At 36.7% G+C, this 114707-nt stretch overlaps 6 protein-coding genes and 1 pseudogene across 7 annotated transcripts; 1 reads left to right on the top strand and 6 right to left on the bottom strand.

The window, feature by feature from the left end:
* Positions 1-4991: 4991 nt before the first annotated feature.
* On the bottom strand, positions 4992-5912 carry LOC308503400 (olfactory receptor 52E8-like; annotated as a pseudogene). The gene has a single exon. The product of its transcript is annotated as an olfactory receptor 52E8-like (transcript).
* Positions 5913-21342: 15430 nt separating this feature from the next.
* Positions 21343-22320, top strand: LOC308503401 (olfactory receptor 52E8; the record flags this gene model as incomplete). Its single annotated transcript, XM_081062703.1, has 1 exon — positions 21343-22320. The coding sequence occupies one exon, from the start codon at positions 21343-21345 to the stop codon at positions 22318-22320; it is 978 nt and encodes a 325-aa protein (XP_080918829.1).
* A 23104-nt stretch (positions 22321-45424) lies between these two features.
* On the bottom strand, positions 45425-46363 carry LOC308503841 (olfactory receptor 52E4-like; the record flags this gene model as incomplete). Its single annotated transcript, XM_081063511.1, has 1 exon — positions 45425-46363. One exon carries the CDS (start codon positions 46361-46363, stop codon positions 45425-45427), a length of 939 nt encoding a protein of 312 aa, XP_080919637.1.
* Positions 46364-51599: 5236 nt separating this feature from the next.
* On the bottom strand, positions 51600-52565 carry LOC308503797 (olfactory receptor 52N2; the record flags this gene model as incomplete). Its single annotated transcript, XM_081063460.1, has 1 exon — positions 51600-52565. One exon carries the CDS (start codon positions 52563-52565, stop codon positions 51600-51602), a length of 966 nt encoding a protein of 321 aa, XP_080919586.1.
* Positions 52566-63200: 10635 nt separating this feature from the next.
* Positions 63201-87821, bottom strand: LOC308503402 (uncharacterized protein; the record flags this gene model as incomplete). The annotated part of the gene is given in 3 exon segments (XM_081062704.1): positions 63201-63820; positions 63823-64176; positions 86861-87821. Coding segments are annotated over 3 exon segments (1935 nt in total).
* A 7009-nt stretch (positions 87822-94830) lies between these two features.
* On the bottom strand, positions 94831-95844 carry LOC308503788 (olfactory receptor 52D1-like; the record flags this gene model as incomplete). The annotated part of the gene is made up of 1 exon (XM_081063451.1): positions 94831-95844. One exon carries the CDS (start codon positions 95842-95844, stop codon positions 94831-94833), a length of 1014 nt encoding a protein of 337 aa, XP_080919577.1.
* A 17655-nt stretch (positions 95845-113499) lies between these two features.
* LOC308503836 (olfactory receptor 52H1-like) lies at positions 113500-114441 on the bottom strand (the record flags this gene model as incomplete). Its single annotated transcript, XM_081063500.1, has 1 exon — positions 113500-114441. The coding sequence occupies one exon, from the start codon at positions 114439-114441 to the stop codon at positions 113500-113502; it is 942 nt and encodes a 313-aa protein (XP_080919626.1).
* Positions 114442-114707: the final 266 nt, after the last annotated feature.

Consider the following 114707-nt stretch of genomic DNA (forward strand, 5'->3'; position numbering starts at 1 on the left):
AAAGTTAAGAACAATCTTTTTTTTTTTTCAGGGAGGTTTGATTTATTTTATGATAAATGAGCATAAAGTATAAAAAGTTAGTTTCTCTTCTTGATTATAATATTCTCTACAAAAGTTGATATATCTGGCTATACATTTTTATATTAATGTTTTTGAATTTCAATGTTAGTTAAAGCTTTAGAAAGTTCAGTGTTTTCCTCTTTTATATTATAAAACATATAAAAGAATATTCTGCGCATATTAGTTTTTTACTTCATCCCACTTTGGGCCTTAGAAATTATGTGAGAATACCTAGGGATTCATACATAGAACATGGATAGCAATTACATGATTATTCCATTCCTTTAAAAAAACATTTCATCCTCAAGGTAAACATACTAGATTTGATTTCAAACTGTATTTGTCCACAGGATTTTTAAAAATCAGTGTTATTATGGATAACTCTTGGGCATCTAAAAGGATAAAAAGAAATTCAAATCTCTTCTAAAGAAATTTTGAGAACAAAAAGAGAGGCAGTATCTAATATCACAGATCTAATCCTGACAAATTAGTATAGAATAGTAATTGAAAGGAGAATATATAAAAATGCTGGCCTTCAAGGCTTTGTTCAGAATTTTCCTCCAGCTCTTCATTTATGTGAGCTATTGTGCTGGTATTTCCACTATGCCTCTCCAGGACCACTCCACACTGTGTTCTAGAGGACTCACAGACATGTGCTGCGTGGAAGTCACCCTTGCCCTTCGGCACTGTGTGGGTTCAGAAAATGGGAAGTACTGGTGTCAGCAGGAGGGTAAGAGGAGAGTAAAGTCAGAATGTTTATTCTAGTTTCCACCTGCTTTCTCCTTGCAGGTGAACTGTAAGTCACCATGGGCTGGGTGAGCCTCTCAAAATAAATCCTAACTCCTGAATGTAGGTATCTTCACATTGCCCTCTGAGTCTGTAGATTCCAGGAACCCCTTCTCTTCAGGCCAAGGAATTGTAAACATCCGTCACGTTTACTATTCCTATTAGTAGGGATAGTCTCTGGTTACTTCATCATGGTATATATCTTCCCCATTGTATCAATTTTTACCTTCCCAAATCAAGTCTGACTCTATCTAATCTTTTCTTAAAATCCCTTCCTATGACCTCCATTTCTCCATTGTATACTACAGGCTGTATGATACAGTACAAACATCATTGTTGTCAAAGACTTTCAGTTAATACTAAATCAACCTTTTACATTTTAATTCTACTTCATCACTCTTCAAAACATTACACTGTCTTTGGTCATCAAATGTTCTCCTTATGTAATAAATACTGCTCATTTAAACGTTCCTTCGACTCTCCCTCAATTACCATGTCCTCCATGATGGTCTTCTGTATTAACCATCTAGATAAGATATCTATATCTCCATATCAGTGTGCTCTGCTATTATAACATGCACATTTTCCCCTTTGATTTAGTTTCCCATTTTTCGCAATTTCTTATTGTTGTAGAATACACATAACATACAATTTACTATCTGAACCATTTTTCAGTGTACAGTTCAGTAGCATTAAGTACATTCATGTTGTTGAACAACCATAACACCATCGATCTCCAGAACATTTTTATTTTGCAAAAACTGAAATTGTTCACCCATTAAACTCCCCATGACCCCTGTTTCTCATCCCCTGGCAGCTACCATTCTACTTTATATATATATTTGTATATCCCTTTCCCTTCCCCATGCTGTAGCTTCTGGTAACCACTGCTCTAGTCTTTGTTTTTAGGAGTTTGGCTTTTTTTTTTTTTTTTAAGATTCCACATAAAACTGAGATCATGCAATATATTTTTTAATTAAAAAATTACAGTTGACATATTAGTTTCAGATGTGCAGTATAGTGGTTGGACATTTTTATCACTTGTAAAGTGATCCCCTGATAAGTGTAGTACCCACCTGGCACCATACATACTGATTATAATGTTATTGGCATTATTCCTTATGCTGTAATTTATATCCTCATGACTGTTTTGTAACTGCCAATTTGTACTTTATAACCCCTTCACCTTTTTCACCCAGCCACCCCCTACCCCTCCCATCTGGCAACCATCAATTTATTCTCTGTGTGAGGTCATGAAATATTCGTCTTTATGTGACTGGCTTATTTCACTTAGCATGATGTCCTCAGGTTTATTCATGTTGTCGCAATGGCAGAATTTCCTTCTTTTTAAATGTTGAATAATATTCCATTACATATATAGACCACCTTTCCTTTATCTCTGTTGAAATTTCCAGTTCAGTTATTATATTTTTAAGCTCCAGTATTTCTGTTTGGTTCATTTTTATAATAACTATTCCTTTGTTAGACTTCTCATTTTAGTCATGTAGTTTTCCTGATTGTATTTAGTTGTCTGTTTTCTCTTATAGTGCATTGAGCTTTTTAAAGATGATTATTTTGAATTCTTTGTCAAACAGTTAGTTCATGGGTCACCATTTGTTGAGGATCAGTTATTGGAACTTTATTAGTTATCTTTGTTGGTTTCATGTTTGTCTGATTCTTTGTGATCCATGTAGCTTTGAGTTGCTATGAGGTGAGATAATTAAATTTGTAAACTTATCCTAGAAAAAGTGCTACATCCCTCATTGCTGAATATCACTATGGTCATCCCCTTGGGAATCCATGTACTAATGCTAGAGCCTAGTCCACCCTTCAAAGCAAATTTGGAACTCTTTCTCTGGAATGGTTTTCAGAGATGTCATCGTATCACCCTTGAAGTCCTGAATGTCATTAAAATGCCTTCCTTTGAGTATTTCCTATATCTTCGGGTAAAGAAAGAAGTCATTGGGGGCCAGATCAGCTGAGTAGGGAGGGTGTTCCAATACAGTTATTTGTTTACTGGTTAAAAACTTCCTCACAGACAGTGCTGTGGGAGCTGGTGTGTTGTGACGGCGATTCACCATGAATTGTTGCCAAGAGCCATGAATTGTTGGCGAAAAATTCAGGTCATCTAATTTTTTCACGCAGCCCTTTCAGACCTTCCAAATAGTAAACTTGGTTAACTGTTTGTCTAGTTGGTACAAATTCATAATGAATAATCCCTCTAATATTAAAGAAGGTTAGCAAAATCGTCGCAACAAGTTCGTGAATTTAGTTGTCAGAACTTGTATGTGCATTTGAATGAACAGACACCTCTTCCAATTTTTTGAGTGGTTTGGCAGATAAAATCCTTCCCTTGAGGGGTCCCTGGACTGGTGGAACTACCTCTAAGATCATGGTTGAGTATAGCTGGAACTAAATCTTATGGCTATCACTGGATTCCTGAATGTGCTCCCATTGGGTCACTGGGCTGGTCTCTAGTTGGGCAGAACTGCCTCTGCTCTGTTGTACAGTGGGACTGGAATTGGGTCATGGGACTGCTTTAGGGATCGTAGTCAGGTGTGACATTGGTGTGCCTGTTATAGGGGGCACAGACGGCACTGCACCTCCTGGGTCCCTTGGCAGAAGCAATTAGTGGCAGGACCACATACAGGTGGGATTAGAGTTGAGTTCACAGGGGACGGCGATGCTTCCAGTGTGCAGGCAGGACCGCAGTCAGCAGGCCTGCATTGGTGTGTAGGCTTGCCTTCTCAAAGAAGCCCTCGGCTCTACTTGGATTTTACAGCATCCTACCTGGATCCCAAAGCTCCCACAAAAGCATTTTTGTCCATTGATGGCTGACAAATATTTGTTTCTGTGTGTGTGGGGGGACATGGGATGGAGAAACAATAAGCACTAACATGTTCACAAGTTTTATAATCATCAATTTGATTTCACATATAATTTTCATTTGCTTCACAAGCAGTTTTAAACTTTAAGAAGAAAGGGCCATCACAGATGACATAGTATTAAATTTACCAGTTCAAGAATGAAAGTGTGTGATATCAGGATTAGGCTTATAAAGAACTTCATAGAATCAGAAACCTAGATCATAGAAAGGAAAAAAAATATCAAAAAAGAAAAAAAAACTAGTCTAATTCCCATATTCTGCTTATTTTTAGGAAGCACTTTATTATTTATAGAAACTTTTTGCATTTCACTTAATTCTTGTTATTGGCCATGTGATCTCTAGTTAAACATCCCTATGAAAGAAATCTTGTTACTACCTAAAAGAGAACTAGATACACTTTTAACAGTGAATTAAAGTTCTTGAAATTTACTCTGATATAGCTTATTTTATGCCAGGGGTCAATAGAGAATATAATTGCAAGTACACATTCAGACACACACAAACACACATGCCTCCAAACAGTTATAGTCAATATTATATACATATGTATATATAACCTATATACATATATATATATACATGTTTATCCATACATAGATGAGTATATGCATATACCGGGGGTGCCAAAAAATGTATACAAGTGGACATTTTGGTCAACGTTGCTCAAGCAGTAGTTTGCCGTAATCAGGTCGCTGGACGTTGACGGTAACCACTTTGAGCACATCTTGTAATTGCAAAAGTCAAAAGTGATTTGTAGTCATCTTTTGTTATCTGTATATGTTGAGTATTACAATTTTAATAGCTTTTTGCTTTCTTAAAATGTGCATACATTTTTTGGTACCCTCTGTATATATGTATATACAAAGATATACATATATATGCCTCCAACAGTTACAATCAATATTATATACTGGGGGGTACCAAAAAATGTATACACATGACTTGTTCATCTTTTGTTATCAGTATATATTGAGTATTACAATTTTAATACAGTTTTTTCCTTTCTTAAAATGTGTATACATTTTTTGGCTCTCTCTCTCTCTCTCTCTCTCTCTGTATGTATATATATATGTAGGTATATATGTATATGTATATATATGTAAATATATACATACATATGTATATACATATATGTACATATAAATATTCACAATTAATTTTGGTGAAAGAAATTCCTTTATTAATTTTATCACAAATCTCAGCCTTCTCAGATTATATCTTCATAACTGGAATGCATTACCTCTCATTCAATCTTTTTTTAACAAAATGACTCTACCCGCTCCTGGATCTGCTTGGTCCTGATCCGATAAATGACTGGGTTGAGGGCAGGGAGGATGTTTAAGTAGAGATTAGCTACAAGGATATGAATATACTGGGGGATGCCATGACCAAAGCAATGAGTGAGGAAGGAGAAAAGAGCTGGGCCAAAGAAGGCTAAAATGACACAGATATGGGAGCTACAGGTATTTAGGGCCTTCAAGCGGGCATCTTGCGAAGGGAGGTGGAAGACAGTACATAAGATCCTAGCATAGGAGAAAATGATAAGAAGCACATCCAGAAACAAAACAGAAATATTCCCAAGACCATAGTAGACATTGGCGCTGATGCTGGCACAAGCTAGTCGTGCCACTCCCATGTGCTCACAGTAGGTATGAGGGATGACTCTATGTCCACAATAAGGTAGCCTCAGGAGGAGAAAAACTATAGGAACAATCATACATAAGCTTCTTAGAACTACTATCACAGCAATGACCAGTGACTCTGTTGGTGAAAATCATGCCATATCTGAGGGGGTTACAAATAGCCACATAGCGATCAAAGCCCATGATAAGAGTACAATGCTCTCCATAACTATAAAAAAGGTGGGTAAAAGAGACTTGAGCAACGCAGCACCCAAAGCACAGCTCCTGAAGGCTGAACCAGAAGATACCCAGCATTTTGGGGATGGTAGCAGTAGAGAGACTCAGGTCAGTCACTGACAGCATGGGAAATAGAATATGGACAGGTGAAGGCTATGGTCAGTCCAGATAATACACAGAATGATGACATTTCCAACAAGAGCAATGAGATACACTACACAGAAGGGAAAGCCAAGCCAGATTTGTGCAACTTCCAGCCCTGGAATCCCTAGCAACAGGAATGAAGAAGAGCGAGACTCGGTGACATTGGGAGAAGACATTCTTATGCAGGCTAATAGTGGCCTGGTTTTTAAAAGTTGTTGCTGGTTCCCATTGGAGAATTCATACACCATTAACTAGGATCTATAAAAATTAAAAATAAAACTGTCCCCAAACAAAGGGTTGATATTAAGAATGAGATTCTCTAAAGACCTTTAGTTCTTTTCCTCTTTTCAGCTCTCCATAAATAATCTCAGTATCATTCTTTACCTGTACAATAGAAACTAACACTATGTCTCAATATTATGGGCTCCAAGTGAATACATTAACTTTCTATTCCTCAAGAAATAAATGCTATTAGGAGATAATAAAATTGATAGTAATAATAACCACCACAATAATGATAGCTATCATTAATTGGGTAACTACTATTTTTCGGACATTATTCTTATCATTATTTGTACATATTATCTCATTTAGTTCTCTCCACAATTCTATGTGACATTAGACTTTGTGACACTGATCTGGACCAGTCTTTGCAAACTTGTTAGTGGAAGTAGTGAACGGAGGGAGAAAGAAAAATAAAGGATGGGGAAGAATAAAAGGACCTAGAACAGCCAAAACTACCTAGAAGCCAAGAGCAAAGGCCAAGACCTCAATTTGGGCAGTGCCAAGTTCTTTACTACATATTTACTCATTTAGTTCCAAAGATATTTTTCACTCTTGCAGTAGCTATGGTTTTCACCTCATGCCTCATCTTGGGCCATGGTATCAATCATAAATTCAGGTGTCCCAGTAATCAATTTTGAATTCAGATTAATCCCTCTGAAGTATGAAGCATGGATAGAGACCAACAGCTGATCACCATATTCTTTCTTTCTATCTATCTATCTATCTATCTATCTATCTATCTATCTATCTATCTATCTATCTATCTATCTATCTATCTATCTACCTACCTATCTACCTATCTATCTATCTCTATCATCTATCTATCTATCTATCTATCTATCTATCTATCTATCTATCTATCTATCTATCTATATAACAGTGTATATGTGCAGTCAGTCTAAGTATAAGGGAATTCAAGCTCATTATCCTATCCTATTTGCCAACTATGGCTCTTTTTTTGTGTGTCTCACTATCAAGCAGTATGTGTAGGAAAAAGAATTAATAATAAAATATACAGTATTTTATATTACTTGCCTTGTGGCTTGGAATGGAGTCCTGATTCTGTTCTTACTGGCCCTATGACTGTACATCATATTTTGTGTTTCAGTTTTATCTAGAAATAAGCATAGTACAGTCTACCTTGTGTTGTTATTGGGTGGGATAAATGAGGCTATATATGTGAAATATTGTAGATGCCCAGTAGATACTTTCTTTCCAACTTCTTCCCATCATTGTCCTCCTGCTACCTCCCCCCAGTCGACTGATCTGTGCCATTTTATTTCCTATCCCAATACTCTAGGTCTTAACTCAATTTCTGTGAATCCAAATTCTAATCTTAAGTGCACAGTGTGCAGACTCACTGATCACAAGTACTTACCTTGTGTTCAGCCTTAGGGTGTTCTGTAGCAACCATGAATTCAGTTATTGAAATTTTACACACACACACACACACACACACACACACACACACACACACACACACACATATGGTTTAGAACAGAGCCTCAATATACCCTGAGAAGTGTTAACGAAATATCTTTGTGTGTATGTGGTTGGGGAGAATTTGAAATGAAGTCTCCAGGTGCCAGAGAGTCTAAGGCATTGAAATTAAATGAATAGAAATTCCCTTTGGTCATCCCACCAGAACAGCCGTAGGGAAATCTCAATGAACCTTGCTGCCTGCTACTTGGTCAATTTTCAGTTATTCTTATTTCACATAATATTATGACAGGTCACATTTTGTCTTTTTCTCTCCTTCCTTATCTTTCTCTTTGAATTGTTTGGACTAATTATTTGGGCACTGTTGGGCATTTATATAACCAGCAACTTATTCCTATTGTGGTAAGATATACATGATCGTAAAATTTACCATTTTAACTATTTTTTTATACAGGAGAAAATCAAAATTTTAATACATGCACATGGGTAATTCACATAGCATGATAATTCCAAAGACATTGAGACAACAGAAAGTTTAAAATTCAGTACATTCGCAATATTGTTCAACTATCATCAGTATCTAGTTCCATCTTTATCACTCCAAAAGGCAACCCTGTACCCATTAAGCAATCACTCCTCATTCTTCCCTACCTCCAGCCCCTGGGAACCACTAATCTGATTTTTGCTTCTATGCATTTTTTATATAAATTTATTCTAGATATATCATATAATTAGAATCATATGTATGTGTCCTTTTGTACCGAGCTTCTTTCACTTAGAATAATGTTTTTAAGTTGTATCCTTATTGTAGTACATATAAGTACTTCTTTTCATGGCTAAACAATATTGTATTGTATAGATATACCATTTTTGTTTATATGCAGTTGGTGGATACTTGGGTTATTTCTACACTTTGGCTATTGTCAATCGTTCTGCTGTGAACCTTATACAAGATTTGTTTGAACACTTGTTTCTAATTCTTTTAGGTATATACACCAAGATGTGGAATTTTGGGGGTCATATGATAATTCTACACTTAACTTTTTGAGGAAGTTTTTCACAGTGGCTGCATCAATTTACATTTCCACCACCAATATATGAGGAGTCCCATTTCTCCACATCCTCTCTAATACTTGTTATTTTCCATTGTTGTCAATTGGAGCCTACTGGGTGCCAAGTGGTATCTAACTAACTTTTTGATTTACATTTCCCTAATAACTAACAATGTTAAGCATTATTTTTCATGGACACCTTCACCTTCTGTACATCTTTTTAAATTAAATGCATTGAAATGACATTAGTTACATAAGTTGCAAGTGTACAAGATTATGATACATCATCTATATATTGCACTGTGTGTTCATCACTCAAAGTTTTTTCTCCTCCTTTACCCTTTTCAACCTCTCCCCAGCCTCCTTCCTTTTCAGAAACCATCATACTGCTATTTGTCAGTGAGTTTGTTTGTTTGGCTCATTCACTGTTGCTTTCTGTTTTATATCCCACAAAGGAGTGAAATCATATGATTCTTCTCCTTTGTACATCTTTTAAATAATGTCTATTCAAGTTCTTTGCCCATTTTTTGGTTGAGTTACTTGTCTATACATTGTTGAGTTGTAAGTTTTCTTTATCTATTCTGGAAACTAGACCTTTATCAGATGTATGATTTTCAAATTATCTTCCATTCTATGTCTTAACATTCTCTTGATAGTGTCATTTGATTCACAAAAGTTTTTAATTCTGACGAAGTTCAATTTATGTGTTTTACTTTTATTGCTTTGCTTTTATTGACAAATTTAAGAAATCATTGCCAAATTTGAGGTCATGAAGATTGTTGAAAGTAAACTGACATCTTAAGATACTTAACCATAGAGCTGGGAGGACTATGGGTGGAGCTGGGCCCCTTGTTAACTCTCTAGTCTTGACTTCCTGTTGAACTCTATGGTAACCTCCGGGGAGAAGGGATGGAAATAAAAGGGGAAGCCATATTGTATAGGCTCATTTTTGGCCATGGAGGACTGCCCTCCGGGTGTGAGCATGTTTGTACTCCTTGGTGGTTCTGTTTCTTTTTCTTTTCCAGAATAAACCATTTTCTTTTGGTGGATTATCTGGAGAATTGTTTGGCCAGACAACAAGATTTACCCTTATATTTTATTCTAAGAGTTTTATTTTTTTGGTTACTGTATTTAGGTATTTGATACATTTTGAGTTTTTTTTTGTATATGGTCTGAGTTAAGGATCCAACTTTATTTTTTTTATGTGGAAATCCAGTTGTCCCAGTGTTGTGCAGGGTGTCATGTGGGGCCTCTGGTCCTGCTCCCCACATAATGCAGAACATGGCTAGGCCAAAAAAAAAAAACACCCACAGAGCCATAGATAGGAGAGTCATACCACCATGTTCTCTCTGGCAGCCGGGGGAGGTACACACAGTAGTAGTCACATGATCCGTAGTCCGCCATTCACTTCTCTGCCTGCCAATCCACCAATCAATGAAGCCCTGCAGTTACATCACTAGCCAATTGGCTAACCAGTTACAGCTGATGGCCAACCAATCACAGTTGATGGTCATTCACTAACTGAGCCAGCACCTCCCCACGTGAGGCTGAGAGCCTGGAAACTGCTCTCTGAGACTTCGTCCCCACACCCAGTACCATTTTGAGGATGCTATTCTTTCATGGCACCCTTGTCAAAAATCAATTGACTATAACCATATGTGATTATTTCTCAACTCACAATCTTATTTAACTCATCTGTATGTCTATTTTTATGCCACCACACTTTTTTGAATACTGTATCTTTGTAATACATTTTGAAATAAGGAAGTTCTAGTCCTCCAACTTTGTTTTCCATTTTCAAGATTGTTTTGCTAATCCAGGACCCTTGTTATTTCATATGAATTTTAGCATCAGCTTTCACTTTTCTATATAAAAGGACATTGGGATTTTGATAAAGATTGCATTGAGTGTATAGATCACTAGAGAGAATTGCTATCTTAACTGCATTAAGTCTTCAATTCATGAATACAGAATGACTTTCCATTTTTTAAGCTTTTAAAATTTTCCTTCAGCAGGGTTTTGCAGCCTGTAGTATACACATCTTGCACTTACTTGGTTAAATCTATTCCTAAATATTTTATTATTTTTGATGCTATTGTAAATGAGATTGTTTTCTCAATTTCCTTTTCAGATTTATTGTTGTTGAGAAATACAACTGATTTTTGTATTTTGATCTTGTATTGTGTAACTTTGCTGAATTTATTAGCTCTAATAGATTTTTTGTGGATTCTTTACAATTTTCTCTATATAAGATTGTGTCATCTACAAATAGAAATAACATGTCTTCCTTTCTGATTTGAATGACTTTTTCTTGCCTGATTGCTCTGGCTAAAACTTCCAATACAATGTTAAATAGCAGTGGTGAAAGCAGACATCCTTGTCTTTTCAGTGATCTTAGGGAGAAAATTTTCAGACATTAACCATTGGGTATGATATGAATTGGATTTTTCCCCCATAAATGCCCTTATCATGTTGAGGAAAAGAATATAGTTTTCTTATACTCCAAGTTTGTTGAGTGTTTTTATCATGAAAGGGTGCTAAATTTTGTCAAATGTTCTTTTTGTATCAATTGAAAGGATCACATTTTTTTCCCTTCATTTTATTAATGTATAATGCATTGGTTGATTCTCTTATATTTAATCAAGCTTGCATTCCTGGGACTAATCACACTTGGTCATGGTGTATAATTCTTTTTAATATGCTGTTTCTTTACTAGTATTTTGCATTTCTTTGCATTTTCTTTACTAGTATTTTGTTGAGAATTTTAAATCTATATTCATAGGGATATTTATCTGTAGTTTTCTTATTAAAAATATGTACAGTCTGCAACATAACAAAACCCCACTCTGTGTGTGTGTGTGTGTGTGTGTGTGAGAGAGAGAGAGAGAGAGAGAGAGAGAGAGAGAGAGAGAGAGAGAGAGAAATGACTTCTTGAGTTCACCAGATGAGCCACATTCTATATTTTAATATTATTTCCTCAAGGTGAGACAGAAGTGGCAGATTAGGGATTTATCAGGTCTTTACTGTATGGTCAATTCATTTTCCAATTTTTTCTTTTAAGTTGTTTGGCCAGTCTCTCTTTTTTTTTTTTAATTAATTTTATTGGGGTGACAATTGTTAGTAAATTTACACAGATTTCAGGTGTACAATTCTGTATTACATCGTCTATAAATCCCATTGTGTGTTCACCACCCAGAGTCAGTTCTCCTTCCATCACCATATATTTGATCCCCTTTACCCTCATCACCCACCCCCCACCCCCTTACCCTCTGGTAACCACTAAATTATTGTCTGTGTCTATGAGTTTTTGTTTCTCATTTGTTTGTCTTGTTCTTTTTGGTTTATATACCACATATCAGTGAAATCATAGGGTTCTCTGCTTTTTCTGTCTGACTTATTTCACTTAGCATTATTCTCTCGAGATCCATCCATGTTGTCACAAATGTTCTTATATCATCTTTCCTTAACGCCGAATAGTATTCCATTGTGTATATGTACCACAACTTCTTTATCCATTCATCTATCGAAGGACATTTTGGTTGTTTCCATGTCTTGGCCACCGTAAACAAAGCTGCAATGAACATTGGCGTACACGTGTCTCTATAGAGAAATGCTTTTATATTTTTGGGGTAGATACCCAGGAGAGCGATTGCTGGGTCATATGGTAATTCTATTCGTAAATTTTTGAGGAACCTCCACACTGCCTTCCATAGCGGCTGCACCAGTCTGCATTCCCACCAACAGTGTATGAGAGTTCCTTTTTCTCCACAGCCTCTCCAACACTTGTTACTATTTGTTTTGTTGATGAAAGCCATTCTGACTGGGGTGAGGTGATATCTCATTGTGGTTTTCATTTGCATTTCTCTGATGATTAGCGATGTTGAGCATTTTTTCATATGTCTATTTGTTTGGCCAGTCTCTTGTTAGCTCCAACTGTTGTTCCTGTTTCAGGAAGATGCAGTGTTAAATAATTTCTATTGATTGTTTTGACTAATAGCCCAGGGAAAAAGCTGTTCACAGTGAATGAGTTTTGAGTCCGGTCAAATAAAGATGTATCCTGTGAGAGAGAACTTCCTGGGAGCTTCCGGATAGGTTCAAATAATGATAGTTCTCTGGGAAGGTGTCTTTTTTTATTATTAGTTTCAGGTGTACAAAACAGCATAATAGTTAGACATGTACACCCCTCACAAAGTGATAACCCCTTCTCCCAAACTACTAACCCCCTGACTTCTTATATACTTATTATAATACCATTGACTATCTTCCTTATGCTATACGCCACCTCCTGTGACTATATATATATATATGTATGTATAAGTATATATATATGTATATATATACTATATACTATATATATACACATATATATACTATAAATATATATATGTATATATATACACATATCTATATATACTTATAGTTGACATACAATATTATTCTACTTCAGCTTCAGTTGTACAGCGCATTGGTCATGCATCTACACAGTCTATGAAGTGATCCCCTTGATAAGTCCCATCTGGCACCCTACATAATCTTTACAATTGTGTAAGGTGCCAGATGGGAATGTGTCTTTAAAATACTATTAGTCCTTATCCCTGGGGAAGTGGGGTTGTAAGAAAAATATAAATACCTTCTATTCAGCATAACAAATGGTGTGTCTCAAGAAGATGCCAAGGAAGTTTCTTAGAGATTTAGAGACCAAGGTAAGTCGTATAATGGTTAAGTTGTGAAAAATAGCAAAAGGGATGGAGAAAGTGCTTATACCAAGATAGTATGGAGAGATGCAGGAAAAGTGAAAGTAAGGAAAACAAGATGGAGAGAGAATGTATGCTCATACTCATAACCTCCTGAAGCTACACTTTTACTTATATGTAATTATACCTATGACCATGCAAAACTCACATGCAAAACTAAACGGTGAAAGCTGATGTGGAAGGAGATGCACCAATGTATCCTGTATCAATTTAGCTATTGCGTCTCACCTGTATTACAGGTGCACTAATGTGAATAACAAGAGGGCAAGTAGTAACTTTCTCGATTTTCTAGAACTGTGTCAGGTATAGTAAAGGTGATCGATAAATGTTTTTGATTTAATACATTCATGAACAATTGACTGATGAAGTATGGCCCTGAGGGGTAGATTTTTGTAAAAATAAGACCTAGGGCTAGGGTGATGAAGCATCTGAGAAAGGTATGGCAGGATGGCCAGGAGACTGCAAGATTAAGCAAGGATGAGAAAGAAAGTAAATATTACAGCTTCTCCTTTATGTTCATCAGTTCCAGGAAATGAGAATGTGGGTATTTGGTGCATGTGGAGGTTGGTGGAATAGGGTCAAGTAAGAAGATGCCACATTGAGGAAATGACTGCTGGGTAGCTGGATATAATCCCATATAGCACTTAAGAGTTAGGAGGTCAAATGAGAGGCTGGGATACAGTCTTATGTCTGAATGCAGCAGAGATTGAAAGATATGTAAATATGTGTTGAAGTAATAGGTCAGTGTATATTATAGAATGATTAGTGATTGGTTGCTTTGATAAGTATTTACAGACTAGAAATGATATTCTCTCAGAGAGGAAGAAAGCACCAGTTTCAAGCCCTCCTAGAAAATCAATACAAATAAATAGCATAAGTTAATTTTCTTGGGATGTAACCATATATATGCTAAATTTTTGTTAAATTCATTGGGGTGACATTTGTTAGTAAAATTATATAGGTTTCAAATGTACAATTCTATAATATATCATCTATATATTGCATTGTGTGTTCACCACCCTGAGTCAGTCTCCTTCCAACACCATATATTAGACCCCCTTTTCCATCTTCTACCATCTCTATCCCCCCTTCCCCTCTGGTAATCACCAAACTGTGGCTGTGTCTATGAGTTTTTGTTTGTTTGTTTGTTGCTTTCAGTTGTGTATCCCACATATGAGTAATCATATGGTTCTCAACTTTTTCTGTCTGACTTATTTTGCTTAGCATGATAATCTCAAGATTTTATTTTATAAGTTTCTGCTGTATGGAGCTCCAACAGTGACAGAGACACCAGACAATTAAGAGTTTGGCTATCAATCTACTGAATTTGTGGATAAGTTCATTGAGAGGACGACAGATTTCTTTTTAATATGCCAACTGGTCACTGTGGTTTAATTTTCACTTTGTCATTGCTCTTTACTCCATCTAGAATAAAATTTATTTACTTTTTTTGGCTGAAGAATTATTCTATGAGTCTTAGCATAAGGCTAACCTCTTCCATGGAATTTTTCTTGACTCACCTCTGTATCTACAATATTCTGTGCACACTTCTTAACATAGCACTTGCAAAACAATTTTTAAATTTCATCTTGGGAATTTTATCTCCCTTACTACTCAATGGTTGTTCTGACGAGTTTCATTCAAAATTGTATTCATATTGCCAAATCAATGCTGGTACATAGAGGAATCACATCTCCATTTACCTTGTATGAGATTCTCCACTAATGAAAAACAGAAAACTATCTGTGATAGTTTCACATTACAAAATTGAGAACTTAAGCTGTCTCCTACTCAACCTAGCAGTCCAAGTTTATACACACACTCTCTCACACACACAGGCATATACATCACACATACACACCGCACACACACATGTGGTCTGACAATTAGGTTCACAAACTCATCCTAGAAAAAGTGCTACCTACCTCATTGCTGAATATCACTATAGTCACCTTCAAAGTACTCCCCTTGGGAAGCTATGCACCGATGCCAGCACCTAGTCCACCCTTCAGAAATTTTGGAACTCTTTTTCTGGAATGGCCATCAGAGCTGACGTCGTATTACCCTTGATGTCCTAAATGTCATCAAAATGTCTTCCTTTCAATATTTCTTTTATCTTTGGGTTAAGAAAGAAGTCATTGGGGGCCAGATTAGGTGAGTAGGGAGGATGTTCCAATACAGTTATTTATTTATTGGCGAAAAACTCCCTTACAGACAGTGCCTTGTGAGCTGCTGCATTGTCGTGACGCAAGAGCCATGAATTGTTGGCGAAAAGTTCAGGTCATCTAACTTTTTCATACAGCCTTTTCAGCACTTTCAAATAGTAAACTTAGTTAACTGTTTGTCCAGTTGGTACAAATTCATAATGAATAATCCCTCTATCAAAAAATCAAAAAAGGTTAGCAATATCATTGCAACAAGTTCGTAAACTTATTTGTCAGACCTCGTGTGTGTGTGTGTGTGTGTGTGTGTGTGTGTGTGTGTGTGTGTGTATTTCCTGAGAGAATTTCCCAAGTTACAAAATTATCTTTTCTTTTTGCTACTCTTCATAGGTTTTAAATGGGCACAATAAGCAAGGCATTTGCCTTGACATGGGTTTCAATTATGATGTACTTACCTTCATATGCATTTATCTCAGATGGATACCTCTCATCTCTGACTTTCTCCAACATCCATGCATTCTTAAATTTGAATCTAAGCTTTCTGCACAATTTCAGACATCACATTCAATCACTGACACATTTTCTGTATGACTAATTTTTCCCAAATAAATTGTACAGTAGTGAACTTCTCTTTTGTTTGCTTCAAAATTGTAATTTACTATAAATAAGTTCAGAATACTCACATAATCTAAATGAGTGCTGTAATACAAATTCACTTGATAATTCCCCTTTCAGTGTTACTCTAAGGCATCCATAAAGATATGAGAGCTAGGATAGAATCTTGGTAGGAATTAAATTTTAAGATATTTTAAATGCTTCTTCTCTCTTCCCATGGATACAAGGCAGAGATATATTTGAAAGTTGCCGAGCCCAGAATATTAATCTCTCCTCCCCCAGATGACTATACCTGGACAGATTCTTTACACAATGTGTTTACTTATGCACTCTCCAAACGATAGGCTTTTGTACATTAAAATAATCTCTCAGTTCATGTTTCATCATAACTGCAAAATACTCTTTGCCAAGTATCTCTTTCTGTCATTATCCATTTACTAAATGTGATGAGTAATTTTTTTCAGAAACAAATTATGACATGAACTAAGTTGTTTATTTTCTAAAATACGACATTGAAGTTGCTTACTGTCCTGTCTCTTCTTAATCAATTCATCTATTTGCAAACTTTAAAATTAAGAACTTTTATGTGACAGAATTTTTTTAATGCATATGGGTAAGCAAAGATAAAGTGTTTCTAAGAACCAGGCCATCTGGTATTTACAGACACACACAAAAAATTCATAAATATACAACACGGACACGCACATACACATGCACAGATGCACTCAGGAATATGCACTCCACATTTTGGGATTCTCTAGATTCCTTAATAGAGAAATAGTTCAGATTACAAACACGAAAGAAATCTTTTTATGCATTACGCAAAATATGTGGAACACTCAGATACACAGATTGGAATTTATTTTTTCCATTTGTTTCTGGCTACACTTCAGAGTCTGAATTTCCCTTATGCAGAGGATACTCTTCTGCCTTCTCTTCTTTTTAAAACAGATTTTTATTAATCTGTTTATTTAAAACAGATTTTTTTAAAAACAGATTTTTATTAAAATTAACATACATTATATCAGTTTCAGGTGTACACAATAGTAGTTCAATATTTATATACCTAAAGAAGTAATCATCATAACTGCAGGAACCCTCTGACACCATACTATATTATCACAATATTATTGACTCTATTCCCCTATTCCTCTATTATTGACTCTATACTGTAAATAATGCAGTACATTACATCCCCAGGACTTATTTGTTTTATACCTGGAAATTTGAACCTCTTATTTCCCTTCAACTTCCCTCCTTTATAATTTTTCAATTATAGTTAATATTTAATGTTATTTTATGTCAATTTCAGGTGTACAGCACAGTGGTTAGAAATTTGTATAATTTAAGAAGTGATGCCCCTGACTAGTCTAGTACTCACCTGGCACTATATATACCTATTACCTTATCATTGACTATATTCCCTGTGTTTTACTTTACATACCCACGACTATTTTGTAACTACCAATTTGTACTACTTAATTCCTTTACCTTTTTTTGCCCTATCCTCCAACCTCTCTCCCATCAATCACCCAGATAAATCAAGTACCCATCTGAAACCATACATAGTTATTACAATATTATTGATTATTTTCCTTATGCTATACACTACATCCTCAGCAATACTTTGTAAAAACCAATTTGTACTACTTAATCCCTTCCTGTTTTTCATTGACTCCCAACCCCTTCCCATCTGGCAACCATCAAAATTTTCTATCTATGAGTGTGTTTCTGTTTTGTTTGTTTGTTTACTTTGTTCTTTAGATTCCACATGTAAGTGAAATCACATTGCATCTGTCTTTCTCTGTCTGACATATCCACTCAGCACAATACCCTCCAGGTCCATTCATGCTGCTGCAGATGGCAAGAACCTATTCCCTTCCATGGCCAAGGAATATTCCATTATATATTATATATATATTATATATATATATATATATATATATATATATATATATATATATATATATATATATATATATATACCACCTCCTCTTTATCCTTTCATCCATCAATGGACACCCAGGGTTCTTCTACAATAGCCTTGGCCATTGTAAATAACGCTGCAATGAACATATGGATGAACATGTAACCTCGAAGTAGCATTTTGAGTTTCTTCAGATAAATACCCAGAAGAGGGATTACTGGGTCTTCCTTTGTCTCTTGTTATAGCCTTTGTTTTAAAGTCTATTTTGTCTGGTACAAGTATTGCTATCACAGCATTTTTTTTTTCCATTTTCATGAAATAATTTTTTCCATATTTTTACTGTCTGTGTGTGTCATTCAATCTGAAGTGAGTCTTTTGTAGGCAGCCTATGTAAGTTTTTTGTTTTCTTATCCATTTGGCCACCCTATGTTTTTGATTGGAGCATTTTACATTTAAAGTAATATTGTTGACAAATATGTAGTTATTGACATTTCGTTATTCATATTTTTTATCTTTTTGTCTTAAAGGAGTCCCTCTAACATTCCTTGTAATACTGATTTTGTGGTGATGAACTCCTTCAGCTTTTTTTTTTTTTTTTTTTTAATCTAAGAAGTTCTTTATCTGTCCGTTGATTCTAAATGATAGCCTTGCTGGGTAGAGTAGTCTTGGTTGTAGATCCTTTCTTTTCATCACTTTGAATATTTCCTGCCAATCCTTTCTCGCCTGCAAAGTTTTTGTTGAGAAATCAACTGACAATCCTATGGGAGCTATCTTATAAGTTACTAGTTGCCTTTCTCTTGCTGCTTTTAGGATTTTCTCTTTGTCTTTAACCTTTGCCATTTTAAATGTGTTTTGGTGTGGGCTTGTTTGGGTTCATCTTGTTTGGGACTCTGCACTTCCTGGGCTTGGATGTCTATTTCTTTCAACAGGTTAGGGAAGTTTTCTGTCACTAGTTCTTCAAATAGTTTCTCAATTCCTTGTTTTCTCTCTTCTCCTTCTGGTACCTTTATGATACGAATGTTGTTATACTTGATGTTGTCCGAGAGGTCTCTTAAACAATCCTCGTTTGTAAAATTCTTCTTTCATTTTGCTGTTTTGATTGAGTATTTTCTGCTATCTTTTCTTCCAAATTGTTGATTTGATCCTCTGTTTCATCTAATCTACTATTGATTCTCTTTAATGTATTCTTCATTTCAGTTATTGCATTCTTCATTTCTGACTAGTCTTGTTAAATTTTCTATCTCCTTTTTTATGTTTCCTATTTCTTTGTTGAAGCTCTCCCTTCAATCAGTTCATGAGCAGCTCTATAATCAGTGTTTTGAACTCTGCATCTGGTAAGTTGCTTGTCTCCATTTTGTTTAGTTCTTTTTCTGGAGCTTTGTTCTTTTCTTTTATTTGGGATATGTTTCTTTGTCTCCTTATTTTGGCTGCCTCCCTGTGTTTGTTTCTATGTATTAGGTCGATCTGCTACTTCTCCTACTCTTGCCAGGTGAACTTATGTAGTAGGTGCCCTGTGGAACCCAGTGGCACAGTCTCTTTGGTCATCTGTACTTGGTGCTCCAGGAGTGTCCTCTGTGTGTGTTGTGTGCCCCCTCTTGTTATATTTGAAACTTTGTTGTCATTGGCACATCAGTAGGTGGGATTGACCCTCAGGCTGACTGGCTGTGGGGTTCGGCCATGTCTATGGTTTATGGCTGCTGTGCAGTGGGCTTACCACTTGAAGCAGGATTTATCCCAGCAGGCTCTGGTGCGTGTTGAGACTGCCTTTTGGGTGTGCCACTTGTGGGGCTAATTGAGTGTTGCTGTGCTGTGGTCTGAAGCCAACCTCCAACTATGTTGGTTTTGGGGCCTCTTGGGGGGGATCTTGTGCAGGCCCAGGTCAGCCATAACTGGGCGGGGAGTACCTGGTAGGTGCTATAAAGCAATCCACAGTTGGTTGCTGCATGTGCTAGACCTGGCGGCATGTAGGAGAGTCCATGCTGTGAACTGAGAATAGCTACTACCAATACTGGATTTGGGGTCGTTTTGAAAAAAATCAGGACGCTCTGATGCCTTCTGCCAACTGTTGGCTCCTGTAAGGTTTGGTCACTGATAAAGCCTCCTGCAGTGTGGAGTTGGTGTGGCAAGGTCTCAGTGAATCACCAGGGTAGAGTGAACAGAGCTTGCCAGGCCAATTCAGATTCAGACTTAGCCATGGGTGTGTGTGTGGGGGGATGGGCTCAACACAGGAAAGATGGCACCTGCCTGCAAGCCACATGGGAGAAGGACCCCACACAGGGAAAATGGTGACTATCTTCTAGCCCTTGCCCCAAAGCAACACACCTCAGTCTGCCCTCTGTATGTTCCTGATGTTCCCCAAGTCACTGTCCCTCTACTGGAGCACAGGATGAGTGCCTGTGAGTGAATCTGTGTAGGATGTTTAAGAAAAACTTTGGGTTTCCCACATTCTTTTGTCCCACCCAGACTGTTGAATCCCTACTGTTTTTCACAGCCAGATGTTATGGGGGCTCCTCTTCCTGGTACCAGTACTGCAGGCTGGAGAGTGTGATATGGGGCTTTGTTCCCTTGCTTCTCCGTGGGGAACCTCTGTGGCTGAGATTTCCCTCCCAATTTTCGTCTGCCACATGGAGGTTTGGGCTGACTTGTTTCATATCTCCACCCATCCTACCAGTCTCAACGTGGCTTCTTCTTTATATCCTTAGCTATAAAACTTCTGTTCAGCTAGACTTCTGTTCAGATAGTTCTCCATGTTGATTTTTTTCTATAATTTAGCTGTGATTTTGATGTGTTCATGGAATTAGGCAAGCACAAAATTTATCTAATCTACTATCTTGGACCTGTCCCTGCCTTGTCTTCTTTGTATCAGTCTTTTCATTAGGATAAATGACAGCAGGGTAAGGCTGGTTTTATTCCTGGTGTCATATGACACTCAGGAGAGGCTAGAAGAACAGGAGTATATCTAATGTCTTTTCCTTTTTTTTTTTTTAAGAATTGAGATGTATTTGATATTATAATTGAGATATAATATAACATTGTGTAAGTTCAAGATGTACATGTTGATTTGATACATTTATATATTTTAATATGATTACCACCATAACTTTAGGTATCATTCCTATCACATCACATAATTACCATTTCTTTTTGGAGATAAGAATATGCAAGATTTAGTCTCATAGAAATTTTGAAGGATATAACAGTATTTAATGAAAATCATTATTTAATCTCCCCTCTGAATACAGCCAAAGTACAATTAAAATGTTCTCTTGTGTTTCTTCAGAAATCAGGATTAAGCGATAAGAAGAACAAGAATCACTAAGAGAAGTCAACTTTGTCTCTGATATGCGGAACAGCTAATTGTGGCAGAAATAATGTCTATGTCTAATGACACCCAGTTCCGTCCTTCTTCATTCCTTTTGCTGGGCATCCCAGGGCTAGAAGGTGTGCATGTCTCAATTGGATTCCCCTTTTTCTTTCTGTATCTTGTTGCACTCTTGGGGAATGCTACTGTGATGTTTGTGATCCAGACTGAGCACAGTCTCCATGAGCCCATGTACTACTTCTTGGCCATCTTGGATTCTATTGACCTGGGCTTGTCCACAGCCACCATCCCCAAAATGCTGGGCATCTTCTGGTTTAGCCTCAGGGACATATCTTTTGAATGCTGCCTTTCCCAAATGTTCTTCATCCACTTTTTCACTGCTATGGAGAGCATTGTGTTGGTGGCCATGGCCTTTGACCGCTACGTTGCCATTTGTAAACCCCTTCGGTACACGATGATCCTCACCAGCAAAATCATCGGCATTATTGCAGGCATTGCTATTCTGCGGAGCCTGTATATGGTGGTCCCGCTGGTGTTTCTTCTCCTGAGGCTTCCCTTCTGTGGGCATCATATCATCCCTCACACCTACTGTGAACACATGGGCATTGCCCGTCTAGCCTGTGCCAGCATCAAAGTGAATATTATGTTTGGTCTTGGCAACATTTCTCTCTTATTGTTGGATGTGCTCCTTATTATTGTCTCCTATGTCAGGATCCTCTATGCAGTCTTTCTCCTGCCTTCCTGGGAGGCTCGACTCAAAGCCCTCAATACATGTGGCTCCCACATTGGTGTTATCTTAGCCTTTTTCATACCTGCCTTTTTCTCTTTCTTGACACACCGCTTTGGCCACAATATTCCCCAATATGTTCACATTTTCTTAGCCAACTTGTATGTGGTTGTTCCACCAGCCCTCAATCCTGTAATCTATGGGGTCAGGACAAAACAGATTAGGGAGCGAGTTTTGAGGGTTTTCCTCAGGACAGATAGAGAGCTAACCAGTCAGAGATCATGGAAGATTAAAAATTAGAGTTGTCTTAAATCTAATGCAGTAGAAAGGAGAGAGACAAAGGGGAATATTGAGACCAATAACATTAATTATCCTTCAGTTTCACACTTTATATTTAAAGTTAATAATATGTACATTAATTATGATATGGGATAGGGATAATTTAATATCCCCATGCAAAAAGATGAATTTAGACACTTCCTTTACTCTATAGGGAAAATTGATCAGAGACCTAAAGACAAGAGTCAAAAGTATATTAAAAAATTAATTGTAGGGATGGATAGGTGGCTCAGTTGGTTAGAGCACAAGCTCTGGACAACGGGGCTACCGGTTCGATTCCCACATGGGCCAGCGAGCAGCACCCTCTGTAACTAGAATGAAGTCAATGAGCTGCCACTCAGCTCCCGGGTGGCTGGATGGCTCAGTTGGTTGGAGAGCGTCCTTTCAAACACAAGGTTGCTGACTCCCACAAGGGATGGTGGGCTTCACCCCCTGCAACTAACAATGGTAACTGGACCTGGAGCTGAGCTGCGCCCTCCACAACTAAGATAGAAAGGACAACAACTTGACTTGGAAAAGTCCTGGAAGTACACACTGCTCAATATAGTTCTGTTCCCCTTCCCCAATAAAATCTTTAAAAAAAAAAATTTGCTTGGCACACTTAAGCTACACATTAATGGTGTTTACTGATATTTCCAGTTTTCTTTTTCTTCCAGGAACATGAGAGGATTATATGTGTCAAACCTCTTGCAGTTAGACTTGGCCATGGGACTTGCTATGACAAATAAAATATTTGTTAAAGTAACCTGACTGGTATCAATTCTGAGAGGAAACATTTAAGAGTGATTATTTGCTTCTCTATTTTCTTCCCTCCTGCTTTTCTTTACCCTGAAGAGTTTTGTTAAGATGCCATGTCATAAAATCTGGTGCCTTCATAAGAATAAATCACTGAGTGACTATGATAGATGTTCTCCCCCACCCCCAAACCTGTATTAGTTATGTAGTATAAACAAGAATTAAACCTTTGATATTTTAATACACTAAAATTTGGGAGGGAGAGTGTTACCTAAGCACAATCTAGACTACCTGGAATGATATCACACTCATCGACAGGAAACTGTCCAAATATATATATGTAGATATATTTAGCCAAGATTAGTCACGTTTTTCCTGAAGAACAAACTTTGAATACTTACATTGCCAGAAAATAAGACATGTTTTAAAGCTACAGCAAAGACCTATAACAAAGCTATAGTAGTTGGGAAAATGTGGTTTTTGGTGCAAATATAGAAAAAAAAGCAGTCCAATGAAATTGAATAGTAAAGTCCAGAAAGACTCACAGATATATGTTTACTTAAATTATGACGGAGATCACATTGCAACGCAGTGACAAAGATGATATTCCATAAAAGATGCTTGATTAATTGGGGAGCCATATGACGTAATGAATCTTGATATTTATCTCACATCATACAGAAAATCCTTCCCAAATAAATTTTAAATATAAAGTTGAACAGAAAAACAATAAAACTTCTGGGGGAAAAGAGAGACTATCTTCATAACCTTTTAGTGAGGAAAGATTCTAAAATAAGAGACAAGTACATATACATGCTAACAATATTTGAAACATATTTATTAGTCAGTATATAATAAAGTTAAAAACACGTTTTATCAAATATACCATTAACAGAGAGAATAGGCAAACCAAATGACTTGTATTATAGAATATAGAGAGGACTCCTATAAATTGATTAGAAAAAGGAACATGATCACATAGAAAAATTAATGAAGGACTTGTGTGGCTATTTTACAAAGGAGGATATCCAAATTTCTAATGAACGTGAAAAGATGTTCTACTTAGTCTAAGGGCAACACATTTAAAATCAATTAGCACTCGTACTATATACTGGCCAGAGTGGATAAAACAAAAAAATGTTAAGTAGTAGCAAACATTTGGAGCAACTAGAATCCTCATACATTACTAGTGAGAAGATAAATTGGTAAAATAATTTTAGAAAACTATTTGGCAATATCTCAGAAAACTAATCATATGCATATCCTATGACTCCCAAATTCCGCTCGTAGGAAATTACACAACAAAAGCCTTGCACAAATTCTCCTGAAGATATGTACATCAATGATTACAGAAGCACTTTGTAACAATCAATAACTGATACAGCTCAAATGTACATTAATAGAATTTGTAAAGGAAGTGTGATGTATTTAAACAAATACTATGCAGCAGCGAGAATGAACAAATGATAAGTATAAACAACAAATGAACCAGATAGAAAAAAGCTACACACACACACACACACACACACACACACACACACACTATGACAATTAAGTTCGCAAACTTGTTGCAATGATGTTGCTACCGTTTTTGATATCAGAGGGATTATTCTTTATGAATTTGTACCAACTGGACAAAAAGTTTACTTTCTGGAAGTGCTGAAAAAGCTGCGTGAAAAAGTTAGATGACCTCAAATTTTCGCCAACAATTCATGGCTCTTGCATCACGACAATGCACCAGCTCACACGGCACTGTCTGTGAGGGAGTTTTTGGCCAGACACAAATAACTGTATTGAAATACCCTCCCTACTCACCTGATCTAGCCCCCAATTACTTCTTTCTTTACTCAGAGATAAAGGAAATATTGAAAGAAAGACATTTTAATGGCATTCAGGACATCAACGGCAATGCGATGAGAGCTCTGATGACCATTCCAGAAAAGGAGCTCCATAATTGCTTTGAAAGGTGGACTAGGCACTGGTGTCAGTGCATAGCTTCCCAAGGGGAGTGCTTCGAAGGTAATCATAGTGATATTCAGCAATGAGGTATGTAACACTTTTCTAGGATGAGTTCGCCAATTTAATTGACCTCAAGTGTGTGTGTGTGTGTGTGTGTGTGTGTGTGTGTGTGTGTGTGTCTTCAAAACAGGAGTGATAACAGAAGAGCTGAATTGTCAAATCAGATTCACATAAACCAATACCAAAGATTTATTTTTACCAGGATATCTAGTTATTAGTATATTTATCGGAGGAATTAGCTAGAGTCATTTTTTCCTGGGCCACCCAGGCAAAAGAGAAAACATGGTTTCAGGTTTGCTGTTAATTCTTTGCTTCCTTGTAGGCAAACAGTCTACAGTGTTAGAAGTCAGGATTGTGGTTATTTTTTTGTGAGTAGTAGCAACTGGGAGCTGATATGAGGTGTCTTCTGAATTATTAGTAATATCTGTTTCATGATCTGTTTAATGTTAGCGACTTGTCAAAATTTATTAACCCTAAACTTAGTGTTTTATGCATTTTATGCAATTTAGAAGTCTATTATACTTTAATATAAAGTATACTAAGATACTTTATATAAGTAAAGTCAAGAAACAGTTAACATAAATTTTAAATGTATCAGCTAAAAGCACGTTTTTAGATGACCACATAAAAGAAACTCTTTGTGACCCTTTGGTTAATTACTATACTTAAAAGAAAAAAAAAAGATAAGTTGGACTTCATTAAGAATCAAAGATTTCTGTTCTTCAAAAGACATATTTAAGAAAAAGAAAAATCAGAATGAGAGAAAACTTTTGCAAAATATATATGTGATGACAGACTTGTACACAAAAAGATAAGGAATTCTCAAAACTCAAATAAAAAAAACACACAACAACTCAAGTTTTTTTTTTTTTTTTTTTTTAATTAATTTTATTGGGGTGACAATTGTTAGTAAATTTACATAGATTTCAGGTGTACAATTCTGTATTACATCGTCTATAAATCCCATTGTGTGTTCACCACCCAGAGTCAGTTCTCCTTCCATCACCATATATTTGATCCCCTTTACCCTCATCACCCACCCCCCACCCCCTTACCCTCTGGTAACCACTAAATTATTGTCTGTGTCTATGAGTTTTTGTTTCTCATTTGTTTGTCTTGTTCTTTTTGGTTTATATACCACATATCAGTGAAATCATAGGGTTCTCTGCTTTTTCTGTCTGACTTGTTTCACTTAGCATTATTCTCTCGAGATCCATCCATGTTGTCACAAATGTTCCTATATCATCTTTCCTTAACGCCGAATAGTATTCCATTGTGTATATGTACCACAACTTCTTTATCCATTCATCTATCGAAGGACATTTTGGTTGTTTCCATGTCTTGGCCACCGTAAACAAAGCTGCAATGAACATTGGCGTACACGTGTCTCTATAGAGAAATGCTTTTATATTTTTGGGGTAGATACCCAGGAGAGCGATTGCTGGGTCATATGGTAATTCTATTCGTAATTTCTTGAGGAATCTCCACACTGCCTTCCATAGTGGCTGCACCAGTCTGCATTCCCACCAACAGTGTATGAGAGTTCCTTTTTCTCCACAGCCTCTCCAACACTTGTTACTATTTGTTTTGTTGATGAAAGCCATTCTGACTGGGGTGAGGTGATATCTCATTGTGGTTTTCATTTGCATTTCTCTGATGATTAGCGATGTTGAGCATTTTTTCATATGTCTATTTGCCATTTGTATATCCTCTTTGGAGAAATGTCTCTTCAGGTCCACTGTCCATTTTTCAATTGGGTTGTTTGTTTTTTTGTTGTTGAGTTTCATGAGTTCCTTGTATATTTTGGATATTAGCCCCTTATCAGAGGAACTGTTTGCGAAAATCTTCTCCCATTCAGTTGGTTGCCTCATTATTTTGTCAATAGTTTCTTTTGCTGTGCAGAAGCTTTTCAGTTTCATATAATCCCATTTGTTTATTTTAGTTTTTACTTCCATTGCCTTTGGAGTCAAATTCATAAAATGCTCTTTGAACCCAAGGTCCATAAGTTTAGTACCTATGTTTTCTTCAATGCAGTTTATTGTGTCAGGTCTTATGCTTAAGTCTTTGATCCATTTTGAATTAATTTTGGTACATGGTGACAGATAGCAGTCCAGTTTCATTCTTTTGCACGTAGCTATCCAATTCTGCCAGCACCATTTATTGAAGAGGCTGTCTTTCCTCCATTGTATGTTTTTAGCTTCTTTGTCAAAAATTATCTGTCCATATTTATGTGGTTTTATTTCTGGGTTCTCAATTCTATTCCATTGGTCTGTGTGTCTGTTTTTCCGCCAATACCAAGCTGTTTTGATTATTGTAGCCCTGTAGTACAAGGAAAAATCAGGGAGTGTGATACCTCCAGTATTGTTCTTTTTTTTTAATATTGCTTTGGCTATTCGGGGTCTTTTGTGGTTCCAAACAAATCTGATGATTTTTTGTTCTATTTCTTTAAAAAATGCCATTGGGATTTTAATGGGGATTGCATTAAATCTGTATGTGGCTTTGGGTAATATGGCCATTTTAACTATGTTGATTCTTCCAATCCATGAGCACGGAATGTCTTTCCATTTCTTTGTGTCTTCTTCAATTTCTTTCAGAAATGTCTTATAGTTTTCAGCATATAAATCCTTCACATCCTTGGTTAAGTTTATTCCTAGGTATTTTATTCTTTTTGCTGCAATTGCAAAAGGAATTGTTTTTTCTATCTCTTTTTCTGAGATTTCATTGTTGGTATATAGGAAAGCAATGGACTTTTGTACGTTGATTTTGTAGCCAGCAACTTTACTATATTCATTGATTGTTTCTAATAGCTTTTTGGTGGAGTCTTTAGGGTTTTCTATGTATAGCATCATGTCATCTGCAAAGAGTGACAATTTAACTTCTTCATTCCCAATTTGGATGCCTTTTATTTCTTTCTCTTGCCTGATAGCTCTGGCGAGGACTTCCAACACTATGTTGAAAAGCAGAGGTGATAGGGGACAACCTTGTCGTGTTCCTGAACGTAGAGCAAAGGGCTTCAGCTTTTCACCATTAATTATGAGGTTAGCTGAGGGCTTGTCATATATGGCCTTTATTATGTTGAGGTATTTTCCTTCTATACCAATTTTAGTAAGTGTTTTAATCATAAATGGATGTTGTATCTTATCAAATGCTTTTTCTGCATCAATTGATAGAATCATATGATTTTTGTCCTTTATTTTGTTTATGTGATGTATCACATTGATGGATTTGCGAATGTTGAACCATCCTTGTGCCCCGGGGATGAACCCCACTTGGTCGTGATGAATAATCTTTTTAATGCATTGTTGTATTCGATTTGCTAGAATTTTGTTTAGGATTTTAGCATCTGTATTCATCAGAGATATAGGTCTGTAGTTTTCTTTTTTTGTGTTGTCCTTACCAGGTTTTGGTATCAGGGTAATGTTGGCCTCATAAAATGAGTTAGGGAGTACTGACTCTTCTTCAATTTTTTGGAAGAGTTTGAGCAGGATTGGTATTAGATCCTCTTTGAAGGTTTGGTAGAATTCACTGGTGAAGCCATCTGGTCCAGGACTTTTGATTTTGGGAAGGTTTTTGATGACTGATTCAATTTCCTTACTGGTGATCGGCCTGTTAAGATTTTCCAGTTCTTCATGATTCAGCCTTGGAAGGCTATATGTTTCTAAGAACTTGTCCATTTCTTCTAAGTTATTAAATTTGGTGGCATATAGTCCTTCATAGTATTCTTGGATAATCCTTTGTATTTCTGTGGTGTCCGTGATAACTTCACCTTTTTCATTTCTGATTTTGTTAATTAGTGTCTTCTCTCTTTTTATCTTAGTGAGTCTAGCCAAGGGTTTGTCGATTTTGTTAATCTTTTCAAAGAACCAGCTTTTTGTCACATTAATTTTTTCTATTGTCTTTTTGTTCTCTATTTCATTTAGTTCTGCTCTGATTTTTGTTATTTCCTTTCTTCTGCTGACCTTGGGTTTTGCTTGTTCTTCTTTTTCTAGTTTTTTAAGGTGTAACATGAGGTTATTTATTTGGGATTTTTCTTGTTTCTTGAGATAGGCCTGTAATGATATAAATTTCCCTCTTAAAACTGCTTTCGCGGCATCCCAAAAATTTTGGTAGGATGTATTTTCATTGTCATTTGTTTCTATGTATCTTTTGAGCTCTCCTCTAATTTCTTCTTTGACCCAGTCGTTCTTTAAAAGTATGTTGTTTAATCTCCATGTATTTGTGTTTTTTCCTGCTTTCTTTTTGCAGTTGATATCCAATTTCAAAGCTTTGTGATCAGAGAATATGCTTGGTATGATTTCAATCTTCTTAAATTTGCTGAGGCTGATTTTGTGTCCCAATATATGATCTATCCTTGAGAATGTTCCATGTACACTAGAAAAGAATGTATAGTCTGATGTTTTAGGATGAAGTGCTCTATATATGTCAATTATGTCCAATTCATCTAATGTGTCATTTAGGGCTGCGATTTCGTTATTTATCTTCTGTTTGGATGATCTATCCATAGCTGTCAATGATGTATTTAAGTCCCCTAGTATAATTGTGTTTTGGTCAATTTCTCCCTTTAGTTCTGTTAGTAGTTGCTTGGTATATTTCGGTGCTCCCTGATTGGGGGCATAAATATTGATGACTGTTATGTCTTCTTGTTGTATAGTCCCCTTTACCATTATGAAATGTCCATCTTTGTCTCTTGTTATCTTTTTCACCCTGAAGTCTGTTTCATCGGAAATCATTATGGCTACACCTGATTTTTTCTGGGTACCATTTGCTTGAAGTGTCAATTTCCACCCTTTCACTTTGAGTCTATGCTTGTCCTTGTAGCTGAGATGTGTCTCTTGTAGGCAGCATATGGTTGGGTTTAGTTTTTTGATCCAATCTGCTACTCTGTGTCTCTTTATTGGTGAGTTCAGTCCATTTACATTTAGGGTGATTATTGATATGTGAGGATTTCCTGTCATTCTGTCTTTAGTTTTCTGGTAAGGCTGTGTCTCCATTGTTTCTTTGTCTTTTTGTTGTCTGTTATTTCTGTGTGGTAGTATTCTATGATGTTTCCCTCTGTTTCTTCTTTTATTACAGTATATATTTCAGATTTGGATGTTTTTTGAGTGGTTACCCTTGAGTTTATGTAAAAGAAAGTTTGATATTTAGAGTATTCCAGTTTCTTCAGTACGCTTACTTTCTCTATTCCCATATTCCAGTTCAGGCCTTTACGCTCCCCCTTTTTATGTTTCGGTTGCCACAAGTTGTCCCTGTTGATGGTGGTCTAATAGCCTCCTTTAGTATTTCTTGTAGTGCAGGTCGTGTATTAGAAAATTCCCTCAGCTTCTGGATGTCTGGAAAGGTCTTTATTCCTCCTTCATATCTAAAGGAGATCTTTGCTGGATATATTATTCTTGGCTCATGATTTCTCTCTTTCAATAGTTTGAATATTTGGTTCCATTCCCTCCTAGCTTGTAGAGTTTCTGCTGAAAAATCTGATGATAATCTAATGGGCTTTCCTTTGTAAGTTACCGTCTTCTTTTCCCTGGCTGCCTTGAGGATTCTTTCTTTATCATTGATTTTAGACAGCTTCAATACAATGTGCCTTGGTGAAGGCCTGTTGGGATTGAGGTAATTAGGTGTTCTATTTGCTTCTTGGATTCGAGGATCCAGTTCTGTCCACAAGTTTGGGAAGTTCTCATCGACGATTTGTTTGAATATATTCTCTGTTCCCTTCCCTCTTTCTTCTCCTTCTGGTATGCCCATTATTCTTATATTGCTCTTTCTGATGGAGTCAGAAAGTTCTTGTAGAGTTCTTTCATTTCTTTTAAGTCTCAAGTCTCTTTCTTCTTCCCTCTGTGTAAATTCCAGGTTCCTATCTTCGATGTCACTGATTCTTTCCTCCATCTGGTCAACTCTACTACCTAAGCTGGATATTTTATTGTTAATTTCTTCTATTGAGTTCTTAATCTCCAGAAATTCTATTTGGTTCTTTTTCAAGATTTCAATCTCTTTTGTAAAATGCTCATGGTGTTCTTTGATTGTGTTTCTGAGTTCATTAAACTGCCTTTCTGTGTTTTCTTGCATCTCGTTCAGTTTTTTCAGAATTGCGATCTTGAATTCTCTGTCATTTAAATCACAAAGGTCCATATCTCTAAGTTCCTTTTCTGGAGAGTTTTCACTTTCTTTCTGAGCTGTCTTGTTGCCTTGGTTATTCATGGCAATCACTGATTTACTATTTCTCTTCCTAGACATCTACAGGAGTGTCTTCTGCAACAGGTTGATAGGTATGCGAAGAGCTTTTGGAGTTCCAAAGCTCTTTCTGCACCAGATTCAGAGCCCGTTTGTTTCAGCAGTTCTGTTTACTCCTGCAGGGATCCGCCCAGATAGGTGGGGCCAGGGGCGGGGTGAGTTGTGAGAGGTGGCCCAGAGCAATGGCGGCGACCACCACCACAGCCAGTCCTGCTTCCACAGCTCCCTCCCCTTTGCCGGAACTAGTTGAGCTGCGAATCTGTGTCTGCGGTCCACAGTTCTCAGAGCAGCAAATATTCTGTCCTTTGATCCGACACTGCTAATTTATGGCTTCTAGCACCGGGCAGGTGGGGGCGGGGCGAGCTCTGGGAGGGTAGGGAGGGGGCGGCTAGTCTCCGTGCCTAAGGCTTCCGCTCTCCGCTCGGCAGTGAGGGCTCAAACCACCGATCTTAGCCCTCTTCCCTCAGTCTTTGCTCTGAGGTCTGCCGTGAGCGAGCGTTGGGTTCAGCGGTTTTGTATGCTGCCCCCTCAGCCCTGTGGGCCGTAAGCGGAGCCCTAGCAGTCCGAGTCCTTCCCTCTCCCGCAGTTGCAGAAGATCCGGGCGCAGCGGGCTCCGAGCACTGAGCTAGGTCTGTGTCCTGCGCCCGCGCGGCTCCGTCTCCGCACTTCTCCTCTCCCTCCTCCCCCGCTCGCGCGATTCACCCACCTGGAGGTGAATTCAGTAGTCGGCCTCTTCGTCTTGCCTGTCTGCTGTGCAAGGAGTCCTTTGTGGAGTTATTGTTGTCCGATTCGTTGTAAATTCCAGGGGAGCGTTACAGAGGCTCACCTCACGCCGCCATTTTTCTCTCCGAATTCAACAACTCAAGTTTTAAAATAGGCAAACAATTTGAACAAGCATTTAACCAAAGATAATTATATGGATGGCAAATAAGCACATAAGAAATTGCTCAGCTTCATTTGACTTTAGGGAAATGCAAACTAAAACCACAATGAAGAAGAATTACAACCTATTAGAATAGTTTATAAAACCCAAGTCAGCAGAAGGAAGGAAATAATAAAAATTAGAACAGAATTAAATGAAATAAAAAACAAAAAGACAATAGAAAAAACTAATGTAACAAAAAAGCAGGTTCTTTGAAAAGACTAATAAAATTGACAAATCCCTGGCTAGACTCACTAAGGAAAAAAGAGAAAAGATGCAAATAAACAAAATCAGAAATGAAAGTGGAGAGGTTACAATGGATACCACAGAAATACAAAGACTCATACAAGAATTTTATGGAGGGCTATACGAGTTCTGGCAATTACGTTTGCGAACTCATCCTAGGAAAAGTGCTACATACCTCATTGCTGAATATCACTACAGTCCCCCTTCTTACTCCATATACAAGAATAAACTCAAAATAGATTAAACTGAAGTTTAAGTCCTAACTGTAAAAATTGTAGAAGAAAATATAGGAAGTAAACTCTCAGATATTATCCTTAGTAATATTTTTCTAAAATGTCTCCTTGGGCAAGGGAAACAAAAGAAAAAATAAACAAACTGGATTACACCAAACTAAAAAGTTTTTGCATAGCAAAGGAAATCATCACCAAAATGAAGACATCCTATTAAATGGGAGAAGGTATTTGCCCATGATACATCTGACAAGGGGTTAATATTCAAAATTTATTTTAAAAAAATAAAAATAAAAGAAACAACCTCATACAACTCAACACCAAAAAAATAAACAATCCAATTAAAAAATTGGCAGAGAGGACCCGAATAGATATTTCTCCAAAGAGGGCATACATATGACCAATGGACATATGAAAAGATGCTCAGTGTCACTAATCATCAGAGAAATGTAAATAAAAACCACAATGAGATATCACCTCACACCAGTTAGAATGGCTATCATCAATAAATCAACAAACAACACATGTTGGTGAGAATGTGGAGAAAAGGGAAACTTTGTGTACTGTTGATGGGATTGCAAATTGGTTTAGCCACTACAGAGGTTCCTCAAAAAAATTTAAAAAATGCCTTATGATCCAGCAATTCCACTCCTGGGTATTTATCCAAGTAAATCCAAAACACAAATTCGAAAAGATATGTGCACTCCTGTGTTTACTGCAGCACTATTTATAATAGCCAAGTTTTGGAAACAACAGAAATGCCCATCAATAGATGATTGGATAAAGAAATAGTGATACATATATATAATGGATATATATCCCATATAAATTTATTGGGATGACAATGGTCAACAAAACTACATAGGTTTCCAGCATACAATTCTATAATATATCATCTATATATTGCATTGTGTGTTTTTAAAATCATTTATTACGAGTCAGAAAAGAAGCCAAAACAAAACATTAATAGATACCACTTTGGATGAGTGTATATATGCTGGAAAATAGCAGAAGTTATTACAAATATTCGATTATTTAATTTCCATATTATCCCTATCAGGTAAGTTTTATCATTTTTCTTTATTTTATAAAAGATAAATTGAATACCATAGAAATTAGTTAATTTGATAAGGGCCACTAAGTGAGATCATATGGTATTTGTCTTTCTCTGTCTGACTTATTTCACTTAGCATAATACCTTCCAGGTCCATCCATGTTGTTGCAAGTGAAAAGTGACATATAGAGAACTTGTAGATGAGTTACCCATGATTTGTGACATTAAAAAATGAGACAGTGCCTGCTTCCTAGTTTAGGAAAACCCCAACACGACAGGGAGGAACCGCCATGGAAAGAGTCAAGGCCTTGGGATCAGAGATAGAAGAGTCCTCAAAGGCATTGTGCTCAGATTCATTCTGTAATCCTACAACCCAGTAGCCATTTTCATGTTTGTATCTAAAGTAAAAAGATAGATATATACATTGTTGGGTAAAACAAGCCCAGGTCTCGTTTTTTCTATTGAAGAAAACTTTTTTATTGTATACCCCTAGGATCCAAGCAATCTTCCCAGACAGATCTACTTCCTATCAATATTTCTCCGAGGATGTCCCAAGACATGAAGAACAAAAATATTACATGAATGAATATCACCAGACATAAAAGGGTGCACAACTATCACTTGCCTCTGATCTTCAGAATCCACAATATTCAATATAGCATTGACTGGATTCAGTATAATGTCCACTGCAGGAGAAATTACAGTCAGGTGAATTATACAAGGCCAGCTTGTCCTGTGACATTGGAAGGAGGAATATTGGGAATTGATGGGGAGGAGCTTGCATTAGTGGATCAGAGATGAGTAGAACACTTAAGAACTGTTGTATGTATGCATGTTTGGGAGGGACACATGAAACTAAGATCTTTGGACTTACTGGTAACTACACTTCTGAAAAGGGATCAGAACATGGTGATCTGAAGACCCTGTAACTTCTTACCCCAGGACTTCTGTCAGCTCTGACAAAAATCACTTTCTTTTCAAGAAATAGGATAATTTGAGTAAAGAATCCGTCTTCAAAATGTTTCTATCCAATTATAAAATAAATATTACATTATTGTAAAAACAACTTTTTTCTCATCATCTTCTATAATTATAATAGCCTCTTTATTGCAATTCAACATGCTAGATAAAAAAATTGTGTTCATTTTCTATTGCCGAGTAACAAACTACCACAAATTTATAGGTGGGTTTAAATTTTAGGCTTAAAAAACACCAATTTATTATATCACAATTTCTGTGGATCAAAAGTCTGGGCACAGCTTAGCTGGAGTCTGTCCTTTAGGGCCTCACTGGGCTGTACTCGAGGTGACAGCTGGGATACAAGCGAGAGTTGGGAAGGCACTGGGTCCATGCTAACGTAGGTTGTTGGCAGAACTCAGTTCCTTGCCTTTGTAGGGCTGAGACCGTCAGCTTCTGAAGTTCCTTGCTACTAGGGCATTTCCATAGGAAGCCCACAATGTGTCTGTTAGTTCTTCAAGTCCAGCAGAAGAAAGAGAACTAGTGTAGGAAGACAATCTTAGATAATGTAACAGAACCACAGTAGTGACATCCCATCACCTTTGCCACATTCCAGTGGTTACAAAGAATTCAGAAATTCTGCCCACAAAGACATGGACACCGGAATATGGGGATCACTGGGGTCTGTTCACCTCGGAGGGGTTCAGAGAAAGTTAAGAAAGCTGTTCCCTAGCCACTGCTTAGGGCCCTCTGCCAACGGGAATGACCAGTGGGCTTTTGTGAGCTGAGTGACCCTACTCAGTCTTTGGCCCTGATAAACACCCTGCAATGCACCCAGTTGCTCAAACTTCAGATGAAGGGGATAAAAAGAGAGCAGAGTCCTGTGGGATCTATTCGCCCAGCAGCTCTAAAGAGATGTTAGAGTCTTAATGTGATGTCCTCTGGAGGTAATAAATGTAGGTAATCTTGCTCAGTTAGTGAGAGCAGCACAGTGTGAACGCCTTACTGCAAACCCCTCCTGCAGAGGGGTTTGCTGCCTGACAGTGGCTGCTACCATGGTAACAGAACAGGAGCAGCAGCAGGAGCAGCATAGCCTCACCCTTCCGGGCACTGCCAGGACAGCCTGGGGGAAGCCTGGGCTCAGCTCATGCTGGCCTGCCCTGCACTGCCCCGCAGGCTCTTTGGTCTCTCCCTCTGTCCCAGAAAACTGTGTCCAAATCCTGAGGGGCTGTTCCCCCTGCCTGTCCCTATGGGCCCAGGGCTGGATGGCAGGGCCCTGCTGCTGTTGCCCAGACATCTCAGCTTTGAGAAACTAACAAGACTAGGAGTTAAGTGGATGTGCCTCTGTCTCTAGGAGGGACCAGAAGCTCTTAGCCGAGGTTAGAGTTCAGTAGCGAGATTAAAGAAAATTGTATTTCTTGGGCATTTTAGGTATCTGTGCACAGGTGACCATGACCTCCCCAGCCTGCACCCCCACCCTCAATCCCTGGCATTGAGATAAGGGGAAAACAGATAATAAACGCTCTCTGATTTGGCTTCTGCAGTCACCACCACTGTTAAAGAAAGAACTATTCAGGACACTTGTTAAATACATAAGGTCAGGAAGACCTTATTCCAGGTGGGCTATTACAAGGGGAGTTCATAATAGAGGAAGGAGATTAGGCTGAACTCTGAATATAATAAAGTAAATTGGAGATTTGTAGCCAAGGAACAAGGTCAGAGGTTAGTGAATGGAAAATCACTAAGAGGTAAGATAATTCTCTGCTAAACTGACCTAACAGAATTTTTGCTGAAGGCAGGCCTGGGTGATAAGATGTCAGACTGCGGGTGGGTAATTTTCACTAAACTGAGTCAACAAGATTTTGGCTAAAACTGGACAATGCAGAGATGAACACCAGAAGCCTAAATGTCATGGCCCAGTGAGAAGAAAGCTCAGAGAAGACTGACTAGAGTTTGGTCAAGGAGAGAATATTTGTCACCACCCAGGCCCTTTCCCAAGCCTGGCCATGGGTGGGTGTCTTTGTGACCTTACAAAGCTCTATTGTGATGGCCCCCACTGCTGAATATATTACTGGTAAGGATAAATCGTCCATGTAGCTTTTGTAGTCTTCGCCCTCTTGCCACAATGGGAACTGCTGCCAACAGAGACATAGTCATGGGCCATGTGGATCCCTGGGCTATATCTACGGGTCTGGCTATTTGATTGGGCCTCTGGAAAACCTGGGACTGGCATCTGAAACAAACCCCTGTGGAGAGGGCCCATTGGGATAAAAGTCAGTTCTGCCTTGTTTCCCCTGTAGATGCTCACCAGAGAGGCCCCTGTGCAGGGCCAAGGACATATAGTCAGTGAGCAGACCATCTTATCAACTGAACATAAAGACTAAAGTGTCTTCTGCCCCAGGGCAAACAGATGTGAGACCAGTCGGCTCCTGAATTCATGACAGGATGGCCCTTGAACATCTGGACACTATCTTAGATTAGGCCTACACACAGGGACTGCCGCTACGGTAAGAAGATGCTGAAATGGCATGAAAAGGCTGTCCCACCTGTCATTTTCTGACCATTGCTAAAATCACTGCCCAGGGGCAGATTCCCCAAGCCAAAGGGCGGGAATGTTCCTACCTCCCATGGAGCCTCTTGTCCCATCAGAACATTTCACTGTATCCTGACTGCAGGTGACACTTTGCATTTGGCCTAGCCATACTGTGCATCCCACATATGCAAGCCACATTATTCAGGCCCTACAATGTTACATCTTTCTTGTTCAGGTATCCTGAGCATATTGCTTTGGATAACGGCCCTGGATTTGCAGCCCAAGCTACACACCAGTGGGCCCAATCAGGGGACATATGAATGACCCACATGCTTCAAATCACACGCAAACCGCAGGGGGAAGTGAGCATTTTAATGGACAATTAAAGGACAGGATTATGCAGCTGATGGGAGAGGACAAGGCAAGCTCAGCCTGGACTACATGTCTCAGGTGAGCAACCTGGGCTCTCAAGGCAGCAATTCCCCAAAAGGACACTTGTCATTGGCTCCCAGGTGTGATCAGGCTTTCTGCCTCCTTACTTCAATTTTATACCCTTCTTTTACAATTCAGACATCTTGGTCTTTGTGGGGGAACTTACAAGGGCTTTCTATCCCTTTCAACCCCTTTCTAAAGTTTCAAATAGGTAAGAAATCAGAGTGCTTATTAAACAGTAGGGATGGGAGATTCATTTTTGTGCTAACCAACGCTTAAACATGATATGTTTTTATGATTAAGTTGTCTAAGAGTGTCTTTCTGTGAAAATTCGTTTGTCCGTCTTGCATTCATATGATCTGGACTAAAATTTCTGGATGAGAATAAAGGATTAAACATGTAAAATTTATTATTACATGGGGCATATTGATAACAACAACAGAAAAGAAAGCTAACACCATGGTATCTGGGGAGGATCAGGGTGGGGAAATATTCATGATCTCTCCGGTCTTTCAGAACTGCCCCTGAAAGCTTCCCCTCCTGAATTAACTCCCCGTGCTGCCTTTCCAAGCTGCTGTGAGCTCTTGGATTCAGTCTGACTTCTGAGTCCACAATCTCACAGTTCTGACTGTGAGACGAAAGGGGAGGAATTGACTCCTGCACTTTCCTCACCAACACAAATGTTGTCCACATTCCGCAGGCTGATACACTGATATCACAGACAAACAAAATGGAAACTGACCTTTGTGGCAGTTCTGAAACTGCCACAAGGACTAAAATGAATCATTTGGTCTGATCTGGAAACCCTGGGGTGGGGGCTCCACATGGAGGCCACATTGGGAACTCTGTTAACCTGGTGTCTGATTGGCATATGTCTTGCTTGGGATGCCTTCACATTGTACACTGTGTTTCTGGGGGACCAGGTGTACCCCGGAATTTTACTCCTTGTATGCATACCCTGACTATAATGGCATTGCCTCAGCTGCCCAGAAGGCTCCAGGTCATCATCAGCTGTGATATGGTCAGAGCTGTGGTGTGCCTGAGTTAAGGCATTGGACCAGATGAAAAGGATTCGTATTGAAACTTACGGAGAAAGCTTCCTGACTCGCTAAAGTAGACCCTCATGGCTATGGCACATGTTTTTCTGACTTGGTAACTGTTGAGATTCATGGTTACAGTCACTCCTTCAGACAGGTCGCATCTTGGAGTAATCTTCATCATGGCCTTAGTCCACCATTGCCTCAGACTAATTACCCAATTCTTGACATAATTCATTACAATCTCACCCATTCGGGTTTATTAGGGTGTAGCCAATATTTGTAGCTGAGGATCTTGAAAAATTAAGGGATTGATGTCGAGGAGTCCAGCTCCATGCTGAAATCCTATGTGTAATTTTTTACGCCCAACTGTTGGCAATTACAAAGGCTTTGCCACACAGGGCAGGCCTCACAGGGAAAATCTGCCCTCCCACACCAGACTTAGAGCACAGCCAGTGCATTGCTGTCTCTGAAGAGAGTTGCAGTCAAGGACTCAGGTCCACCTAGCAGGCCACGCTCTTACGCATAGTAACGTTCCTAGCCCAGGTGCCTCCATTTGGAGTCTCCTTATTGGAAAACCTTGAAGACACTTTTCTCCACTCTGACTCACTTCTCAGTATTTTCCCACTCCTAGCCCTTTCCCTTTGGGCTCTCTGGCCCCTGTGTTCATAAAACTTCAGGAACCTTTTGTCTAGGGCTCCCTTGACAGTGAGACATGTCTGTGCTGATCCATCTGACCCTCAACTTGTGCACTGTTCCGTGTGGCGGAAGGGAGTAGGGTAGTTGGTCCTTCCTCCCATTTAGTCTCTTCCTTATACTATTGCAATAAGTAATTAAAGTTTTCACTGCTACTTTCATTTTGGCTTATTGTTTTTAATTAGCTAGCCTGACAATTGATTGGGAGAGTCCCATATGACCCAGCAATCTCAGTTCTGGATTCATATCCAAAGAAAATACAGTCTGTATCTTGAGGACATCGCTGCACTCCCATGTTCATCTCAGCATTATTCACAATAGCCGAGACACAGAAACCACCTACATGTCCATTGACAGATGAATGGATAAAGAAATGTGGGAGATTATACACGTATATGGATTTTTATTTAGCCTTGCAAAGGAGAAATTCTGCCATTTGTGACAACACAAAAAAACATAGAGGGAATTATACTAAGTGGAAAAAAATCACAGAAGACAAATACCGCATGATCTCACTTATATGTGGAAGTTAAAAAAGTCAAACTCATAAAAGCAGAGAGTAGAATTGTAGTTGCCAGGCGCTGGGGACTGAAAGAAATGGGGAGATGTTGGTCAAAAGATATAGTTTCAGTTACGCAGTATAAACAAGTTCTGGAGATTTAATGTACAGCATGGTGAAAAGACGGAAAAACAGGAAACTAACACCATGTTTCCTTTTTACTAAGAGGAAAAGAAAATTCCCGTTTAGTTTCTGTTTTTTATTATCTTACAGCACCCTCAGATACTTATTGCCTTCAGACACACACACAGACACACACATGATTTTAAGTTATATATGGGAGGGTTATTTTGATAGAATGAAATCTTCCACTGAAGCTGAACCTAATTATTGCCTGTTTTGATCTTCTTATGAATGAAATTATACAGTATAAATTCCATCATGTAAGACTTCCTACACCTAACTTAACATTTTTGTTCTTTATTCATATTGGTATATATATAGCAGTAAAAGAGAACAGATGACTGATATATATGTATATATATCAGTCATCTGTTCTCTTTTACTGCTGATTACCATCCAATTCAAATAAGCAAATAAGCAAAGTATTTATCCATTCTCCTGTTGAGAAATATTTGAGGTGTCTTCAATTTTTGGATATTATGAATCAAGGTGTTATGAACATTCTTGTACAAGTCTTCTTGTGGACGTATGCTATAATTATTCTTGAGAATATACCTAAAAGTTGAATTTCTTTGTTATAGGGTAGATGTGTATTTCACTTTAAGACCACTGCTGGATTTTCTTCCAAAGTTGTTGTACCATTTTGCACACTCACTGACAATGCATGAGGATTCAGATTGATACACATCCTTACCAACATTTAAATCTATAAATCGTTTTAATTTTAAGCATTTGTGGTTTGTAGTGCTATTTCATTGTGATTTTGTTTTGCATATTCCTGAACTCCTAATGGCAAGCACTTTTTTTTAATGTGCAAATTGGCCATTCCTAACTTTACTTCATGTCTGTTTAAAACCTTTGCCCATTTTTAAATTAGATTGATTTGTGTTTTTATTCTTGATTTGTGGAATTCTTTATAGATTCTGGATACAAGTCCTTTGTCAGATATGTCTTTGGAGAATATTTTAATATTTTCTCTCTGTCTTTGGCTTGAGTAGGCATCTGTTTAATGGTATCTGTGATTCAGAACAACTTAAAATTAAAAAAAATTAATTTATTACTTTTAATGAGTTAATTCTTTCTGGATCCTTTCCAGGAAATCTTTGTTACAAATGATTAAATAAGACAATTTAGGTGATGCCAAAAAAATATTTTTTAACACTTTGTGGTCAGTCTCCTTTCAGAGAACTGCAAAATGAGATAAAGAATAAAGGACGAGAAAAAGACAGTTAGAAAATATCTTATTGGCTGGTGCCACATACTTAACTTTGCTTGGAGTGAGAAAGAACAAAGAATTAAGTATAGAGCACGGAGCTGGCTTGGTGTTTGGGGACTTTCTGGTCAAACTGAGTGTTTACAGGAGACACAAAAGTTACCTGAGTTTTGGTTTGCTAACATGACACCACAGGCAGGAGTGGCTCCATCTTGGGTCTAGAAAGTTCTTTCAACATCTTTACTCAATATTGTGAAAATATTCTCCTATGTTTTTCTAGAAACTTTATAATTTTATTTTTTATATTTAATATCTGGTTTATTGACTTTCTTTAGAGTCTTGACTTTTTTCTTGACATGCAGCCATATTGCTTGTGGATCTCTCAACTATCTTGTATGTTCTACCAGAGGAAACATAATATCTGCCCTCAATTCATCCTATGTTCCAACACTAAGACTTTAAAATTTAAAGTTTTATACTGACCTGATGTTCTCTAAGGAGAAGTTTTAAGCAGCTCCAAAGTGGTTGTGGAAATAGCAGTAGGAAGCTGAGAATTGGGAAGGTGATATGAAAAATAAGATGTCCTGGAAGGCAGGGGAAGCCTTTTTTGAACATTTTAAATATGCCTCCACAGTATTCTCAGCACCTAAGGCCATTCCCTTGTGGAGAAATTGAGCTGAGATGTTTGATAGTTGTCATTTTAGAAATGAACATGAACACAAGTACTTTGTCTTTAGTCTAAGTAAATGGTACAAATAAAACTTTCTCATCTTAAACTAATAGGAAAATGGGGAAAATAGATGAAATATTTGTTTTCAGACTCTGGGAAAACAAGTGTGGGATTGTGAAACCTGAAACACTAATAACATCTTTGTAGATTAGAAATAAATAAATAAAGGAAGGATTATAGGTCAGGAGGTCACAAATTCATAGATATTCTCAGTTACAGATCTAGGAAAAGGAAATGGTAGCCTAGAAAGAAATTAACTCCTGCAAGATTTTTAACGAATTCTTTTACATAGAAAATCAAAACTAAGGTCATTACTTGAAGCCAAAAAGTGTTCCTGATCAAAAACATAAATTAAACACACACACACACACACACACACACAAAACAACCTGGTGTCAAACCACCTTTCAGAATTAAGTTCATAGAGATGGATTTGCCTGGAGATGTGAGAAAATATAGACCCATTCTGTCCTTAAGAACTAAATCCATCATCCTTCTGTAACTAGATTGATGATATCCATAAAATCATCACTGGATGAGGATCAGAAGCCACCACACTAAGCTTTGGTTCAGGCAGAGTACCTTGGAGAATAGAATGGGATAACTGGGAGAAGAAGTACAAGAAGAAAGTTAAAAAGAAAGAGAGGAGTCAGAGGGGATCCCACTCAGAGTGATGGGGCAAACTACCAGGATATATGGAAAAGTCAATGTATATGTATATAACAATATGCTTATTGTTTGCCTCTATATGCTTGCCTCGATATGTAGAATATTAACTAAGAATCAAGGAGACATTAACAAAACAAAACGAGACATTTAAATGCATCCTATTATTACTAAGATATGTAGACATTAAAATAAATCAAGAATAGTGAGTTTCACAAGCATAATTTACAAATTGTAAAACTTAGTGTGCTAAAGAGAATAATGGCTGCCCAAATGCTGTCCTTATCCTACACCCCTGTGATTATGTTAGGTTACCTGGCAAATGAAATTAAGTTCCAGATGACTATTATATAGTCAGTAGACCTAAAAATAGGGAGATTATCCTGGATTACCTAGGTGGCTCAAATGTAACCATAGGGACTCTTAAAAGTGGAAGAGGAAGGCAGAAGAGGAGAGTTAGAGGAAAAATGTGAGTATGGGAGAAGGGTACAAGTAACATTGCTGGCTGTGAAGATGGAGGAAGGGGGCTTCTAAATGCTAGAAAAATCACGGAAAGAGATTCTGTTCTACAACATCCAGAATGGAAAGCAGCCCTCTCAACACCTTGATTTTAGCTCAGTGAGACCTATGTTAGACTTCTGCACTACAAAACTGTAAGATAATAAATTGTGGTGTTTTAAGCCATGGAGTTTGTGGCAATTTGTTATAATAGGTATAGAAAACCAATATTCTGCATTTAACAAAAAGGATATTTGTATTTTTATTGAGTTATAATTGACATATTATGTGAGTTTCAGATGTTTAATATAATGATTCAATGTTTGTATATATTGTGAAATGATCACCACAGTAAATCTAGTTACTATTCATCACCCACATAATTACATTTTTTTCTTGTGATGAGAACTTTAAGATTTACTCTTTCAGCAATTTTCAAATGCACCCTACAATATTATTAACTGTAGTTACCATGTATGCTGTATGTTATATCCCCATGACTTGTTTATTTTATAACTGGAAGTTTGTGCCTTTCGACCATATTTACCTTTTTTGCCCACCCCTCCATCTCCTACCTCTAACAACCACCAATTTGTTGTCTGTATCTATCAGTTCAGTTTTTGTTTTAAGATTCCACATATAAGTTGGATCATATAGTATTTGTATTTCTCTGTCTAATTTATTTTACTTAGCATAATGCCCTTAAGTTCCATTGGTGTTGTTGCAAATGGATTTCCTTCTTATTTATGGCTGAATAATATTTTATTGTATGTGTACCACATTTTCTTTAGCCATTCATCCACCAATGGACAGTTAGGTTACTTTCACGTCTTGGCTATTGTAAATAATGCTGCAATGAACATGGGGGTGCAGATATCTTTTTGAGTTAGTGTTTTTGTTTCCTTAGAATAAATACTCAGAAGTAGAAATGCTGAGTCATATGGTAGTTCCATTTTTAACTTTTTGAGGAACCTTAATACTGTTTTCCACAGTGGCTGCACCAATTCACATTCCTACCAACAGTATATTAGGGTTTCCTTTTCTCCACATCCTCACCCACACTTGCTGTTTCTTGTCTTTTTTATAACAGCCATCATAACAGGTGTGAGGTGATATCTCATTGTGTTTTTGACTTGCATTTTACTGATGATTCATGATGTTGAGCATCTTTTCATACATCTATTAGTTATCTGTATGTCTTCTTAGAAGACAATATTTTTAAGTAAATAATCAATTATTAAGCATCTACTATGTGAGTAACAAGATACCATGAGGTAAGTATTAACCAAATACATATCGTTGGTCACAAACTATAAAACATGCGTAAGATACTGAGACTCATCTGATAAGCCACAAAATGCAAGTTGAAAAAGGCTCAACACTACCAGGAACTTAATAAAGAATGAATGAATGAATAACTAAAGTTTGTGAATCTGAGAAAAAATACCATCTACTATAGCATTAGATGACCTTTGAGAATGTAATTGCATGTATAGGAATTCACCCATTTAAGGGTGTTCATTCCTGAGCAACCTAATTTATTGCATATACACGCACCTGTAAGCAGCCTGGTTCACTTTGAACAATGTGTTACTTATAGAGTGATCTGCATTTACATGATGACCCTGGGAAAATTCCACACAGAATTTCTCCAAATTTTTCTTCTTATTAGACCCTTAAATTGTCATGTACATTTTTATATTTATACTTATATGACATAAGATTCTGATATATAACAAAGTATCAATAAAATTAAGGCAAAAAAGAACTAAGCAATTAAGAAAGGAATATAAAAATCTGTCACAAGTATTAAAAACCTGTAGTCCTTGATGTAGGGATATATATGAATTGGTAATGTGGCTGGCAGAGTTGACTATCTGCAAATAAAAAGAAGCATTTTATTCCACACAATCCTATCTACAAGACCTGCTCTGCAGTGGTTATACAGAAAGTAATCCTAATAAAATCTTGCAACTAAGTTGTCCAAAACTTTTAAGTGTTCCATAAATTTTCACAGTGATTGTTTTGACATTAATCACGTTATATGTTCCAAATGGTATATATCTAAGGAAATTACGAATGAAATAATACTAAGATTAGAGACGTTTTTCTATTGCAAGATTCTGTAATTGAAAAACACATTCTCTTTTCTGAATTTTAAAATAAATATCTCTAAGACAGTTTATGTCAGACTTTTTTCAAAAAGATGCCTGCAACCCGCTCTCGAATCTGCTTGGTCCTCACTCCGTAGATGACAGGATTAAGGGCCGGTGGAACAACAACATATAAATTGGCCAGGAGAATGTGAATGTATGTGGGAACATTCCTGCCAAACCTGTGAGTCATGAAGGAGAAAAAAGCTGGAATGAAGAAGACTAGAATCACACAGATATGGGAGCCACAAGTATTAAGTGCTTTGAGTCGGGCATCCTTAGAGGGAAGGTGGAAGACAGCTTGGAGTATTCTCACATAGGAGATGACAATCAGAACTACATCAATAAACACCATTGATATGAGAATTAATCCAAATATCATGTTTACCTTGATATTGGCGCAGGCCAGTCGAGCAATTCCCATGTGCTCACAATATGTGTGGGGGATTATATGATGTCCGCAGAAGGGGAGCCTCAAGATGAGAAACACCAGAGGGATAACAAAAATGAAATTCACGCCAAACACCACCACAAAGATGAGGCCAATATTTCGGTTAGTGAGAATCAGGCTGTACCGCAGAGGGTTGCATATGGCAACATAGCGATCAAAGGCCATGGCAACCAACACAACAGTCTCCATAGCAGTGAACATATGAATGAAGAACATCTGGGTGACACAACTTCCAAAGGTAATCTCCTTTAAATTGAACCAGAATATACCCAACATCTTGGGGACAGTAGATGTGGACAGGCCCAGATCAATGGAGGCTAACATAGCCAGGAAGTAAAACATGGGCTGATGAAGGCTGCGTTCATTTTTGATCACGGACAGGATAGTGATGTTTCCCACAAGGGCGATCACATATACAGAGCAAAAAGGAAACCCGATCCAGATGTGCATCTCTTCAAGGCCTGGAACTCCCAGAAGGAAGAAAGAGGAGGGGTGGAATTTGGTGTCGTTTAAGGGGGGCATCTCCTCTCTGTTCTTTTGGAACCATAGAGAAAACAAACAAATTATCAAACAATTTAAAAATCAAACCACAACAAATAAAAGAATACAATAAATTTGGAGTGATAAGCAGCAGGACATTACAAAGATTATATACCATCCTTTAAAGTATGGATTCATTTAGACATTCAAAAATATTAACAATTCTGCTAAGTATAGCAAAGAAATCAGACAAAATCTCTATCTTCACAAAATCTCTGATTTCACAAAAATATGTATACCGTATATAAATATTTATAGTTGGATAGATAGGTAGATAGATGATAGATAGATAGATGATAGATGATAGATAGATAGATGATAGATAGAAGACATAAGTGCTTTAAAGGAAAACAAAACGTGACAACTGGATCAAGCTGGTGTGATTTTAAATTTATTACAAGGGAAGTCCTTTCTAACAAAGTGACAGATACCTGAATGAAATATGGGGATGATTTATTTTAAAGTTAATAATGAGCATTAAGTATGTTTAAGACATAAGATGACACCTCATTTTGAATTCTAAAAGGAATATTCATTTAGCCCTATGGAGCATGAACAAAAGTGGTGACAATTGTTCTTTTTTAATAAAGCTGTGAAATAAGGGCTTTAGGAAAGTCAGTAACTTTCTCTCTGGGGGAACAGGAAACAGGTTTGTGAGGAATAAAAAAGAAAATTCAACTCTTCTTATTTTATTTCCTTCTTCTTCCATGATGCATGGCTAGTGTAGTAAATTGGAGCTAGGTGTACCTCTACTTGAGAGGTTCCCTGAGCCCTTCCGTGACGTGAGACCCAGTAAGATGGACATACCAAGGAAGAACTTACTTTCAAGGGCTTTCTCAAGTTTTCTATCAAAATTTCTATAGAAATTTACTCTAAAAGTTCTGGATAGAAAAAACAAAAAGAATGTACCTTATTTTTAAACACCCTGTTTGAACTATACTGCAAAAAGAAACCCTGAAATTAAGAAGAAACAAAATAGAGACTTTACCCCTACCAAAAATATTCAAACACCACCTGCCTTATGTTCTTCCGTTCCTCACAGCTCCAATTTCAGGGGTTTCCTCTTTTTCATTATTTCTCAGATCTCTTGTCTATCATTTCTGGTGCCTCACTCCCAAAACCCAGCCTTGAGCAGCATCACCATCTTAGCCATGACCATGAACCTCCTAAGTTCAGACTAAAACAATATCTCTCCTTCTCTGTTTTGTCATGCCTACAAAGGACAGTTTATACTTGTGTTGCAATAGGCTTCCAACCACTAGCCCATCTCCCCTAGGGTCATTAATCCTTTGGGTTTGGAAGCTTCCTCCTCTTGAAAGAAAATAACTAATCTTCCAGTGAGTATATTTTTGAACTATGGGATCTATGACTACCACCTTCCTTTTTTATTCTCCACTCTGCCCATCCCCACAGACTCTACTACCCCTGAGTATCACCTTTGGACCAGCAACATTAAACTCCTACATGATTTGGCCTTGATTTACAGTAACAGAAGCAAGACAATATAATTGGAACTATATGACATGATAGTGTGGAGAAATAACGAATATAAAAATAATGTTAATGCTATAGCATGTAAAAGTGGTCCTGAATAGCAGTGAGCAGAAAGGTTCTAAGACCTTCTGCGATACTCCTACTCTGGGTTAAACAAGGAGAAATGGCCAGATAGTGCATATGCCACATCTTCTAGAATTGTGTTAATTAGTAAACTTTCATGGAAATTGGAGCAGTGACAGGTTTTCAGCTCATTACATATTACATTCTGAGCTCATACCCGGAGATCTAATGTCCCTTCCCCTGGGATCCAGCATCATTGTGACTGGAAGTAGAAGCCCTATTCTGCTATGACAGAATTCAGAGCTCAGACATTCCTTCTCATGCTGTGTAAGCTCCATGTCCTTTTTGTTTGGACCAACATATATTAGGTTCTGAGGGTCTAGGCTCCACCACGGATGAGCAGGTTTACCCAAGCAGGACAACAGAGTAATTGGTGTAAAAAGGCTAGAAATCCTCCCATATATAAGTGGATACAGGTTAATAAAGGCAATATGAAAATCAGAGAAGTCAGTGAGAAATGGGAGAATAAGACAAGGTAAAGGAATAACAGAGAACTAAATAATTTACTGCCACATGTGGCATGGCAAACTGTTAACACAATCCACTTTCTGAATGTTCTTCCAGTATTGTATTTATGACTCATCTGTAGCCAGTTTTCATGGTATTCTGTAGGAGAACAACTGCCTCTCTGAGTAGCCAGCTTGCATGGAATCTGAAAGATTAAGCTTTATTTTTCACTCTATCCACTTATCCCAAGGAGTGGTCTATATTTCTTACACCCACTTCCATTAGACATCCAGGCCATTTAAATCTAGAAGGCTGAGAGCCTGCTCACTGACATTTTTGAAGATGACACTGGTGAATGGTGAAGAATATACTCATGAACACTGCCAAGGTGATGTTTATAAGGAAAGACTTTTTGCAGGGTGTTTGTATCATTAGGCAAGTGGTTTACTGAATTCTTCAGGGGAAGCAGGCACTGGGCACACACAATTTGTCTTTGTGTCAGCCTTCCCAGTGTTCTGTTGCTCCCAGATCTGTGGAAGATACAAGGCATGAAATGACAGCTACAGAATGTTTGGGTATCCTAATGGTAACAAATTATCTTTCCTGTGCTTGAATTGGTATTCCGTGAAGTCTACAGTTGGAAGTCAGTATCTCTGATTTGTCGTTTCAAGTCCTCAGATAACTCCAGGGTCCCAGGGGGACATTTGGCATGTGATTCATCCGGGGTCATGGACATGGAGTAACTGCTTAACAATTCTAACCTCATAGGGATAAAATACAATTTTGTAATCTTCATTTTCCTCATCTTCCAGATGGTTCACAGTCTCCCTTAATATCCTCTGTATGTACTAAGTGATTAGTGCATGAGCACCACACACTTTGACAATCATGGGGAGATTCCCTACATCTTAGTGTTTTTGCCATTAACAGGAGTAGGAATATAATAAATCTCATTATATTTGTCCCTTTAATCAGGGAAGCTCAGCTATTAGTTCACTTAGTCACCCTTGCAATTATCAATTGCATGATGGGGGGGGGGAATGGGGAGAGGGAGATCACAGACAAGTGGTCACATGTACCATAGACTGTAAGGCACTCTCTCCTTATTCCCATTTAATGAGCAATAGTGTGCTAAAAGTGACCCTCTCGGTCTCACAATGAGCATCAGGGTGTTTGTTCACTTTTTGTTTCACTTTGCTGTGGCACAGAGATATAAGAGAATTTCCGCAGGAGTCTTTTTCAGACATTTGGATTTTTAAATTGGATTTTCTGCTGCTCAATAAAGTTTATCTCCTTCTTTAAAATCTAGATGCTAGTTTAACCTGTCCCTCTGTTGATCTATGACATCTTGGTCAGTTCCCTCCAAGGATATTAAAGAAACAAAAACTCGGAATACAGTCTCTGCTTATGATAGAATCACCACTGGGAAATTGCAAGTATGGAAAACAAGTCACCATAAATATTTGTTGATCTCTCCGCATTCCAGTCCTTAAATTTGACTGTGATTGCCACTTCAAGCAGACCATTTTTACCTCTAAAGTGGCTCTTTGATCTCTATTTGTTTGGTTCACTTCCAGAAAGCACACAATTGACTGACTGAATACTTAGCTTGCTAAACTAATTGTGCCAGACAGCACATTGATCAGAACTTTAGGAAGAACATTTATTGGAAGACGCTTATGGAGAAATAAACACATGAGCAAGAGAAGGAGAAATTTAGCCACATTTAGAAAGCCCTTTGCTGCAGCTCCTACTTAGGTCAAGTCCCCTACACATACTCCTAAGGGATGTGTTTACACATGCCCCTAAATCAAGGGGATGTGTTTACACATGTTTCCAAAACCTAGGAGATGGTTTACACATGCCCCTAAATCAAAGAAATGCATTGCTAAATGCCAGAGAAGGGAGGAGTAGGCACCTCAGGGGAGAAAGAGAGATAACAGAAAGGAGAGGGGGAGGCAATTCTGCCCACAGAAATAAAAGCCTTCATGCAATGTAAAGCAAGGCTGCTTCCCTCTCTTGGGTCAGCCCGTTCTATGTCTTGGAGTATACTTTCTTTTACTAATAAACTTCTGCTGTTCATGCTGCACAAAAATTCTATCTCTCTTTTTTTAAAATTTTATTTTAATTTATTAGTTTCAGGTGTACAAGACAAGGTAATACTTAGACGTTCATCATTTATATCCCTCACACTGTGAATCCCCCTCCCCCCATCCATTATCCCTCCGACCTCTCACCGAGCCATCACATTATATATATAAAATTATAGTTGGCATTCATTAATGTTTAGCTTCTGGTGTACAGTGTCATGGTCAGGCATCCACAGTATCCCTGAGGTGGTCTCCCAAATAAGACACAAGTCCATCAGATACCCAACAAAAAAATTCTGTCTCTTGATTGAAGTCTTTCCTTTAAGAGGACAAGAACTTAGCTTCAGCGTCATTTCCCAGTAACAGTAACATCACAATGATATATTTTATGGGCATTTTACATAGAGGTCCCAAACCGATGAAATGGGAAAAATATAACTCTTAGACATGTCTTGAATGAAACATTTTTTTAAAAAAAATAAAAAACAAAAATTAAACAAAAAAACATTTAGCCAATAATTAAAATTGGGAGATTTCACAGACTATCTAAGTCTAGCTTGTCTTAGAAGATACTGGAAAATTTTTGCAACACTGGGCCCATGGCAACAGTGTGCTTGAGTGCTTGAATTGAGTAGAATTTGTTTTTTATGGAGAGGGTATGCTTATGCACATAGCAAGTACAAGGAAGGAAGTGAAAGGAAGGAAGCAAGTACTATAAGCCCTCTCTTCTTATACACAATGCATACATACATTGAAACCAGGCCTGCAACCCTCATTTTGTTATTTGTCCATTTTTACTAAACATATGAGTCCATAAACTGTTATGTAAAACAAAATCTATGAGGAATAGATATGCTACTTCCTTATTCTACATTCTCTTCTTTGGCATATTTTTACACACAGAAAAACCCATTTCATAATATATGCTTGATAATGCTTCAGAAAAATCTATACATTAGAGGACTCATGTTTTTAATACCATTTTACTTACATGTTTTACAAATTTCTCCTCCACTTTTTTTTTACCCCCAACTCCCCAGCAGTATATCTGTCTATTTTATGATTTATTTGTCTTGAGTAAAGACAATCTTGTCTCCAAGTAAAAATCTGATCACACCTTCCCTAATCTGTTTGGTCTTTGCTCCATAAACAATTGGGTTCATTGTGGGGGGTAGTACCAGGTAAAGGTTAGCCACAATGATATGTATGTGGCGAGGGATACTGTGTCCTCCAAAACGATGGGTGAAAAAAGTGAAAAAAGCTGGGACATAGGTGATCACAATCGCGCAGATATGAGATGTACAAGTGCTAAAAGCTTTGTAACGAGCATCTGAGGATGACAAGCTCATGACAGCTCTCAATATCATAGTGTAAGACATGGAAATACAGCAGATATCAAACACACCAATAAGGAGAGCAACCATCAGACCATAAATTGCATTGATCTTGAAATTGCCGCAGGACACCTTGGCCACAGACATGTGGTCACAGTAGGTATGGGGAATGAAGTTGCCCCGACAATAGGGCAGGCGCTTGGTGAGGAAAGTGAATGGGATGACGAGTATCACACCCCTCAGGAAGGTGACAAGACCAACCTTGGCAATGACAGGGTTGGAGAGAATGGTGGAATAACGTAAAGGGTAGCAGATGGCCACATAACGGTCCAGGGCCATAAGCATGAGCACCCCTGACTCCATCCCAGTCAACATGTGGACAAAAAACATCTGGGCCAGGCAGGCATTAAAGTCAATCTCCTTGAGGTTCAACCAGAATATACACAGCATATTGGGTACAGTGGTTGTGCACAGGGTGACATCTGTGAAGGAGAGCAGGGCCAGGAAGTAGTACATGGGTCGATGCAGGGCCTCCTCATGGCTGATGAGGTAGATGAGCCCACAGTTCCCCACAACAGCAACGATGTACATGAAGCAGAATGGCAGAGAGATCCAGACATGTGCAGCTTCCAGCCCAGGAACACCATTCAAGATAAAGAATCCTGGGGTCAGGCTGGAGCTGTTAGCTCCAGACATAATGGCTGAAAGGAGGTGGGCATTTTCTTTTCTTTATCAACAATTTCTTTCTGCATAGCGAGAGAGTGAGTTAGGGTTAGAGATCAGATAAGAGGGAGTGGTTTGGACAATAATACCCGCAAATGCATAAACATTTACCCTGTAATGATAAGTAAGATATATTTGGGGTTTTTTCTCCAGTTCTAGCAAGAAAGGCTTTGAACTATGGTATTTAAAAATAATTAAACAGTACAGCCTTACCCTAATCCCATTGCATACTTTTATCTAAGTAACTATCCTCACTTTCTGCACCTGCCTTAGCACAATTTTTTCACTCCACATTCTGATTAAAAGCTCTGCACTGTGCTATTCTTGTCTTCTTCCTTCCAATAAGCCATTTCTAGTATTCTCTCAGATTCTTTCTATGCTAATTGTACTTGAGTCTTGTCACTAAAGTCATGGTTATATTTAGAGGATCACCCTCATCTGACTAGTTCTTATCAGGATTTTTGTCCTGCCTTGGAGATTATAAAGAAAGTTAACAATTTATGTAAAAATTTCCACTAATGGTGGAATATATCTTGCTAAGATAATACATTTTAGATACCCAGCAGAATACATGTGAATGAATTAATGTTTGAATTAGTAAGGATTTGGTATGTTTGGTACTCAAACTCTGTTTGATCTCAATATCATGCTTTTCCACACTGTCAAATTTCAAAGAAATTTCTTTAGAAAAAAAAAAGTATTTCTGCTTCTAAATTATTAGCAAGTTTTATAAATTTTAGTAAAGATCTTATTAAAGGTTTGAATCCAATCAGACAGCATCCTTTACTTTGGCTTCTCTGTCTTGCCACATTTTTGTTGTTGTTTTTGTTTTAGTTCTCTATCCATTTTCAATAGATTTACACTCGGGAAGCTCTTGAAGTTCTAAGGGTTACCGATTGTCTATTCTGCTTTAATTTAAGTAACACTTCTTTAGTTATAATTGGACAGGTAATCAGTACAAAAGATAATACCATGTCTTTGGATTACTATTTCTTGCAGAGGCAGTAGAAAGAACTGAAAGAAATTTGAAGGAATTTACAGATTCAAGGATGTTTGAGGAAAGTAGAGGTTCCCAAATGGTTAAAATATCTCTTTTAATTGAAAAAATAAAGTGGTCCTTGAGTTCTGGAGAAGACCTGAGAGTCCCCACACAGCAAAGTCAATTTCAAACACCCGCACCATCCAGCAGAACTAAATAGGTAAATTGCAGTGTGATGATATGTATTATATGGCTGTGAAACCAAAAGGCATAGATCCTGTCACCTGAAAAATCTGGAAATCACTGTTGTGTCCACTTCTACTGGACAGAATACATAGAAGCCACCAAGGAAAGAAGAAGATACAAAGGAATACAAGTTTCAGAGGCTCAGGGTTTCTGGTTCCTAAGCTAACTGCATCTCATGTAAATGATCTGTTCCTATGAGAGAGTTCTTCCAAACCTCTTCAGAAACGTTACCACATGGACAAATCATCATTTCATAGTAATAGACCAGAAAAACTTAAAGATTAAAATCTCCAGGTTCCATTGTGTGTGTGTGTGTGTGTGTGTACACCATGATGAAACGAGTGAGATGAGTGCAAAATGAGACAAAGTCTAGTAGAAATCACCCAGAAAGACAAAGAGCCACAATCTCTTGAGAAGTGAAAGGAAAAGAGAAATACATTGCTTCTTGCTAATACTGCCTTTTGTTAACTGTCCCTATATCCCAGGCCATTGTATTCTTATCCAGTAATGTCTTTATTTTTGTTAAAATAGATACTTTTGAGAATTGTCCAAACTCACCTCTGTGATAGGCACAATCAAATTTCTACTCATGGCTGAGAATCTTTAGGAGTTCTTCAAAATCCGGATGGGATCTTCTTACATAGGATTTTCAGTTTCCCTGGAGAATCTCCAGCAAGACGTCCCAGTTCGATTGAATCTCCACAATTAGATGTCTTAGAGGAATTCAATAATTTTATGATATACATCTGGGAGAATAAGGTTTTAGATTTTCAATCAAAAGAGCTTGTTTATATTTTGCCTCTGATTTAGGTGGACTTGCTCACCCAGTCTCAAGCACAGACAAATTCAAGCCTCTTTGGGATGGGTTGGCTACTTTCTGTGCCAAAGTGGACAGATCAGAATGCATGGTCTGTTCAGAGAGGGAGATTGACTAGTGTGAGGGTTCAGGGTTCAACATGTAAAACATCCATAATAAGCACCAATAACTGATGCTTTTCCTGTTCAGAGGAATGAGAGTTAGGATGAAAATTTAAGAATGTTAGTCTAAATGAAGTCCCTATACTTGAAATAATAAGAAGTAGAAAATAATTGTATCCCCTTTCCAAAATTTCTCTCTTCCTTTCCTTAAAATTATCTCTATTTGTTTTCTTATCATATCATGTCCTCTGTACAATATTTAGATTGTGATAACCTCTCTGAATTGTCTTTCCCCCTCCTCTTCTTCCTTTTTCTCCTAGCCTTCTTTCTCCTCTTGTTTCTTCTTGATTTCCCTCTTTTATGACCCCCAAACTTCTATATTTAACTGCAACAGAGTTCTTATCACTACCCCAGGTTGCAGTACTTTATCTTTAGGAGCTATACTTAGCAAAAATGACCCACTCCACATACACACCTCTTCCTCCACAGCACTCCTTAACACCACTTTGCATACTCAACCCTATGTACATTTGCCTGCAAAATCTTTATTCCCTACTGTTATCTGGGGTTTTAGGGCATGTTTGGAAGCATGAAAGTCGCATTAGTTGGATAAAGAAATCTATGCCCATGTAACAAAAAATTACCCAAAACTTAGATAGGTATGCACAACTGTCTAGTTTCTACAGACATTAATTGCTGCAAAAAAATCAAGGGAGAATTCCAGACCAATATCAAACCTCTTTTTTATTGACTGAAATGCCTTTAATTTCTTATCTCTAATTTAAAAATGTTAATTTCAAAATTCTCATCTTTGATTACCATCCCACAAAATAATTAAGCAATTCTTGTGCAATGTTTTAGATTTTCTATAAAACTGTTTTGGATTAAGAAATACAAATTAATAGTTACAAAATAGTCACAAGGCTGTAAAGTACAGCGTAGAAAATATAATCACTAATGTTGCAACAATTATGTATAGTGCCAGGTGGGTACTAGACTAATCAGGGGGGATTGCTGCATAAATTATATGTCTAACCACTACACCTGAAATTAATATGAAATAATATTGAATTTAAAAAATAAAAATTAAAACTGTTTTGGAAATAGTTTTAAGTTTTTTTGAAGGACAAGGGATGTCTATAGTATTTTCCATTTCAAGGAAAAGTAATTTTGTCATTCATTGATACTGAGAGACAGAACTCAAGGAAAAAATGAGGTAAGATTCTAGTTATACATTTTGACTTAATATTGCCATTCAGTAAAACATAAAACACAACTGTTAGTAGAGACCCTGTTGTGAGAGGGTCACGTGGAATGTTCACTGTACTTCATGTCCTCCCATTTGTACTGTTTTGTTTTGTTGTTCCATTTTCCTTACCTCTGTAGGGAAATGACCAATCTGAAATGGTGGGCCAAGTGGTTCTGGAGATTCTGCAGCAAGATACTTTTCACAACTCTTGATATTACCTTGTAATTTCCTTCCATGCCCTTTCCTTTGGGAATATTAATATCTATAGTTGAAAGAAAATAAGATTTAACTAAATTGAAATCTGGACGTGAGTTCTTTATATCTGATATCTTGGTCCTAGATCTAATCAAACTGTGTGAGGTGGATGTGGGAGGCTTGAGCTTCTTTTCTCAAGCCACTGACGTCTGCATTGCTCTCTAGGATGGGAGATGAAATTTGAAATGAAGTGTCTTCCAACATTTATTCCAGTCTTCACCTCTCCTCTCCTTTTTTTCCCTTTCCTCTTCATTCCCTGTCTCTCTCCATGGATACTGAGTAGAATTTTCTTCCATCAGCATCTACCTTATAATTATTTTTAAATTTCTCAGTGATTCTGGCTTGCTGTTTCTAATTCAGTTGTGAGTCTTAGTTTTTGCAATTGTGTTTTTTTCACCCATGAAACCCATTTTTGAGTTTGTAATAGGGAAGATGACAAAATTAATTGGAGATTATTACTCAAATAAATTTTATTTTCTGAATTTTATTTCTCCAGAGTTTAAGTTTATGTTCTGGTTTTACTTTGTTGTTATTGCTGTTGTTTTTGTCTCCCACATCCCTTCCAAATAGCATAAGCCTATCAACATATAGCATTTAAATTTTAATCTTAATGTTCTGAGATTCATCCAGTCTTGCTATTTTGTAGCTACTATCCTTCATTTATTAAATGAGGATAATTATAGCTACTCCATATTTTGGAAGTAAAAGTTCAATGACATATTATATATAAACCATTATTATAATACCTCATGAAATATTTATGTTTAAAAAATGGCAGTCTAGGAAAAGTAATTGCTTAATTTATTTGCTAGTATTTTGGTGTGGTTTAACTGAGAATACCTGATGAACAAAATGTACCAAATACAAAACATAATTCCAAGACAGCAACTTTACTGATTATAAGTTTATAACTTATATCTCTTAGAGAAACTTTTATAATGTAAGTATTTTTTAAACACAGGTTTTGCTTCCAAACATGTGAAAATTATATTGTGAAATTACATGATGTGATTAATATATTTCATAATCATTTGATGATGTATAACATGATATTAAAATATATTCTTCATGTTAGCAAATAAGAATGTAATTTTAATGAATATGACTAGTATCTCTGCCTACAAATCTATTTATACATGTTTCCTGATCACATTTGATTACTCCAATTTCTTTTAATAGTGCCTTATAGTTTTCAGTGTACAGACCCTTCACATCCTTTCTTCAGTTTATCCCAAGGTATTTTATTCTTTTCATTGCAATTACAAAAGGAATTGTTTTCTCCATTTATTTTTATGAAATTTCATTGTTAGTGTAGAGGAATACAATGAGCTTTTGTACATTGATTTTGTATCCTGCTATTTTATTGTACATGTTTATTGCTTCTAATAGTTTTTTGGTGGAGTCTTTAGGGTTTTCTATATAAAGAACTATGTCATCTGCAAAAAGTGACAATTTGAATTCTTCATCCTCAATTGAATGCCTGTGATAAACTCCTAGCTAGACTCACTATGGAAAGAAAAGAAAAGACACAAATAAACAAAATCAGAAATGAAAGAGGAGAGGTTACAATGGATACCACAGAAATACAAAGGATCATACGAGAATATTATGAAGGACGATATGTCACCAAATTCAATAACCTGGAAGAAATGGACAAGTTCTTAAAAATGTAACCTTTCTAGACTGAATCATGAAGAACTGGAAGATCTAAATAGGCTGATCAACAGTAAAAAAAAAAAAAAAAAAAATGAAACAATCGTCCAAAACCTCCCTAAAAGCAATTGTCCAGAAGCAAATGGCTTCACTAGTGAATTCTACTGAACAGTCAAAGATGATTTAATACCTGTTCTCCTCAAACTCTTCCAAAAGTTGAAGAAGAGAACATACTCCCTAACTCATTTCAGGAGGCTGACATTGGCCTGATACAAAGACCTGGTAAGGATAACACAAGAAAAGAAAACTACAGACCAATATCTCTGATGAACACATGGATGCAAATATTCTAGACAGAATACTAGCAAATCAAATGCAACAATGCATTAAAAAGATTATACATCTCAATATAGTGGGGTTCGTTCCAAGGGTATGAGGATAGTTCAACATATGCAAATCGATCAACGTGATATACCACATAAACAAAATAAAGGATAAAAATCATATGATTATATCAATAGATGCAGAAAAAGTATTTGACAAGATACAACATCTATTTATGATTAAAACCCCAGCAGCGTATTTTTTAAAAGGTTACGTTTTCAGCCACACCAGCTTGCCTGGCTCTAAGCCACACATGCAGAGCCAGAGGTGCACAAAGCAGTGAGGGCTAGTTAAGTGAGCCAGGCTGCCCCTGCCAAGGTGCTCCTGCCAAGTCATCTCCTTCCCCACACCTCACCCCCTCCCTCCACCTCCCTGAACTTCCTCAGCTCCACTTGCCTTCCCTCCCTGAGCAACCAGCTGGTGCTTATCTGCAACAGTCTGAGCCAGCACACTGCCCAGTAAGCAGATGGGCACTCCAACAGAGGTAATTTCATTGTTTCCGCCTCCTCTGACTCTTCCTCAGATACTGCTTGACCAGGTGGCTTCACCAAGACCCTAGTGTGGTTACTGTGGCCAGAGAAACTGTTTATTTGCTGCTTCTCGTTCTCTTTTCTTTGTGTTAACTTTATAAAAATATAAATATATATATTTCTTTTTACATATAAGCCAATAGACATAGTTTAGTATTACTAACATAGCATTTATAGGCTTAAAACAAATGTGCTTGGGGATGATTAAATGTAATTACTATTACACGCTTTACAAAACGGTAGTGGTTCTCAGACAACACAAATTAGAGAAGAAATTCCATTTCTGAAAAAACTCAAGAAGGAAACTGAGAGTCATCCTAGATACTTGTGTCAACTCTTGCTTTTTCCCCCCACCCCACTGCTCATTTTTAGTCTACTTAATAAATGGATTTACGTATTTAATTTAAAAAATATCTCTATGAATCGGAGGGAGATATCGCTAACTTCATTGCTACACAAAATTGTATTGTCAGACCCAGAATATGAGTGTTAATATAAGCTCAGCATCAAACTATTTAATATACTCTCTCTATTTATCTTCTTACTTAGAATTTTAGCTCTTCTGCATTTTTTGCAACGCATGAAAATCTAGATGTTCAGCTAACATTTTTTCTTTGGGTGGGGGGAAGTGTGTAGAAGGAGGGAATAAAGCTGCCATTCTTTTTGGAACATACACAATTTTTAAATAATCTACACAGTCCAATACTGTGGCAAAAAGACTGTCATATAGCTCAATTTTACTGTTGAGCTTGAAACTGGATAAAAGTTTTTTGTTCTCTAAGAAATTAGTGTAAATGAAATTTGATTATCAGATTTACAAGAAATTTAAAACTACCAAAACTTTGAAATTGTTTCCAAGCATTAGATTTTGTATCAAGCATAAAGAGAAGGTAGAGAATGCAAAAACCTTACTAAAGATCTAGAAGCACTATTAAGAAGAAAAAAAAAAACTTATCCTCTTCAAAGCTCAAATCCCCCTTGAATTATTTATCTATAAGGGTTAAACTTCAGTATCTTTTCCCTAGGGGATCACTTGACTCTGTGGTTGAGATGCAATGAATATTTACTCATTTCAGTTAACAACGTTTCTCTATCAGGTTTAGCTGAATTCAAAGCATTCTTGAAAATGTGCAAAGTTTATTCTACAGTAACTACAAATGCATTTATCTGCAATATCCTGAAATTATAATCATAATAATTTTGGTTAAACAAAAAAAAAAAAGTTTTAAAACAAGTGTCCATACACTTGTCCGGTCAGGGAAAACATTTCATGAATGGTGTAGCTGTCTGACAATGGCAGTGTACACCTGAAGCTGAAGCTGAATAATAATGAATGTCAACTATAATTTAATATATATATGTATGTATACATATATATATATATATATATATATGTATACATATATATATAGTCACAGGATGTGGAGTACAGCATAGGGAATAGAGTCAAGGGAATTGTAACAGCTGTATACCATGTCAGAGGGGTAGTAGATTGGGGGAGGGAGGTTATCACTTTGTGAGGGGTGTAAATGTCTATTACATTGTTTTGTACACTTGAAACTAATAAAAAAAATTTTAAAGGATACATTTTCTTCATTAAATTTATTTTGCATGTTTGTCAAAAATCACTTGGGCATATTTGTGGGGGTATATTTTTAGGTTCTCTATTCTGTTCCACTGATCTGTGTGCCTATCCTCTGCTGATACCACAGTCTTGATTACTGTAGCTAAATAATTCTTGAGATTGCAAAAACTGTTTCCTCATTTTATTGTGTTTTCAATTGTTTTAGCTACTGTAGTTCTTTTGATGTTCAAATAAATTTTAGAATAATCTTGTCTATGCAACATAAAATCTTGTTAAAATTTTTATAGGAATTTTTATAGGAATCACATTACATTGGTTTGTCAGTTGAGGACAGTTGATATCTTCCCATCCATGAACACTGTATCTCTCTCCATTTATGGATTTTTAAAAAATTTCTTTCATCACCAATATACAGTTTTGTTATATAACATGCATACTATTATAATATATTGTAACATATTATTATAATATATAAGGGTAACAACCATTCTACTTTCTGCTTCTATGAGTTTGCCTACGTTAAGTACTTCATATAAACGGAATCTTAGAGCATTTGTCCTTCTGTGACTGGCTTATTTCACCTTTAGCATAATATCCTCAAGTTCAATCCAAGGTATAGAATATGAAAGAATTTCCTTACTTTTATAGCTGAATAATATTCCACTGTATGCATATAACACATTTCTTTACCCATTCATCCATCCGTGGACATTTAGGTTGCTTCCACATCTTGGATATTGTATACAAGGCTGTAATGAACATGGGAATACATATATCTCCCTGAGATCTTGCTTTCAATTCTTTTGGGTAAATACTCAGAAATGAGATTACTGGATCACATGGTAGTTCTATTTTTAACTTTTTGAGGAAATTTCATACAGGTTTCCATAGCGCTTGCACAATTTTACATTTCCACTGCCAGTGCACAGGGCTCCAATTCTCCACATCCTTGCCAACAACTATTTTTTTGTTTGATTTTATAATTGACATCCTAACAGGATGTGAATTGATATATCATTGTGGTTTTGATTTCTCATTTCTCTGATGATTAATGGTGTTGACTATCCTTTAATATACCTGTTGGCCATTTTTATGCCTTCCTGTTAAACAGGAGCGAACAAAATCATTTAAAAAAATTTCTGAAGTGAAAAAAAAAGAAAATGTTTCAAGATAAAGGGAATACAGAATTGCATTTAATATTCTTGAGAGGTAGTGTTGGATGAGCCCAGAAAGGGGCCTATTTAATTTGTTAACATGGAAGGCACTGGTGAAACTGACAAAAGCAATTTTAGGTGATGGGTGAGAGCACAGAAAAACAACCTAGGGGAAGAGTGATTTCAAGTAGAAAAAGTAAAGGGAGAGAATTTTGACAACTTGTTGTTAGAGGAAATCACAGAGACAATGTGAACACTGGTTGACCCTTGAGCTGGACCCCAGCAGTTGGGGGCTCCTCAACTGTTCCCCTGCCCTTAGAATGTACGTTCAGTCCACCGTTCCCACAGCTGAAGCTATTTTTAAGGACACATCCTTGAGAGAGCAATATTTTGTTGAAACCATCTGAATGGTATATGTGACTGAACCCAGTTAAAGCCTCTATGTAAACTTTTTCTGGTGGGCAGGTGCAGCCACACAAGAAAATCCTGATATGTAAGTTCTCCTGTTACTAAATATGCTACTTACCACTCTGGAGTGGTCTGCCTCTTTCTTTGGACAATCACTGCCCTCTTTATACAGAAGTCAGTGTAGGAACCAACCCTTAGTTTAGAAGTTTTAAGTTTAAGGTGAGCAGAGAAATAGGGAAATACATGGAAGATAATTATATATTAGGAGGTTGGGTTTTTGTAAGATTTTAAAATGTGAGATAGTAAATAAAGACTAATCAAATAATTGAATGCAATTCGATGAGTATAATGAACTGAATTGGGGAGAGACAAATGTCTAGTCTTTTATGTTGGACAGAGAGATAAGAACAAAAATTCAGTTTATTCTATATTCCTTACATATTTGGCTTAGATCATTGATATAAAAGTACTATTTCCTTTACTCTCCCACTTCTTTATTAATATATAATAACCTTAAAAATTAGAAAGATAGTTAATTTTGTTAGTTTCACAATTGGGGATAAGATGAAACAAGTCAATTTTGATCCTCTCTCATGTTGTTTTATTCTGTTACTTACATTTTGTTAAGACATCTGTCTATCTTACCCTCCAGATTATGTGCTTTCAAAAGCCCTCCTGAAGGAAATTGGATATCGAACTAGTCTGTAGCAAAATAATATGTGTGGCCTGGCTGGGAGAGACCTATTCAGCCTAATAATACGATTCCCTAACATGCCCAGAGATTTAAAATTCATCATATTGACTTCATAGGATTTTTGCTAGCTTCTCTTTCAGGAAAAAGTTATTGAAAAAAGGTATTTTTGGAATGACAAAAACCATAAAGCACGTATTTTCCAGGGGAAAGTAATAAGTGGTTCTCAGTCTCGAAATTATAAGAACTGTTAGGAAAAAGGATTATCTTCTTCCACTTAATTTATTTTTAAATGAAAAATGGACTAATTGAGTTCTATTCAAGGAAACATGGGGTAATTATTAGACTAATCTTTCACAGGAGTGAGAAACAAACAAAACAAAAAACCACAGAAATGTTGGTGCACAGGTCAGTGGTGTTGAGATTCTCAAGACATGGATTTAGAAATGTACCATTCAACATGCTCCATTTCCATGGTAAAAAATAGTACTTCCTGAAAAATTTTATCAGCTCCTGACTAAACAGGAACTCTTCTTTTTTCTGGAAAATGTCCTTTTCATATGCTGTGAGATTTGATGTCCTTAGAACCTGAAAGGATACTTATGACACATTCTCGTATCTGCTTGGTTTTCACTCCATAGACAATAGGATTCATAGTGGGGGGTAGGAGCAGATAAATATTGGCCACAATGATATGGCAAGATGGAGGGATCGTGTGTCCCCCAAAGCGGTGGGAAAAGAAGGAGAAGAAAGCCGGACTGTAGGAAAAAACAATGGCACAAATGTGCGCAGTGCAGGTGCTGAAGGCCTTCTTCCGAGCCTCTGGCGAGGAGAGGCTGACCACTGCCCGGAGGATCATGATGTAGGAGACTGTTATGCACAGGATGTCAAAGCCCCCAATCAGGAGGGCAACCATCAGACCATAGATGGCATTGACCTTGATATGTCCACAAGATAACTTGGCTACAGACATGTGGTCACAGTAAGTATGGTGTATTATATTGCCTCTGCAGTAGGGAAGGCGCTTGGTGAGGAAAGTGAAGGGAATGATGAGCAGTACGCCTCTGAGAAAGGTGGTGAACCCAGCCTTAGCAATGACGGGATTGGTGAGGATAGTTGAGTAGCGCAGAGGGTGGCAGATGGCCACATAGCGGTCGAAGGCCATAAGCATGAGCACCCGGACTCCATCCCTGTGAAGGTATGAATGAAGAACATCTGGACCAGGCATTCATCAAAGCCAATTTCTTTGAGATGAAACCAGAAGATGCAGAGAGCTTTAGGGATTGTACTAGAGCACATGACAAGGTCAGTAAGGGAAAGCATGGCCAAAAAGTAATACATAGGCCTGTGTAGGCAGTCCTCATATCGGATGAGGTAGAGGAGTCCACAATTGCCTACCACAGCTACAATATACATGGAGCAGAATGGGAAGGAAATCCAGAGGTGTATGTCTTCCAGTCCTGGGATCCCATTAAGAATAAATGAGGCTGGGCTCAGTTCTGTTTTATTCAGCATTAGCATGATCAATGAGGCTTAAATTTTATGTGGGTTCTTTTCTAGAGTAAGAAAAAGAGAAGAGAAAATGTAATTTATGGTTACTATCTCCCTCTCACCCCCATGTTTTAAAATTTGTAGTGCATTTTAATGATCAAACAACCATACTTGTATTTTCTAAGTGCCAGGGAGTTGCTTATTTGTTTGTTTGTTACTTATTTATTAATTCATGCTCATTCAACAAATTCTTATTGGGTAATCCAAGTTCTCATCACAGACAATGATTTTACTTCAATCTTTAAAAAAGAGTAATTCCCATCCTCATAGATTTATGTTAAAGCCTAACTGTTATCACTTTTCTGAAAAAAAATTTGTTGAGACACCTTACTTAACTATTGATAAATACATGCCTCTCCCTATTAATGTGACCTTAAAGAAGAGTTCTTTTATCATCAATGACCCCACAGATATGACTATTTTTTTATTCTTATTGTTAATTAATGGCTGATATTTTTATTATTATTAAAGTACTGTTCTAAAAATGTGGAAATATTTAATTATTTATTCTTCTATGGGGTTTGGAGTCTCACAATTCAGTAAAAATTTTAATTCAGTCTTCTCATTTTTAAGACACCTCATTTTTGTCCTGTACTTGGTCTATATGCATTTGTAGAAATTCTTTTAAATTTCTACTCAGAAAAAACTTCCAGTAATAACTGGAAAGCAGCTAATGTTGCCTAGGATGATAAATTTATCAACGTAACAAATTATTGTTTTCGTTCTTTTTACCAGTCTCCCTGTTTTATCTTCAGGCATTGCCCTCTGAGATTATCGGGTGTCTGAGGCAAATACAAAAACAAACTAGAAACAGATAAAAGAGCATCATATTATTATATCTTACTAAAGGCAATAATATAGTTTGCTTCAATTATGTTAATTTCTCCAGTAATATTTATCATTCAATAATATGTTGACATGTACACTTTTTATTATTTTTCTCACCAGTTCTCTCTGACCTTTTGGGTTTACATTTTTATAACTTTAACAACAGAAACTACTTAAATTGGGTTCTAGTAGGAGACAATATAAATGCAATTTTATATTTTTATTTCTAACCACACATTTAATTTACTCTCATCCAAGAGTAAAGTTAATCAGTCCCAAATTCTGTACTTACATCAAAACCTCATTTTCAAGTTAACTAAATATTTGGTTTGAAGAAACGATATTTTGTTCTTTTATTAATCTCTTTAATTCTCAGAAATATTTATTAAGCACGTACAATGTGACATATGGGGAATGAGACATAGTGAGGTGCATACAAATAACCACAGTAAATTTAACAAGAACTAAAATAGGATTAATTATGTGCAAGATCCTAAATAAGCACTAGACTATTAAAGTGATGTGCATTGTTGGTGGTGGGTTTTTGGAGGAGAGATTGGTGATTGTCAAGAAGGACTATGTTGAATAGAAACTGTTTGATACCTATTTTAAAGGAAGACAAGTTGTAACGAAGACAAATTTGTAAGAGGGAGCCCAGAGAGAAGAATCAACATGTAAAAGTATGGAAATCAAAACAATCAAGTCTGAGAATTCACTGTTGTGGAAAAGCAAGTGATAAACTAGACTTTTAGCCAGTAGCTAGATCATGAAGAATCTTGTAACTATCAAATAATAGGAAATTTCTTGATAATGAAGAATAAAAATAAAGAATTCACAAGAATCCGGAGTGTCACGATTTAACTCTATGGTTCTTAAAAAACTTATTAAGCGCTGAAGAAGTCAGAATCCTCTTTTTGCCTCTCACTCAAGAGAATACTCTCTCCCCCACACACACCCCAGCAGGGAGGGTAAAAGAAGGAAGGGGAAAACTTTGAGGTATTGTAGTCTCTGTCCAACAAGTAGTAAAATAAGAATTAATGGGAAATTGAGGCTGATTAGGATGGCAGACAATCATTTAGCTAGCAACAAGACTCCAACGCAACAGGAAATGTATGTATAATAAAAGGAAATCTGTGAACAAGTTTCCCAAGCAATCTAGTTGGCTTCCATTAAACACCTTCCCAATACTACTGTAGTTACCAGAAATAGGAAATGGTGTATCTGTTTTTCAATAAAAACGTTGTCAACGAATGTAGTGCAAGTTCCACCAATTTGGTAGAAGACCTGGATTTGGAACTGATTTTTGTAATTCACTTAATTTCTTTGAGGCTTTTTTGACCTCTCAATTTTTCTAAGGTCAGGTCAGTACAAGAGCAGTATATCAGTGAAATACACAGATTTTAACCTCAGTTTTCCAATTCCAAAATGTATGCATATGGACAATTTATGTAGCTTCCTAAACACAGATTAGCTATCCTTTTAAATATGGATAAAAATATTATTGCAAGAAATACAGAGTCCAAAACCAACTACTGAAACACACATTAAGCCATTTAATTTCTGAGAAAGGAAATACTGAAGATTGTGGAGAAAAAATATAGTATTTTCAATGAACATTACTGGGTCAATGAATATATGTGAGGAGAAAAGAAATATACCTTGTTCCCTAAATCACATCATACACAAAACAATTTTAGAAAAATATTAGAGCTAAAAATGAAATGCAAAACACACCTCCTCTTTGATATTTAGAGGAGGCAAAGATTTTAAAACAGGACATAAAAAATGCTACCTATAAAAATGATAGACTGAATTAAGTTTAAATTAAAACTTTGTATACTTTCTTCAGACTGACAGTAATTTTAGTATGCTTACAAAAGTTAATGTCATTGAAAGCAATGCCACTAAATGAATTCTCTTCTGTGTTTCATCAAAGGAAATATTCATTGTACCATTCATTAATAAAATTGACTATTTTTAGATCATCATATAATACGGAGTATAGTCATGAGGACATTCTGCATCATAAAGTAACACCAAGAGGACAGATCAGATTTGTCAAAAGGTAACTTTATTTGGAAATAGTAAGGAGAAACAGATTGGACATGTAAATATGCATGCTCTTCAAGGACAATATTAGTGTTATACAGGATGTCATAGGAACACCTGTATATCTAACCTAGTCTTAGGAGAAGCTTCTACCCTGTTTCCCTGAAAATAAGACCTACCTGGACCATCAGTTCTAATGTGTCTTTTGAGCAAAAATGAATATAAAACCCAAATTATATTATATTATATTATTCATATATTATACTACATTATATTACATTATGTTACGTTATGTTACATTATGTTACATTACATTATATTATATTATATTATACTATATTGTATTATATAAGACTGGGTCTTATATTATAGTAAAATAAGACTCAGTCTTATATTAATTTTTGCTCCAAAAGATGCATTAGAGCTGATGGTCCGGCTAGGTTTATTTTTGGGGAAACACGGTAAGAGGATAGGAAAATTGCTCTTAGACCTGAAGAATGATTAACACTGTGACAGATCAAAATGGGAAAGATAATGTCCTCTCCTATTGCTATTTCTTATTCACATCACACTGATATTCTGGCTTTGTGATAGAAGGTCCTCTGTCCTTCTGATGTTCTCCTCCTAACTCCCCTCAAACATAGTCAATTCCTACTCATTAAAAAAAACCTATCAGGAAGACTGCAATGTCCCTTGGATGTGATAACAGTGACATAGCTTCTAAGTCATCTTAAAATAATGTAGTTACAACCACGATTAGAGGAAAGGAATATTTTTGTTCAAAAAATTATTGTCTTTCATTATATTTACCTCATGGAACTATAAAAATCAATTCATACGTGGGAATCCTTGACAACTCAGTGAAATTATTGATATTAAGGAATTATTGATATTATTATTGTATTTGTATTTACATCCCCAATGTCTAGCAAATCATCTCTTACATATCAGGTACTCAGTAAGTGTTGTTTGAATAAATGATTCAATGAAAGGATGAATAAATAACATTTTTACTTGACCTTGAGAATTATTAAATTATAATTTAAATATTATAGATTATTGGAATTATTGGATTATTGGAATGCATAAAAGGAACGCCTATAAGAAAAAAATACAGACCATCTTCCTCAAGATTATCAGAAAAGATAAATAAATAAAGCATTCTCATCACAAAGTAGGGAAACAAAGAAAATACAAAAAGTGGAAAGAAAAAATAAGATGAAAAGTTAGAAAAAATGCATTGATTTTGGCAATAAGTATGAATTATTTAAAGTATCTATTAATTTGAACATAATTCTAATTCATATTTTAAATTGTATATGCAGTACAAAAGAGTATATCAAAATGAAAACTACACACAAAGGTTTAAAAGTGTATACATACACATACAAATGTTTTAGGCAAGCAGGATACCAAGGAATTGGAGAGGATATATTAATATCAGAAAAAGATAATTCAAAGCAAAATCAGTTGGGTCAGGATCACTTTGGGCAAAGATAATGCTTCCTGGTGTGCAATTTAAACTAACTGTATAAAATTCTTTAATTTTCACTTTTGATAAGGTTTCTTCACAATCTAAATCATGAAAAACACAATTAAATTCATGTTCTCACTTTATTAAAACAGAGGGAAAGTTTTAAAATGAGGACTCCTTAAATTTACACTTAAGTCATATGCAAGCATATTAAACTCACTCAATTTTCTATTTAAGGTAAGTGGTTCAATCATAATTTAAGATTTTAACTTTGGCATTTCAAGGAATGTATTAATTTCCATTTTGTATGAAACCATAAAATATGATCTTCATAACATAAGAAATGTTTTTTCTTGAAGACCACAATTGCCAACAAGGTTCTGTCTTTAGACTTGGTAAATTCATACTATATATTTATAGTCAACATTTATTTTCTAGTGTTGTTACACATATATCATTAAGATAAATATAAATTTAAAACATATGTATGTATATAACATATACATATATGCATGTTATATGCATATATACACATACACAGTTATAGTTGTAATAAAAAGATTTATGACAATTTAGTATAAACTAGTGAATAACGTCACTATTCTTTTCTCCCTCTATCCCACTTTAATGCATTAAACAGTCTCTCTTAACTGTGATGTTCAATATCTGCTTTGGTCTATAGATTGTATTGTAAGCAGCAGGGCACAATGTAGTATTGAAGCTTTTGAGTTAAAGAGTCCCATAAAAAGTGGACAATATTAGTTCAGTCTCTCAATGATTTCTGCACATAAAGAGCAACTACTAGGTTGGAGAAAATATTCTGTTTTTAATGTAGTGTTTCCTTAGCTCTATTGCATTTTAACGATATGTCCATATATAAGGTAAAGAAATTAAACATAAATACTGTTAAATTAAAAATATTCATCTAGGAATACATATGCACTTTCTGGAAGATGTATGTTTTAAAAAAATACTAGATAATCTATTTATATGCCTCAATTTCCTTTTCATAGGTGTAGTTTTAGTGACTAAAACTGGCTTTATGCTTACACGATAATTTGGGTCCCATCTTCAATAAATCTGCAAAGCTCTCCAAGATCTAACTTAAATATCTAAATATTAACTATAAATTTAAGCAGTTTTCTTTTCAAAACAAATTTAAAATAATTTTAATATATCAGAATTTAATTTCTTCTACAAGGAATGTGACATACTATGATGGAGCTTATGCAGGATTACTGAAATAGTAATATTAACATAAGACTATCACCACTTATAAAATATAACTTTGCCTTATGTGGGAAAATAAACATTTCCTAAGAACACCCGATCCCACACAACACTTCTGCCTTCAAATTGTATGGATGAAATAAAAAACTTTTTTCTGGGAAAATGAAAAGCAATTGATATATATTTAAAGCCCCTCTCCACTGCCAAAAAAAAAAAAAAAAAAAATCCTATCACTATCCTAGCTTTTGAATGTCTTAAATACCTTAGTTTCTGGGTAGTGAAACAGTGAGATGAATGCAATCTGGTTCAGGGTCTTAGTAAAAAACAAACAAACAAACAAACAAACAAACAAACAAAAAAACAATTCTAGAACAAATGAGTATGTGCTGCCACCAACCTCTAACTTCCTTGTTTTCTGTACTATTGAACTGAGCATTTAAAAGAAAATATGTCCCAAGTGGATATATCAGTGTATCAGAGACACAAGTATTAGTGTTGGGATCAAGCTAACTCCTATGGGAAGAAGAAAAAGAGCAAGAATTTTCCATACTTAGTGCCAAAATAATGATACACACAATAAGTGAATAATCTCATATGTATGTTTGTGTTAGCATGTATATATTGGAAGATAGAGAATGAAAATGAACACGAGACATTTTTAATAAAACTAGGATTTAATATTTATCACAAATTTATATGTCCTTTTTCCCATTGCTTGTGGAAAACAGATCAAAAGCACTTAAGTAAGAGATTTCTTTCATTTACACACTCATACATTTTTAAAATTTATTTATCTATCTATCTATTTATTTATTTATTTATTTATTTATTGTGTCATCTCTCCATTTAATTAATGTTTATTTTGTTAAGAACTTTCTACTCTCCAAGGTAGGCTAGGAATGTAAACATGGCTCTTGGTTTAAAAAGCTTACTTTCTTTTTCTTAAATTAAACTTATTGGCTTGACGTTGGTTAATAAAATTATATAGGCTTCAAGTACTCAATTCTATAATATATCATCTATATATTGCATTGTGTGTTCACCATCCAAAGTCCAATCTCCTTCTGTCACCATATATTTGACCCCCTTTACTCTCTCTACCTCCACCCTGCACCCTTACCCTCTGGTAACAACTAAACTGTTGTCTGTGTCTATGAGCTTTTGCTTGTTTGTTTGTGTTGTTCATTTGTTGCTTTTAGTTTTTATCCCACATGTAAGTGGAATTATGATTCTTAGCTTTCTTTGTCTAATTTATTTCACTTAGCATATAATTTCAAGATCTATCCATGTTGTCACAAATGGCACTATGTCATCTTTTCTTATGGCAGAGTAGTATTTCATTATGTATATATACCACATCTTCTTTATCCAATCATCTATTGAAGGGCAGTTTGGTTGTTTCCATGCTTGGCCACTGTGAATAATGCTGCAATAAACATAGGGATACATATCTTTAAAAGCTTACTTTCAAGAGAGGAAAATGATAAATATTATGGTGGTCTAAAAAAGAAAGTGATCAAAAGCTTAGGCTTATTGAACTTACATATCAAGTTAGAAAAACATCACATCGATATATAAACCTTGAAATAATGGTCATGATGATAATAATTTTAAAAAGTAACTGATTATAATTTTTATCTATTTAAAATTGATAAAAATAATGCCAACATATATGAATAATTTGGAAAGATAGGAAGATATATTAATGGTGCCTAAAAAACTTTCATAGTTCTACAATTTAGAGAAAATTTCTGTTATATTTTTATCTTAATTAAAAAATACATGCATGTAAATGTATTGATATATATTTATTATACACATTTTAACAAAAAAGTGAGCATAATATATTACAACATAGACTGGTATTTTCATTTAACATTATATAATTAGTCCATTCCAAAACAGGATAACTATGATTCAGTAAAAGATTGTTGTGGATATATTTAATTTATTTAAACATATCCTATTCTTATACTTACATATCCCTTTAAAATAAGCATTATAATAAATGAACATGTATGTGACACTTAAATGACATTTTTAATCAGATTATTTCTTCCAAATAAATTCCTATTATGTATTAGAACTCCCCTTCTTTCATTCCAATAGTTATGTGACAATTTGATGAGATTGTTGTCTCGTCATTTAACAACGTTGGTGAATGCTTATTAAAATGCTATTTTTAAACTTTATATTACTAGTTTTAATGTATGATGAGAGTTGCTTGTATTATTTCTCTTTACAGGGCTTGTTGATGGTATGGTGTGATCTCATTAATAAGAATATGATGTTTTGGTTAAAGTTTTGTATGTGCTTGAAAGGATTAATGTTCTCTAGTGCTAAGGTGTAGGCTCAGTATATATTTACAGAAACTATCTCATTTATTAAGCGTATTTATTTTGTATACTTTCAATTAGTTTAGAACAAAAAAAATAGTGTATTGAGGTCTTCCACTATTAGTTTTTATTTATTTGTTCTTGCATGTGTACTAAGGTAGAAGATAAAATACAATCATAATAAATAATCCAAAAGAAAACAAAAGGGAAGAAAAGGCAACAAAGAACATATATGAGAAATAGAAAACAAGTAAAAGATGGTATACTAAAACCTAACCATGTTAATAATCATACTAAATGTTAGCGAACAAATAACAAGTGTTGGAGAGGATATGGAGAAAAGGGAACACTTGTGCACTGCTGGTGGGGTTGTAAACTGGTGTAGCCACTGTGAAAAAGAGTAAGGAGAGCCCTCAAAAGTTAAAAATAGAATTACCTTATGACCCAGCAGTTCTGCTTCTGGATATTTATCTCCCCAAAATGAAAATACTAATTTGAAAAGATTTATGCACCCCTATGTTCATTGCAGCATTATTTACCACAGCTAAAATATGGATGCAACTTAAGTGCCCACTGACAGACGAATGAGTAACGAAGGTGTGGTATATATACGATGGAATATTACTCAGCAATAAAAAAGAATGAAATCTTGTCATCTGCAACAACCTGGATGGACCTAGAGGGTCTTGTGCTAAGTGAAATAAGTCAGACAGAGAAAGACAAATACCATATAATTTCACTTATATGTGGAATCTAAAAAAAAATAAAACAAATGAGCAAAATAAATGAACAAAACAAAACAAAAACAAACTCATAGAAACAAAGCAAAATGATGATTGCCAGAGAGGAGAAGGATGGAAGGTGTGTGTAAAGGGAAAGGGGAATTAAAAAAAAAAAAAAAGGGCGCGAGCACACACACACACACACACACACACACACTAATGAATTACTCAGCTTGACATAGAAAAGAAGATGTCATTACTGACAGAGTTTGTAAAAAGTACTCTACTAAGTCTAATTCTGTTAAATATAATGTGTAAGTTATCTCTGGTAGACTAGTACTTCATTTCCGGTTCACTGAACCTTCCCTTTATCATGGTCTTGTTGTTTAATAAAAATACCATTTTCTTGTATCTTTATTGAAAATATCAAACCTATATAATTTTAAATTATCTAAATGTCATGAAATATATCATTATTAAAGAAAGGAATTTTATGGGTCCAAGTCTTTAAATGAATATAAATGAATTCACATTTACATAGAAGGCCAAACTAATAAGATCCTTCACATTATTTTCAATATATCTGAGCACTAATAGAATTTACTTTTTATATCTAACAGGAAGGTGAGTGACAATATACACATGTAATAAAGTTACTAGCATTTAGTGGGCCTGTGCCCCAAATTAATCTTCATTTTTAAGCGATAACCCATAAAATATTCCAACTATCTAATGAAATACTCTAATTATGGGCTCAGTTAAACCCAGCCCAGATCATAATAAAATACATAACCTAATAGGCTAAACTTTATTTCTCTTATTCATTGGTTTAAGATCATGAAAAAGAGGGAAAAAATTTCAAGGTAAGATTTTTAAGATTTTTACTGTGATAAAAATCCTGCATCTGCTTCCTGTCTTACAGATTTCTTTATTTCTGTTCATCTATTATAGATCTCCTTCTCACTTATTCAAGTTGCCAATATTCTTGTGTGGCTGTAGTCATAGTAGCAGAAGAGTTGTTGTAGTAGAGGTAGTAGTCATTTAGGTAAAGTTGGTAAGTCAGTCAGAGTTCCTGCAAATCAAAAGGCACACACAAATGTGAGCCTGAGGAGAATGTAATAAAGTTGTTATTAACTGAATTGTAGGTGGGGTTAAGGGAACAAAAATAGACATTGAAAAAAGTAATGATTGTCACCCCAATAAATTTTTTAAAAAAGAAAGGAAAAAGTAATGCTGTTGAATACCTAGAGACCAGTATCGTAAAGATTTCATCATTTTATTGTTCTAAAGGGGAAAGGGAAGAAAAAGTGTTTCTGGGTAAAATTATTAGGAGCTGTAGTTGTAGCACATGAGATGCCTGGCAAGAACTTAAAGGACACATCTAATCAGATTCCTTATGTAAAAACAGGCTGAGAGTAGAATAATAAATAACCCAAACTCTTTCTCCTCTTGCAATGAGTGCCTACCATTGGCTCAGTCCAAATATTAGAAGGCAAAGGCGTCTGGGTTATGCAGTATATGAGCTTCAGACTTCCAAGGTACAGAAGAGTTTCAATTTGTTTGGTTTAGTGGGGTGTGAACTATGGTTGAGAGAAGGTGTGTTTTAAAGTGTGCTGTAAATCATCCTCCATCATGACAATACTCCGTGTCACACATCTCTTCTGGTACAGCAATTTCTGTGAAAAACATTACAGTGTGTCTTCATGCACCTTATTCACCAGATCTGGCACCTTGCGACTACTGGCTCTTCCCCAAAGTCAAAACGATTTAGGACATCGAGGCAGCCACCACAGCAAGTAAAGTCACTCACGACAGAGGACTTCCAGAACTGCTTCAGAAAGTGGCAAGAATGATGGGACAAGTGTGTTTGAAGTGAGGGGGAGTATTTTGAGGGGGCTTCATGGCAATGTGTCTTTTACTGTTACTAAATGTTTTTTTTTTTGTTTAAACATTCACTGTGTTGTTTGATCACACCTTGCACATTATGGTGAAAGTTTCTAGTGCCTTATTTTTTTTCTAAACAACAACAACAAAAAAAAACAAAGCACCTTTTGGAAACCTGCCCTAAATTCTTTAGTCCTAAGTGCACAAAGCACAGGGTTGAGGGAAGGAGGGATGATGTTGTGCAGCACACTGAGTAGAACTGGAATCAAAGCTGCCTTAATCTCCACCAGGTGAGTTACTGAAATCACCACAATGATTATATAGAAAAAGAGGATAAGGAGGAGATGGGAACTACAAGTGCTCAAAACTTTGGATACAGCTTCTGCAGAGTTCAGGCTAAGTACAGAACACAGAATCAAAGTACATGACAATATTACAAGACTTAGAACACTCCCCATTCCAAGCCATGACAAAATCAGTTGGCAAGTGCTGTTTGATCTCCTGTCAACACAAGCCAGGCTTGTGACCCCAAGGTTCGAGCACAGGCAATGCTCAATCTCATTCCTGGAGCAATAATTATGCTGTGCTGCAGGTACAGGCACTGGAATGACAAATAGCCATTTCTAAGCACCATGAACAAGGTAGGTTTTAAGACTAAGGCATTGGTGACAATCAATGGGTAGCGAAGAGGATGATAAATAGCTGCATATCTATCAAAAGCCATGCAAGAGAAAGATACCAGACTCCATGCCAACAAAGCAGCAAATGGCATAAATCTGAGCAAAGCACTCAAGGAGGCTAATGACTTTTGCATCAAACCAGAAGATAGCCAGGATCTTGGGCATGATGGTGGTAGCCAGGCCATTGTCCACCACAGAGAGTATGCCTAGGAAATGGTACATGGGTTGCTGCAGAGCAGGGTCCTGGAAGATGGTGAGGAGGATGAGGATATTAGCACCAATTGCTGAGAGGTAGAGTAGTGCCAATGGTAAAAGAACCAAGGCTGCCAGCTGTGAATGCCGGGAATCCCATCAGAATGAACTCTGAGACCTGGAATGTGGAGCTATTGGAGACTTTCAGAGATGCAGACATGTATTCCTAAGAGAAAAAAAAGGGTTTTTCAAAGTTGCTTTCTCTGAGCATAATTATCATTAAACATCATTTTTAAACTGTCTCCACATAATGTAGTTTGGTGCTATAACAAAATGAATTCCAGAGCCATCTCTTATAGTAATTTAACATAAATTACAATTAAATTCTAGAGCTTTAGCAGTAGAAGGTAAATTTAAAAGTAGCACTTATCAGTGTTGACTATTCAGAGAAAATTCAACCTGAATCTCAATCCTCTATTTGTGTTGTTCTCAGTTATGTCAGATTGAGATCACAACATAAATATGATTCTAGATGGGTTTCTTTTCAACCATTCTTTGTCTTTTCAGAAATTTTGTGGAAGAAAGTGAATGTGTTTGTTTTCCTCATATTTGTCTTAATATTTTTTTATTCAGATTTTTACTAACAATAAATATATTTTTTAAATGCAGAATTATGGGAGATTAAATTTTGTAGCTGCACCATTATAAGTTGTTATAGATGTCCGTTAATGTTTTTTATACAGCCTTCCAAAAACATGATGTCATAAACTTAAAAATTTTGCAGACTTAAAGCATGTTCCAGATTCGAAGAGTAATAGCTTTCCTTTGATATTTTACTTTGCATGGACTTCTGACGAGGTCACAAAAGAATGGTTTGAAAGTTAAGTGAGCATATGACTGAATTCGTTGATTTGAGGAGTCATGGAATGAAGACAAATCTTAGCAAATTATTTCTTCTTTTCTTGTTGAGTCTTAGAGAACCTATAAAGACATATAAGTACAGGATTTAGATACAAGTAATAAAAAGCTTTTGATTTTACTTAATAAACAAGAATTACTTGTCCATCATATTAAAGAAACTTCCATTATAAGTTCAGAATTATGTTCAATGTAGACTCATTATCTTTCCTCAGACTCTGTTGTTTTCCATGTACTTTTAAATTCTGTACAGGGACCCAACCAGCCAAGCCTGAAACTAACAAACCAGTTTTACTTTCCATGAATGATAGCTTCCTTATCATGTTGGTTTCGGTTTCTTTCTTTTACTTCATTCATATGTACTCCTTCTCCTCAGTACTACTGCTTCTATAATGTCGCCTGATCACACTTGTCTCTCATTTCCCCATGCTTCTTTCTGTTTTTCAGTATTCTGATCTTTCTAAAATTGGTATTTCCTTGGTTAAAATAATTCATGCCTTCACACTTTCAAATAAAGTTCAACTTCCTTTATAATGCATAAGGCACTCTCAGACATGAATAAATCCATTGAGTATCATCTTTTGGCTTTAACTATTTTGTATTCCACATTTCAAATGCACACAATATATGCTGTTTACTAAAATTGTTGATTTTTCAAAGCATTTCATTGTCAATATTTTTGCTGTGCTAGAAGCTACTGTAGGTTTATAAGGAAGAAAAAAATTGAGACTGGAAAATTACATACCAATGCTTTTAAATATGTTTAAAGTAACATTATTAACAATTTAATTGTATTAGCTATACATTTATTTCTGATTAAATTACTTTTATTTATTTATTTATTATTTTTTCTTGAGACTGACAACTTATTTATTTATTTATAACATTTTTTTTATTAGTTTCAGGTGCACAAAACAATGTAATAGTTAGACATTTATCATTTCTATCCCTCACACAGTGAGAACCCCTCTCCCCCCATCAACTACCCCTCTGACATCGCACACAGCCATTACATTTCCACTGTCTCTATTCCTAATGCTGATATAATTACTTTTAAATACAGGGGGAAAAAATCTGAAGGATTAAAATCTTTCTGTGTTGTCACCAACAAGAAAAGAATCATGTTAGCAACTAGATGCATTTTTTTCCCCAGCAATTTCTTGCTTCTATGTTTGGATAAACATATACTGCCTTATCATGGCGTAAATCATCCTTCTTTAATGGAGGATGTAATTTGATGAACACTAAAGTCATCTAAATGTATTCATAACAAATTTATGAACAACAGACACAAACAGGCTTGGACAAGAATTTAATTTGACTTTGGACTTTTACATGACAATTCTGATTCTGAAGGATTTCAACACAATAGCTCCACCTCGAGAGTTTGGAATTATGTAATCCATTTGGCTGAACAAGGACTTGACATTTTTGCCAAATAATCATTTATTATTTTACATCCTTACATCAAATATATAGCCTTGCATCTTTGACATTTTTCTCATTTTCTTTTAAATGTTTTCTCCTGGTTGATATTTGTGTGATGCAGTTAAGAGAAGGAGCAGGTTTGAGTTCACAGACATAAAATAATTGTTTCTAAAATTCTTTAGCAATTACAGGTTAGCAGGATGTGAAATGTGATTCTGCTATGTAAAACAGTTAATACATTAATCCCCCAGTTAATACGTTAATACATGAAGTTATTTTGGCGTGATTTTATAGATGCTGTGACTTCTAGATCACCATACATATGACCTGATATTTTCTGATTTTGGCCTAACCCTTTTGAAAAGGCTCTCCAAGCCTCTGTATCCTGCTAGGGCAGAAAGGTCAATCTCTTGTGCAGCATGTTGTGAAACAACATATGGAAAGGTGAAGGAGGAGCCATATGATGCTCTGGGATTTAGCCAATATGACCAGGCCAAGGTTTTAACAATTACTGTGGTTATGAACAGAGATGCGATCTAAGGTCCTGCCCACGGCAGGGGTTTCCTACAGGGCAAAGACACAAGTTTCTGAGAAAGGAATTTTCACATGAGATGAGACTGTATTCTCAGCTAGCACATGAACCAGAAATTATAAGCTTCTGGAATTTATAGGGAGTGATATGCAGCTCAGTGATCTGAGGATAATAGACCTCCTTTGGAGACATAAGGTGATTCCATGGAGAAAGGTGAATTCCTAGGATGCTAAATCATAAAAGGTTGGAAAGGAGATGAACTTTGGTATATTTCCTGTTAATGTCACCTGAGAACTTACATAAACAGGAAAATACTTTCACTTATGAAACCAATATGGGCCTAGACAGGATGGGCACTTTTATTAGATTGTTTGAATTGTTCTTGAGTACAAAATTTCAGAGGATTCTAAATTCTATAGTTAGGAGGTTGTGTTTAAAAAAAAATAATCTTAAAGGAGAAAGTATTCATTCATCCCAAAATACATAGTGAGTTCCCACTGTATTTAGAAAACAGGCAAGGCATAAAATGATCAATAAAACTGTCATGTCTCTGCCCTCATGGAAATGGTTGTTTAGTTGGGGTTGGGGGATAAAATACTAAATAAGTAATCAAGCAAACATATACTTATAGACTGGGACAAATGCTTTACAACAAAAGTACCCAGAGATATGAGAGCATTTAATGAGAATTAATTTAATCTTGTTGTTAGAGGAGGATTTCCTCAAGAAATGCCAGTTTCTTGTACTGAGGCCAAGTGTCTGACTAGGAGTTAACTATGGTGTGTGTTTGGTGAGAGGGAAGAGGGGAAGAGGAAGGATTCCAGGGATATTTTTTAAGATGCTGAAATGAGAGGAATCATGATAGCAAGGTAGTAAGAGAAGATAAATGTGGCTGGAGCCCTAAGATGTGGTGGAAAATGAGATGTAGTGTGAAATAGAGCTATTGAGGCCAGAGACTTGTAAGCATATTGATTCTAAAATAATAAGGGATCATTGAAAGTGTTTAAGAAAAATTAGGACAAAGCAGCAATGTGGAGACCAGATTAAATGTCACAAGAGTAAATCATACAGGCAGTAGTAATCCAAGGGAGAGATGACTATATCTTGAACTAGGATAGAGGAAGTGAAGATGAACAAAACTGTATAGATTTAGAAGATACATTGGCAGTTAAATTGGTAAATTTTTTGACCAAAGAATAATTCTAAGTTCCTGCTATATTCAGTGGGCTGGCATTTAATGCTATTCACATTCTTAAGGAAGATTGGAGAAAGACCGTGTTACAGGGGAAGAGAATCAGTTCAGATTAAATCATGACAAAGTCTGGTTATAGTAGAGTAGGCAAGACTTTCCTGATGTTTTGTGTTATTTAGAAAAAATAACCATTATAGAACATCTAAATGTAAAATTAATTTGTTTTGTCTTTATATTATATTTAAGCAAATAACAAGCCATTCAAATAAAATGGGATGGGAGGAGATGACACAAATTAAAACTGTTTCTATTTTTCACCTGTCAACCATTGCTTAAATTTTCTCTGATCAAACTCTACATATGTAGTTCAGGAATTCCAAGTGGATTCCATCCCTGAAATCAGACCACTTCTGAGATAGCTCTGCTACCTTGTGACTGATATCAACAGCCCATGGTTCATATCAAAATCTACTAAACGCTGATGGAGTTTCCTTCCATTACATGACCTATTTGACTATACTTCCCATTCTTGTTTATTAACTATTTGAATTAATATTTAAATGCTCAATTTCTGTCCTCTGTCCTTGCTCATATTTTACAAAGAATGAAATTTGTAGATTCTTCTTTAGAATTATAATATATAAATTCTGAGATCTTTTAATAATCCCCAGAATGAACCATAAAAGACCCCGGATAGCCTCAGCAATCTTGAGAAATAAGAACAAAGTGGGAGGTATAACGATACCTGATTTCAAACTATACTACAAGGCTACAGTAATCAAAACAACATGGTACTGGCATAAAAATAGATACATAGACCAATGGAACAGAATAGAGAGTCCAGACGTAAATCCATGCCTATATGCCCATCTAATCTACGACAATGGAAGCAAGAATGTACGATGGGGTAAAGACAGTCTGTTCAATAAGTGGTGTTGGGAAACCTGGACAGACACATGCAAGAAAATGAAGCTGGACCACCTCCTTACACCATATACAAAAACAAATTCAAAATGGCTTAAAGACTTAAATGTAAGATCTGAAACCATAAAATATCTAGAAGAAAATATAGGAAGAAACTTCATGGACATTACCCAGAGTAAGATTTTCACTGATATATCCCCTCGCGCGAGCGAAGTAAGAGAAAAAATAAACATGTGGGATTACATCAAACTAAAAAGTTTCTTCACAGCAAAGGAAACCATCAATAAAACAAAAAGGGATCCTACTGTATGGGAAAAGATATTTGCCAATGATATATCTGATAAGGGATTAATATCACAAATCTATAAAAAACTTACTCAACTCAACTCCAAAAAAACAAACAACCCAATTAAAAAATGGGCAGAGGACTTGGGGAGACTTTTCTCTAAAAAGGACATACAGAAGGCAAGAAGACATATGAAGAAATGCTCAACCTCACTAACCATCAGAGAAATGCAAATAAAAACCACAATGAGATACCACCTCACTCCAGTCAAAATGGCTATTATCAATAAATCAACAAACAACAAATGCTGGCGCGGATGTGGAGAAAAGGGAACGCTAGTGCACTGTTGGTGGGACTGCAGATTAGTGCAGCCACTATGGAAAACAGTATGGAGGTATCTCAGGAATCTGAAAATGGAACTACCCTATGATCCAGTAATTCCACTCCTAGGCATCTACCCGGAGAAATCCAAAACTCCAATTCAAAAATCTGTATGCACTCCTATGTTTATTGCAGCACTTTACACAATAGCCAAGATATGGAAACAACCAAAATGCCCATCGGTAGATGACTGGATTAAGAAGCTGTGGTACATTTATACAATGGAGTATTACGCAGCCATAAAGAAGAAAGAAATCTTATCATTTGCAGCAACATGGATGGATCTAGAGAACATTATGTTAAGTGAAATAAGTCAGAAAGAGAAAGACAAGTACCATATGATCTCACTTATATATGGAATCTAAAGAAAAGACTATGTGAATGAACTAATCAGAGTCAGTTTTGGGGACGCAGAGAAAAAACCGAGAGTGGTTAGATGGGTGTGTGGGAGGGGGTTGGGGATAAGGGGAAAGGTGAAGGGATTTGGAAGCAGCTGGTAACCACAAGATGGCCTCAGGGTTTTTCTTTTGAAAATTAATTTGGGGAAGGTATTCTATAATGTTGTAAAGATTTTGTTGGGTATCCGATGGACATGCGTCCTATTTGGGAGACCACCTCAGGGATACTGTGGATACCTGATCATGGCATTGTACATCAGAAGCTAAACATTAATGAATGCCAACTATAATTTTATATATATAATGTGATGGTTCAGTGTGAGGTCGGAGGGATAGTGGATGGGGGGAGGGGGGTTCACAGTATGAGGGATATAAATGATGAACGTCTAAGTATTACCTTGTTTTGTACACCTGAAACTAATGAATAAATTAATTAATTAAAAAAAAAATAAAAATAATCCCCAGAATGAGAACAGGGTATCTTTCCCTGCATTGAGGTTTATAAGCTTAAACAAATAAATAAAAAAAACAAAGAAAAATAAAGCTATATCTGTCAAAAGTTGAAGTAATGACCACCTGGACAAGAGGCTTTCGGTTGATTGTACATATTCAAAGTATCCTTCTCTGAGATTTAGGTTTAACTATACAGATCTATCTGCAGACTTCGTTGCCACAGAATCGAGTATTGAAATGTTTTGATACACTTGTTGGCATGTAAGACTCCAAGACCCAAGAACATGATACAGTATTCCAAAAAATAATAAGATAAATGCAACTAGAGATACTTAGCTAGATAAATATCTTTTCTTTTCTAACATGGACTAAAGTAAAACTGAGAAGTTGTAAATCTGTATGCTGCCATGTTTTCAGGTGTTTTGGTCTACTAAAATAGTGACAGTGATTAAAGTTTAAGAAAAGGATTTTAAAGCAGGAGTTTTTTTAAAATAAAGGTAAAAAAACTAAAAATCCATTTGAAACTGATTATAGATATGTTTGAGAATAACATTTTCAATCTTAATATGAAAGTTTTAAATTACACAAGCAGAAGGAAACTATTACTTAAAAATTCAAACTAAAGAAAGTAAACTCACATAGCTGCATCTGACACAACAGGACACAAAGAAGAGAATACTGCCAAGAAGTCAGCTCTCCTGTACAAACATGGAAGACTCTCAGGAGAGGGCTGTGCAGTGGTACTTTTATTTCTATCAAAATGGAGCAGGAACTCAAATGGGGTAGAGTTCACAAAGGAAGACAAATGCAGGAAGCACTTTAGGAAAAGGGTCCTGCTGTGGGAGAGGAAACATTGTCTTTCTCAATACTAGACGACAGTAAATGGGGACATGATGCTCCAAAGGGAAAGGGCACTACCAGCTTCATTTGTCTTTATTGTTCACTTCACTTGGGTCTGTTTTTGCCTCATTTGTGGTGGAAGAGAATTCATTGTGGACAGGGAAGTGTTACTTACCCAAGGATCAGAGTAGAAATGTCCGTGACAGGATGAATCAAAGAAAAACAAAGAAAAAAATACCCTTTGTCCATGTCAAGGGGCAGGAAGAGGGAATTCACAATGGATGACAAAAAGGGAAAGGGAAATTTAAAACAAAACCTGCTTGAAGTTGAAGGTCAAAGCTAAATAAATGTCTAAGAATGTGAATGGTATGAACAAATTTGTGAAGAAAGGAACTTTATCTAGATGCTTCTGTATATGTATTTATATTTTAAATATGTAAGGTAATTATGAGAGTATACATAAAACCTGTTTGAAGGGTTTATATCTAGAGACTAGGATCATGTAGAAGTAGAAGCTAGACTTTTACATTCCATTGTGTATTTTACCACATTTGATTGCTTTTACCAAATATATATATTACATATAATATATATAATATGTATATATAATTATAACAAGAACGACAGTAAAATGGATTGCAAATAAATAAATAACATTCATATTTAAATTTGTGTAAAAAAGAATACTCAAAAGAATTGAGAACTATGCACACCTATAGAAGTTATTTTCCTTCTAGGAGCTCTTTTAAATGTTTTTAAAAGCATATTTTCCAAGGTCATCTGAGTTACCTGTAATTGTGGAGATTGAATTACCTTAATAATGAGAGACGACTTTGTTATTAAAGTTGGAAAACTTAAATAATAATTCTGTGGAATGGGCTCAAGGTGTGAGGCCCTATTAATTTCAAAGAAAGTCCATAGCCTACTGTGGGTCATGTAGATTGTTACGTTGGGTAATCCTTGCACACCACTTCACAATCCCCTTGGTCACACCCTATTCCGCCATTGTTACTGTAACCAGTTCCATGCAGGTGTAATCACATAGTCAACCTGGGTCATGTCTAGAACCTAGAACTTCTTGCCACAGTGCTGTCCTAACTCCATGGCACAGGATAGTCCCCAGCAACCAGCTCTGTTGTCATTTATGCACAACCTGAAAGTACAGGGAAGTGAACACCTGTTGGGCAGTCCATGAACCCTGTATGAGTCACTGAGGATGATCCTTTCATCCCCTGGGGAAGATAATTCTGAAATATTTTACAAGGCTCCTCAGATGGTCCAGGTAGGATTGGACACCAGCCTCCATCAGCGTGTGAAACTGGGTAAAAAATACTTGTATTGGCTTTTCCACCTTCCCTGTTTCACTTCACCTGTTTTGCAGTCCCACTCCTTGTGATCACATTTCTAAATAAACTGAGGATATACAAGCTTTGTCGTAGACCCTGTTTTTTGAGAAACCCAGGTTTCAAGTCTGTAATGCTGTAAAACCTCCTGTCCCAATACCCTGGACTCTAGTCAGAGGTCTCGCCTCCCCGATCATTTATTAGAAGATATTTATATAACTGCTATTATATAATTATTTATAACTTATCTGGGAGCTTGGGACCATTTCAGATTCTCCAAATATAAAGGAGATAGTGAAAGTAAAGTGGGTGCTACATTAATTCAACTTTCCAATACCTAACAAAGAAATACGAAGTGATTGAACATGATCAAAATACGAAACGCATGAACACTTTTCTAGCTTTGGCATGTCTAGCAGCAACTCTATAGACATGAAAAGAAAAATAGTGAATATTAGTGTCATCTGTCACATTTCCAGCAAGCCCACAGGCAAGGAATCAAGTTCATACAGCAGGAGAAATTATCAACCATAGATTAGTAACACTTTTAAAGGAGAAAAACCCAAGAGAGAAAGGACAGGCACCATCACGCTTCCTTCTTGTTTTTCTCCGATTTTCTTTAATTCCCTCAGTTTTCCCAGAATCCTTTGCTGCTTCCAGTGTTCCTGGCACAATTACCACAAATGCATTGTGTTTAGGTGTTAATCAATCTTTTGCCCATAATTTCAGTAACAACAGATGTCTCATTTTCACAAACTGTCTCACCAAAAAGAAAAAGGGAAATAATTTCTTTTAAATTTTAGATGGAGAGGTCAATAATATTTTATAGCATGTGGACTCTCTGCTTCTGTACCTCACCCTGTTCGAATCAGATGAAAAAAATCACTCTCAGACCTCAGCACAAAATAAGTTTTGCACAACTACAACTTGCCAGGTTAATGTTGCTTCAGGCCCTTTCACAATCCTATACTCATTTGTCAATTAAATGATTAATCAGAAAACATTTTGCTGAGTGAATTTTTTGTTATATGTTTGTGGTGGGTTACATAACTGCTCTTGGCATTCATTGCAGACAGGCAGTACTCTATTCCTCAATCATTACTGCTCCTGCAAGATTTCCTTCACCTCTGGTCCTCCATTTACAGAAAAGTCACTTCCTATGCAATCCTGGGTTTTTGTTTTCCTGAAGGTTGTGCCCATTATTTTAACCTCTGAAATATCCCAGCTTTCTTAGCCCTTGTTATTGAATTGCTCAGTGTACTTGAAGCCTTTATTATTGTTTATCATATCAGGTACCACACTCTGAAGAAGTTTCATTTATTTCATTGTAGTTTAAATATTTTAAGAGTTTCCTTTAAATAGTGGTCATATAGCCTTCAGGGTAGGTATTTTTGTCACTGAATTCTGCTTTCATAAATTAGTTCTACATTATGATGAAAAACCCTAGAATCTTTCTGTTTTCAAACTTCATGCATCTTAATATATTGGCCACTATATCCTTAATCAGTGTCCAGAAATGATAAACAATGTCCTCTGAATTTAATGAATTCCCATATCTGGGCACAAGATTTGAGCTCCCCAAACTGTCCTAAGTACTTACTCATGACTTCTTCCTGGTCTCATTGAGAAATTCCCTTGCAGAGGTCTGTAGCCAAAGACTTCCGGTATAAAACTGACTTATAACTACAACTACTAACAAAACATTCTCAGAATTGTCTCTGTAAGAGATTCTTCGCAGACACTGGAATTAGTTGAGACAAGCAGGATAACTGGCCTAGGAGTTTTTATAAGTATGAAATTAGTTAAAATGCATATCAACATTTTAAGCTTAAGAGCTTCCAATTTTTCCTTTTCCTCTGAAATTTCTTGAGGCATTGGAGATTATATTCCTTGGTTCATAAGAAAGGAACAAGTCTTATTGCCCAAATGTAAGGCTCCTGCAGCAAGGATAATAAAATAGCGAGTTTAAATACATTTTGTACTTTTCGTATCTCTTCTCACTCCCCACAAGTAATCTCCACTTCCCACCTCCCCTTAAACACACAAACACAAACACACACCCACACCAACACACACCTGGACTTGCCTTGGCAAAGTGGTGGGCAAGTTATTGTTTGTGCTTTTGTTCTCTCTATAAAAAAAAATTCCACCCCATTTTACATGCGTTCAATGTATGTTATTGTTTAAAGTGTTTTTACATACATTACCATATATAATTTTCCCAACTACCATATCAGGTATGGAGAGCAGATGTCATTGTTTTTATTTCATAGGGGATAATTGCCTTACTTTGGAATTAGTGAGAGGAAGTAGGTTTCTTGTGTCTTAACATCTCATTGAAAATATTGGTAAACACACAATGGGATTTATAGATGATGTAAGACAGAATTGTACACCTGAAATCTATGTAATCTTACTAACAATTGTCACCCCAATAAATTAAAAAAAAATATTTGAGCAGCTAATCTGCCAATACGACATATTTTTACCACTAAGCAGTTCCCCCAAAAACTGCATCTACTTAACCTTTTTTTCTCATACCTACCACTGCTGGCTGATCAGACAGTTTTCTGACCTTGGACAATTGTTATGGGCACCTTCCTCCAGCACATATATTTGGTCACTTTGTCCCGAAACTCTTTGGTTTTCACTCCATAAATAATAGGGTTGAGCATTGGCGGTACAAGAAAGTAGAGGTTGCCAAGAATGGTGTGGACATGGGGTGGAATCCCCTGACCAAAGCGGTGAGTGAGAAAAGAGAAAAGCGAGGGAGTGTAAGAGACGAGCATGACACAGATGTGTGTGGTGCAGGTATTGACTGCTTTGTGGTGGGCTTCCTTAGAAGAGAGATGCATTACAGCCTGGATGATTAGCACATAAGATGAGGCAATAGCTGAGATGTCTAGCCCAACAACCAACAAGGCCACCACCAGACCATATATCCTGTTGACTGTGGTGTCCACACATACCATCTTTACTACAGCCATGTGCTCACAGTAGGTGGTGGGGATGACATGATTGGCATGAAAGGGCATCTGCTGGAGGAGAATGGGCATGGGAAGAATGAACAGGATGGCTCTCACTAAACTTGCTAAGCCAATGAGCCCAATGCGACTGTTGGAAAGAATGGTGGCATAGCGCAGGGGCTCGCAGATAGCCACATAGCGGTCAAAGGCCATGGTCATTAGGATGGCAGACTGCAAGGCAGAGATGGAGTGGATGAAGAACAGCTGGGTCAGGCAACCCTCATAGCTGATCTTACTCTGGCCAAACCAGAAGATGCACAGCACCTTGGGAATGGTGGTTGTGGACATGCCCAGGTCTGTGAGGGCCAACATGCAGAGGAGCAGGAACATGGGCTTGTGCAGAGAGCGCTCTGTGGAGATGGTGAAGAGGATGGTGCAGTTCCCAAGGACGGTGAAGAAGTACATGGAAGAGAAAGGGATAGATATCCATCTGTGTTTGTCCTCCATCCCAGGAATACCTTGGAGAATGAAGAAAGAAGGATGGCCCTGGGAGGCATTGCAAGCAGTCATGGTGGCACCCTAGTGAAGTACCTGAGAGGAATAATGAAGAAACTTCATCAGCATCAATTTAAATAAAAATCAAGATCTTCAAAGTGGAAAACAAAAGTTGCAATGTTACCATATATAAAAATGATTCTGAAATCATGATAGCATTATATTGCAGTATTATAGTAGTAAAATGTGATATAACAATATTAATATGTGACAGAATGCATTTTGATAACATTTATTAAGGACAAACTGATTCATTATTCATTAACAAAATAAACATTACATATATAAGAATATATTGATAAATGAATGCCTGTCCTCCTAAAGAACATAACTTTAAGTGTGTAAAACAAAAAATGCATAAGAACACAAAGAGAAATTGACAAAATATTACACATGTTTCTCTGAAGTGAAAAGATCAGAAAGATCAACTAAAGAGTTTTTATAAAAGATAACCTAGAGCTTATAATAGAATCATTAATCCAAAAATTAAAGAATACACATTTTCAGCAGATATGGAACTTGTGGGGACTTTTTGATGTGAACTTTGCAGTGATGACTAAAAGGAAGCAGGTGCCAGGTGTCTGGGCACCTGAAGCTCAGAGAATAGGCTACCAGAACGTGAATATAAAACCCATCCTCTTCTAGAACCATTTACCTGAATGTGAAGTGATGTGAGAGAGAAAAGCTGGTCTCAGACACCTTCAAATGCGTGTATGTGGGAGTGTCCACATGTATGTAGGTATATCTTAGCAGATACTCGTAAGGCTCTTGGAGAACACACTCATGACCCTGCATCTCTCCTCTCCTCACTTTTGGGCACTCAGAATCCATGTCGTGACCCTTTAAGTAACCTAAGTAAGGGCCTCCAGGGTGGCAGAATTAGCTCTTTGCTACTCTCTCCTTCTGCAAACACACACACACACACACACACACACACACACACATACACACACACACGGCACCATTGCTATTATGTGTAATATTGACCCTAGAGGTTTCCCCGAGTTCCCAAGAGATAAGACAGATTAACTTTAGGGATTCTGAGAATATTCCAGTCATTGCCAATCCTGGAGGAGCCTGAGGAGAGCAAGAGTGAAAATATAGCTGAGTCTGGAACTTGTTTAGGGCCTCTCAGTTTGAATATTCCAGAGGCCCACATTCTTAAGCATGTGTAAGTGTGAAAGCCAGGAAGGCACTAACGCCATGGCTGGAGTAATGATACTCATGAAATCATCAGAGGCACAGCCCCTGTTATTGTTAGCAGCCTCAAGTTCTGTCTATCCTAGCTTCTTTCTGATTTTCAGGCTCTAGTCTTTTCCACAAGTGAATGGCTTTGCCCCAGACGTTCTCCAGGTCATTTTCTGCAACCCCACCTCTCCCACCAGCCCCCACGACCTCTCATACCACAACATCCCCTCAACTTCTGGGTCCAGATATGTTGCCATTTTTTCTTTCTCATTATTTCAGAGGAAGCAAGTTATTAAAGTTTTTCAAAAAGTATTTTGCTAAATCCATTCCAAATGCATAAGACAGAACAAAACAGTCACAAAATCAGGCAAACACTAAACAAAAGCAGGACTTAGGTAGCCAGATTCTAAATCCTGATATAGTGCAAGTTCTGTTAGATAGGCCCTGTAGGGAGACTTCCTTCAGAGTTAGGTGTCAGTTAGAGGGAAGCAATGGCAGAGGAAAGTGAGTAGCAGGAAAAATGGCTTGGGGCAATCAAAACATCAATAGAAGGGCCATAAAGAGGCAAGCACAGACACACCTGCTCATATGAGGTCATACAATTAAGTTTACAAACTCATCCTAGAAAAAATGCTACATATCTCATTGCTGAATATCACTAGTCACCTTCGAATTACTTCCCTTGGGAAGCTATGTACCGACACCAGCTCCTAGTCCACCCTTCAAAGCAATTTTGGAACTCTTTCTGGAATGGCCATCAGAGCTGTCATCGTACTACCCTTGATGTCCTGAATATCATCAAAATGTTTTCCTTTCAATATTTCCTTCATCTTCTGGTAAAGAAAGAAGTGACGGGGACCAGATCAGGTGAGTAGGTAGGGTATTCCAATACAGTAATTTGTTTACTGGCTAAAAATTCCCTCACAGACAGTGGCGTGTGAGCTGGTGCATTGTCATGAAGCAAGAGCCATGAACTGTTGGTGAAAAATTCTAACTTTTTCACGCAGCCTTTGCAGCACTTCCAAATAGTAAACTTGGTTAACTGTTTGTCCAGTTGGTACAAATTCATAATGAATAATCTCTCTGATATCAAAAAAAGGTTACCAACATCGTTGCAACAAATTTGCAAACTTACTTGTCAGACCTCATAGAACAATTACAGAGCCTCCCCTTGCAGAAGTAATAACATGCTCTAATAATACGCAGAAAACCTGGCTCAGTCATCTATTTTCTCTCTGTCCCAAGGTGGTCCTGAAGGCTGATAATGACAGGTAGTAACCAAAAAGAATCATATCTTCCTAGGCCAGATCTTTTTATTTCCACTGTCCCATCAAATCCCTGAGCACAACTTCTAAAGAAACTTTTCTTGCAGAAAATCCCTCAAAGTTCTGTCAACTGCCTTCTACTATCACCCAAAGACCTCTCATCTTTCAGTCACAACTTTTAACCCTTCCCTTTGATAATCACACTGCTCTGGGGTAATAGACCCAGGCAGATTTTCCCCCAAATCCTATATCCCTGTCACTAACATGTTTGACCACATGTGGGCATATAATAAGTATCAAATACATGAACAAAGAAATAAATAAACAAATAGATAAATTCATTTAAATATGAACAAAACATGCATCCCAGTCCATGAAATCTTACAATTTTGTTTTCTTGTATCTATAAAACCCAAAATAGAACTATGTTTGAAGGCTATGCCTTGTCCTTACATGAATTTATAAACTCAGAGCAATCCAAACAAATTTCCATGATTTGTTTTGCTTAGAACCTTGACAAAATGATTGTGAAATTCAACTGGAAGAACCAACATCTGAAGATAATAATGATGTAACAGAGGGGTGTGGTTTACCCTACTAGACATTAAAATGTATTATAAAACTGTTGCACTTTAAACAATAAGACTATGGAGTAGAAATAGACAAGTTTTTCTAGCAAAATACCATCAATATAAATACCCAACTATATATGCAATATGTTATATAAGAAAGACAACATCTCAAAACTGTGAAGAAAAAATAGATTATAAATAATATAATTACATAGAAACAATTAAATAACTCTGTATTTCTCACGTCACCTATGATGTTTTCATGTCTACTAATGCCAAATCTACATTTCTCTTATTTTCATCTATTTTGGACATGCAAAGGTTATGAAGAATAATATAACATATATCCATACATGTACAATGTAGGTTAAGAAACAAAATGTTACAAAAACAATAGGACCTTCCTTTGCAGCTTATTCATCTGGCATTTGTTTTCCTATCCTTCAGAAATAAATTGTATCATTATCATTCCCATATCATTTTATACTTTGTATACTTTTATTACATAAATATTAAAACTAAATTTATTACTGCATAATATCATAATTCATATTTTAAGCTTTACCTAAAAGGTGTTATACCATGCCATTTTTCTGCATCTTGATATTTGTTCAGCATTATATTTGTGAGATGTACCAGTTATGTTCCCTCACTTAAATATGTGCTGGCCTCAGTTACTCAATTCTAGTGAAAAGAATGTGTTAGAAGTGACAAGGTATGACTGACTTCTAAAACCAGGGTATGGAAGGAAATACAGACTGGTTTCTCTCCTCCTCTCCCTCTGCCTCCCTTCCCTTTGTCCTCATCGTCCTTCTCCTCCTCTTCTTCCTTCTTCTCCTTCTTCTTCTTCTGACTCTTCCATTGAGGCAGCCATTACAGAGCAACTAAAGACACTCACGAAAGAAGACTTCCAGAACTGCTTCAGAAAGTTATAAGAACAATGGGATAAGTGTGTTTGAAGTGAGGGGGAGTATTTTGAGGGGACTTAATGGCAATGTGTCTTTTACTATGACAATTTTTTAATTTAAACATTCACTGTATATTTTGATCACACCCCATATCTCCTCCAGCAAAGGAAACAAAAGAAAAAAATAAATAAATGGGACTACATCAAACTAAAACTTGTTTGCGCAGCGAAGGAAGCTGTCAACAAAACAAAAAGACAACCTACTGAGTGGGAGAATATAGCTGCTAATGATACATCTAATAAGGGGTCAATATTCAAAATACATGTATAACTCATACAACTTAACACCAAAAAAGAATTCAATTGAAAAATAAGCAGAGGACCTGAATAGACATTTCTCCAAAGAGGACATACACATGGCCAATAGACATATGAAAAGATACTCATCGTCACTAATCATCAGAGAAATGCAAATTAACACCACAGGGAGCTATCACCTCACACCTGTCAGAATGGCCATCAGCAATAAATCAAGAAGCAAGTGGTGAGGATTTGGAGAAGAGGGAAGCCTCATGCACCGTTTGTGGGATTGCAAATTCCTGCAGCCACTATGGAAAACAGTATGGAGCTTCCTCAAAAAATTAAAAATAGAACTGTTTTATGACCCAGCAATTCCACTTCTGATTATTTATCTGAAGAAATCCAAAACAATGTATGCACAGGCCAGTCTGCAACAAAGTCTGGAAGGCCTGGAGAAGAAGGCCAATCCAGAATTAAATCTTCTGATAACATGAGTAAACTGCTTTTTCATTACCAATGTGACCTCTCACTCACATTGGTCCTCATATTCCTAGATTTTTTAAAAAGTATTACGATCCAATCACCAAATTACCCACATTTCTTGACCACACCTAACCTAGAATTTTCCCCAAACTTCCTTAAAAATCATCAAGCAGAAGCTCACATTCTATAAAATCCCTTTCTATCTCTCACATTATGAGTTTCACAACAGTTCTTGGGTGCTTTCTCACTTTCTGCAGCACGACAAAGAAACCTATTATTTCACTATATGTTCTGGTGGTTCTTAGGTTGGTGAATTTGAATAATTTCCAACAGAGGAGAATAGTAGTCGTGGTTGTTTTTTGTTTGCTTGTTTGTTTGTTTGTTTGTTTATTGTCTTTTCCCCAATATATAGGAAACATCTTATTACAATCAATTTTTGATAGGATTTTTCCATAGAAATAACTTAGTTATCCAAAATGGAAACCATGAGAAGACCAAAAATATACTCTCAAGTTAGGAACAGGTTGCATCTTTTTGCCTGAGCTCATGAAATGAGGGCCTAGAATCAAGATGGATTATACAATAAAGATTACTTCACTGTAAGAAAAAAATAGAAGTAACATGAACATATTTTCACCTTTGCTCTAACAATATATTTTACTCCTTTTCACTGCAAATGCCATATTCTTTTGTAATTACCTTACTTCCACTCTCCCTAGAATGTGAGTTTCCTGATTGGTCACTGTGCCTTACTCACCTGTGAAATTCAATGCCTAACGTATCTGGCACATACTTGATCCTCCATACACACTTTTAAATGAATGCTCAACTACCTGTACAATACATAAATGAACAATGTCTCTAAAGTTGTTGCAAAAGGCTTGTAGTCTTTAGGCAGTAGAGGAGGGATGGAGAGTTACTGCTTAATGGTTACAAAGTTGCTATTTGTGGGGATAAAAGTTTTGTAAATGGATAGTCATGATGATTGCTTAGTGTAATGGGTTGGAATGTTAATCTATGTTACATATATTTTACAATAGCACAATAAAAAATTCTGGACTGTGTTTGTATGACCCTTATTCTTCAAACACCACATTACAAATTAAGTCAATTCTGTGTAGGCTGAATCTTAGATCTTAGAAAAAGAAAAAGATATGGATCCTGAAGTTGGAAAAAGTGGAATGAAATGTCTTAGAAAATTTAGAGTTCCTGGTAATAAAAACATATGATAAAGTATTGACTCTGAAGAAGATTAATATATTGTGTAGAAGGGTAGACTGGTTATTTGCTTTTATTTCTTCCAAGGCATCAAAAAACAAACAAGTGAAAAAATGAAAATAAATAAAAATGAAAACAAAACAAAACAAAAATCCCAGCTACTGTAAAAGGTAGCCTGTGCTAAAGAGTGAAGGCCAGTTGTTTAGAGAAAGATAATTTGTCAACTCTGAATAGTCTAGGACACCCTGGATAACACTAGCAGGAAACTCTGTCTTGGAAATTCTTATGTACCCAAAGGGCTATTAACTAAATGAGGCAAACAAAAGATCAGACTGTCTACAGTGGACCAAAAATAATTTTCATGTAATGTGCATCATTCTTAGAACATCAGAAAAACTGCAAAGGTCATCAGTCATGAGGTAAATATATTAGCTACAAAGTGTCACCTTTTGAAATCATTCCTTGAGAAAGTTGTATTATGGCTTTCCATTGATATATGTACTTCTAAACTTCTCACAATAAGTCACCCAGTAGTTATCTTGAATTATTTCAACCGAATCCCAGATCCAAAGGTTCATGGGCTCTCACAGCCATCTCTGGTGTACGACTGATGCTCTCACTGCAAATACCCTTGGTATAAGAAAGTGCTAGCAATCAATCTAATCAATAAGTGTATGTGTGTGTGTGTGTGTGTGTGTGTGTTCTCAATTTCTTGAAGTTATAAGTAAGTAGTTCTTTTATCACCACTTTTCCTTTACTTCTAGCACATGGGATTTCTGCACAATGAGAGAATAAATGTTTGTTCTTACTTTCACATGTAACTACATCACTTCCTTACCTTTCCCTAGGAAGATTCAAGACCTATAGGCCCATTAACAGGGCATATGTTAGTTTACAGGAAGATGACATTCTGTTGATTGAGAAGGTATAGATAAGTTCTAAATACTTCAAAAACTCAGATAACACATGATACTGCCTGGCTAGAATTAGCAGAATCAGCAACCTCTAGTTCAAGGTAAAGAGATGCTGGAGGAAGTGTGAGATTAATTATAACTTTTTCCCTTGGTCTTTGGGGTACACAGAGAGTATAGCTACCTCCTCCGCATAAAAAAGCTAACTATTCTCAGGCGTATCTGTTTGGTATTAATGCCATAGACCAAAGGGTTGAGAACAGGGGGTACAAGGAGATAGAGGTTCGCAAGTATAATGTGAACACGAGGAAGTACTTGATGGCCAAAGCGGTGGACGAAAAAGGAAAAAAAGGCAGGAATATAGAAGACAAGAATCACACAGATGTGGGCTCCACAAGTGCTAAATGCTCGGAATTGGGCATCCTTTGATGGCAGACGCAGCACAGCCCGCAGGATCAAGCCGTACGAGGTGGCGATGAGGACTACATCCATGCCAGTGACTGAGAGTGCCACAGTGAGACCATAAATGGTGTTGGGCTTGATACTGGCACATGCCAGCTTGGCAATGCCCATGTGCTCACAGTAGGTGTGGGGGATGATGTGATGTCCACAGAAGGGTAAGCGCTCAATGAGGATGACAAAAGGAAAAACAAAAATAAGGCCACGGACTACACATGCCAGACCAATCTTCCCAATCATCATGGCGTTGAGGATGGATGTATAATGAAGTGGATGGCAGACAGCAACATAGCGGTCAAAAGCCATGGCCAGTAGAACAGCTGACTCTGTGCTAAAGACAGTGTGAACAAAAAACATCTGGGTGAGGCAGCCATGGTAGGAAATTATGTGGGACCTAAGCCAGAAGATTGTTAGCATCTTGGGCAATGTGGTTGAACAGAGTACCAGGTCAGTGATGGAAAGTAGACACAGAAAGAGGTACATTGGCTCGTGTAGAGCTCTATCTGTCATGATGATGTAGAGGATGGCACCATTGCCAACCAGAGCAAGGATATACATGGAGCAAAAGGGAATGGCAACCCAAACGTGCTGGTCTTGCATCCCAGGGATTCCAAGTAGAATAAATGTGGAAGGATGGAAGGCAGTGTCATTGGGAACAGATGCAGAGAGCATAATGACACAGAGAACAGTAGGCTCTCTCTTCCTAAAAGTGGTTAGAAAATGAAAGAAAGTCATTGTTGATGCCATTTATTCTTCCTACATACCCGTTCAATTTCTTGCCTTTCTGTCCCAACAATTCTACTACAATTCATGCCTTCCTCATTTTTTTTCTTTTTTCTTTTGGCCTGGGTTGTTGAAATAGCTTTTAACTAATATGCCCACTTTCAGGATTTCCATCTTCCACTGAAGCCTCTACATTGCTGCCTAAATATTCTAACACCATGATTCCCTGAAAGTAAGACCTACCCTGAAAATAAGCCCCAGTTAAATTTGTCAGCCAAATGGATGCATTTAGTATGTTATGACAATGTTCTAGAAGAGGATGACATGACTGTATTTGAATAAATGTAGATTGTTGTACAAGACATCCCCTGAAAATAAGCCCTAATGTGTCTTTTGGAGCAAAAATTAATAAAAGACCCGATCTTATTTTCGGGGAAACAGCATGTGAATATAGTTGGCTAAAATACAAATATAACTTTTCTTAGGGTATGCTATGCGAGATATCTTGCATTAATCTCTTCTAGTCTACTCTCCATCACTTTCCATCATGTTCCAGGCCCTGCAACACTGAATTACATCAACAGACTCCCCTACCCTCTCACTCCTGGATGAATTTGGCACCTTTGCCAAATCGACAGGTGATTGGAAGAAGGTCAGAGATTTATTCCTTCAGCTCCCTTCCAACAGAATTGTTGCAAGATGACTGCATTTCTCTGGAAACAGCTTTCTCTGGCTCTGGGTCCACTGGAAACCATATCCTCCACTTTACCCTTGAATCCAAGTTTTGTAACATTGTCTGCTATCACTAACCCAGAGGTTTCGCAAGCACTTGTGATTTCCCTATGCTGACTCACATCTTTGATACTGGTTTCTGTATTACACTGTACTCAAATTACCTAATTTGAGCATGCAATCTGTTTCTTGCTAAGATCTTTTTTTTAGTTTCATGTGTACAAAGCAATGTAATAGACACTTACACTCTTCACAAAGTGATAACACCGTCCTCCCGCCCCAACCTACTACCCTTCTAACATTATATATGGCTGTTACAGTACCATTGACTATCTTCACAATGCTGTATTCCACAACCAAGTTTACTATTTGGAAGTGCTGAAAAGGCTGCATGAAAAAGTTAGACAACCTAAACTTTTTGCCAACGTTCTTGTATCACGACAATGCACCAGCTCACACGGCACTGTCTGTGAAGGAGTTTTTAGCCAGTAAACAAATAACTGTATTGGAACACCCTCCCTACACACTTGATCTGGCCCCCAATGACTTCTTTCTTTACCCGAAGATAGAGGAAATATTGAAAGGAAGACATTTTGATGACATTCAGGACATCAAGAGTAATACGACGACAGCTCTGATGGCCATTCCAGAAAAAGAATTCCAAAATTGCTTTGAAGGGTGGACTAGGCACTGGCATCAGTGCATAGCTTCCCAGGGGGAGTACTGCGAAGGTGACTGTAGTGATATTCAGCAAAGAGGTATGTAGCACTTTTTCTAGGATGAGTTCGTGAACTTAATTGTTCACAAACTTCGTGTGTGAGTGTATTTAATTATAGTTGACATTCAATATTATTCTACTTCAGTTTCAGATGTATAGCATATTGGTCAGGCATCTATGCAGTCTATGAAGTGATTCCCCTTGTAAGTCCAGTGCCCGTCAGATACCCTACATAATCTTTACATTATTGATTATATTCCCCAAACTGTATTTCATATCCCCTTGACTATATTATGACTACTAATTTGCACTTTCTAATCCTTTCACCTTCTCCCCCATTCCCACCCGCCTCCCACCTAGCAACCACCAGTTTTTCCTCTGTATCTCTAAGTCTGTTTCTGTTTAGTTTGCTCATTTATTCTGTTCTTTAGATTCCACATGTAAGTGAGATCATATGGTAATTGTCTTTCTCAGTCTGACTTATTTCACTTAGCATAATATTCTCTAGGTCCATCCCTGTTGTTGAAAATGGTAAGAATTCATTCTGTTTTATGGCCAAGTAATAGTCCATTGTATAAATGTACCACAGTTTCTTTATCCAATCATCTATCAATGGGCATTTCAGTTGTTTCCATATCTTGGCTATTGTGAATAGTGCTGCAATAAACATAGGGGTGCATATATATATTTTTCAAATTAATGCTTTATATTTCTTTGAATAAATATCCATGAATGGAATTGCTGGGTCATAAGGTAGCTCCATTTTCAATTTTTTGAAGTATATCCATACTGTTTCCACAGTGGCTGCACCAACCCACTAAGATCTTGAGACAATGGCATACAAAGGTCTTCTTGATCTTGTTCACTTATCTAGCATTATTTACTACCACATTCTACCACATGCTTACTGTTCCATCCATATCTAAGTCATATTTAATTTTGGAAATATTCTAATCATGTTTTATCACACTTGCATACAATTTTATATGGCGCTTTTTTTTTCTTTTTTTCTTTTTTTTTTTTTTTGCTATTCCCATTTGGTCACTGGCCAAGCTGCTAACAGTTATTCAAAACCTAAGTGGATACATCTTTCTCTATGAAGCGTATCTACTAATATGATCCTTCAACTGTGGTGCAGGAACCATACATCTTCAACATACCCTCCTTAGGAAATATAAACTTGTTTTATAATTATGTATGTTAATGCCTCTTGCCCATTACACTATGAAATTTTTGCATCTCATTTTTTCTTTCTATTCATCATCAATGCCTTACATAACTTAGGGTAACAATATTTAACAGGAAAATGGATAAAGGATTGAATATTGCAATTAAAAGTAATTTTTTAAAACATATTTGGGTAAGTGGCCATGGTTGAAAAGTGTTTCTTCTTGGGAGCTTTCCTTATGGATCAAACAAGATATTCTCTCCCTAGATCTACAATGTCCACCATGTTCTTTTCACTCTATCTGCTCCAAGATGTGCTCCTTATAAACTCTTTAATGCATTTCTCATCTAATCTAATCTAATCTAATGTATCCATATAATACATTTCTGTCTTTTTTCTTGAATGGCCACATGCGTTAGTTTGATTATAAAACATATCTGCCTTGGTTTGTGTTGTCTACTTTAAAGCATGAGCCTTGACATGACCAGTCAGGCCAGGAGACACACAGGTGTGTACTCCAGGAAAACTTTAAGATGAAGCATACTATGGGAATAGAAGAGGAAATGAAGAGATCTGAGGGCTTAGTGATGAATTAAATCTGAGTGGGTTTCTTGGAGTGACTAGCCTGTGGATTTAAAATTATGCCACTAGGAAATTAAAAACAGAGAAAGAAACATTTTTCTTTGGAGCCATCTTACCTTGAGAGATCCCTGTAGAGGAAGTCAGAATCATCATTCTTATCTTATTAAAGTTCAGTCTTTGGGACTCGGACACCTCATGTTTAGAAAGGACGGCAACATTAAATTCATCCAATCATTCTCACCTAAAACAAATTTTAGAATGTGGAAACACCTAAGATAGGATCTCAAAAGTTCTGTAAAAGCCTCTTCGGACAACCAAGACGGTACAGTAGGTAAACACTGTGTTTAGCTTCTCTCAGAACGACACCAAAATTACAACTACTCTACAAAACAACCATTATTGAGACTCACTTAAAATCAAGCTGAACTGAAGCCTTTCAACTAAGGACTTGCAGAAGAAGCCACCTCCAGACTGGTAGGAAGGGTAGAGATGCAAAACTGGCTGGGCCCACACCTGCGTGTAATCATTAAATATCAGGAGGGATATTATGGCTGTGGAGGTCCCTCCCATCCCCCAGAGGAGTGTGAGATCCCAGCCCCACCCCAGCCCAGGGTTCCAGTGCCGGAGAGAGAAGTTGCCATAATTTCTGGTTGTGAAAACCAGCAGAGATTGTGAGTGAGTGAGACTGAGGGTGGCTGCACTCTCAGGTGCTCCTCTTAAAGGGACTGTGCAGGGACTTAGCCCCCAACAGAATCACTTGCTCTGAGCTCCAGCACTAGGGCAGTGGCTGGAGAGGTGGCAAGCACATACAGTGGGGAACTGAGTTGTCTGGCTTCTGATGAGGGCTGGAGAGGCAGCGTTCTCCTGGATGGAGGAGCTGGCAGAGGCCATTGTTTCTTTGCTGAGCTCTCCCCCTTCCCTGTGTGTGGACACAAGTGGCCATTTAATCTACGACAATGGAAGCAGAAATATATGATGGGGTAAAGACAGTCTATTCAATAAATGGTGCTGGGAAGCCTGGACAGACACATGCAAAAAAACGAAGCTGGACCACCTCCTTATACCATATACAAAAATAAATTCAAAATGGCTTAAAGACTTAAATGTAAGATCTGAAACCATAAAATACCCAGAAGAAAATATAGGAAGAAACTTCACAGACATTACCCGGAGTAAGATTTTTACTGATATATCCCCTCGCGCCAGGGAAGTAAGAGAAAAAAATAAACCTGTGGGATTACATCAAACTAAAAAGTTTTTTCACAGCAAAGGAAACCATCAATAAAACAAAAAGGGATCCTACTGAATGGGAAAAGATATTTGCCAATGATATATCTGATAAGGGGTTAATATCACAAATCTATAAAAAAACTCACTCAACTCAACTCCAGAAAAACAAACAACCCAATTAAAAAATGGGCAGAGGACTTGAAGAGACATTTTTCTAAAAAGGACATACAGATGGCAAACAGACATATGAAGAAATGCTCAACATCACTAACCATCAGAGAAATGCAAATAAAAACCACAATGAGATACCACCTCACCCCAGTCAAAATGGCTATCATCAATAAATCAACAAACAAAAAGTGCTGGTGCGGATGTGGAGAAAAGGGAACGCTTGTGCACTGTTGGTGGGATTGCAGATTGGTGCAGCCACTATGGAAAACAGTATGGAGGTATCTCAAAAATCTGAAAATGGAACTACCCTATTATCCAGTAATTCCACTCCTAGGTATCTATCCGGAGAAACCCAAAACTCCAATTCAAAAATCTTTGTGCACTCCTATGTTTATTGCATCACTATAGACAATAGCCAAGACTGAGAAACAACCAAAATGCCCATCAGTAGATGACTGGATTAAGAAGCTGTGGTACATTTATACAATGGAGTATTATGCAGCCATCAAGAGGAAAGAAATCTTACCATTTGCAACAACATGGATGGACCTAGAGAACATTAAGTTAAGTGAAATAAGTCAGATAGAGAAAGACAAGTACCATATGATCTCATTTATATGTGGAATCTAAAGAAAAGAATAAGTGAATGAACTAATCAGAAACAGTTTTGGAGACAGAGGAAAAACTGAGGGTTGTTAGATGAGCAGGGGGGTGGGGATAAGGGGGAAGATGAGGGGATTAGAAAACAGTCGATAGCCACAAGATGGCCACGGGGTTTTGAAAATTAATTTGGGGAACGTAATCAATAATGTTGTAAAGATTTTGTAGGGTATCCACGGACACATGTCCCATTTGGGAAACCACCTCGGGGATGACGTAGATGCCTGATCAATGCAATGTACACCTGAAGCTGAACAATAATGAATGCCAACTATAATTTTATATATATATACGTATATATATGTAGGTATATACTTACAAGAAACGGAGTACAGCATTAGGAATAGAGACAGTGGAAATGTAATGGCTCGGTGCGATGTCAGAGGGATAGTGGATGGGGGGGGGGGTCCACACAGTGTGAGGGATATAAATGATAAACATCTAAGTATTACTTAGTCTTGTGCACCTGAAACTAATAAAAAAATAAAAACATAAAAACATAAAACTTGGATAGAAAAAAAAAGAATATACTTCCTTCGATCCCCTATTCATCTGCAACTAAATTATTAAAAGACTATTTTTTTATTAATTACCATACTGTATGCATTTCGCATGCACTACTGCAAGTTTGCTACTATATGATAACAGTTACTATGGCTATAAATTATACAGGCAGTAATGTTATTACAAGTTTTAGTTGCTAATGAAATTATTATTTTATTTGAATTTTAAAGCCAAATCATAGAATTTACTGCCAATTCTGTAACTATGCATATCCTTAAAAACTCAAAAATCAAGTTATAACAGAAGAAAAAGAGTGATTATAAACATATCGGTGTCCATCTTGGAAAAGTGTAAATATTTTTTACTTCTATCCTGGAAAGGCCAGAGATTTTTAAATAATAGATAAATCAGTGGAATATAATCTTTTCATCTAGTTGGAAAATACATCACAAAACATGTATATAGTTCAATAATTATATAGTGCTTGTATCCTACTTGTGATACCTTGAAAAGTGGTCAAGTTGCAGTTGTTTATACAAATCTAGTGGCAAAAAATATGTGCATTTTTGAGGCAGCCATTCTCAAGTTTAGACCCTCTGATTCTGAGAATGTTTTCTTTTTATTAAGTCAATGTCTGTAAACAGAATCCACATCAAGCAGGCATGATTCCTCATCAATATCTTAGGCTTTTATTTTATGAACACTAATATCCTTTCTAACGCTTCTCTTTTATTTACTTTGTTAAAAAAGTTTATTGAGAGTATACTATGTGCCAGGCATTCTTCTAGATATTTGACATATACTAAAGAGTAATAATGGGCATGTTCTATGATATATTAAGGTTTTCTAATGAAAAGACAATTAATTAAATAATCTTCAATATATGTGTTAAAATGTTACACTGATATATGCTATGAAGAAAAGTTACACAAGTCAGTACCTACTCAGAGATGGATTGACTTCATAAAAAAAGCCATAGGCATGAATCTATAGGAGCTGAGTAGGGCTGTTGAGGACAGGATATCATGGACATCACTCATTCATGGAGTCACCAGGCATCAGAGTCTACTCAACAGAATATAACACAGAGTCAGAAAAATCCTCCTGAAAAAATGAAATTCAGTCTCAAAATATGAGTCTTCCTGAAATGACTCAAACATCTCTTGTACAACTCAGCTCCCAGAATCATCACCTCCTTATGTGATCCAGTCTGTAAAATAAGAGATCAGAGAGCCAAGATTCAGGTCCCTGGGTTCAAAATTTTATCCGACTGCAGTTACTTGCTAACTGTATTACCTTAAGCAATTGTTTTTTCCCCTCTGTCCTGAGTTTTCTAAAATAAAGTAGAGATAATAATACTTCATAGGGGTTTTCAGAGATTGAGAAAAATCATATAAAGTGCATACTACATTCTCTTTGATTTAATAAACATTCGTTATGATGCTCAGTGCTATTTTTCATGATTTTGCATATCTCTCAGTCCATTGGTTTTACCATGTACTCCCTCACCATGTACCTCTAAAATGAGGAAACATTTGCAACAGCAAAGGAATTAGTTCCTCAAACTAATTTAGTTTGAGGAACTAATCCTAAACTAATTTAGGATTTAGTTCCTCAAACTGAAAATCATGTTGGCCTTTCTTGAGTCTGTAATCCCATGGTGAGGGCACTGAGGGTTTCACCCTCTTAAATCAAAAACTATTTTCAGGGATATGTAAGACCGGTCCTCAGTTAGCTGGGTTAGATGGAATCTCACAAGACATGAGATGGAATGTTTCCTCAATTACCTCAATCCCATCAATATACCAATGTCATTGAGGCTCCCTAATCATTTTTGGGACCAAGAAACAATTGTGATATTTGGCTTCTTCAATACAAAAGGAATGAGCACATTCTGTGCTGCCACTAAGAAAGAGTAAGAATGAAAAAATGTGTGTCTTATTTCTGTTAAAAAAATGTGTGTTTTATTTCTGTTAAAAAACTTCTATTAAACTGTTCAATGAGTCAGTCACCTGATTTTGCCCTAGAAAAGAACCTGGGGATGCTGAAGTAGGGATTCCAAGCTTTGTGCGCTTCCAAGTTTTCTGCATGTGAAATTACAGGAGAGAATTAGGGAATTATATTTGGAGGGTACGAGCTCTACTCAGACACGGGGGCAACTGCAAATCAAATGAGTTTTCTGATCCTCTAGTCTCTCTAATGACACTGTGAAGGTCCTAGGTTCTCAAGAACAAGGTTACCATCTAGCAAATATTTATAGCTTTATATTTGTCTGGCTGGCATCACGATATAAGTGAGAATAAGATGCAGTTATTGTCAATAAATTCTGACATCATTTTAAGAAAGGCTGTTTCTAGAGATCTATCTGACTGGCTTGTCTTGAAACCATAAGGAAAATAGCAAGAGAATAAAATCTCTAACTGCAGTAGAAAGGATTCAAGCGCACAGAAAATAAGTACTTACTAATGAAAAATTTTCTATGCAATAAGGTTACCCAAATACCTGAGGGATCCAAGGAACTGTATCTCCTATAATAGAATTCAGGGAATAATCTGAGATGAGATCTGAACTAGTCAAGGATATTAATATCTTATTTAGTTTTTATTTTTAAAATTATTTTCTTTTAATTTTTAAATTACAGTTGACATTCAATATTATATTAGTTTCAGGTGTATGGCAGCCAGCGACGTTTACGGGCATACAACCCTGAACATGCCTGATCTCAATATCTTTGTATGATTGCCATCTCTCTCTATCTTTCCCTACCTCTGCTCCTGGCTTTGAATACTTGTCCTTAGTCTTAATTTTCTGTCCATTGCATACATTCAACACTCACCCCAACCTCGGTGGTCAGCAGCATTAGCAAAATCTTGATCCAGCCCAAGTAGAATAGTTCCTAGATCTGAGATTTGGTCCCACTTATCTCCACCCTCTCAAGAATTTTTGGTCCAGAGAGGCTGTGGGTGGCCTCAGCTGCTAAAAGTAGAGGTGAATTTGCAAATGAGATCTCTGGGGAGAAAAATCATTCATATCAGAGTCTTCTCTTAAAGTTTGGCCATTTCTTAAGGGAGGAGAAGGGGTCACAAGTGTGAATAGGGCTTTAAGGCAAGAGTCAAAACTTGAGAGAAAAGGTCCACACTGGAGATACACGTTTGTTAATCAGCATCATAATGATATTTATAGCTATGATGTTAAATGAGATTTTTAAAAAGGTGAATTATTTAAAGAGCAGCAAAAACTAATCCCTAATAAAGACTATGTCATGAGGAAGTACTAGTGAAAGACACAAGTAAGGAGTACTTTCGAGATAGAAGGAAAACCACTGAAGCCAAGTGAAGGAAGTGATTCAAACAGGAGGAAATGGTCAACTATATAAAGTATTGGTGATAAGTCAAGAAATAAGAAGACTGAGACCACTAGTTTTAGCAACTGCAGTCATTATTGACCATAAGGACAGCATTGTGCAGTGGTAATGTGAAATTCAAATAGGAGTGAGTTAAAGTCAAAATGGGTGAGAAGTATCAGAACCAGTAAACATAGACAAATCTCACAAGGTGTTGTGCTGCAAAGGGAAGTAGAGAATTGGGGTAATAAGTGGAAGGGAACTGTAGCCAGAAAGAATTTTAAGGTTAGAGAAATACCATCCAGTTTCTATACTGATGGAGAAAGATCCAATATAGAATGAAATTTGATAATTTAAGAATGAGAGAACTGTTGAAATGATTGCTTTAAGTAGGCTTACACAATGAAATTTAGTGCACAAGTGGAGAGTTTGACCTTGGCATCCATAGTAACCAGAGTGAAAATACAAATAAATGTGTGGATGTAGATAGGTGAGTGGGTGTACTGTCTTTCCCCAAGAATAAAACCTACCCCCGAAATAAGACCCAGTTAAGATCTGAGCCAGACAGACACATTCAGTATGTTATGACGATGTTCCAGAAGAAGATGCCATGACTGTATTTGAATAAATATAGATTGTTGTACATGAAAAAATAAGACATCCCCTGAAAATAAGCCCTAATGGAGCAAAAATTAATATAAGACTGTTTTCAGGGAAACACGTTAGTTGTGGATGTCTGTAGAGATTTTCTCTTTTTTTGCTTCTGTTTCCAGGCAGGTAAAAGCAAGGTCATTTATAACAGAGAATGATGGTAGCAAAGAAAATATTGGAGGTTTGAGGAGATAAAAGAAGGTATAAAATAATCATTTAAAGAGTGTGAGAAAAAATGGAAAGAGAAATGTAATATAATTGCCATGAAACACAAACGGTAGGTGGCCATATATCCCAATATGCTCAGGAAAATCCCAATTTATATTTGTTGTCTAAGTGACATTACTAGTAGTTTCCCTTTTTATTCTCAAATTGTATGTTGTCTAACTAAAAATATTCTTGAGTTTAGCATTCCTAAGTTTAAAAGAAGGTGTCAGCACATTTACAACTTTTATCCCATGGCTGCAAGCACAAAGTGAGTGGAGAGTTGAATTTAGAGAGAGCTGCTGAAAAATAACAATCAAGTGTGTGTGTGTGTGTGTGTGTGTGTGTGTATGTGTGTGTGCACATGTGTGTATACACATAGTGTATTTGTGTTTGTATTAGGAAGAGAGGGAGGGAGAGAGAAAGAGAGAATTTCTGTTAAACAGTAATTCTAAGAATGAACCATAAATTAATGTTAGTAAGGAGAAATAAGAAATGAGAAAAATGAAGAAATGTGAAAAGATGATAAGGTAATAAGATCAATTTATTATTGATACAAATTCTAAGGTATTTGCAAGGAATTCAGAAGATTAGGTAAGATGATCAAGATCTTTGAAGAAAAAACATAGAGTATAGAAAATCAAATTTTTCCAGTTATTGACTATTGCATAACAAAACTACCCCAAAATATAGTGGTTTAAAACAATTTGTTATTATCTCTTATGATTATGCAGATTCACTGGGATCAGTTGGGCAGTTGTCATTTGGGGTCTCTCATGTGGCTGCAACAGATTTTGGATGGAGCTATAGTCATCTCTAAGCTTAACTGAAATTGATGCAATTGATTCTGGCTATTAACTAGGAGCCTGGCCAGGATGTCAAACACACAAACTCTCCATTTGGCCTGGAAAACTCACGGTAGAACAGCTGTGTTCTAGAGACAGCATCAAAAAAATCAAACGTCCCTCCAATGTTCATTATAGCTTTGTTTACGGTGGCCAAGACATGTAAACAACCAAAATGTCCTTCAATAGATGAATGGATTAAGAAGTTGTGGTATATATACACCATGGAATACTATTCGACGGTAAGAAAAGATGATATAGGAACATTTGTGACAACATGGATGGATCTTGAGAGTATAATGCTAAGCAAAATAAGTCAGACAGAAAAAGCAGAGAACCATATGATTTCACTGATATGTGGTATATAAACCAAAAACAACAAAAGAACAAGACAAACAAATGAGAAACAAAAACTCATAGGCACAGACAATAGTTAGTGGTTACCAGAGGTTACCAGTGGTTGCAAGAGGTTACCAGTGGTTACCAGAGGTTAGTGGTGGGAGATGAGGGTAAGGGGGATCAAATATATGGTGATGAAAGGAGAACTGACTCTGAGTGGTGAACACATGATGGGATTTATAGATGATGTAATACAGAATTGTACACTTGAAATCCATGTGATTTTACTAACAATTGTCACCCCAATAAATTAAAATATATATTGTTATTTAAATTGCAGTTCCTTGCTTGAGCATATAAGTTATTTTAAATAAATAAAACAACGGACATTTGTACAGGGGGAAAAAATCAAAAGTCCAAAGACACCAATGAGGAATATGTAAGTGTTTTATAATCTAGCCTTGAATATCCTGAAATGTCACATCTATTGTATTCTTTTCTCAAGAAGTTGCTAAGGCTATCCCAGATAAAAGGGAAGTGGAATTAGACTGCACTTTCTGTAGGAGTGGCAAGATCATATTGCAGAAAAATATATGGGATGCAAGATATTTTTTTGGCCATCTTTTGGGGGGAAAAAACCCTGTAACAGTCCACCTTGTGACCACCTTTTGATCAGTAATGTATATATTCACCTACATGCAAAATAAATTCATCTTTTCCCTAAGATCCCAAAGTCTCATTCCCATCATGGGATTAGTTCAAAGTCCAGGATCACAACCTCTAAATCAAGACAAAGTGTCAGTAGGGCTCCTTGTATTCAATTCCTTGAATACAACTGCCTGAATGTGGTTCCTCTCAATTTGAAGATCTGTGTAGTAAAGAAACGAGAAAGAAATCAGCTGCCTATATAACCAACATACAATGGTGATACAGAGATACAATAAGTACAATTGATACTCATATGTAAAATATTGAGAGAGCCATATTATAGTTACTAACTGGTGCATTGAAAATTAATAAAATCCAGCCAGAGATATATCACCAGTTTTTTGATAAGGAACCATTCCTGCTCCCTGGGAATGATTCTCCATGGCTCTTAACTACAACAACTTCTGGGCAATTGGCTCTATATTCTATGTCATATTTGCTTTTCAATGAAAAATCATCTCTATTTACATCTTAATACCTTTCTCAAACTGCTTCCTGCCTAATGAAGTTGAAGATCCAAAGCCCTCTGTTCATTTTGCACTAACTGTGCCATTTAGTCCAAGCTGATGGTGCTTGCATCGTACATTTCTCTTAAAAACTGTGAGTTCTATATGAATCTTTTAGGGTTTACACTGTCAGACAAAAGGCACATCCACAGATATCTCCCAGATTGCTTTCTGTATGATTTGGGCTGGGAGTTATGGTTAGCTGGAAAAATATCCTTAAGGTTCTTAGAAGCTTCTTTTTCTAATTGAAAAGATTTATTAAGTAAACCCTTAAATAGTTTTCTATTCTTATCAAAAGGTCTTACAGCCTCATCATAGAAATTATATTGCACCTTGAGCCAGTTTTTTCTTTCTTTTGAGAGTCTTTTGTCATTTGGAGAGGCTGAGGTGGGGTGGAAGTCAATTTTTTTATTTCAACCCACATAAACTTGACTCCTTTGTATTTACTCTAAATTCTTTTTGAACAATAAATAATTTCACTTTTAGCTCATATCTCTTTATCTGTACCTTATCATATGTAGCATAAAAATAATGTTGGTACTTTCAACACTCTGCTCCAAAATCTCCTTGTCCAAATGCATCGGTTAATTAGGTATATTTTCTGTTTTCCATATTACTGTAAGCTATGTTATTGCCAAACTTTCTGCAACTCATAACTTTTTCTCCAGGCTTCAATGATAACTTCCTTACTGTCTTTCAAGCCTTCATCAACAGCCTCCTCAAGGCCCTTTTAGCTTCTGTCTGCTGCCTTATTCCAAAGATAATACCACATGTTTTAGGTTTTAGTTACACTAAGACCCCACTTCCTATTGCCAATTTCTGCATTATTTACCTATCACTATAACTAACCATCCCCAAATTTATTGGCTTTAAACAGCAAGTTATTATTACTTTTCATATATAGCCCTAACCCTAGCCCTAGGCCTACATCTAGCCCTACCCCCAGCCCTACGCCTACCCCAAGCCCTACACCTACCGCTACCCCTAGCCCTAGCCCTAGCCCTAGGCCTACCCCTAGCCCTACCCCTAGCCCTAGGCCTACCCCTAGCCCTACCCCTAGCTCTAGGCCTACCACTAGCCCTACCCCTACCCCTACCCCTAACCCTACCCCTAGCCCTAGACCTATCCCTAGCCCTTGCCCTAACCTTAGCCCTACCCCTACCTCTACCCCTATCCATACCTCTAGCCCTATGCCTACCCCTAGACCTAGCCCTACCCCCATGACCCCATCAGTTTAGGACATGAGACAGTATTTAACAAAATTAACACTTTTCCAGTTTAAAAATTTACAACTCTGCTCATTAGTGGTGGCTTGGGAATTGTAGAATCAAGGCTGGTAGCATATATGAGTCTCAGCCAGGTTTTGATCTAGCTTGATCAGTCATTTGATTAACAAACAAACAAACAAATAAACAAACAAAAACCTCTGTCAAGAGTCAGCTCTGCCATGTCTCCAGGCCCAGCCTAGAATTCTTAAAACTTACTGTACAGGAACTGTTTCATTATTTCCCCGAATCCCTGGCAGAGCTTATTTCATAGTGGATAATCAATAAATGTCTGTTGAAATAAAGAAATCAGCTTCTAGCCTTAGTTAATAAAACCCTAGAGACGTTTCTCACTGTGACTGCCATCCCTCCAGATGTGAAGAGGCCTTTCTTTTCAGATACTTACCTCAATGTTCAGTCTTCCTGGCAGTTCTCTCCATCTTCTCTCAGTGGTGAATCATCATTAACTTTGTGTTCAGTCCACTATTTAGAGTACAGAGTAGTACTCTATTTGTGTGGGGCAAATCTCTAACACAAATACATGCAGGTCTAAAATTATAGGTAGTCATCCTGAGTACAGTCTCATGCTTCCAACAGGAAAACCCTCTGTGCAACCTCCCACTGGTCCAACAAGGAGGTCTATCTTCAATGTTTAGTGGCCAAAAACCTGGGATTTATCCCTTATTCCACTCATTCCCTTCCTTTGTGCTCTAACAAAATATTTAACTGCTCTGGAAGTCAGTTTTTTCATCTATGAAAAGGGAATAATAACTTGGAAATTTTTAATTTAAAGAACTCTGAAGAATTAGTGGAGAAACAACTATTACCCTAATGTAGGGAAAATAAGTCTCCATGACTCTCCATAATTTTCTCTCTGATTAGATTGAGTTACAAATCCAGCCAGCTTCCCACTATGCAAAATAGAGATTTTATTTATTAATTAAACTCATTTGTTTCAACCCTTGTGTTCAGAAAATATTTATTGCATGCCCATTATGAACTAGGTGATAGAAATGCAATGGTAAGCAAGGCAGATGCTAGCCTGGTCCTCAACGACATAAGGGAGGGCATAGACATTAAACCACTACGTATACAAGCAATCACCTTATTAAGGTTGAGATAAGTTTGAAAACAAAAAGTACATTTGAAATACAAAGTGCAATAATAATATGTATGAGGTACTAATCTTAATGTATAAGATTAAATAAGAAATATCTGAGGAAGGATTTTTTATTGAAGATAAACAGGAATTGCCAAGGCATAAGTGGAAGAGAAAAAAGAAATTTTATGTATTTGGGAAGCAAAACTCAGCGAGTATGGTGAGGTACTTTCTTAATTTATTAACAGCAGTATTATTCAGCCCCCTTGGGGCCATTTTCTCCAACTTCCCCAAAATACAGGGCTACCTTCATTAAGATTCTTGAATTTTTTTTCAATTGAGTATGTAAAAGAGACAGTTGAGTTTAAGATAAATAAGACACGACTGAAATAATATACTATGGAATCTAAGCTGGATAGAGAAGGAAGAAAGGAAAAGTCAGGGATGATATGGAAGAAGGGACTTACGATGAAGTTTGAATATGCATGAAACCTTTATTGAGAACACATAGTGTGTCAGGTAAGACAGGGTATGAGAAGATGCCTAGGACTAAGCTTCTGCTGTCAAGGCATAAATACATAAATACATAAGCAAATAAGTATGACAGTTTAGAATAGTGGCATGAGTAAAGCAGCACCTGCATGTGCCTTTTCTGAACTGCTTAAAGCACACTACAGACATCAAAGAATATGTCAACACACACATACACAGGATCTTATCTCGTTATGCCAATTTTACACCTTACTTCTTATTGCTACCTGGTGTCCAGTCAGCTCCAACGCCTGGCAACTCTATGAATGAGCAAACAGTCTCATCAGAGGGTTTGCACAGTAAGAAAGATGAAAACAACAAAAGAACAAGACAAACAAATGAGAAACAAAAACTCATAGACACGGACAATAGTGGTTACCAGAGGGTAAGGGGGTTGGGGGGAGGGAGATGAGGGTAAGGGGGATCAAATATATGGTGATGGAAGAACTGACTCTGGGTGGTGAACACACAGTGGGATTTATAGACGATGTAATACAGAATTGTACACCTGAAATCTATGTAACTTTACTAACAATTGTCACCCCAATAAAAAAAAATCTTTCAAAAAAAAAGAAAGATGAAAAAGAGATTGAGAAAAGAAAATGCAGCAGTGGTTTACGATTGCCTTCTGCTGCATAGAGTGTGGGTCCAACCCACATATGCTTGGGTGTAGCAAATCATCAAATGCCTACAAAATGTAAGCACCCTGCTGAGCTTTACTTCTTACTCCCAAGTAATGTAATATGTTCATCTTGATTAAATGTATGACTTCTTTACCAGTGGAGATTTTAGGAAATAGATGTTTTTATCCTGGAACAGTTTATTAAAAGGAACAGGGCTGGCTCCCATCCAACTCTACCCAATACATACTCTACTCACCCAAAGTTTTATTGTTTATAAAATTTTTTATTTGTTATTTTTTATAAAATAACAGGACACTGAGTAGGACAACACAAAAGAAGACTATCCCTTCTGCAATTCCTTTCTCAAATAATTTGTCCTTATTATAATATTATATAATAATTTGTCTGCAATTTCTTGCTCAATAATTTGTCAGGGAAGTGCAAATGAAGTGAAAATAAATATAAATGAAGTATAAGTAAATATAAATTAAGTCCTAGGCTCTGAGTATCATGGAAGATTGCTCTTTTCCTTAAAGTTTTCCATTCCCTGCAGTGATCCTAAGGACAGTACTTATGTATGATCTTGAAGACAATGGAATTACTGAAGAGTTTCAAGGCACAAAGTAACACAATTATGTAAATTACAAAATGATTATGCTGGTTTTTATAGAGTGGAACAGGGTTGGAACTTTTATACTCTCCAAGAGACAGATAACAGATAAGGGCCAAGACCAGCTTGATGGCCAATATAAAGGTGAAAATGTGATGTATTTATCTACTGGAATGACTTATTAGAACCTCAAAATCAAATATTCAACTCAAACATTGAGTTATTCAGTTAATTTTGTTGGAGGGTGATAAGTTAGGACAGCCACAGGTTTCTGGCTTTGTAATTAACGTTTGTGGTGATGTCATTTACCTTAAAGGAAGGCAGAAAAGGAAAAGCACTGTTTCCTTTTCCTTTCCATAGCAGAAATTAGTGAGCTTCCAGGTCGGTTTTGGAGAAATAAAGTTTGAGAAGTTTGCAAGTCAGGAAGCAATTGAATAAAGAATTCAGAACCAGACAAGCCTGTGTTTGGATCCTAAATCTACTAATTATTTTTCTGTAATCTTTATAAGTCTCAGTTTCCTTGTCTGTGAAATGAATGAACTAATACTACTTTCTCATAATTATTTTTTAATTAAACATATTAATACTTGTAAAATATGGACCAAGGGTAGTGAAACTTTCTTGGAACATACAACTGAAAATAGACACAAAAGATAATCAAATCTATGTAATCTGAGATAGGTAGGGGAAAAGTAAAGCAAATAAAGGACACAGGATGAGGGATTAAGAATGTGCAGAATCAGGACTGAAGTGTGAAGCAGTAAGTTTGATAGTTGTAGTAAAGAGAATTGATAGCTGCTTAAAGAGAGAAAACAGGAAGCTTTTCCTTTAATTCAGAAACTGAGAAACACAGGGATGAGTTGCATGGTGGGAAATATCTAACATTCAACTATCTCAAATTCGCAATAGGAAAGATGTAAACTTTAGTTTTAGTGCTCTTCTATACCCATCATTACCTTCTTCATACAAGGGAGGAGAAAACTAAAGCAAGAAAGCCCTTGATTTTCTATAAGTATTGAAGATTTTCTTTCTCCCCTCTCACTCCTGCTTAGACTTTACACATGGGTAGAGCTCTAAAATTAATAGGAGTTAGAGCTTTATTTTTACGTCTTCCTGTGTTATATAAAACTTCACCTAACCAATTTTACCTAAATTTCTCCCTCAGTGGCCCTCCCCACTCATTGTGTCTTCTTCAAAGAGAAAAGGAGGATACATCTGTCCTGGATCTGCTTGGTTTTCACTCCATAAACAATGGGATTTAGAGCAGGAGGAATAGTCACATAGAGGTTGGCAAATAGGATGAGCACATTTCGAGGGACACTGTGCCCAAAGCGATGAGCCAGGATGGAGAAGAAGGCAGGTGTGTAAAACATGAGAATAACACAGACATGAGAGCCGCAGGTGCTGAGGGCCTTTTGGCGGGCACCCTGGGACGAGAGTTGAAAGACAGCATGCAGGATGAAGGTGTAGGAAACAGCAATAAAGATCACATCTGAGATGACAGTCATGAGAGGCACAGAAAATCCATACCAGATGTTGATGGAGATGTCAGCAGAGGAAAGGCGAGCAACCCCTATATGCTCACAGTATGTGTGTGGGATGATTCGTGTCCCGCAGAAAGGTAACCGTTTGAGCAGAAAAACATCTGGCAGGATGACAGAGAAGCTCCTTACAACAATGCTTGCCACAAGCTTGATGATCACCTGTGGAGTCAGGATGGTGGTGTATCTCAAAGGGAAGCAGATGGCCACATAGCGATCAAATGCCATGGCCAATAGAATGGCTGAGTCCACTACAAAGCTGAAGTGAAGGAAGAACATCTGGGTGAGACAACCAGAGAAGGTTATTTCCTGGGAGCCACACCACAGGTTACTGAGCAGTTTAGGCACTGTGGCAGTCGACAGGATGAGGTCTGTGTTAGCCAGCATAGAGAGGAAGAAAAACATGGGTTCATGGAGGCTGCGCTCAACTGCAATGAGGTAGAGAATGATGCAATTGCCCACGATAGCCACAACATAGATGACACAAAAGGGAATCCCAATCCAGATGTGGAACTTCTCCAGGCCAGGTATTCCAACAAGGATAAAGGAACTGGGGTTGTAACAGCTCAAGTTATACATAGTCTCTTCAGTCTGGGATCCACTGGTTTTTAAGCCCTGAGGACAAATCAGCTGTCAGAACGGTCTATGAAAGATAACAATCCTACGCTGGTGCTGCACACGGTTGAGAACTGCAATTGTCACATTCAGTGTTCCTACAGGAGGAGCACCTCCTGTCCCCTGGATGAGCTGGCAACTATAGAATTGTCTTGTTATTGCCCCTTTTCTTTGCCATTGGCCCTTCATTTCTTTATATGTTATATATTTCTTAATGAATCGTAGGAAAT

Source organism: Rhinolophus hipposideros (assembly GCF_964194185.1).
Source record: "Rhinolophus hipposideros genome assembly, chromosome: 10".
In the NCBI taxonomy this organism is placed as follows: domain Eukaryota; kingdom Metazoa; phylum Chordata; class Mammalia; order Chiroptera; family Rhinolophidae; genus Rhinolophus; species Rhinolophus hipposideros.